At 43.0% G+C, this 144,179-nt stretch overlaps 3 protein-coding genes across 3 annotated transcripts; all 3 read left to right on the top strand.

The window, feature by feature from the left end:
- The first annotated feature begins 88,710 nt into the window (after positions 1-88,710).
- LOC134348839 (protocadherin-10-like) lies at positions 88,711-98,598 on the top strand. Its single transcript, XM_063052613.1, has 2 exons — positions 88,711-91,271; positions 98,394-98,598. Exon 1 carries the CDS (start codon positions 88,852-88,854, stop codon positions 91,246-91,248), a length of 2,397 nt encoding a protein of 798 aa, XP_062908683.1. The 5' UTR covers positions 88,711-88,851; the 3' UTR covers positions 91,249-91,271; positions 98,394-98,598.
- Positions 98,599-98,626: 28 nt separating this feature from the next.
- Positions 98,627-108,859, top strand: LOC134349879 (protocadherin-10-like). Its single transcript, XM_063054845.1, has 2 exons — positions 98,627-100,979; positions 106,433-108,859. Exons 1-2 carry the CDS (start codon positions 98,627-98,629, stop codon positions 108,826-108,828), a joined length of 4,749 nt encoding a protein of 1,582 aa, XP_062910915.1. The 3' UTR covers positions 108,829-108,859.
- Positions 108,860-111,550: 2,691 nt separating this feature from the next.
- Positions 111,551-140,415, top strand: LOC134349878 (uncharacterized). The gene is made up of 5 exons (XM_063054843.1): positions 111,551-114,066; positions 115,705-115,783; positions 126,792-127,095; positions 129,040-129,187; positions 137,678-140,415. The coding sequence occupies exons 1-5, from the start codon at positions 111,687-111,689 to the stop codon at positions 140,128-140,130; spliced, it is 5,364 nt and encodes a 1,787-aa protein (XP_062910913.1). The 5' UTR covers positions 111,551-111,686; the 3' UTR covers positions 140,131-140,415.
- The last annotated feature ends 3,764 nt before the right edge of the window (positions 140,416-144,179 follow it).

The raw sequence follows: 144,179 nt of genomic DNA, 5'->3' as shown, positions 1-144,179 counted from the left end.
GGAGCCCTGAATGGTGGTGAGGGAGGAAGTATAAGGGCATATGTAGCACTTGTTCTGCTTACAAGGATAAGTGCCAGGAGGGAGATCGCTGGGGAGGGTTGGGGGGGACGAATGGATAAGGGAGTCGCGTAGGGAGCGATCCCTGCGGAAAGCAGAGAGAGTGGGGGAGGGAAAGATGTGCTTAGTGGTGGGATCCTGTTGGAGTCGGCCTTTCTGAGATACTGTTCCTTGAAGATATCCTGGGTACTTTGCAGGCTTGTACCCAAGATGGAGCCGACTAAATTTACAACCTTCTGCTGGTTCTTTCGGTCCTGTGGAGTAGCCCCTCTCCCCCATACCAGACAGTGATGCAGCCTGGTGGAATGCTCTCCAAGGTACATCTATAGAAGTGTTTGAGTGTTCTTGTTGACATACTAAATCTCTTCAAAGTCCTAATGAAGTATAGTCGCGCCTTGCCTTCTTTATAGCTGCATCAATAAGTTGGCACCAGGTTCGATCCTCTGAGGTCTTGACACCCAGGAACTTGAAGCTGCTCACTCTCTCCACTTCTGATCCCTTTATGACAATTGGTATGTGTTCCTTCATCTTACCCTTCCTGAAGTCCACTATCAGCTCTTTCGTCTTACTGACGTTGAGTGCCAGGTTATTGCTGCAACACCACTCTACTAGTTGGTATATCTTGCTCCTGTATGCCCTCTCATCCCCATCTGAAATTCTAACAACAATTAAATTCTATCATCTGCAAATTTGTAGATGGTATTTGATCTATGCCTAGCCACACAGTCATGGGTATAGAGAGAATAGAGCAGTGGGCTAAGCACACACCCCTTAGGTGCGCCAGTGTTGATCATCAGCGAGGAGGAGATATTATCACCAATCCACACAGATTGTGGTCTTCTGGTTGCAGAGGGAGGTACCGATACCCAGGTTCTATAATTTCTCAATCAGGATTGTGAGAATTATGCTATTAAAGGCTGAGCTACAGTCAGTGAACAGCATCCTGACATAGATGTTTATATAGTCCAGGTGGTCTAAGGCTGTATGAAGAGCCATCGAGATTGCCTCTGCTGTTGACCGACTGCGGCGATAGGCAAATTGCAATGGGTCCAGGTCCTTGCTGAGGCAGGTGTTCAGTCTAGTCATGACCAACCTCGCAAAGCATTTCATCACTGTAGATGTCAGTGCTACAGGGTGATAGTCATTAAGGCAGCTCGCATTATTCTTCTTAGGCACTGGTATAATTCTTGCCTTTTTGAAGTAAGTGGGAACTTCCGCCTGTAGCAGTAAGATGTTCCAAATGTCCCTGAATACTCCCGCCAGTTGGTCAGCACAGGTTTTCAGAGCCTTGCCAGGTGCTCCACTGGGGCCTTCCACCTTGCGAGGGTTCACCCTCTTTAAAGATAGCCGAAGATTGGCCTCTGAGACAGAGAGCACAGGGTCATCAGGTACAGCAGGGATCTTAGCTGCAGTTATACTCTCCCTCTCAAAGCGGGCATAGAAGGCATTGAGTTCATCTGGTCGTGAAGCCTCACTCCCATTCATGCTATTGGGTTCGCTTTGTAGGAAGTAATGTCTTGCAAACCCTGCCTGAATTGTCATACATCCGATGTCGCCTGCAACCTCATTCGAAATTGTCTCCTCACCCTTGAAATAGTCCTTCGCAGGATAAAAGCTATCCTAGAGCCTGTGACATGTGTTCTCAGTCAATTACAGCTTCAGCTTGACTGAAGGTGGAGAAGAAAGAATGAATGTGGTGTTTGACTATGTTGGTTGCAACTTGGCTACTTTCTGACTCAAATGCAGGCCCACTGGAAATGGATTCTTTAAGAAAGGGAAGTGTTGTTCAAAATCTGAGCCATGGTACTGACTTTAATAATGATGTTGTGCATATTCGTAAAAATATAATGAGGTTAGTTATTGTCATAGAGTCATAAAATCATAGAAAAGTACAGCACAGACAGACTATTCAGCCCAGCAAGTAAACACTGACCCATTTAAACTGCCTACCCCCATTGACCTGCACCAAGACCATAACCCTCCATATCCCTACCACCCATGTACCTATCCAAACTTCTCTTAAGCGTTGAAATCGAGCTCATATCCACCACTTATGCTGGCAGCTCGTTTCACGTTCTCACAGTCCTCTATGTGAAGAAATTTCCCCTCATGTTCCCCTTAAACACTTCACCTTTCACCCTTAACCCATTACCTCTAATTGTAGTCCCACCCGACCTCAGTTGAAAAGCCTGCTTGCATTTACCCTGTCTATACCCCTCATAATAGGGTATATGTCATCCATTCATCACATCGAAGATCATGGAAACTGAGTTAATGTTCTTTATTGCATCATAATGATACAATAACAGAACATAGAACATAAATTATTTGTGGTAGTAATACTTCATTTGTTGGTGTGTGACTTTTGTGTTGGTCCAGAGGAACATTGTTAAATTTGGTGTATACATGTGCACAGTTGAATGACAGTAGCTGAACTTGAGCTTGAACTGGATAGAACAGTACAGCATTGCTAGGCCATTTGGCCCATAATGTTGTGTAGTTCCTGATGACAACTTATATTAAATGTTCTCCCGTGTAACATCCATATCCTTCATTTCCCTTCCTATTCATGTGTCTATCTAAAACCCCCTTAAATTCCATCAAACTGCCTGCTTCCACTGCTATCCCATTTCACGCACCCACCACTCTCTGCATAATAAATTGCCCTTCACACTTGCTCACAATCTAACTTGTTATGCTAAGCACAAGAGATTCTGCAGAGGCTGGAAATCTCGAGCAGCACACACAAAATACTAGAGTATCTCAGCAGGTTAGGCAGCATCTATGGAGCGGAATAAAGAGTTGGCATGTTGGGCCGAGACCCTTTATCAGGACTACTTGGCCTGAAACGTCGACAACTTTTCAGCATAGATGCTAGCTGAACTGCTGAGAACCTCCAGTATCTTGTGTGTGTCTTACCTCATGATGATCTTGCACTTTATCATTAACGAGTACTGCACTTTTTTTTGTAGCTTTCACACTTTATTCCACATTCTTATTTTACTTTATTCTGGCTTACTTATTTTTTTAAATTTAGAGATACAGTGCAGAACAGGCCCTTCCAACCTAATGAGCCGTACCACCCTGCAACCTACCTATTTAACACTAGCCAGTCTGATCAAAAGACTATTTATAATGAACCACGAACCTACTAATCGGCACATCTTTGGACTGTTCGAGCAACCGGAGCACCCAGAGGAAACCTGCACGGACACGGAGAGAACCTACAAACTCCACAGAGATGGCACCGGAATCGAACTCCAAACTCTGGAATGCCCCGAGATGTAAGAGCTTCATGCTGACTACCACACTACATGACTATGTAATGATTTGATCTGTATGAACAATTGCAAGACAAGCTTTTCACTGCATCTCACTACCTGTGATAATAATAATTCAATTCCAATACAAATGCATACACATTGGAGTAGTGTTTAATGTGGGGAAATGCGCACAGCTAGTCTGTGTGCTTTTGTGGGTAGATGATATAGTGGAGCAGAGAATGTAATGACTTCCTCAATGTAGAGATCAGCAGTTCAAAGTTCAAAGTAAATTTATTATCGAAGTATATATATGTTGCCATATACAAACCTGAGATTCTTTTTCTTCCTGGCATATTCAATAAATCTATCGAATAATAACTAAAAAAAAGGCATCCGTTAGTCTCATGAGACCATGGATTTTCACCTTGGAAAGTTTCCAGGGCACAGGCCTGGGCAAGGTTGTATGGAAGACCGGCAGTTGCCCAAGCTGCAAGTCTCCCCTCTCCATGCCACAGATGTTGTCCAAGGGAAGGGCATTAGGACCCATACAGCTTGGCACCGGAGTCGTTGCAGAGCAATGTGTGGTTAAGTGCCTTGCTCAAGGACACAACACGCTGCCTCAGCCAAGGCTCAAATTTGCGGCCTTCAAATCACTAGACGAACGCCTTAACCACTTGGCCACGCGCCAACACATAACTGTAATAACTATAACAGAATCAATGCAAGACCACACCTACTTGGTCATTCAACCAGTGTGCAAAAGACAACAAACTGCAAATAAAAAAAGAAAGAAAGAATAATAAATAAGTATGTAATAAATATCGAGATCCTGAGATGAAGGGTCCTTACAGTGAGTCCATTGTTTGTGGGAACATTTCAGTGATAGGGGCAGGTGAAATTGAGTGCAGTTATTGCCTTTTGCTCAAGAACCTGATGGTGGAGGGGTCGTAACTGCTTCTGAACCTGTTAACTTAGAAACATAGAACACAGAAAACCTACAGCACAATACAGGCCCTTCGGCCCACAAAGCTGTGCCGAACATATCCTTTCCTTAGAAATTGCCTAGGGTTACCCATAGCCCTCTGTTTTCTAAGATCCATGTACCTATCCAGGACTCTCTTAAAAGACCCTATTGTATTCGCCTCCACCACTGTCGCCGGCAACCTATTCCATGCACTCATCACTCTCTGCGTAAAAAACTTACGCCTGACATCTCCTCTGTACCTACTTCCACGCACGTTAAAACTTTGCCCTCTTGTGTTAGCCATTTTAGCCCTGGAAAAAAGCCTCTGGCTATCCACACAATCAATGCCTCTCACCATCTTATACACCTCTATCATGTCAGCTCTCATCCTCCGTCGCTCCAAGGAGAAAAGGTCGAGTTCAGTCAACCTATTCTCATAGAATATGCTCTTCAATCCAGGTAACATCCTTGTAAATCTCCACTGCTCCTTTTCTATGGTTTCCACATCCTTCCTGCTGTAACATTACATCTCTGCTCTTAAAGTCAATCCCACGGTTTATGAAGGACAATGCACCGTATGCTTTCTAAACGACAGCAGCTTTGAGTGTCCTATGGACTCGGACTTGAAGATCCCTCTGATCCTCCACACTGCCAAGAGTTTTACCATTAATACTATATTCTGCCATCATATTTGACCTACCAAAATGAACCACCTCACACTTACCTGGGTTGAATTCCATCTGCCACTTCTCAGCTCAGTTTTGCATCCTATTGATGTCCTGCTGTAACCTCTGACAGCCTTCCACACTATCCACAACACCCCCAACCCTTGTGTCATCAGCAAATTTATTAACCCATCCCTCCACTTCCTAATATAGGTCATTTATATCAATCATGAAGAGAAGGGGTCCCAGAACAGATCCCTGAGGCACACCACTGTTCACCGACCTCCATGCAGAATATGACGCGTATACAACCTCTCTTTGCCTTCTGTGGGCAAGCCAATTCTGGATCCACAAAGCAATGTCCCCTTGGATCCCATGCCTCCTTACTTTCTCAATAAGCCTCGCACGGGGTACCTTATCAAATGCCTTGCTGAAATCTACAGCTCTACCTTCATCAATATTTTTAGTCACATCCTCAAAAAATTCACTCAGGCTCATAAGGCACGACCTGCCTTTGACAAAGCCATGCTGACTATTCTGAATCATATTATGCCTCTCCAAGTGTTCATAAATCTTGCCTCTCAGGATCTTCTCCATCAACTTACTAACTACTGAAGTAAAACTCACTTGTCTGTAATTTCCTGGGCTATCTCTACTCCATTTCTTGAATAAAGGAACAACATTCTCAACCCTTCAATCCTGCGGAAGCTCTCCCGTCCCCATTGATGATACAAAGATCATCGCCAGAGGCTCAGTAATCTCCTCCCTCGCCTCCCACAGTAGCCTGGGGTACATCTCGTCTGGTCCTGGTGACTTATCCAAATTGATGCTTTCCAAAATCTCCAGCACAACCTCTTCCTTAATATCTACATGCTCAAGCTTTTCAGTCTGCTGTAAGTCATCCCTACAATTACCAAGATCCTTTTCCGTAGTGAATACTGAAGCACAGTATTCATTAAGTACCTCTGCCATCTCCTCCGGTTCCATACACACTTTTCCACTGTCACACTTGATTGGTCCTATTCTCTCATGTCTTATCCTCTTGCTCTTCACATACTTGTAAAATGCATTGGGTTTTTCCGTAATCCTGTCCGCCAAGGCCTTCTCATGGCCCATTCTGGCTCTCCTAATTTCATTCTTAAGCTCCTTCCTGCTAGCCTTATAATCTTCTAGATCTCTATCATTACCTAGTTTTTGAACCTTTCATAAGCTCTTCTTTTCTTCTTGACTAGATTTACAACAGCCTTTGTACACCACAGTTCCTGTACCCTACCATCTTTTCCCTGTCTCGTTGGAACGTACCTATGCAGAACTCCATGCAAATATCCCCTGAACGTTTTCCTCGTTTCTTCCATATGTTTCCCTGTGAACATCAGTTCCTAATTTATGCTTCCAAGTTCCTGCCTGATAGCCTTATGTTTCCCCTTACTACAGTTAAACACTAGTGTGAGTACTGATGCTCCTGTACCTTCTTCATGATGGCAGTAGTAAGAAGAGAGGATGCCCTGTGTTTTGGAGTTCTCTGATGATGGATGGTGCTTACATGTGACAGCATTTCATGTAGGTGTGCTCAATAGTTAGGGCTTTACCTGTGATGGACTGGGCCGTGTCTACTACCTTTTGTAGGATTTTCCATTCAAGGGCATTGGTGTTTCCATAGCAGGCTGTGATGCATCCAGTCAATATACTCTTCACTACACATGTATAGAAGTTTGTCAAAGGTTTTGATGTCATGCTGAATCTTTACAAAGGCCTAAGGAAATAGAGGTACTTTCTTCGTTATTGCCTTTACATGCCGGACACAGGTGCTTTGGAATAATAACACCTTGGAATTTGAAGTTGCTGATCCTCTCCATCTCTGATCCTCTGATAAGAACTGGTTCATGGACTTCCGGTTTCCCTCTCCTGAAGTCAATAACCAGCTCCTTGGTCTTGCTGACATTGAGTAAAAGATTGTTACATGCATCATTCAGCCAGATCTTCAATCTCCTTCCTATATAGTATGCTGATTCGTCACCATGCTTGATTCTGACTACAACAGTGGTTTCATCAGCAAACACGAATATTGCATTGGAGCTGTGTTTAGCCACCCAGTCATAAGTGTAAAGCCACCAGAGCAGGTGGCTAATCACACAGCCCTGTGGTGCTCCTGTGCTGTTGGAGATTGTGGAGCAGATGTTGTTGCCAATCCAAATTTACTGAGATCTACAAATGATGAAATTGAGGATCCAATTGCACAAAGGTATTGAGGCCAAGGTCTAGGAGATTATTGATTAGTTTTGGGGGGATGATAGTATTGAATGCTGAGCTGTAGTCAATAAAGAACATTCTGATGTATGCATTTTTGTTTTCCAGATGTTCTGGTGTTGAGTGAAAAGGTAATGAGATGTCATCTGCTGTAGATCTGGTAATCCAGTAAGCAAATTGGAATAAATCTACATCATTTCTCAGGCAGGAGTTGATATATTTCTTCACCAACCTCTCATCATTGTGGAAGTAAGTGCAGGGATGTTATAAGTGCAGACTGGAATGATCCTGAGGCTAGTAAGCTAAGAGAGAGGATGACCAAAATTTCTACTGTGAGATGTTACAGACAGTTATGTTGACTTATGTTTTGAGACTTACAAAGTCAGTGAAGGCAAAGTTGGCATTAGTGTTGACACCAGTTTATATTGTCATATGCATGAAGTATGTCTTGCATTCTGTGCATACAAATCAAATCATAACCCGGTGCATGGAGCTAGAACAGGGTAAGATAATAACAATGCAGAATAAGACAAAACAAAACATAAGACAAAGAAGCAGAGTCGGCCATTCGGCCCATCGAGTCTGCTCCGCCATTTCATCATGAGCTGATTCATTCTCCCATTAAGTCCCACTCCCCCACCTTCTCACCATAACCTTTGATGCCCTGGCTACTCAGATACCTATCAATCTCTGCCTTAAATACATCCAAATGACTTGACCTCCACTGCTGCCCGTGGCAACAAATTCCATAGATTCACTGCCCTCTGGCTAAAATAACTTCTTCGCATCTCTGTTCTGGATGGGCGCCCTTCAATCCTTAAGTCATGCCCTCTCGTACTAGACTCCCCCACCATGGGAAACAACTTTGCCACATCAACTCTGCCCATGCCTTTCAACATTCGAAATGTTTCTCTGAGGTCCCCCCTCATTCTTCTAAACTCCAAGGAGTAGAGTCCAAGAATAAAGTGTTATAGAAACCAAAAAGGTTCAGTGTGAGTAAATGATAAAGTGAAAGATCATAACAAGGTAGATTGTGAGGCCAAGAATCTATCTTTTTGTACAAGAAGTCCTTTCAAAAGTCTGATAACAGTGGGATAGAAGCTGTGGTACTTGCTTTCAGGCTTTTGTATCTCCTGTCTGATAGAAGGGGAAAGAAGAGAAGGTTGGTGGAGTCTTTGATTATGTTGGTTGCTTTGCCAAGGCATTGATTTGGATATTATACAGGAACACGGGGCTGTGCTAGAAAAGGAATGGGTTTATTACTTTCACATTTACTGTGATATAGTGAAAAGCTTATCTTGCGTACTGTTCATACAGCTCAATTCATTACTCTGTGCACTGAGGTAGAACAAGGTAAAACAATACCAGAATGTAAAATAAAATATTGTAATTACAGAGAAAGTGCAATGCAGTCAGACAGTGAGGTGTTAAATCATAATGAGTTAGATTGCTAAGTCAGGCATCATCTTATTGTACTAGGATTCAGTAGTCTTATAACTGCAGGATAGAAACTATCTTTTAGTCTGGTGGTAAGCGTTTTCAGGATTTTGTATCTTCTGTCCGATGGAATAGCTGTCATCTGGGGGGTCGGAGGTTAGCTTACAAGTCGTTCAAAAGGCACTTACGCTGGTCATCGATTGGCTTGTTTGAAGGATGTAGCAGCTCTTTCCCATCAGTTGCCTTGTGTGCCATGACATTGGTGTTCAGTTTCAGGCACCTCATTGGTATAAGAATGGCACGTGCAGGAGTCTCAGCCTCTTTTCTTTCATCCCCGGGCCTACTTCTCACTGAGGTCGCAACCAGCGCTGAAGAACCATTGGGAAAGTATGCTGCAGATATAGGAGGCCCATGCGCACTCTTAGCTAAGTGTCTGTTTGTTGAATATTTAGTTTTGTAGTTTGTATAACTGAGGGATTTAGATGTTTGGTCGAATCTCTGACTGTTTGTAAATAAATGGTCAATGTGCTTATTCGTAATCAATGCCTTCCATCTCACTCAACAAACCTGTGAACCAGCTTCCACGTTACAATAGGGGAGAAACCTCCTGAAAAAGTAAAAACGTCCCTAATTTGCCACGGTAGTGTAGTGGTTAGTGTGACACTCTTAGAGCTTAGAGCTCGGGAGTTCCGAGATCAATTTCAGAACTGTTTGTATGATCTATCCGTGACCAGGGTGCTTCAGTTTCCTCCCACAGTCCAAAGGCCTATTGGTTCGTAGGTTAATTAGTCACTGTAAATTGTCCTGTGATTGGTTGGTTGGCATCCATCCATCTGTAAAGGACAATGGGTGATGATGATCATCATCACAAGCCTAGGCAGAAGATATGGAGATCCTGAGATGCCCAGTCACCAAGATCCCCCTCTTGGCCTCACCAGTGCAGTCCAAAGGAAAGCTTATGAAGTAATATGTTTGGCACCAGCTTGGCTGCAGGAAGGATGTTCAATCATGTCCAGCTGCCTTAGGGGCTCCACCCCTCCCCGGATTTGCTGTCTGGGTTTAATCCCTAAGTCTTCTTCTCTCCCGAGGCTGCCCATAATGCAGTGGGGGCTATTTACCCAGAGCTAGGGATCTGGTTCACGAGCACCAGGTGGGCTTGCATGCTACGTGTGCTGGGGCCAGACCTCCTCCCAGTTCCCTGTAGTCTGAAAAGGGTTAAGTTTCCATGTGTTGCCAGGGAGGAGACACGTCATGAGTCCTGCTGTTGGAGTGTCCTGTGGTGAGGTTAGGGTTAAATAGGTGGGTTGCTGCTCCACGGGGCTTTTTGGGTGGGAAGGGCCTAATCTGCCCAGTATCTATAAATATTTTTTAAAGTCGTACCATTTTCAAAGGAAAATACCAGACCATGATTTGCCAGGACTGGGGAAGAGTCTTTGAGATCTTATTATTCTGTCCTTTGCAGGCTCATTATCGCCGAAAGGTCTGCCCCTTGCAGGTGAGTGGATGTGCTGAATAAATACGCATCGGTAGCCACACATCTGGAATAGGCAGACCCAGGACTTCACTCCGGGGAATATGAAAATTCAGCAGCAGACATCATGAGATATGGAAATGGAACCACTCAAACATATCAGTGGCAGATGTGACTGACAGAAAATAGATACAGGGTAACCTCCCGTTTGTCACGGAGAACTGAAAAGCCTGCAAACAGCCAAAATTTACATCTTCCGGAAAGGAACTCACTCGTAAGAAAGTACACTGGGACTTGCGTGGCTGTTGTGTTGTGAAGCAATCAATCATACGGCGCTACATTATGAAAGGAGTTATAATGTTCTCTGTAATAAGCGCACCACCTGCTTGGATGCCTGGCAGCAATTTCATGACAGACATTCATCAGGCAGGGAATGCACACCTGCCAGCGCTTCCCAAACTGCTGCAGGGACCACTCGCCTTTCACTGGCATCTGACCTCCTCGCCGCTTCCAGACTCGCCGACATAGAGGGCAATGCTACCGCATGCTGGTGGTGTTCGGTACTGCAAGAAAGATTGCCGAGCTTTGGTCAAGATCTTCTAATGTCATTTCCAGTACAAACACAAGTGTGAAGGCGAACGACAAAATTTTTACACCGGTTCGATACAGCATAAAATACAATAACATTACGAACGCAATAATAAATGCACCATAAATATAAAAACATAAGATAGCTTATATATATAGATTAATTGTATGTCCATGAAACGACTCTAGGCACAGCATTGTCTGTACATGCGTGACTGACAGGCAATAATAAAGTAGTGGTGGTTGGGTGGGGTGCAAGAGTGCGTTGCAAGTAGGATGGGGATGCAGTGGATGTTGTGTATTTGGACTTTAAGAAGGCCTTTGACAAGGTGCCACACATGAGGCTGCTTAGCAAGTTAAGAGCCCATGGTATTACAGGAAAGTTACTAACATGGTTAGAGCATTGGCTGATTGGTAGGAGGCAGTGAGTGGGAATAGAAGGATCCTTTTCTGGTTGGCTGCCAGTGACTAGTGGTGTTCCACAGGGGTCGGTTCTGGGACCAATTCTTCTTATGCTGTATATAAATGATTTAGATGATGGAACAGATGGCTTTGTTGCCAAGTTTGCAGATAATACGAAGATTGGTGGAGAGGCAGGTAGTGTTGAGGAAACAAGTAGGGTGCAGAAGGACTTAGACAGATTAGGAGAATGGGCAAGAAAGTGGCAAATGAAATACAATGTTGGAAAATGCATGGTCATGCACTTTGGTAGTAGAAATAAATGTGTGGACTATTTTCTAAATGGGGAGAAAATCCAAAAATCTGAGATACAAAGTGCTTTGGGAGTCTTTATGCAGAACACCCTGAAGGTTAACTTGCAGGTTGAGTTGGCGGTGAGAAAGGAAAATGCCATGTTAGCATTCATTTCAAGAGGTCTAGAATACAAGAGCAGGGATGTGATGCTGAGGTTTTATAAGGCACTGGTGAAGCCCCACCTTGAGTATTGTGAACAATTTTTGGCCCCTCATCTTAGAAAAGATGTGCTGGCATTGGAGAGGGTCCAGAGGAGGTTCCCAAGAATGATTCCGGGAATGAAAGGGTTATCATACGAGAAACATTTGATGGCTGTGGGTCTGTACTCACTGGAATTCAGAAGGATGAAGGGGGATCTCATTGAAACCTTTCGAATTTTGAAAGGCCTAGACAGAGAAGAAGTGGAAAGGATGCTTCCCATGGTGGGAGAGACTAGGACAAAAGGGCACAGCCTCAGGTTAGAGGGGCACCATTTCAAAACAGAGATGCGGAGAAATTTCTTTATCCAAAGGATGGTGAATTTGTGGAATTTGTTGCCACATGCAGCTGTGGAGGCCAGGCCTTTGGGTGTATTTAAGGCACAGATTGATAGGTTGTTGATTGGACATGGCATCAAAGGTTACGTGGAGAAGGCTGAGAACTGGGATTGATGAGGAGAAAATAAAAAAAGATCAGCCATGATTGAATGGCAGAGCAGACTCGATGGGCAAGATGGCCTAATACTGCTCCTCTGTCTTATGGTCTTATGGGTTAGTGGGTGGAGGTGTTGATCAGCCTCATTGCTTGGGGCAAACAACTATTTTTGAGTCTGGTGGTTCTGCCATAGATGCCACATAGCCTCTTCCCTGATGGGAGTGGGACATATAGTCCATGAGCAGGATGTTACTGCCCCTTTTCCAGCACCTTTCTGTCATATGAAACACACTTAAACTGAGCTAGTGCCCATAATGGCTGGGTTTACCACCCTCTGCAACTTTTTTGGATCCTGTGCAGTGGCTGCTCCAGACTAGGTGGTGATGCAACCAGATAGAATGCTCTCCATGGTACATATGTAAGTGTTTTCTAAGTCCTTGGTGATATATCAAATCTCCTCAAACCCCCAATAAAACATACTGCAGCTAAGAGTGTACCCTCTTTGTAATTCCATCACTATTTCTGCATTGTTATTGTTTTACCTTGTTCTACCTCAATGCACTGTGTAATGATTTGATCTATATAGTCAGTATGCAAGACAGGATTTTTACTGTGACTCAGTACATGTGTCAATAATAAACCACAGTAGCATAATGGTTAGCATGGTGCTCTTCCAGTTTACTGCTTCGGAGTTTAATTCCAGCGCAGTCTGTGAGGAATCTGTATGTTCTCCCCATGACTATGTGGGTTTCATCTGGGTGCTCTGATTTCCTCGCACAGTCCAAAGATATATCGGTTAGTAGGTTAATTGTTCATTCTAAGTTGTCTTTTGATTAGATTAGGGTTATATTGGTAAGGTGCTGGGTGGCATGGATCTTTAGGGCCAGAAGGGTCTGTGCCATACTGTATCTCTAAATAAAATAAATTTTAAAAACAATTCCAATTCCACCAACATTGGAAGTCATCTGATCATTATTGCAATATTTCCCCAGACTCAATGAACTAGCCTGATTCAGGTGTGAAAGGCTGAAATGGGTGGTATTTGAGATGGGTGGCAGTCTAGTTATAAAGTTGGATAAAAGCGGGTGGCATAATCTACAAGAGGCAGCCTAGACTTCATGTGTAGATCCTGAGCCTCTACCCTTGGGAAACACGGATGACGTTTTGAGAACTTGCTGTTGTCAATTCCCTCTGAGCCATTTTAACACATCTGATTATCAGAGACATTTACAACTGTTCAAATATGGTTACATAATTAAATAAAAATTATTGGAAAAAATAACGTAGTGGGCAACATGGTAGCGTAGTAGTTACTGTGCTCTTTTATTGTTATCTTAAAAACATTAAGATTATTCTATTTATTTATTTATCTGTCTATCAATCAATCAATTTGAAGGGCCCTTCCAGCCCTTCAAACCATACTGCCAGCAACCCACCGAATTCAGACTCAAAGTATGTATGCAGTATACCGCCCTGTGAGTCATCTGACCCCCTAGCCTAATCACAGGACAATTTACAATAAAGAATGAACCTACTGACCAAGGCAACACACACAAATTGCTGGAGGAACTCAGCATACCAGGCAGCATCTATGGAAAAGAGTAAACAGTCAACGTTCCAGGCCGAGATCCTTCATCAGTCCCTTCCACCTTTTTATCCTGGCGTCTACTATCAAGCTAACCGCCATGCTACTGTGGTGCTCAGTTAATCATTTGCTCGAATTTTAGATGATCATTAAGATGATTTGAAATTCAAGCGGATCTTTAAAGCAGCCATTTTGCACAGAGCTTGTCACTCAATGACGGTGACTCCATTTGGGGGAATGTTATGATGCTATGTCACTAGGCATAGCCGATTTGATGGTGCAGTCACGATGCAGAGTGCTACTCAGCTCCATGTCACTGCAACACCCAGCACAGTATGTGATCAGATGCCATCTGATCTCTTGCTCACCACTACCTACCACACTTCAATATATGGATGGCACCCACTATAACACAGGTGAGTACAGTCTGACCCAATATTACATTTTGCAATTACCACAAACACAAGCAGATGCTGGAAATCTTGCCCAACACTCACAAAAGTTGGATGAACCCAGTAGATCAGGCAGCATCTATGAAGAGGCCGAGACCCTTCATCAGCACTGCAAAGGAAGGTGGAAGAAACCAGAATAAGAGGGTACACAGTCACAAAGTAGAAAAAATCTGCAGATGCCGGAAATCCAAGCAACACACGCAAACTTCTGGAGGAACTCAGCAGACCAGGCAGCATGTATGGATAAGAGTAAAGTTGATGCTTCAGGCCAAGACTCCTCATCAAGAAGGTGAAGACTTTTTTTTACCAGAAGGCTCCTTGGGATTATCTGGGGTTCTGAAAGACATGATATAAATGCACATCTTTAAGAGTCAAGTCTTCCAAATTCTCCATATCTTGCTATTGGTAGAGGTGACTTCTGACAGATATCCTGTCTGGTATGGGAATTGCAGGGCATCTGACCACACACCCTACAAAGGATTGTCTGCTGAGAAGATCATTGGGGTCTCTCTTCCACCCATCGGAGGTAGTTATCTAGAATGCTGTGTATGCAGGGCCCTTAGCATTGGCAATAATCCCTTCCATCCATTCAGTGATTGCTTTGACCCCCTACCATCAGCCAGGAGGAACCACAGCATTCAGACAAGATCTTCCCCCAGGCTGTGAGATGACTGAACTCCCAGGTCTCATCATGTATCAAGCGTCAGTTGCGTATCCTGTTTACTTTTTGACTTGTGTCATAAATGCACCTTATTATTTGTTAACTTATTTGCAGTAATTTTACCTTAGTGTTGTGTGCGATTTATAAGTACCGTGTTGTGCACTTTGGTCCGGAGGGACGCTGTTTCTACCAACATCCTTTCCTTCAGCAACATCTCATATTCCATTTTGGGTAACCTCCAACCTGACAGCATGAACATTGGTTTCTATAACTTCTGGTAATTTCTCTCCCTTCCCAGTGTCTCTGTTTCTATTCCCCATTCTGGATCCCATTTTACCCCTTCTCTGCTCCTCACCTACACATCATCTGCCTCTGGTGCTCCTCCTCCTTCCCTTTCCCGATGGTCCACTCTACTTTCCTATCAGATTTCTCCTTCTTCAGCCTTTTCCTTCCGTCACCTCCAACCTTCTTGCCTCATCCCGCCACTCCCCTACCTACTCACCTTCCCTCTCACGGTCTCATCAACCACTTGCCAGCTTGAGTTCTTTTCCCTATGCCCACATTTCTATTCTGGCTTTTTCCCTGTTCCTTTTCTGGCTTGATTGTTTATTTCCCGCTATAGATGCTGCCTGACTTGTTGGGTTCTTCCAATATTTCATGCTTGTTAGATTTTCCCACAACCTTAATAGAACATAGAACAATACAGCACAAGAACAGCCCACACGCTAACTAAACTAATCCCGCTGTCTTCACAATGTTCATATCCCTCCATGCTCTGTAGTATTTGCTTCCACCATTACCTCCAGCAGTGCCTTCCAGACACCCATCACTCTGTAAAAAGCATGTCCCTTTGAATTTTTCCCCTCTCTCATTAAATGCATGCTCTACTAATAGACATTTCACCCCTAGGGAAAATAGATACTGGCTGTCTACTTGTGCCTCTTATAATCTTATAAACCTCTACCAAGTGTCCCCTTACCCTCTGCCACTTCAGAGAAAACAACCCTAGCTTTTCCAAGTTCTCCTTCCAGCTCATGCCCTCTAATCCAGGCAGCATCCTGGTGAACTTTCTCTGTATCCTCCGCAAAATCTCCTTATCTGTCCTGTGAGAGCAACCCTTCAAATCCCTTCTTCTTCAGCCACATGCTGGTCTTCCGCTTCCAGTTGAGAGGCGGCACGAGTAGCATAGCGACCAACGTAACGCTTTACAGCGCCAGTTGTAAGATCGGGGTTCGATTCCTGCCACTGTCTCTAAGGAGTTTGTACGTTCTCCTCATGACCTCCGGGTGCCCCAGATTCCTTCCATTTTCAAAAAGATGGACAAGTTAGGGCTAGTGAGGTACAACGTAGGGATACTCTGCTGGTGCCAGAAATGTGGCAATACTTGTAGGTTGCCCAGCACATTCCTTGCTGATTTGATTTGACACAAACAACACATTTTCACTGTATGTTTCAATGTACATGTGACAAATAAAGCTAATTGTTAATCTCTTGCTTTAGTTGTTGTTGTGATTGACATTAGCTTAAAAAGCGTCTAGTCTTAAGTAACAAACTTCCTTTCCGGACCTATCTTATTTTGCTGCTTCAGAGTAAAAAAAAACAGATGAATGTTAATTACACCTTTTAACAAATATTCTGTGAATTATATCACAAATGTATATGTGTGAATTGCAAAGGCACGTTAATGGGCTAGTGTGTCATTTGAGAAATTATCTGATCATTGTTCATGCAGACCATGGAGCCCTGTATGTATTTCACAGCTAACAGTAGTTAAACTGATGTTGCCCGCTATATGAAACACTAGCCACTTCTGGGTAATTGTGATTCCATTTGAAGCAATTAATAAAAGTGTGCAAGAAGCAAAGTCATTGTGAACGTGATCTCCATTTTTATATTCAAGACTGCTTCAAGACAGACTAGAATATAAAAGCAAGGTCGTAATGTTAAGGTTTTATATGGTGTTGGTCAGACCGCACTTGCAGTAATGCAAGCAGTTTTGTGTCCCTTCCCTAAGAAGAGTTGTGCTGGCATAGGAGGGGGTGAAGAGGAGATTCATGAGAATGATACTAGGGATGAAACGGTTAATGTATGAGCAGCATTTGATGTCTCTGGGCCTGTACTTGTTTAGAAGAATGAAGAAGGATCTCATTGAAACCCATTGAATATTGAAAAGTCTAGATAGAGTGGACATGGAGAGGATGTTTCCGATACTGGGGGAGTCGAGGACCAGAGGACACAGCCTCAGAATAGAGGGGCACCCATTTACAACAGAGATGAGGAGAAATTCCTTTAGCAAGAGGGTAGCGAATCTGTGGAATTCATTGCCACAGACAGCTGTGGAGGCCAAGTCTTTGGGTATATTTAAATCAGAGTTTGATAGGTTCCTGATTAGTCAGGGCATCAATGGCATGGAGAGAAGACAGGGGAATGGGATTGAGAGGGATAATAAATCAGCCAAGATAGGATGGCAGAGCAGACTGGATGGGTCGAATGGCCTAACTGTTCTCCTTATAGCTTTATGGTCTTCTATTCCACTGTTATAAGACTATTGAATGCCCACTGGCAAAATAAAAAGGTCTCTTGTTCTCCCAGGCTGCCTCATCATGGCATTTCATGTTATTGTCTGCCTGCGCTGCACTTTGTCTGTAACTGAAACACTCCATTCTGTCTTCTGTTAATGTTTTACTTTTATCCTACTTCAATGCACTGTGTAATGAACTGACCTGTCCAGATAGGGTGAAAGACAATTTCTTTATTGTTCCTTGGTATATGTAACAATAATAAACTAATTTATCAATTCAACACACAGAGAATACTGGAGGAACTCGGCAGCTTCTATGGAAAAGAGCTGAGACCTTTCTTCAGGACTGAGAGGGAAGGGGGCAGGTGTCTGAATTAAAAGGTTGGGGGAGGTGAAAGAGGCTACCTGGAAGGTGGATGGAAAAGGTTCAGGGCTGGAGAAGAAATTATCTGATAGGAGACGAGAGTTTGCAATAGGAGAAAGGGATAGAGGAGGGGATCCAGGGGAAGTGATAGGCAGGTGAAAAGAAGGAAAAGGTCAGAGTGGGGAATAGAGGAATGGGGTGAGAAATTTTATCAATTTGTTGGTTTAACCTTTAAAAAGATGTCAACATTTGGTCGACAATCTAAGTAAGTGATCGAGAAATGGCAGGTGAACTTTTGTACATAAACAGAAAAGCTGGGTACTTTTAACATTATTCACATATTTGGAGATACAGCACGCTAAACAGTTACAGGGAGTGTACAAACCCTTTATGAACAGCAGCGGAAGGTGGGGGGCTGTTGCTGGGGCTGTAATAGTATTACGCTAACTGCTACGCTTCCCTGCTGCTTCTAATGGTGGCAAACGGTGATGGTCAATGCGATCTACATAGTTGTCCTTACACACAAGTTGTGAAGGCTAACACGCAGGTGAAGCTGGCAATTAGGCAGCTAATTTGGATGTTGTTCCTTTTGCTAACTGGACTTTGCACATCATTCGACAGATGCTCGGTAGAGACCATTGTGACAAGCAACATCACTGAAAGCTCTACAACAGGTAGTCAAAACTGTCTAATGCATCACCAGCGCCAGCCTAACCACCATCAAGGACATATACAGTACACAGAAAGGTGCCAGGAAAAGGCCCAGTAACATCATGAAGGATCCCACCCACCCTGCTCATGGACTGTTTGTCCCTCTCCCATCAGGGAGGAGGCTACGTAGCATCCACACCAGGACCACCAGACTCAAAAACAGTTACTTCCCCCAAGCAGTAAGGTTGATCAACACCTCCACCACTAACCCACCATAACTACTTCATTATACCCTGTCAGTCAACTTAATCTAGCATCACTTTTTGGACATACAATCTGTCTATGTGTGGGTGGCAGTGTGGAGATTCGTCTCTACCAAAGGAGGTGTAAGGCACTTCTTCCCTTCACTAGCCTACATGTCACCCTTGGGCGAGGTGTAGCACCTGCTTAGCCCCTGATCAGGGTTATGTGAAGCCATGGGAACAGGTGGTGGGTGGTCGTATGAGTAGCTGCTGCATATCACAAGTCCTGGTTATGTGACCACTGACACCAGACAGACAATCTCTGAAGGGTATTGATAATGGCTGGCGTCACCCATCTTGTAAATGCATTGCACAGAAAAAGACAATGGAAAATTGTTTTTGCAGAAAAGTTTGCCAAGAACAATTATGGTCATGGAAAGACAATGATCGCCTGTGTCAGCACATAACGAACAAACGGATGAATCAACCTTATGTATATAAGTTATCTTATGTATCTATTCCAAAGTTGCTGGTGAATGCAGCAGGCCAGGCAGCATCTGTAGGAAGATGTACAGTTGACGTTTCGGGCCGAGACCCTTCGTCAGGACTAACTGAAGGAGGAGCTAGTAAGAGATCTTACTAGCTCTTCCTTCAGTTAATCCTGACGAAGGGTCTCAGCCCGAAACGTCGACTGTACCTCTTCCGAGAGATGCTGCCTGGCCTGCTGCGTTCACCAGCAACTTTGATGTGTATTGCTTGAATTTCCAGCATCTGCAGAATTCCTCGTGTTTATGTATCTATTTTATCGCTTCTTTTTATTAGTATTGTGTTGTTTATCTCTTGTGTTTTATTTTGTGTTGCATTGGATCTGGAGAAACAATTATTTTGTTCTCATTTATACTGTGTCCAGAAAAGGACATTAAGCAATCTTGAATCTTATTGTAAGAGGATGTGATTACATGAGTAAATATACAATTTTCCAAGGTCCTTGTGATTGCACACCAGAAGATTGAATACAGTTCTGGTTTCCTTATCTAGTCCAAACATTTGTGGGAGGCACAGTCATGTAGGTCAGCTGCACAGTCGTGCAGGTGGGCTGCACGGTTGCATAGTGTTAACATAACACTATTATAGCAGTAGCTGTAAGATCAGAGTTTGATTCATGCTGCTGTCTGTAGGGTGTTTGTATGATCTCCCCATGACCACGTGCTACCATTCCGTCCCACTTTTCAAAGAGGTTTGGGTGAGGGTTAGTGAGCTGTGGGCATGCTATGTTGGTGCCAGAGGTGGAGTGACACATGCAAATCACCCAGCACAATCCTCACTGATTTGATTTGCTGCAAACAACCCATTTTGATGTAAATTTTGATCTACAATTTCTCTCTTTATCTCTCTAGAATTTTCACTAAGGGAATACGAAAGAGATCCACCAGACCAATTCCAGGCATAGCAGGTTTGCCTGTAAAAGGAGAGGTCGAGAAGAATAAGTATCAGAATCGGGTTTAATATCACTGGCATATGTCGTGCAATTTGTTGTTTTACAGCAGCAGTGCAATTGTCCAGAGTATAAAAGAATGAGAGATGATGTCAATGGGAGATAAACTTGCAATAAAATTCCTAAAGGGTTTGAGGGGCTAGATGTGGGGAAGGAGAATACTCCTGGTTAAGGAATACTGTATCAGGAATCACGGTCTCAGACAAGGAATAGATCATCTGGGGCTGAGATTTTAACTTTTTTTTGCTGAGAGGGTGGGTGAATCTTTGGAATTCCTACCCTCAAGGGCCTAGATGTTTCAGTCACTGTGGTTGTGCAAAGCAGATATTGAGTGATCTCATTTTATTGAAGGAAACAAGGGACATACCGTCAGTGGCCACTTTGTCAGGTATCTCCTGGACCTAAAGTGACCACTGAATGTATGTTCGTGGTTTTCTGCTGCTGCAGCCCATCCACTTCACGGTTTGATGTGTTGTGTGTTCAGAGATGCTCTTCTGCACACTATTGTTGTAATGCGGGGCTTTTTTGTGTTACTGTTGTCTTCGTATCAGCCTGAACTAGTCTTGCCATTCTCCTCAGAGTTCTCTCATTAACCAGGTGTTTTTGCCCTCAGAACTGCCCTTCACTGAATTTTTTTTTTGTTTTTTGCACCATACTCTGTGAAGTCCAGAGACTGTTCACCCAGATACACTTGTGGCTTGTACAGTAATTTTTTGCATTTGTTACAAAGTTGAGAATTTAGCAATTAGACACACAGAAGGAGGTATCTTTCTCTATTCTTGTGCTTACTATATTGATATTACAGCACCAACAATTTGGATTCAATTCCTGCCTCTGCCTGTCAGGAGTTTGTACGTTCTCCCCATGACTGCATGGGTTCCTCTGAGTACTCCAGTTTTGGAGCTGGCCTGTTGGGACATAAGGGCCTGTTACAGTGCTGTATCTTAAAATAAAAAAATAAAAAATGAAGATCATCTCTTTTAGGAGGCAGAGAATCATACAAAACTAATGTTGCCAAATAATACTTAGTACTTCCACATCCACAGATATCAGCTGGCAACTTGTGCCAAAGGAAAAGATACTCAGGCAATTCTCAATCGTTGGAGAACTGTTGGTCAGTTTGTGCTGCTCTAAATTTATGTAAAATTCACAATTCATGGTTAATCTGTGGTGATTTTATATGAACTAATGAATTTTTGCATATTTGCCATTATAAAACCAGAACTTAATAAATAGGTCATGATCGAACCACGCGAATATTCAAACCTTCTCATTCAGTAAGTATTTGTGGTGCAATCACTCAATTCGAGTATGACTTTGTCCAAATAGGTTGTTCCCTTAATGGAGAATGCCTGTCACTGACTTTATTTAACGTCAGGAGGCTGATGCATGGGCAGACACAACATGGTCCTTGGCAGATCCGTCAGGGTCCAGCAGCATGGAATGCAAGGCGGCTAGGACCTAACCTCTTCACTGCTGCAGCCTTCCTCCGCCTTCACTGTCATTGTGATGTGGCATCACCTTCCACCAGCTCCACTGTTGAGGTCTTAGAAACAGAAGAAAAATAGAAAACCTGCAGCACAAGACAGGCAACACACACGAAAAATGCTGGTGAACGCAGCAGGCCAGGCAGCATCTATAGGAAGAGGTACAGTCAATGTTTCGGGCCGACACCCTTCGTCAAGAAACGTTGACTGTACCTCTTCCTATAGATGCTGCCTGGCCTGCTGCGTTCACCAGCATATTTTGTGTGTGTTGCTTGAATTTCCAGCATCTGCAAATTTCCTTGTGTTTGCGTTAGCACAATACAGGCCCTTTGACCCACAACGCTGTGCTGAACATGTGCTTACTTTAGAAATTACCTAGGGTTACCCATAGCCCTTTATTATTCTGAGCTCCATGTACCTATCCAGGAGTGTCTTAAAAGACCCTATCGTATCCGCCTCCACCAACGTCGCGAGCAGCCCAATCCATGCACTCACCATTCTCTGCGTAAAAAACTTACCCCTGACATCTTCTCTGTACCTGCTTCCAAGCACTTTAAAACTGTGCCCTCTCGTGCCAGCCATTTCAGCCCTGGGAAAAAGCCTCTGACTATTCACGCAATCAATGCCTCTCATCATCTTATACACCTCTATCATGTCACCTCTCATCCTCTGTCTCTCCAAGGAGAAAAGGCTGAGTTCATTTGACCTATTCTCATAATCAAGGCAAAATCCTTGTAAATCTTCTCTGCACCCTTTCTATAATTTCCACATCCTTCCTGTAGTGAGGTGACCAGAAATGAGCACAGTACACCAAGTGGGGTCTGACCAGGGTCTTATATAGCTGTAACATTATCTCTCGGCTCTTAAGGTCAATCCCACGGTTGATGAAGGCCAATGCATTGTATGCCTTCTTAACCACAGAGTTAACCTGCACAGTAGCTTTGAGTGTCCTATGGACTTGGACCCCAAGATCCCTCTGATCCTCTACACTGCCAAGAGTCTTACCATTAATACTATATTCTGCCATCATATTTGACCTACCAAAATGAACCACCTCACACTTATCTGGGTTGAACTCCATCTGCCACTTCTCAGCCCAGTTTTGCATCCTATCAATGTCCCGCTATAACCTCTGACAGCCATCCACGCTATCCACAACACTCCCAACCTTTGCATCATCAGCAAACTTACTAACCCATCTCTCCACTCCCTCATCCAGGTCATTCATAAAAATCACGAAGAGTAAGGGTCCCAGAACAGATCCCTGAGGCACACCACTGGTCACTGACCTCCATGCAGAATATGACCCATCTACAACCACTCTTTGCCTTCTGTGGGCAAGCCAGTTCTGGATCCACAAAGCAAGGTCTCCTTGGATCCCATGCCTCCTTAATTTCTCAATAAGCCTTGCATAGGGTACCTTATCAAATACCTTGCTGAAATCCATATACACTACATCTACTGCTCTACCTTCATCAATGTGTTTGGTCACATCCTCAAAAAATTCAATCAGGCTCGTAAGGCATAACCTGCCTTCGACAAAGCTATGCTGACTATTCCTAATCATATTATGCCTCTCCAAAAGTTTACAAATCCTGCCTCTCAGGATCTTTTCCATCAACTTACCAACCACTGAAGTAAGACGCACTGGTCTATAATTTCCTGGGCTATCCCTACTCCCTTTCTTGAATAAGGGAACAACATCTGCACCCTCCAATCCTCTGGAAACTACCCCATCCCCAATGATGATGCAAGGATCATTGCCAGAGGCTCAGCAATCTCCTCCCTCGCCTCCCACATCTTGTCAGGTCCTGGAGACTTATCCAACTTGATGCTTTCCAAAAGCTCCAGCACCACCTCTTTCTTAATCTCTATATACTTAAGCTTTTCAATCCGTTGTAAGTCATCCCTACAATCACCAAGATCCTTCTCCATAGTGAATACTGAAGCAAAGTATTCATTGAGTTCCTCTGTATCTCCTCCAGTTCCATACACACTTTTCCACTGTCACACTTGATTTTTCCTATTCTCTCACATCTTTTCCTCTTGCTCTTCACATACTTGTAGAATGCCTTGGGGTTTACTTTAATCCTGCTCGTCAAGGTCTTCTCATGGCCCCTCTGGCTCTCCTAATTTTATTCTTAAGCTCCTTCCTGCTAGCCTTATAATCTTCTAGATCTCTATCATTACCTAGTTTTTTGAAACTTTCGTAAGCTTTTCTTTTCCTCTTGGCTAGATTTTCAACAGCCTTTGTACACCACAGTTCCTGTACCCTACCATCCTTTTCCATTCACATTGGAACATACCTATGCAGAACACCACATAAATATCCCCTGAGCATTTGCCACATATCTGCCGTACATTTCCCTGAGACCATGCTTCCAAGTTCCTGCCTGATAGCTTCATATTTCCCCTTACTCCAAAAAGTGCTTTCCTAACTTGTCTGTTCCTATCTCTCTCCAATGTTATTGTAAAGGAGATAGAATTATATAACCATATAACCATATAACAATTACAGCACAGAAAAAGGCCATCTCGGCCCTTCTAGTCTGTGCCGAACACTTACTCTCACCTAGTCCCACCGACCTGCACTCAGCCCATAACCCTCCATTCCTTTCCTGTCCACTATGATCACTATCTCCAAAATGTTCTCCCACTGAGAGACCTGACACCTGACCAGGTTCATTTCCCGATAGCAGATCAAGTACAGCCTCTTCTTTTGTAGGCTTATCTACATATTGTGTCAGGAAACCTTCCCAAACACACCTAACAAACTCCACCCCATCTAAACCCCTTGGTCTAGGGAGATGCCAATCAATATTTGTGAAATTAAAATCTCCCACCACAAAAACCCTGTTATTAATACACCTTTCTAGAATGTCTCTGTAACTGCTCCTCGATGTCCCTGTTACTATTAGGTGGTCTATAAAAAACACCCAGTAGAGCTATTGACCCCTTCCTGTTCCTAACTTCCACCCATAGAGACTCAATAGACAATCCCTCCATTATAGAACATAGAATAGTACAGCACAGTACAGGCCCTTCGGCCCACAATGTTGTGCCGACCCTAAACCCTGCCTCCCATATAACCCCCCTTAAATTGCTCCATATACCTGTCTAGTAGTCTCTTAAATTTCACTAGTGTATCCGCCTCCACCACTGACTCAGGCAGTGTATTCCACGCACCAACCACTCTCTGATATCCTCTAATATCCCCCTTGAACTTCCCACCCCTTACCTTAAGTCCATGTCCCCTTGAGCAGTGGTGCCTTGGGGAAGAGGCGCTGGCTATCCACTCTATCTATTCCTCTTAATATATTGTATACCTCTATCATGTCTCCTCTCATCCTCTTTTTCTCCAAAGAGTAAAGCCATAGCTCCCTTAATCTCTGATCATAATCCATACTCTCTAAACCAGGCAGCATCCTGGTAAATCTCCTCTGTACCCTTTCCAATGCTTCCACATCCTTCCTCTAGTGAGGCGAACAGAACTGGACACAGTACTCTAAGTGCAGCCTAACCAGAGTTTTCCATTACTTCCTTCTTTTCTGCAGCAGTGACACTATATCTGATCAACATTTCCACGCCCTCACCTCTTTTGGCTCCCTCCCTATCCTTTCTGAAACATCTAAAGCCTGGCACTCTAAGTAACCATTCCTGCCCTGAAGTCTCTGTAATGGCCACAACATGATAACTCCTGGTACTGATCCATGCTCTAAGCTCATCATAATGCTTCTTGCATGAAAATAAACACATCTCAGACTATCAATCTGAGCGTATCCCTTCTCTATCACCTGCCTATTCTCCCCCTTGCACTGTCTCCAAGATTTCTCAATTTGTGAGCCAACCGCTCCTTCCTCCATCTCTTCAGTTTGGTTCCCACCGCCCAGCAATTCTAGTTTAAATTCTCTCCAATAGCCTTAGCAAACATACCTGCCAGGATATTCGTTCCCCTCAGATTCAAGTGCAATCCATCCTTTTTGTACAGGTCACGCCTGCCCCAAAGGAGGTCCCAATGATCCAGGTTAATTGGATTGCTCTTTGTCTGGAGCCTTCCTCTTGACCTTACCGCCATGGGTGACCCTACCAGGGACTAAACTCAAAACAGTATCACTTTCAAGATCTCAGGAACTCACAATGACAAAATGACGATCCTTGGAGAAGCAGTTGGTAAGAACATGCCTGATCGCTTACCTTAAATCTACCTACCCAATCAATCCACAAATCACTTTGTTACCTACACACCAAAAATCTATTGGTCTTAGTCTGTAATGCTCAATGATTGACCAAACACAACCAAAAATGCCAAAGGTTCAAGTCATTGGGTATACTTAAAATGGAGGTTTATAGGTTCTAGATTAGTCAGGGCATCAAAGGTTACTGGGAGATGATAGGGGAATGGGGTTGAGAGGGATAATAAATCAGCCATAGAGTCATAGAAAACTACAACACAGAAACAGGCCCTTAGCCCATCTCGTCCATGCTGAGCCATTTGAACTGCCTACTCCCATTGACCTGCATCAGGACCATAGCCCTCCGTTCCCCTACCATCTATGAATCTATCCAAACTTCGCTTAAAATTTGAAGTGCACCACTTGTGCTGGCAGTTCCTTCCACCTCTCACAACCCTCCGAATGAAGAAGTTTTCCCTCATGTTCCTCTTAAACTTTTCCCCTTTCACCCTTAACCCATGACCTCTGGTTGTAGTCATATCCAACTTCAGTGGAACAAGCCTGCTTACATTTACCCTATCTATACCTCACACAAGTTGTGTACCTCCATCAAATCTCCTCTCAATCTTCTACATCCTAAGGAATAAAGTTCTAACCTATTCAATCTTTCTTTATAACCCAGGTCCTCCAGACCCGGCAACATCCTTGTAAATTTTCTCAGCACACTTTTCTGTAGGTAGGTGACCAAAACTGCACACAATACTCCAAATTAAGGCAATGGTTTATACAGCTTCAACATAACATCCCATCTCCTGTACTCAGTACATTGATTTATGACGGCCAATGTGCCGAAAGGTTTTTTAACGTCCCAATCTACATGCTTGAATGCTGGAGCAGATTCGATTGTCTAAATTGCCTATATCTTATGTTTGCTTCTATATCTTATGGTTGCTTCTATATCTTATGGTTTTATATTCTTCTTATTGCGGGATTTATTCCTAACTGCATTCTAAATGGCCTTATCTTGATACAGAGATCCCTTGTTCTGGACTTTCCATTTGGTAGAAACATCCTCTTCACAGTCTTCCTGTCAGTCCCTCTTTAAAAAAGGTGCATCTTTGTCTAAGCGCAGAGGTCAAAACATGACCAACATTCTAGTGTGGCCTTAGTGAATCTCATGCAGTTGTAACAAGAGTTCAACATTCTTGTGCTCCATGTCTCTTGTAATAACTTTAACTTAACTCTAAATTCCAATAATTCCTAACCCCCTCCCCCATTCTCTCTTCTTCTATTCCTCATTCTGGCTCCACTCTTACCTCTTCTCTTCTCCTTAAATGCCTCTGAATTCATCCTTCCCTTTCTCCCATGGTCCACTCTCCTCCTATTGGATTACTTCCACTTCAGCTCTTTACTTTTTCCACTTATCGCCTCTCAGTTTCTCGCTTCATCACCACTCCCTCACCCTCCTACCTTCCCTGTGACATCGCCTTCTAGCGTGTATTCCTTGCTCTCTCTCTGTCTTGTCATTCTGCCTTCTTCCCCCTTTCTTTCCAGTCCTGACGAAGGATCTCAGCCCGAATTATCAACTCTGTACTCCTCTCCACAGATGCTGCCTGACCTGCTGATTTCCTCCGGAATTTTGTGTGTGAGTTAACTTCGAAATAAAGGCACATGTACCAGTTATTTTCCAATCCCTGCTATTATTCTTGTAAAGACACTCCGTGTTTCAAATTCAAGTTCGCCTTGACATCAACATTTAATAAATTCTCTGTTCACTGATGTTCCTAATCTGCTGAGGCATTTTCAGCCTCTTCATCTTTCAGATTTCTAACATTTTGTTCTGAAGCTTTTTACCCATTTATCAAAAGAACACTTGTCAGAAGATCTATGACTTAGAATCGATACACTAATACATTTGCAGGAAATGATGATTGTCAGATACTTTATTGGTTTATTCAGCTCCAACTTCCACTATAACATTTTAAAGAACTTTGATTTCATGAATAAGTCTACTATAATAAAGTATGACATGCACTGCTTTATGAAATACTGTATGGCCAAGAATTTTGATAAAGATTTTGCAAAATGGAACCGTTTGCAATGAAATCATTATAATTGTTAAGTGTACCTGATAAGTTGAGACAAATTGCTAACCTACATGTTCTTATTGATAATATATACAGCTACACTGGGGTGGTGGGATGGGAGCACAGTAGTGTAATGCTTTACAGCTCAAGCTGTAAGAGTGGGGTTCAATTCCTGCCGTTGTCTGTAAAGAATTTGTATGTTCTCCCTGTGATTCCTCTGGGAGGTCTGTTTTCCTTCCCCCCATATTCCAAAGACATATAGTTAGGGTTAATGAGCTGTGGTATGCAGTGTTGGCACTGGAGGCTGCCTAGCACCATCTCACTGGCTTAATTTGACAGAAAATAGTACACTTCACTGTACAATTCAATGTTTTGATGTACATGTGACAAGTAAACTAATGTTTACCTTTATGTTTATATCTTTCTTTAAAATTCATGCCTCAGCAAGGACCTGGACCCATTGCAGTTTGCCTATCGTCACAATAAGGTCCGTCCATCGCCTCCGATGAAGAACTCAACACCATTAGTACTTTTTATGAGGTTGAATTGCTAGCTTGACACTCAACCCGGCACGGATGGACAGTGTGCCTGGGAGCGGCCCGACTGGATTTGAACTCAGGAACCTTCGTTCTGGAGCCCGGCGCTGATGTCACTGCGCCACCAGCCGGCTTATAATGGTGTCCAGACTAGTGCTAGATTTGGATTTAAGTGAGGGAGATTTGCGCAGCATCAGCCTCACTCTCTCTTCCCAATTCCCATCTGGATCAAGTGGCAAGACAGGAGTCGAGTTGGCTGGAGATGGGATGAGGCGCAGTGGATGACCAGGACGTCTTCTGTGTCTTGTCCTGCTCTATGCGTTCCATGGCGCTTGCAGAGACCGGCTTCTTGACCTGGTCTTGTCCACTGGTCTTGTCCGCTCAATCCGCCGGAGTTTGTCTTCACATGCTGGGACAGACAACTCCATATTTCACTGAGGGTTTGAGACCCGTCGGCTACCCTCACCTGGGTTAGCCAGCTTGTCGAAGCCGTTGCCCGGGGTGTGGCCGCTGTCACATGCAAACAGCTACAGGGAGCCACAGGTGAGAGCTGAGTGCCAGGTGGGGATCAAAGGTGGGCTAACTGCCTTGAAAAGGACGCGACAAGTTCCCCCACCAGAGATGCTAGCCCTCAATGACACCCCATACACCCCATCGCCACAATAGGTCTACGATCGATGCAATCTCAATGGCAGTCCATGTGGCCTTGGATCACCTGGACAATACAAACACCTATGTCCGGATGCTGTTTATTGACTAAAGCTCAGTGTTTAACACCATCACCCCTACAGTTCTGATTACAAAGTTCCAGAACCTGGGCCTCTGTACCTGCGTCTGCAACTGAATAATCAGCTTCCTAACTGGAAGACCGCCATTTGTGTGGATTGGAAATAACATCTCCTCCTGTACGAATTGTCTTAATGGGAGTCATTGTGCTTTCTGTTTAATCTTGTAATGTTGATTGTGACAGACGCAGGTTTGCCACTTGCTATGATTATTTAATGTGGACTTTTGTTTAGCACCTGTCGGGGAGTACTTGCGTTGAGAATGATGTGTCTCACAGTGTTGCTCCGTTGTGTCATTGATGCCCTGTTAGAATTCGTTATATTTAACCTTTTGTTCCTGTCTCTACATGGGAGTCTGCTGTTCTTCTGCACCTGTGTTCAGTTGTTGCCAGCACTCACCATGACACCTTGACACCTGGCTTTCAGGCATTTATATCTTCTCCCTGATGGAAGAGTGGAGAAGGAAGAATGTGCTGGATGGCAGGGGTCTTTGATTATGTTGGCGTCTGTACTAAGGCAGTGAGAAGAGTAGATAGAGTCCGTAAATGGGAAGCTGGTTTCCATGAAGTGTTGAGCAGAGTTTACAACTCCCTGCAGTTTTTTGAGGTTTCAAGCAGAGTAGCTGCTAAGTCAAGTCACGATGTATCTGAAGCTTTTTATAGGTGCATTGAAAGAAAACCTGATGAATATCAATGGGAGGATGCTAAATTTTGTTACCTTCTGAAGTGCTGATGTGCTTTCTTGGCAGAGCATGGATGTGGTTGGACCAGGACTGGATGTCAGGCTATTGGTGAGGTTTTATTCCTGGGATCTTGGAGCCCTCAACCATCTTGACGTCAGTAGCTTTATGCAAACAGGAGCTGGTGGATCATTCCCCCACCCACTCAGTAACAAGCTCTTTTGTTATACTGACGTTGAGGAAAACGCTTTTGTCAGAGCTCTACGTCACTAAGCTTTCCTGCACAACAACCATTTGTTATTTGAGATTTGGCCCATTATGTTGGTGTCAAATGTAAACTTGGAAATGGAGCTAGGCAGAATCTGGCCACGCAGTGGTGAGCGTACAGAGAGTAAAGCAGAGGGCTGAGGGTGCAACCTTGTGGAGCAGCAAAGTTGAGGATAATTGTGGTGGAGGTGTTGCTGCCTGTCCTTACCAATCATGGACTGTGGGTCAGGGTGTCACAGATCCAGTTACAAAGGGAGATATGGAGTCTCAAGTCTGGGAGCTTGGAGATGAGTTTTTGAGGAATTACGGTGTTGAAGGTGCAGATGCAGTCAATAAATAGTAGTCTGAGTAACAGACAAAAAAAGAACCAGATTACTCACACTTTGCAAAATTTCAGTCATATCTGTATGTGCAAATTGCTCCCTTCAGAAATTAAAATCCTTGTCTAAAGAGGAAGTGCGATGAATCATGCTGAGATGAATTAATCTGTGGTTGGTGGGTGGGAATGTGTGTTTTGAAAAGGATGTGAAACCAATGTTCAAATCTGTCTCCTGTCCAAAGCCCATGGCAATGACGTCAGGTCTTGTGGGAAGAGATAGAAATTGGAGCAGGACCCAGCCATGACCCATAACCCAAAGGAATGGTACCCAGCACATGGAAAGTGCTGGAGGGATTTCTTTTCTTATGCCAAATGAGGCAGAGGGTTTGGATGTAGGGAATAGGGGAAAACAGAAAGGTAAATTCCTTCCATGCTCCCCACAGTTAATCTATTTATTTTATTTATTGAGATGCGGAGTGGAATCGGCCCTTCTGCCCCTTTGAGCTGTGGTGCAATCCACAATACCATGCTAGCCTAATCACAGAATTATTTACAATAAGCAAATATCCTACTACCAAGTATGTCTTTGCACTGTGGGAGGAAATCAGAGCACCTCAAAAAAACCCATGCATTCTACAGTGAGGATGTGCAGACTCCTTACAGATGACATCGGAATTGAACTCTGACATCCTGAGCTGTAATCGCGTCGCCCTAACCGTTATGCTACCGTGGCACCCAATCCTTAGGAATGGGACAGGGAAATTTTTTCCAGACTCCCCCACAGTGAATCCTCAGGAATGGGGAACTGGAATTCCTTCCAGGCTTCCACAGTGAATCTTTCGGAATGGGAAAGGTCTGGCAAACACAGCTATCTGTGGGTCCTGGAAACGGGTGGTGGAGGGTTCTGCCCGGGCAGACTGCCTGGCAATGTTTAGGGGGCATATCCATGCTCAGGTAACCGTTGAAAAGGACCACATGCTGTCCACGGCGACCATAGAGGTGTTACGGGACCGTTGGGCTCCGCGGGTGATTAGTGCCATCATTGACAGAGATGGAAACATTTTAGTTTAATGTAGTTTGTCTAGTAGTTGTGTGGTAATTGTGTTAGTCACTGGTTTGTGTATATTGTAGCACTGAATTTGTAATAAAGATATTTTGTAAAAAAAACTGTGAATCTTTAGGAATGGGAAAGGGGAATTCCTTCCAGACTCCCCCACTGTGAATCCTTAGGAAAGTTAACTGAATCCTTCTTTGAGTCACTCTTATATTGCTACCAGGGATGAATTATTGGCTTCAGCACCATACAAGCTTTCTCAGGGTTAAAATAATTCACTGCACCAATGAGATGACCAGCTCTGAACCTTGATGTCAGGAAATAGATACAGTTTTATTATCACTGATTTATGTTGAGAAATTTGTTGCTTTTTGAGATCAGATTTAGATTTATTTATCACGTGTACAATCAAAATATACAGCAAAATGTTTCATTTGTGTTAAGACCATAAGACAAAGGAGCAGAATTAAGCCATTTAGCCCATCGAGTCTGCTCCACCATTTCATGATGGCTGATCCTGGATCGCACTCAACCCCCATACAGCTGCTTTCTCTCCATAACTTTGATGCCCTGATCGACTAGGAAATGATCAGATTCCACATTAAATATTCTCACGGACTTGTCCTCCACCACAGTTCACATTTCACAAATTCAGTAACCTCCAGCTAAAAAACAATCCTCCTTACCTCCATTCTAAAAGGTCAGCCCTCAATTTTGAGGCAGTATCCTCTAGTTCTGGATACCCCCATCAAAGGAAACATCCTCTCCACATCACCCTATCTAGTACTTTCAACTAAATAGGTTTCAATGAGATCCCCCTGCATTCTTCTAAATTCCAGTGAGTACAGGCCCGAAGCTGCCTAACACTCCTCATATCTTAACCCTATCATTCCCGGAACCATCATTGTGAACCTCCTCTGGACCCTCGCCAATGACAGCACATCCTTTCTGAGATATGGGGCCCCAGACTGTTGACAATACTCCAAGTGCAGCCTGAGCAGTGTCTTAAAAATGCTCAGCTTTTTCTCCTTGCTTTATATTCCATTCTCCTTGAAATAAATGGCAGCATTGTATTTGCCTACTTTGCCACGGACTCCACCTGCAAATTAACCTTCTGGAAGTCTTGCACGACGCCTCTGAAATGCCTCTGCACCTCTGATATTTGAACCTTCTCCCCATTTGGATAATAGACCACACTATTGATCCTTCAATAAAATGCGTTATCATACATTTCCCAACACTGTATTCCATCTGCCCCCTTTTTGCCCGTTATTTCAATTTGTCCAAGTCCTGCTGCATCATGTTACTTCCTCAGTACTGCCTATCCTTCCACCTGTCTTCATATCTTCCACAAACGTTGCCACAAAGCCATCAATTCCATAATCCAAATCATTGACAAACAATGTGAAAAGCAGCGATCCCAATACTGACCTCTGTAGAACACCACTAGACACTGGTAGCCAACAAGAGATTGCCCCTTTTATTCCCACTCACTGCCTCCTGCCTGTCAGTCATTTTTCTATCCATGCAAGTATTTTTCCTGCAACACTAGTGTATTTTATCTTGTTAAGCAGCCTCCTGCGAGCTCCTTATCAAATGCATTCTGAAAATCCAGGTAAGTATCATCCACTGCCTCTCCTTTGTCCACCCTGCTTGTTACTTCCTCAAAGAGCTCTAACAGGTTTGTCAGGCCAGATTTCCCTTGACAGAAATCATACTGACTTTGACTTATTTTATCATTAGTCTCCAAGTACCCCGAAACCTCATCCTTAATAATAGACTCCAACGCTTTCCCAACCACTGAGGTTAGGCTAACTGGCCTATAATTTCCTTTCTTTTGGCTTTCTCCCTTCTTAAAGAATGGAGTGACATTTGCAATCTTCCAGTCCTTCAGGACTATGCCAGAATCAAGTGATTCTTGATAGATCATGACCAATGCATCTGTTATCTCTTCAGCAACCTCTCTCAGGACTCTGGGATGTAGTCCATCTGGTCCAGGTGACTTATTCACCTTAAGACCTTTCAGTTTGTCTAGCACTTCTTCCTTTGTAATAGTAATGACACCCACTCCTGCTCCCTGACACTCACAGACCTCTGGCACACTTCTCATGTCTCCCACAGTGAAGGCAGATGCAAAGTACCCATTAAGTTCATCTGCCATTTCTTTGTCCCCCATTACTACCTCATCATCATCATTATATTATTGTCTAGTTTGCTCTCATATTTAATCTTTTCCCTTCTCATACCTCTTTTAGTTGCCTTTTGTTGGATTTTAAAAGCTTCCTAATCATCCAACTCCCCACTTCTTTTGCTACATTATATATGCCCTTTCCTTGGCTTTTATGCAGTCCTTAATTTTTCTTGTCATCCATGGTTGACTACTCTAGCTATTTGAGAACTTCTTCTGTGAGACATATCTATCGTACACCTTGTGAACTATTCCCAGAAACTTCAGCCATTTCTGCTCTGCCATCATCCCTGCCAGTATCCTCCTCCAATGCACCTGGGCAATCTCCTCTCTCATGCCTCTAATTCCCTTTATTCCATTGTGCTTCTCCCTCTCAAATTGTGGTATGGATTCAATGATATTATGATCACTGCCTCTTAGGATTCCTGTAAATTCAGCTCCCTAATAAGATCTGGGTTATTACACAACACTCAATCTAAGATAGCCTTTCCCCAAATAGGCTTAAGTACAAGCTGCTCTAAAAAGCCATGTTTCAGCTATGCAACAAATTCCCTCTTTTGCAATCCGACATCAATCTGACTTTCCTAATCCCCCTGCATATTGAAGTCCCCCATTACAATTGTGTCATTACCTTTGTTACATGCCTTTTCCAGCTTCCTTTGCAATCTCAACCCTACATCTACTATTTGGAGGCCTATATATGATTCCCATAGTGGTTTCTTTTTACCTTTGCAGTTTCTTAACTCCACCCACAAAGATTCAACTTTCTCTGACCCTATGACACCTCTTTCTAAAGATGTATTCCCATCTCTTTCCAACAGAACACACCACCGTCTCTGCCTTCCTGCCTGTCCTTTTGATACAGAGTATGTCCTTTGATGGGAAGCTCCCAACTATAGCCTTCTTTCAGCTACAACTCTATGATGCCCACAGCATCATACCGACCAATCTGAAATCATGCCACATGTTCGTCCATCTTATTCTGGATGCTATGCACTTTTGAATTTTGCCTCTGTGGTACAAAGTAACTCTTTGCTCTGTCTGCATTTGTACCCAATCATTGACTTGTCCTTCTTTACATTAATGTTACTAATAGTGGTTAGCTTAACCTCAATGGTTGGAGAAACTAATTTGGCAGGGGGGTGGGAACTGGAGTGAAGGGAATCAGGATAGGACAGATGGTAAAAAAGTAAAGATAGTGTGCAGTCAAACTGTCAGAAAGGGCAGCCAGGTGATGGGACTTCATTGCAGCCAACAGGCTGAGTATCAAATCATTCGGGATGCAGAGTCAGAAAGGATAGCAAATACGGTACTCATGGTGTTGTATCTAAATGCACGTAGTATAAGAAATAAGGTGGATGATCTTATTGCACTATTACATATTGCCAGGTATGATGTTGTGGCTACAAATGAATTGTGGCTGAAGGATTGTTGTAGTTGGGAGCTGAATGTCCAAGGTTACACATTATATTGGAGGGATAGGAAGGTACACGGAAGGGCTTGTGTGGCTCTACAGCTAAAGAATGGCATCAAATCAGTAGAAAGATGTGACATAGGATCAGAAGATGTTGAATCCTTGTGGGTTGAGTTAAGAAACTGCCAGGGTAAAAGGACGTTGATAGCAGGTATATACAGGCCTCCCAACAGTGGCTGGGAGGTGGACCACAGGTTACAACAGGAAATAGAAAAGGCCAGTCAAAAGGGCAATGTTATGATAGTCATGGGAGATTTTAACATGCAGGTTGATTGGGAAAATCAGGTTGGTAATGGACCTCAAGAGAGTGAGTTTGTTGATTCCCTAAGAGATAGCTCTTTAGAGCAGTTTGTCGTTGGGCTTACTAGGGGTTCGGCTATACTGGACTGGGTGTTATATAATGAACTGGAGGCCATTAGGGACCTTAAAGAAAAGGAACCCTTAGGATCCAGTGATCACAATATGCTTGCGTTCAACCTGAAATTTGATAGAAAGTAAAGTCTGATGTAGCAGCATTTCATAAAGGAAATTAACAGTGGTATGATAGAGGAATTGGCCAAGGTAAATTGGAAGGAGCTGCTGGCAGGGATGTCAGCCGAGTAGCAATGACGTGCGTTTCTGGGAAAAATAAGGAAGGTGCAGAACTTATGTATTCCAAAAATGAAGAAATACTGAAATGGTAAAATAGTACAACCATGGCTGACAAGTGAAATCAAAGCTATTGTAAAAGAAAAAGAAAGGGCACACAACAACACAAAAATTAGTGGGAAGATAGAGGATTGGGAAGATTTTAAAAATATACAGGGGGAGCAACTAAAAAAATCATTTGAAGGGAAAACATGAAATATGAAAGCAAGCTGGCAAATAACATCAAAGTGGATACTAAAAGTTTTTTCAAGTATGTTAAGAATAAAAAGAAATGAGAGTGGATATAGGACTACTAGAAAATGAGGCAGGAGAAATAATAATAGGGGACAAGGAGATGGCTGATAAACTAAATGAGTATTTTGCATCAGTCTTCATTATGGAAGACACTAGCAGTATGCCTGATGTTGTAGTGTGTGAAGGAAGAGAAGTGGGTGCAGTTACTACTACAAGAGAGAAGGTGCTCAAAAAGCTGAAAGACCTAAAGGTACATAAGTCACCTGGCCAGATGAATTGCACCCTAGGGTTCTGAAAGAGGTAGCGTTAGAGATTATGGTGGCATTAGGAATGATCTTCCAAAGATCATTGGACTCTGGTATGGTGCAAGAGGACTGCAAAATTGCAAATGTCGCTCCACTCTTTAAGAAAGGAGGAAGGCAGCAAAAAGGAAATTACAGACCAGGGCTTGGGAAGATGTTAGAGTCAATTGTTAAGGATGAAGTGATGGAGTACTTGGTGACACAGGACAAGATAGTACAAAGTCAGCATGGTTTCCTTCAGGGAAAATCCTATCTGAAGAACCTGTTGGAATTCTTTGAGGAGATTACAAGTAGGATAGATAAAGGGGATGCAGTGGATGTTGTAAATTCGGACTTTCAGAAGGCCTTTGACAAGGTGCCACACACGAGGCTGCTTACCAAGTTAAGAGCCCATGGTATTACAGGAAAGTTACTAACATGGTTAGAGGATTGGCTGATTGGTAGGAGGCAGCAAGTGGGAATAAAAGGATCCTTTTCTGGTTGGTTGCCAGTGACTAGTGGTTTTCCGCAGGGGTCGGTGTTGGAACCACCTCTTTTTATGCTGTATATAAAGGATTTAGATGATAGAATAGATGGCTTTGTTGGCAAGTTTGCAGATGATACAAAGATTGGTGGAGAGGCAGATAGTGTTGAGGAAACAGGTAGGATGCAGAAGGACTTAGACAGATTAGAAGAATGGGCAAGAAAGTAGCAAATGAAATACAATGTTGGAAAATTCATGGTCATGCACTTTGGTGGTAGAAATAAATGTGCAGACTATTTTCTTAATGGAGAGAAGATCCAGGAATCTGAGATGCAGAAGGACTTGGGAGTCCTTGTGCAGAACACCCTGACGATTAACTTGCAGGTTGAGTTGGTGGTGAGAAAGGCAAATGCAATGCTAGCATTAATTTCAAGTGGTCTAGAATACCAGAGCAAGGATGTGATACTGAGGCTTTATAAGGCACTGGTGAGGCCTCACCTATTGTGAACAGTTTTTGGCCTCTCATCTTAGAAAAGATGTGCTGGCATTGGAGAGGGTCTAGAGGTGGTTCCCAAGGATGATTCCAAGAATGAAAGGGTTATCATAAGAGGCTCTGGGTCTGTACTCACTGGAATTCAGAAGGAAGAGAGGAGACCTCATTGAAACCTCTCAAACGTTCAAAGGCCTAGACAGAGTAGATATGGAAAGGATGTTTCCCATGGTGGAAGAGTCTAGGACAAGAGGCCACAGCCTCAGGATAGAGGGGTGCCTTTTCAAAACAGATATGGAGAAATTTCTTTAGCCACAGGGTGGTGAATTTGTGGAATTTGTTGCCACATGCAGCTGTGGAGGCCAGGTCATTGGGTGTATTTAAGGCAGAGATTGATAGGTTCTTGATTGGACATGGCATCAAAGGTTATGGGGTGACAGCCGGGAACTGGGGTTGAGGAGGAAAAAAAATAGGATCAGCCATGATTGAATGACAGAGCCAACTTGATGGGTCAGATGGCTTAATTCTGCTCCTATGTCTTATGGTCTTATGGTCTATATGTCCATCATTGACTTGTAAACCTCCTGGCTCATCCTCAGCTCTATCATACTGGTTCCCATCTCCCTGCCATACTAGTTTAAACCACTCCCAACAGCTCTAGTAAACCCGCCTGCAAGAATATTGCTCCCCCTCTGATTCAAGTGCATCCGTCCCTTATGTACAGGTCCTATCTGACCGAAAAGAGGTCCCAATTATCCAGACGTTTGAATCCACCAACACACCCGAGGATGCGTTGGCACAGCCTGCAAGTATTGCCACACATTGAAATGCCATCATACCATACAAAGCCCAGCAGAACAACATAGAATACATCAAGTGACAAAGCAAGCTCTGTTCCTCCACTGCATTGGATAACATCTCTCCTGATCTCTTTATTCCTCCCAATGCCACTTTGGGAGCTGTTACTGGGATAATAATTTTATCCTTGGTATAGAGGATTTGCAAAATGCCTGTTGAAATCTGCTGTCTTCTCCTTTTCCCATTATTAATCCCTCCGGGCTCAATTTCTATACTATTAATGTTTCAGGCCAAAGACTATTCATCAGAGCAAGAATGGAATTTGTCTCTCACTTATTTCTGTTTGTGAGAATTTGCAATGCACAAATTAGCCGTCTCTTTTCCTGTCCTACATAAGTCAACGATCTTGAAAGATCAACTGGAACTGAAGTGTTCTTTGATGTCCTGAGCATGAAAAATGCAACAATTTAATTTTAATTTTAATTGGGAATAATGTGCTGAATTGTTGCTGCTCAACTCACAACAAATGCTGGATTTTCTGGTCAGGATGAAAGAACTGTGCTCTACAAGGATCTCAAAATAAAAGCTGCCACAAGGAAATAATGAACCTATTTCAGAGCAGGGGGACCCTGTTTGCCTAATTCTATTTGCTTATGTATTAAAGATTAGCTTTATTTGTCAGATTCATGTCAAAACATTAACACAGTGTCACATGCACATTAAAGCATATGGGGAAATTTGTCTTTTACGTCAAAAACCAATGCAGTCTGAGGATATAGCAGCAACTCGCAAGTGTCACCATGCCAACAATTTACTAACCCTCAACCTAGGGAACCCAGAAGAGATACGCGCGGTCACGGTGAGACTGTAAAGACTCCTTACAGAGAGCAGTGGGAGTTCTCCGTCCAAATCTCTGACCTCGATCAGCTATGATGTTCTCAGGCTACGTATGTAACTGACCAATCATAATGAAGAATTCTTACAGGTAATATAAAAATACCTCTAACAGGACGTAACTTTGTCACAGGGTTTGGAGGCTTGCATGCTTTAATGACCGGGAGAGCTCTGTTGGCTGGAGTCAGGGCTTTATGCTATGGCTCTTGGTAGGTTCACCCATGCCAAACAGATCAAAGGGTAGAGGCCAGACTAAGAGAAGTCCACAGGTCCTCCAGGTTCTGGGATTCAGCTCAGGGCTAACAACCCTGACCAGTAAAACAAAACTCACAGAAGCAGTAATGAAGAATCCTTCTACATCTGAGTGCGATGGTATTCCTGAGTCTCTACCTGAAATTGCCTGACTGACAGTGGTGAAAACTGAGCTGCTGACATGATGAAGGAAACCGTCAGAGATAGAGGACCTTCACTGCTGCCCTAAATGCCAGTGGCATAACGGCCAGTAAGTAGAATATAAAAATAAAGGGACAAAAGTAACTCCGCTGATATTGGTCAAATTGGAAATGCTGACATTGCATTTAAAATAGTAAATTAATTAATAAAAATAGGACTAAATATTATATTATTAACATATTGGTGTAAAAGTAGTATTATCCAGATCCATAACGGATATAAACAGAATTTATGCATTTAGGTAGAAGTACATTAAATTTTTGTTGCTCTTACTTTCATGATGGAATGGCACAAGGGGTTTTAAAAAGCAAGTAAATAGTTAAGGACTCTACGGCTCACGTTATCAGTATTATTTGCACTATTTGTCTTGATTTGCATGTTGGTTGTTTGTCAGTCTTTGTGGATATTCAATCGTATTTATTTATTTCCCTGTGAATGTTTGCAAGAAAATGAATCTCAAGGTAGTATATGGTGACATTTACATACTTTAATCATTACTTTGAGATGACTTTGACTGAAGCACTTCATGTACTGACACCCCATAACAAGCACTGGTGCAAGTGGTGAGAGAAGAATTAGTTTCTTCCTATTCAAATAACATATCATGTGCTTACATATACACAAAGGAGTACATTAGTAAAGAACTTCTACAGCGATTCTCACACTTTCTGTTCAGCCATTAATTTTTATTCTATTTACAGATACAGAGTGGAACAGGCCCTCTGGCCCAATGAGACGTGCTGCACAGAAACCCACCTACTTAACTCCAGCCAAATCACAGGACAATTTACAATCACTGATACGTCTTTAGACTGTGGGAGGAAACTTGGGCACCCAAAGGAAACCCACATGCTCACAGGAAGAACGTACACATTTTCTTACAGAGGATACACGAATTGAACTCCGAACACCGATGCCCCGAGATGTAATATCATCGTGCTAACTGTTACGCTACCACCGTACCCCTCTTCTCAGCTCCTCAGCCAGAGCACTGGCTGATTTCTTGGAGAATCCCTTGAATAAGTCAAGTAGCAAGTCTCCTATTGCAGGAGTTGGGAATTGGAGCAAGGCAAAGAGACTTTAAAATAAGGTGTCCACTAATTGTTAATTAATAGTTAAATAATTGTCTAATTGGCTTATTAACAGCAGCCAATGAAAAGAAGGTATGTCAATCAGAGTGGCACTTTTGAACAGACATAGTGTAACAGGGAAAGTTTGTTAGAATATCACTCCACAAACAAGAGAGAGAAACGCCAGGTGATAGGTGAAATCTGGATGGGGAGCAATGGAGCAAAGAGCTGGAAAGTTGATTGGTGAGAGACGGAAAGCCATGGAAGAAAGAAAAAGGGAGGGGGAGGAGCCCCAGATGGAGGCGATGCTCTTTGCTTCATCCTTCCCCCTCCGAATTTCACCTATCGCCTGGTGTTTCTCCCTCTCCTCCCCCCACCTTTCAAATCTACGCCTCGGCTTTTTTTCTCCGGTCCTGATGAAGGGTCCAATCCCGAAATGTCGACTGTACTCTTTTCCATAGATGCTGCCTGGGCTGCTGAGTTCCTCCAGCATTTTGTGTGTGTTGCTAGGATATTACTGCAATCATTATATGCAGTGGCATGCAAAGGTTTGGGCACCCCTGGTCAAAATTTCTGTTACTGTGAATAGTTAAGTGAGTAGAAAATGAACTGATCTCCAGAAGTCATAAAGTTAAAGATGAAATATTCTTTTCAACATTTTATGCAAGATTAGCGTATTATTTTTGTTTTGTACAATTTTAGAGTGAAAAAGGAAAGGAGCACCATGCAAAAGTTTGGGCACCCCAAGAGATTTGCGCTCTCAGATAACTTTTACCAAGGTCTCAGACCTTATTTAGCTTGTTAGGGCTATGGCTTGTTCACAGTCATCGTTATGAAAGGCCAGGTGACGCAAATTTCAAAGCTTTATAAATGCCCTGACTCCTCAAACCTTGTCCCAACAATCAGCAGCCATGGGCTCCTCTAAGCAGCTGCCCAGCACTCTGAAAAGTAATATAAATGATGCCCACAAAGCATGAGAAGGCTATAAGAAGATAGCAGAGCGTTTTCAGGTAGCCATTTCCTCAGTTCGTAATGTAATTAAGAAATGGCAGTTAACAGGAACTGTGGAGGTCAAGTTGAGGTCTGGAAGACCAAGAAAACTTTCCAAGAGAACTGCTCATAGGATTGCTAGAAAGACAAATCAGAACTCCTGTTTGACTGCAAAAGACCTTCAGGAAGATTTAGCAGACTCTGGAGTGGTGGTGCACTGTTCTACTGTGCAGTGACACCTGCACAAATATGACCTACATGGAAGAGTCATCAGGAGAAAACGTTTCCTGCGTCCTCACCAGAAAATTCAGCATCAGAAGTTTGCAAAGGAACATCTAAACAAGCCTGATGCATTTTGGAAACGCAAACAACAGGAATTCTGCAGATGCTGGAAATTCAAGCAACACACATAAAAGTTGCTGGTGAACGCAGCAGGCCAGGCAGCATCTCTAGGAAGAGGTGCAATCAACGTTTCAGGCCGAGACCCTTCGTCAGGACTAACTGAAGGAAGAGTGAGTAAGGGATTTGAAAGTGGGAGGGGGAGGGGGAGATCCAAAATGATAGGAGAAGACAGGAGGGGGAGGGATGGAGCCAAGAGCTGGACAGGTGATAGGCAAAAGGGATACGAGAGGATCATGGGACAGGAGGTCCGGGAAGAAAGACGGGGGGGGGGGACCCAGAGGATGGGCAAGGGGTATAGTCAGAGGGACAGAGGGAGAAAAAGGAGAGCGAGAGAAAGAATGTGTGTATAAAAATAAGTAACAGATGGGGTACGAGGGGGAGGTGGAGCATTAGCGGAAGTTAGAGAAATCGATGTTCATGCCATCAGGTTGGAGGCTACCCAGACGGAATATAAGGTGTTGTTCCTCCAACCTGAGTGTGGCTTCATCTTTACAGCAGAGGAGGCCGTGGATAGACATGTCAGAATGGGAATGGGATGTGGAATTAAAATGTGTGGCCACTGGGAGATCCTGCTTTCTCTGGCGAACAGAGCGTAGATGTTCAGCAAACTGGTCTCTCAGTCTGCGTCAGGTCTCGCCAATATATAAAAGGCCACATCGGGAGCACCGGACGCAGTATATCACCCCAGCCGACTCACAGGTGAAGTGTTGCCTCACCTGGAAGGACTGTTTGGGGCCCTGAATGGTGGTTAGGGAGGAAGTGTAAGGGCATGTGTAGCACTTGTTCCGCTTACACGGATAAGTGCCAGGAGGGAGATCAGTGGGGAGGGATGGGGCAGACAAATGGACAAGGGAGTTGCGTAGGGAGCGATCCCTGTGGAATGCGGGGGGGGGGAGGGAAAGATGTGCTTAGTGGTGGGATCCCGTTGGAGGTGGCGGAAGTTACGGAGAATAATATGTTGGACCCGAAGGCTGGTGGGGTGGTAGGTGAGGACCAGGGGAACCCTATTCCTAGTGGGGTGGTGGGAGGATGGAGTGAGAGCAGATGTACGTGAAATGGGGGAGATGCGTTTGAGAGCAGAGTTGATAGTGGAGGAAGGGAAGCCCCTTTATTTAAAAAAAGAAGACATCTCCCTCGTCCTAGAATGAAAAGCCTCATCCTGAGAGCAGATGCGGCGGAGACGGAGGAATTGCGAGAAGGGGATTGTGTTTTTCCCCCTCCCCCTCCAACTTTCAAATCCCTTACTCACTCTTCCTTCAGTTAGTCCTGACGAAGGGTCTCGGCCTGAAACGTCGACTGCACCTCTTCCTAGAGATGCTGCCTGGCCTGCTGCATTCACCAGCAACTTTTATGTGTGTTGATGCATTTTGGAAACAAGTCCTGTGGACTGATGAAGTTAAAGTAGAACTTTTTGGCCTCAGTGAGCAAAGGTATGTTTGGAGAAAAAAGGGTGCAAAATTTCATGACAAGAACACCTCTCCAACTGTTAAGCACGGGGGTGGATCGATCATGCTTTGGGTTTGTGTTGCAACCAGTGGTACGGGGAACATTTCGCTGGTAGAGGGAAGAATGAATTCAATTAAATACCAGCAAATTCTGGAAGGAAACATCACACCGTCTGTAAAAAAGCTGAAGATGAAAAGAGGATGGCTTCTGTAACAGGATAATGATCCTAAAGACACCTCAAAATTCACAATGGACTATCTTAAGAGGCGCAAGCTGAACGTTTTGCCATGGCCCTCACAGTCCCCCGACCTAAACATCATCAAAAATCTGTGGATAGACCTCAAAAGAGCAGTGCTTGCAAGACGGCCCAAGAATCTCACAGAACTAGAAGCCTTTTGCAAGGAAGAATGGGCAAAAATCCCCCAACCAAGGTTTGAAAGACCCTTACCTGGCTACAGAAAGCGTTTACAAGCTGTGATACTTGCCAAAGGGGGTGTTACTAAGTACTGACCATGCAGGGTGTCCAAACTTTTGCTTCAGGCCCTTTTCCATTTTTTGTTATTTTGAAACCGTAAAAGATGGAAATAAAAAAGTAATCATGCTTAAAATATTAAAGAAATGTGTCATCTTTAACTTTATGCCTTTTGGAAATCAGGTCATCTCTTACTTGCTTAGCTATTCACAGTAACAGAAATTTTGACCAGGGGTGCCCAAACTTTTGCATGCCACTGTATGTGTAAGTGTGTATTTGAATTTCTGAAAAGCATTAGACTTTTTGATAATATTTGAGTTTTACTGGTGGGGGGAATTTAGTGGGTATACTTATTGTCTCTTTGGGTTGGCAGACCAACATAAGGTGCAATACTGCCACCTACTGCCCCAGTAACTGCTAGTAATCTACCTAATGTCAGTGTGCCAGCCTCCTTTAAACTTTACAAGAACAAAGAAAGTGGCATTTTGAAGGAGCTATTGTGCGGGAGGGCTAGTGTAAGTGTGGGGGTGCAGTGTACAAGTAGGGAGCCAATGTACGAGTGGAGAGTTAAGGCAAGGTGGATGAATTCAGTGTGGATTGCCTCTGGGGAAATGAGATGTTATAGGCATCTCAGAACTATGTCTGAGAGAAGGACAGAATTGACAACTCATTGTTCCAGGATCTGGATGCTTCAGGCATGACAAAAATACAGGTAAGCAAGGAAGGGGTATGGCCTCTCTGATAAAGGTCACCTCTCAGCAGTGCTTAGAGATGACGTTCTTCGAGGATCATCCAATGATATCATTCACGTAGAACTTTGGAACAAGAAGGGGTGTCTCACCATAGAAGGGCTGTTTGTTAGACACCTCCAGGTGCAAGTGTAGAGGAATTGCATAACTGTAAGAATAATAGGGTTGTATTAGGAGGAGATTTTAATTTCCCTGTATTGACTGGGCCACACAGAGTGTTAAGAGCCTGAATGGGATGGAATTTATGAATGACTCCAGGAAGGTTGCCAGATTTAATATTTAGAAGGCTGTACTTGGGAGGCTGTAATATTTGACCTCTCCTTGGGTAATAAGGCAAGGCAAGTAACTGAGGGGGCAGACAGGGAGCGTGTTGGCTCTAGTGACCATAATTCTATTAGTTTTAAGACTGTACTGGAAACAGATAGGGTAGGTTCCAATCACAAACAAGAGAAAACTTGCAGATGCTGAAAATCGGAGCAACATACGCAAAATGCTTGAGGAAGTCATCAGGCCAGGCAGCATCTGGGAAAAGAGTACAGTCAATGTTTCAGACCAAAACGTCAACTGTACTCTTTTCCTAGATGCTGCCTGGCCTGCTGAGTTCCTTCAGAATTTTGTGTGTGTAGATAGGGCAGGTTCACAGGTTAGGGTCTAAAAAGGAAGAGGGCTAATCTTGGGGGGCAATTAAGCAGGATTTATTGGAACTTGATTAGGTGAGCCTGTTTGATTGGAAAGAAATGAGTGGCAAGTAGGAGGCTTTAAACAGCGTGATATCAAACGTCCAGGGGTTTCGTGTTCTTGTTCAGGTGAAGCGTAAATGTGGCAAGTCTGGCCACATTTGACCTGCTTCCCTCTCTTCTCATAGTTACCATCAGGTGGGAAGTCTTGGGTCCCACACTGCCAGGTTTGGGAGCAGTTGTTTCCCTGTAGCTAACGGGCGCTGAGACCGGTTTCAGTCACCTCAGTGCTGAAAGGATTTTGCAGCTGTGGCCTGCAGCCACTGGGGCTACTGGACCAGGTTCACTCACCTCCATGACTGTGTTCTCACTTTTGGAGACTCTGTGGTTCATGTTCTGCATTTTATCTTTTTATTTTTTCATTGTTTGCACAATTTGCACATTGGATATTTGTTGGTCTTTGTAGTGTGAGTTTTTTTTTGTGGATTTTGCTATGCTTCAAGATGGAAAATGCGAGAAATGCCAAGAGAAACCAGAACCAATCTAACACATTACAGGATTGAGAGCAGTTTAACTCAATCTGATTATTTACACAGCACAATCAGGTGGCAAATATCATTTACCAAAATCTTGCTTTCAAATAAATTTAAAAAAACTGGCTTTAAAAAGACACCATAGCTTACTATAACTACAAGCCTGATCCAGTTTTAGAATCAGAGACTTACAAATTATATTGTGACCAATCCAGTATTACAGATGGGACAATCCATTATAACCGCCTGGATGTAATATTACAGGACAAGCAAGCAAAAACAACTTACTTAGTAGATATAACCATTCCAAACATACACAACAGACAATAAATGAAAAACCCCAGAAATGTGCTGAATTAAAAGAGGAAATTGAAAGACTATAGAACATGAACAGGCTGTAGATTGTCCCAACAGTAATATCTACATGTAGTATCATCCCAAAGTCACTGCACAATAGCATTGAACAATTAGGCCTACACAGCAATATCTATGTCAATCTCCAGAAAGCCACAACACTAAACACCATGAGAGTAGCCTTAAAGTTCCTGGCAATTGACAAATGAGCGTTCTTGGCTATACCCATACCTCAGGTTTAACCATTTTGAGCTGAGAAAAAATAACAAGAATAGTTAAGCAATAAATGTCTAGAACATGAGATAAAGAATCCTTGAAAGTGAGTCCGTAGTTTGTGCTGGGCTCAACAAGTGGTGTAACAGTTCAGTGATGGAGCAAGATACGTTGAGAGAACTTATCTACTCTGGTTCAAGATCCCGAAGCTTGAGGGGTAATAACTGTTCTTGAACCTGGTGGTGTGAGTCCTGAGGCTCCTGTACCTTCTTCCTGATGTCAGCAGTGAGAAGAGAATGTGGTCTAGGTGATGAGGTTCCCTGATGCATTCCTGCAACAGTTTTTCCATGTAGATGTGCTCAATGTTGGGGTGGGTTTTACCTTCAATGTACTGGACTGTATCCGCTACTTTCTGCAGGATTTTCTGTTCAAGGGCAGTGGTGTTTCCACACCAGGCTGTGATGCACCAGTCAATATACACTCCACACTGCCACACATCTATAAGTCTTGAAGCTCACTGATTAGTTTATTGTGACTCATTCAGAAAAGACTTGAAAAATTGCCAAAACTAGAATTCCTGAATTATGGGGAATAAGTTGTAACCTTATAGAGATGTTTAAAATTGAGAAGCATAAATAAGATGGATGGTAACAGTCTTTTCACCCCGGTCGGAGAGTCGGGGTATAACTTTAGGGTTACAAGTAAAAGATTTAAAAGGGACCTGAGGGGCAAGATTTTCAGAGGCTGGAGAGTATCTGGAATGAGCTGCAACAAGTGGTTAATACAGTAACTATTGATACGATCTATAATTACTACAATAGATCCCAGCATGTGAAGACAGACTCAGGCGGATTGAGCGGATGAGACCAATGGAAGGTCCAACAGTCAAGAACCATAGAACCATAGAAACTACAGCACAGAAACAGGCCCTTTGGCCCTTCTTGGCTGTGCCGAACCATTTTCTGCCTAGTCCCACTGACCTGCACACGGACCATATCCCTCCATACACCTCCCATCCATGTATCTGTCCAATTTATTCTTAAATGTTAAAAAAGAGCCCGCATTTACCACCTCGTCTGGCAGCTCATTCCATACTCCCACCACTCTCTGTGTGAAGAAGCCCCCCCAATGTTCCCTTTAAACTTTTCCCCCCTCACCCTTAACCCATGTCCTCTGGTTTTTTCTCCCCTTGCCTCGGTGGAAAAAGCCTGCTTGCATTCACTCTATCTATACCCATCATAATTTTATATACCTCTATCAAATCTCCCCTCATTCTTCTACGCTCCAGGGAATAAAGTCCTAACCTATTCAACCTTTCTCTGTAACTGAGTTTCTCAAGTCCCGGCAACATCCTTGTAAACCTTCTCTGCACTCTTTCAACCTTATTTATATCCTTCCTGTAATTTGGTGACCAAAACTGAACACAGTACTCCAGATTCGGCCTCACCAATGCCTTATACAACCTCATCATAACATTCCAGCTCTTATACTCAATACTTCGATTAATAAAGGCCAATGTACCAAAAGCTCTCTTTACGACCCTATCTACCTGTGACGACACTCTTAGAGAATTTCGTATCTGTATTCCCAGATCCCTCTGTTCCACTGCACTCCTCAGTGCCTTACCATTAACCCTGTATGTTCTACGTTGGTTTGTCCTTCCAACGTGCAATACCTCACACTTGTCAGTATTAAACTCCATCTGCCATTTTTCAGCCCATTTTTCCAGCTGGTCCAAGTCCCTCTGCAGGCTCTGAAAACCTTCCTCACTGTCTACTGCACCTCCAATCTTTGTATCATCAGCAAATTTGCTGATCCAATTTACCACATTATCATCCAGATCATTGATATAGATGACAAATAACAATGGACCCAGCACTGATCCCTGTGGCACACCACTAGTCACAGGCCTCCACTCAGAGAAGCAATTCTCTACCATCACTCTCTGGCTTCTTCCATTGAGCCAATGTCTAATCCAATTTACCACCTCTCCATGCATACCTAGCGACTGAATTTTCCTAAATAACCTCCCATGCGGGACCTTGTCAAAGGCCTTACTGAAGTCCATGTAGACAATATCCACTGCCTTCCCTTCATCCACTTTCCTGGTAACCTCCTCCAAAAACTCCAACAGATTGGTCAAACATGACCTACCACGCACAAAGCCATGTTGACTCTCCCTAATAAGCCCCTGTCTATCCAAATGCTTGTAGATTCTGTCTCTTAGTACTCCCTCCGATAACTTACCTACTACTGACGTTAAACTCACCAGTCTATAATTTCCCGGATTACTTTTCGATCCTTTTTTAAACAACGGAACAACATGAGCCACTCTCCAATCCTCCGGCACTTCACCCGTAGACAGCGACATTTTAAATATTTCTGCCAGGGCCCCCGCAATTTCAACACTTGCCTCCTTCAAGGTCCGAGGGAACACTCTGTCAGGTCCCAGGGATTTATCCACTTTAATTTTCCTCGAGACAGCAAGCACCTCCTCCTTTTCAATCTGTACAGTTTCCATGGTCTCACTACTTGATTCCCTCAATTCCATAGATTTCATGCCAGCTTCCTTAGTAAATACAGACGCAAAAAACCTAATTAAGATCTCCCCCATTTCCTTTGGTTCCACACAAAGCCGACCACTCTGATCTTCAAGAGGACCAATTTTATCCCTTACAATCCTTTTGCTCTTAATATACTTGTAAAAGCTCTTTGGATTATCCTTCACTTTGACTGCCAAGGCAACCTCATGTCTTCTTTTTGCCCTCCTGATTTCTTTCTTAAGTATTTTCTTGCACTTCTTATACTCCTCAAGCACCTGATTTACCCCCTGTTTCCTATACATTTCATACAACTCCCTCTTCTTCTTTATCAGAGTTGCAATATCCCTTGAGAACCAAGGTTCCTTATTCCTATTCAATTTGCCTTTAATCCTGACAGGAACATACAAACTCTGTACTCTCAAAATTTCCCCTTTGAAGGCTTCCCACCTACCAATCACATCTTTGCCAGAGAGCAACCTGTCCCAAGAAGGCGGTCTCTGCAAGTGTTGTGGAACGTGTAGAGCAGGACAAGACACAGAAGGTGTCCTGGTCATCCACTGCGCCTAGTCCCATCTCCAGCTGTCTCGACTCTTGTCTTGCCGCTGGATCCAGATGGGAATTGGGAAGAGAGAGTGAGGCTGACGCTACGCAACTCTCCCTCACTTAAATTCAAATCACGCACAAGTCTCGACACCATCTGGTGTCAAGGTTCTCATCGACGTCGATGATAGATGAACAACAACAACAATAGTATCAGTTAAGAAGCACTTGGATAGGTACATGGAGCGTTGGGGTGTGGAAGGATATGGGATGAACACAGGAAATTGGGACGGGCTGCTTGGACAATGTAGTCAGCATGGATTGCTTGGGCCAATGGGCCTGTATCTGCTGTGTTACTCTGCTTATACCCACCAACCCACCCCCATTCCCACCACCACTATATCATCTCCTGTCAGAGTCAGTGTGTGAACAGACACTCCCGTGCCTAGTGTCATTTTATGGATATGCAATCAATCCATGTGTACAAGTTGCCTAATTATATTAATCTATGTGCACAAGTTAGATTATGTATTTATTCTGTTCTTTTATTATTGCATTTTTTTCTTGTGTTTTTTTTGGATCCGGAGTAACAATTAATTCATTCTCCTTTACACGTGTGTACTGGAAATTCCTGAACTTTAAGAGTGCTGCTGGGAGTGGTGGTGGAAGAGGATATAATAGAGGCATTTAAGAGGCTCGTGTATGCACAGAGAATGGGGGAATATGGACATTGTAGAGGCAGAAAGCATTAGTTTATTCAGACATTTATTAAGTTCGGCAGAAGATTGTGTGCCAAAGGGCCTGTTCCAGTACAAAGTTTGATGATCAGGAGGGAGCGAAGTGGGGATTTGGAGTGAGAGGAGCAGCCAGTGTCATGTATACTTGAACGAGGATCAACTTTATTCACCACGTACACTCTGTGGCCATTTTGCCAGGCACCAACTGTGCACCTTCCCACTTCAACGTTCAACGTGTTGGGCATTCAGAGATGGTCTTCTGCACACCACTGTGGTAACGTGTGGTTATTTGAGTTACTGTCACCTTCCTGTCAGCTTGAACCAGTCTGGCCATTCTCCTCTGACCTCTCTCATTGACAAGGTGTTTTCACCCACAGCAATGCTACTCACTGGATGTTATTTTTTGTTTTTTGCATCGTTCTTTGTAAACTCCAGAGACTGTTGTGTGTGAAAATCCCAGGAGATCAGCAGTTTCTGGAATACTCAATGCCTTTATGCATCGTATTGCTGCCTCGTGATTGGCTGATTAGATAGTTACATTAAAGAGCAGGTGTCCAGGTGTACCTAATAAAGTGGCTACTAATGTACATGCTTATTAAAAAAATTGCTATGGTACATGGGCCAGGGCACGACATGCAACAAAAAAAGATATTTAACAATTATACAGAATGAAGAATTATATAAAAATAAAATTCAAAATACAGACATGAATTTTATGTGTTAAACCTGTCAGTGCTGTGGGGCTTTCTCTCACCTTTGAGTTATGCTGCATCCTGATCCCTCAGCTCCTCCTTCATCCGCCTGATTTTATCCTTTTCCTGGCTGTATCTCTGAAGGACATATATAAAAGTGCTGGAACAGGGCCAGGAACATCACGAACAGTTTGTTCCACACCCATCAGGGAGGAGGCTAAGCACCATCCATCCCCAGACTCAGAAATAGTTACCCTACTCAAGCAGCAGGGCTGATATGCACCTCCACCCACTGACAAAGCTCTCCACAATCGTGAGAGTAACCTTATGTGCATACACTCCTGTGCCAAGCAACACTTTTTGGGCATACAATCAGTCGATCTATGTAAGTGTAAGGGGGTTTCGTCTTTTATGTTACTGCGTAGGCTAATTAAAATGGCTTCTTTGTTATGTTGTACTTGGAAAAGCTTCTTTGTTATGTTAAACGCTGAGAAAGTTCTTGCGCTAGCAGCTTGTTTTGGGTTAGACTGTGACAAGAAGATGTTGTGAACCAATTGGGATAGTTGTTGTGCTTTTGGTGTATCTGTAAGATATTGTATGCGCGGGGTTTTTGGAGGCAGAAGGTGGGAGAGAGAGAGACAGAGGATGGACCAGGTGCTGTGAGTCCACTAACGGGGTTGGATCCCGAGCGGGGTGTTCGGCGAGGAGAGGAGGCGGAAACGGACTCGTGTGGGGTGTCTGGTCGACCACCGTTGTTGGTCCCAGGTGGCCGGTCGAGGTGGTCCGAGGGGGTCGCAGGGTGAAGAAGATGGGTCCTGAGCTCCAACTGTTTGTGCATGAAGAGATTGAACTTTGATAAGTGTGGCACCTTTTATTTTCCTTTTATATTTTATTCTCTATTAATTATATAGTTCCAGTAATATCTATAAACTGTAAATCATTTAATTGCATCTGGTGTATTGTCTGTTATTTGGGCGGGGTGGGGTACATCACACAGCATCCACACAAACTATTACCCAGTTTGACGGGGCCGGGGGCTGTTTCCCTGGACGACAGCAAGCTGAGCGACCCTGAGGCTGGCCAGGGGGGTTACATAAGCTATCTTATGTATTTATATTTATTGTGTTTTTTCATTATTGTGTTTTTTGTGCTGCATCAGATCCAGAGGAACAATTATTTTGTTCTCCTTCTGTGCTGGAAATGACATTAAATTATCTGCAATCTAGAATGATTTGACTACTGTATTAACACCTAGAATTCTGTTTTATTAGTCCAGAGTTTTAGTTCGAGCATGCATTAAGCAAATGGGGAACTTAAGTTCAAATGGTGAAAGTAATCTGGAATAAAGTTTTAGTTTTAACAACAATATGCATGAAACTAATTTTTGAGGAGGAAAGGTCATTGAAATGCTGACACGAAATGCTGAAGGAACTCGGCAGGTCAGGCTGCTATAGTCATAGTCATAGTCATAGTCATACTTTATTGATCCCGGGGGAAACTGGTTTTCATTACAGTTGCAGCATAAATAATTAAATAGTAATAAAACCATAAATAGTTAAATAGTAATATGTAAATTATACCAGGAAATAAGTCCAGGACCAGCCTATTGGCTTAGGGTGTCTGACCTTCCAAGGGAGAAGTTGTAAAGTTTGATGGCCACAGGCAGGAATGACTTCCTATGATGCTCTGTGTTGCATCTCGGTGGAATGAGTCTCTGGCTGAATGTACTCCTGTGCCCAACCAGTACATTATGTAGTGGATGGGAGACATTGTCCAAGATGGCATGCAACTTGGACAGCATCCTCTTTTCAGACATCACCGTCAGAGAGTCCAGTTCCATCTCCACAACATCACTGGCTTTACGAATGAGTTTGTTGATTCTGTTGGTGTCTGCTACCCCCAGCCTGCTGCCCCAGCGCACAACAGCAAACATGATAGCACTGGCCACCACAGACTCATAGAACATCCTCAGCATCGTCTGGCAGATGTTAAAGGACCTCAGTCTCCTCAGGAAATAGAGACGGCTCTGACCCTTCTCGTAGACAGCCTCAGTGTTCTTTGACCAGTCCAGTTTATTGTCAATTCGTATCCCCAGGTATTTGTAATCCTCCACCATGTCCACCCTGACCCCCTGGATGGAAACAGGGGTCAGCGGTACCTTAGCTCTCCTCAGGCTATGGGCCCTTCTTCAGAACCTCAATCTGAAATATTGACTGTTCATTCCTCTCCATAGATCCTGCCTGATCTGTTGAATCCTCCAGCATTTTGTGTGTGTGACTCTGCGGAATCTTTCATGTACCCAATGCCATTTATTGAATGAAATGCAAGACTATAAGATCATAAGACATAGGAGCAGAATTCAGCCATTTGGTCCATTGAGTTTGCTCCCCCTTTTCATCATGGGTGATCCATTTCCCTCTCAACCCCACTCTTACACATTTCACGCTCTGACTAATCAAGAACTTATCAACCTCTGTCTTAATTACACGTGGTCTCCACAGATGTGGCAATAAATTCTACAGATCTAGTCCAGCTTTTTGTGACAACAAGCTGGAAATTTGGTCACTTCTTAATTGTATCCCTAGTTTAGGCACATTTGGGGATGGGAAATAAATGCAGACATTAACAGTGCCACCCAAAATCTTGTGAGCAAATAGATTAAATTAAACTAAATTAATTAATCCACAATTTGAATACTGCTTTAAAGTGGATTGGTGACGGTACAACACAAGAAGCATTAAAAGATCTAAGGGAAGAATTGTAATTCAGTTTGATAGCAAATGTCACTTACTAACCTCCTGGGAAATGTATCCAAGCCTTACTTCCATGCAAAGAGATGGAGACATATTTCAAATGGAGTTGTGTCTTTCAGCTAGTACATGTGGGCAATATTGCCATCTACTGGGGTAGCGAGGTAGTGCAAACAGGAATCACGTGACTGAAGTTAACGGTCAGTGATACAATGTCATTTTTCTGTGAAACCTGTTGTTCTGCAGCTGCCATGTGGTTGTGAGCAAATTCAGTTTGTGGAGCCTGCACGCAGATGTAATTCCTGGTTGTTATCACGTCCATGATGGTAAACACCAAAGGCGTAATGATTTTAATCACTGATGGATCGTATCTGGCTGAAGGACGGAAAGACCAGGTCACTGCCCATCTGCTCTGTTTAATGTGATTGTCCTTTACTTGCTTAATGATTATTGTACAGCATTGGTTTAATAAGCTGGAGTTTTGATCGTTCAGTCTTCTATAGCTTCTGCAGTGAGTGGTGTTGCAGAGCTCAGGAACTTGAAAATGTTTGAGGTTTGTTTAATCCTCAGTTTCTGAGATATGTTAAGTCATTAATTTCAGAATAAGTTATTAAGGCAGCAAAATAGAAGACACACGGCAGGACAAATGACCAGAAAATGATGGGAATGCTGGACAAGACTGCTGAACGGACCCTGACCCAGACATGGGCCGTACCCTCCAAATATCCAGACCTGCCTGTCGTTTTTTTTTTTGCACTACCTTACTTTTCCTTTTCTATTTTCTATTTATGATTTGTAATTTAAATTTTTAATATTTACTATCTATTTGTACTCCAGAGAGCATGAAGAGCAGAATCAAATATTGCTGTGATGATTGTACTCTCTAGTATCAATTGTTTGGCGACAATAAGGTATAAAGTATAAAGTAATAAGAAGCTACTTATAAATTAAGGTTACACATCTTACACTGGTTAACTCTGAAAGTGGTGAGAGCAAGGAATGTCACAGATAATTTCTTACTGCTATATCGCTTAAGTAAAACAAGGATTGTTAAATCTAATGTGACAGGTACATCTGGGATGATTCTTTAGAATGGTGCCAGTATAATCATTGTGTTAACATTCCCATTTATCAACATTGAGATGTACGCTTTTTATTCATGAGCTTTTAGCTGGCTTGATCCTTCCAATATTAAAAAATAATCTTGATTGCATCACTTGATGCTTCAATGTATTATAAGAATAATAATAACTTATTTATGGAGTACTTTTCATACATATGAAGTCATTCAAAGTGCTTTACAATGGGATAAAAGTGCAAATAGGAAAATAAAATAAAAAAATAAAAATAAGTATGAAAATAAAAGACAAAAAGATGTGAGTTAATTCCAAAGTTAAATAAATAGGTTTTGAGTTGGTGCTTAAAATTGTCATCTGAGTCTGCATCCCTTATAGTTTTAGGTATTGAATTCCACAGGTCAGGAGCATAGTTGAAAAAAGCTGACTTGTCAATTAAATTTTCAGGACGATTGTTTAAATTTAAGAGACCGACAGAAGATCTCAGAGCTCGAGCAGGATTATGATATAAAATGAATTCTGTGATATACCCTGGTCCCAGACCATTGAGAGAAACAAGTAAATATCCTCCTGCATTTTGTGTGTGTTGCTTTGGAGTTCCAGCGACTGCAGAACTTGTGTTTAGAAAATCCTCTATAAGCAAATCAATCGTTGAATTGAACCATCATCCAGTTTTGCTTATTGGCAACCTAAATTGATTTAAATACATAATAAAATTGATGTAATTTCAAGCTTATTTGCTACAAGTTGATATTCTTGTTATTCTGGTCAAAGGATGCAAGTGAAAAATTCAATTGCAGTGGCTTCTATAGGGTCAACAAAATGAGCTTCTGTTATATTTAAACATAATTTTAATGCTTGTAAGATCCTGCTATACATTAAGAACTTAAAGTAGAAACATAGAATACCTACAGCACAATAGAATGCTGTGCCAAACATGTACTTAATTTAGAATTACCTATGGTTACTCATAGCCCTCTATTTTTATAAGCTCTGTGTACCTATCCAAGCTCCAAGTACTACAGGTTTAACCAAACAGTGAGTTGCGTGCTGGTGGAGATTACGAAAGAGCTGTGCAGTCAAAGGAGGCGTATAGTCTAATAGTGAGTGGCCATCTTGGGTGCCTTTCCTGTGATTGCAAGACCCTTTTGAACATTGTTAATGTGGTATGCTGACGCCAGTTCAATTCACTGATTTATTGGTGGGCTCAGGGGGCAGGGGTGGGTGGCAGGGCAGCTGTGTGCTGTGTGGCCTTGGTCGGAGCTGGTGTGCTCCGCTGAGGGGGGGGCGGTGTGGGCGGTGTGGCATGGTGTCCAGGCTGGAGTCAGTGCTAACCCCCTCAGTGTTTGCTCAGCAGAAGGAGAGCTCTGTTGTGGTCATCTGCAGATTTCTGCAGTGTTGGATGGTTTGAGGTTAAACTTCTTTATTGTGGGGCAGTATTTGTCTCTCTTATATGTGCTATGTTGCCATGTGTGCTTTGTGCTGTGTGTGACTATTGGTACTGTGTTTTACACTTTGGCCCTGGAGTATGATTTGGCTGTATTCATGTAGGGTTGAATGACAATTAGATTTGAATTGAATTACATTAAAACCTTAACCTGTAATTTTGAGCATAAAATCAGTATACACGAAGTGCTATACACTATTGGTACTATTGGAGATGTGGTTTCTGGATATTTTGAAGATCTGTTTACATTAACTGCGTTAACTTTCACTCAAAAGCTCAAAAGTTATTTGTCTTTCTTGTTCTTTGAAAATTGATTGCTGGGTTATCTACACTGCAGACAAAATATCAAAAATAGTTATAAGGCCGTGAGTTGTTCTGAAGATCAAATATAAATTAACTTTTACTTACTTCTCATTTTTGAAATCTGCCCATTGCTTGCAAATATTTATTGCCTTTCTCCAATTGCCCTTCAGAGGGCAGTTCTGAGTTTCCTGGAGCTACCAATTCCTGGTGCTTTTATACTGCTGTTCCACGGTGATTTAAAATCGAAGTACTGTATTCCATGTTAGATGCTGTGATTTAGAGTTGAACCAGCAGGTGGCGGTATTACTATTCATCTGTCCTTGTAGCCCCCATGACAGAGATCTTGGGTTTGGAATGTAGTGTTGAGGTAACCTGGGTGAGTGATTTCAGTCTATTTTGTATTTAATGATGTCAGTGGCAGCAGACGGGTAAAATTAAGTTGAAAGGCAGTTTATTATTTAGGGTACATAGGAAAAGAAACGGGGATTATCACAATTGTTCACGTGGAATCATAATTATTTTCACTGGCTTAAAAGACATGAAATTTTGTAATATCGTAGCAGCAGTAAAGTACAAAAATACTATATTACAGCATCAGCAACACGGATTCAATTTCACCGTCTGTCTGCAAGCAGTGTTTACACTCTTCCCAATGACCACGTGAGTTTCCTCCCGGTGCTCCAGTTTGCTTCCAAATTCCCTACAGGTTAATTGGTCACATGGGTTAATTGAGTGGCAGGAAGAGTCTGACACAGTTCTGTATCTCTAAATAAAAAAATAAATAATGTTGACAGTTTTTCTGTACTTCATCCTTAAGGCAATAGGAATTTGCTGTGAAGTATATTGAAATCCACCTAAAGACAACTATTTTATAGTGTGGGGCAACTTGCATGAATCATAATGGTGGCACATTATCAATTGCAATCAGCCTGAAACAGCACTGAATATTGATTAAAAACAGGGCAAGTTGGAAAAGCACAGAAGGTCAAGCAGAATTTGTGAGATAGAAGCAGGCTGAACGTTTTAGCTTGATATCCTCTCAAAACTGATGACAGTTCGAAATGAGTTCAAGGTTGCTGAGAGGTTTGGGAAATGGGGAAGGATAGTGAAATTCATGGGAATGGGGTCAGGAGGGAGTGAACAAAGTTGCTGGTCTATGGCAGCTTAAGGTAAGAGAAGATTCAATCAATCCGGTGATAATTTTTAGCTGACATTGGAGGAAGGTGATCAAATAAATGTAAATGTGAGCAAAGGGGAAGAAATTACTGGGGTGCTGGATGGGGGTGGGGAAGGAGGTCTGAAGTAAAACAAATACTGGAAACATTACTTTAAAAACTAGGATGGCTGATTATCTGAAACTATTGAATTTCAGCCCTAAAGGCAGTCATCTTCTAGCAAGACTCTCTTTACAGCCTAAATTCGACATGTAATATTTCTTAAATCTCTCCTATTTGGTAATTCTAGATTTGTTTGTTTACACTTTCCAAGCCACACCTTTTGTTATTCATGAAACTTTGCGATTCTCTTTCTGAAGGCAGAATTATTACTTGTTTTGCTTGTTCTCTTAGATTCCATCCTATCAAACACTTCCTTTTTTCATCTCTCTGGCCCTCCCTCCTCCTTGCAACTAAAGCACACTTCGTTCTTTTCTTTTCTAGTTTTGATGAAAAGTCGTTGATGTCAAACCTTAACTGTTTGTCCCACTTTTGATACTGCCTGAAATTACCGGAATTCCAGTATATATTTTTACAGGTCAAAATTATTACTGTGTTATTCTCACAGGATTCAAGATTCAAGATTACTTAATGTATTTTTAGTACACATGTTAAGAAAAACAATATAGTTATTACTCCTGATCCTATACAGCATTAAAAACACACAATAACATAAAGAGCACAATAATAAAAAGAACACAATAAATATAAATATATAATATCACTAATATACAGAGATTGATTGTATGTCCATAAAATGATGCTAGGTGCAGGAGTGTCTGTACATAAGGTGACTCTGAAAGGGAATGATGGAGTGGAAGGTTGGGGGGGGGGCGGTCATTGTGTGGAGGGTTGGGTTAGTGGGTGGAGGTGTTGATTAGTCTTACTGCTTGCGGAAAAGTAACTGTTTTTGCCTCCGGTGGTCCTGGTGTGGATGTTACTTAGTCTGCTCCCTGATGGGAGTGGAACAAATAGTCCATGCGCAGAGTAGGTGGGCTCCTCCATTATGTTACTGACCCTTTTCCATGTACATCAATAGCCTTGATGGCAGGTAGGCTGGCGCCAGTGATGTTTTGCTCAGTTTTGCTATCCATGTACTGAAATTGTGTATTAAGTAATGTATCTATATATCATTTGTAAGGCCAGTGATGTTTTGGGGATGGAACTGGACTCTCTGACGGTGGTGTCTGAAAAGCGGATGCTGTCCAAGTTGCATGCCATCTTGGACAATGTCTCCCATCCACTACATAATGTACCGGTTGGACACAGGAGTACAATCAGCCCGAGACTCATTCCACTGAGATGCATCACAGAGCGTCATAAGAAGTCATTCCTGCCTGTGGCCATCAAACTTTACAACTCCTCCCTTGGAGGGTCAGACACCCTGAGCCAATAGGCTGGTCCTGGACTTATTTCCTGGCATAATTTACATATTACTATTTAATTATTTATGGTGAAACTGTAACGAAAACAAATTTCCTCCGGGATCAATAAAGTATGACTATGACTATGACTATGACTATGACTACTACTACTATCTATATATTGAGAACAATAGAAAATGGCTACAGAATTAATGAACCAACCTAGTACTCCAACTTATCGAACTGAGGATGGATTTAGTTTTACAAACTGAAGTTTTTGTTAATGTTGGAATTTGTTAAAATTTTTCAATGAATAGAAGTTCTAATGTTGTTTCATTTATTAAGATTCAGCATGGAACAGACCCTTCCAGCCCAGTGAGCTGCACCACCCAGCAATCAATTGCAGGTTTGTAATAGATTTGCAAGTATAGTTATGAAATTTTGTTTTCAGTGAGATATAATCAAATATAAAGTGTGTTAGTTTTCATAAAAATGTTAATGCTGTCAGGCTACAAATAGGTACTTGATGTAATCTATTCTATGTATTTCAATAGAAACTAGATTCAGTAGAATTTTGGAACCAGAAACGACATTAATAGGGAATATGTAAAGGCAAACTTTTCTGCCACAAACCTGCTTTATGTTTAATTACTTCTATTGCTTAAGATTTCTCTTCTGAAATCAACATGATTCAAATGCAGCCAATGTTATTTTGTACCTGTGATGCATTTTGTTACAGGTGCAATAGATATATCCTTGGCTGATAGAGCCCCATCCATGCTTTTGGCACACTAGTCTTCATAAAACAGGGCATTGAGTATAAAAGTTAGGAGGTCATGGTGAGGATCTTTGGAGGCTCTTTAGGTTGTCAAAGCCAGGAGATGTAGTTGGGATAAGCTCCCACCACCAATTAAATGCTCGCAATGGTGTGCATCTCAAATAGCCTCTAACAACCAAGTCCAGCTCCAGGCCTTCATGTGTGGCTTAGCTACTAAGCCCAGTGGAACTGTTTCTACTGATAAAGACCTAAAGGTTCGAAAGTCCAACTTAATGCCAGAGAAATGTATACAATATACATCCTGAAATGTTGTCATTAAAGCCAGCTGAATCGGGCAGATGGATCTCATCAACCATGATTGACAACTCACCAAGGAGAAGAAAAACTCTGATCCCAAACCTTTGCTGCCTAGGGGCTATATCCACTCATGGGGGAAAGTTTCAGGAGTAAATCCTGAGGAAGGTTCTGGAGCTAGCGTCCCTAAGGAGTCCTTTGTTAAGGTCAATGCTGATTATCAACTCCTGCAACACCACTGGTGCCAAACTACATCCCTCTCTGCCGTACCTTTGAATTCATCAGCTGCATGGAACGATGAAGCTTGCTGCATTGGCAACAGCTTACTTTCCATGTCATACTGCCCTGGGATGCATTTTGGCTTTTGTATACCTTGGCAGCTAGGATGCATATTCATGTTTGACTGCGACCAATGGAGGACTTCTAAAATATGTCCAATAACCATCTATCTGAGTTCCATTTTGCTGCAATCATTGATGTCTTGGAACTGCTGCTTCAGTTTATGGATGGCAATCCGTTGCTCTCAGAGCTGTAAAACAAGTCATTCCACTGATATTTTCTAAATGAATAGGATTTCTGTAATGCTGAGAATAATCTTGCATTGTAGCTACATTTGGCTAGTTTCTTTACTCCATCCAGACATCCTATACTGTAAAGCTATATTAAACTCCTTAACTATTCTGCTGCTACAATCCCTCATTCTGATACATACTTTTTCAAATTATTATTAAAACTATTTCATCAAACAAGTTTCCATAGGAGGTTTCTATCCAAGAAATGGCTTTGTTTGCACATCTCACAGTGATTTTGCAATATAAAGGAAGAATATGGGGTTTATGGCAGGATTCTTAGCTGTTTGGAGGAACAGATTGATCTTGGGGTCCATGTCCACAAATTCCTCAAATTTGCTGTATAAGTTCATGGAGTGGTTGAGAAGGCCCATGTGTGTTGGCATTTTTTAGACACTGGATTGAGCTCAAGTGCTGTGAGACATTGCTGTGGCTCAATAAAACTTGAGTTAGACCATATTTGGAATATTGTGCTCGGTTCTAGTCATCTCAAAATAGGAAATATATAGGAACTTTGGAGAGGGTGAGCAGATTTACCAAGATATTGTCTGGATTAGAGAGCATGCCTTATGAGGAAAGGTTGAGTAAGCTAGGGCTTTTCTCCTTGGAGCAAAGAAGATGAGAGATGTACAAGATGGTAAGAGATGTAATGGAGTGACAGCCAGCAACTATTTCCCAGGGCAGAAATGGTTACCGTGAGAGGGCAAACTTTTAAAGTGATTAGAAGAAAGTGTAGGTGGGATATCAGAGGTAGATTTTTACACACTGACGGGTGCGTGGAGCACGCTGCTGGGGGTGGTGGTAGATACAGGTACACTGGGAATTTTTAAGAGAGGTTCTAGGACAGACACATAGACAAAAAATGGAGGTCTGCGTTAGCTTGATCCTGGAGTAGATTAAGAAGGTTTGCTCAATATCATTGACTGAAGGGCCTGTATGCACTGTTCTGTTAAACTTCTGCAAATGCGCATCAAGAGTTATTTAATTTTATATATGACCTCATTCTGAATAGGACCATCTTTCATGCGTAGAACCATAGAACCATGAACATTACAGCTCAGAAACAGCACTTCTTGGCTGTGCTGAACCATTTTTCTGCCTAGTCCCACTGACCTGCAGCTGGACCATATCCCTCCGTACACCTCTCATCCATGTACCTGTCCAAGTTTTTCTTAAATGTTAAAAGTGAGCCCACATTTACCACTTCATCTGGCAGCTCATTCCTCACTCCCACCACTCTCTGTCTGAGGAAGCCCCCACTAATGTTCCCTTTAAACTTTTCCCCCTTCAGCCTTAACCCATGTCCTCTGGTTTTTTTTTTCTCCCCTAGCCTCAGTGGAAAAAGCCTGCTTGCATTCACTCTATCTATACCCATCATAATTTTATATACCTCTATCAAATCTCCCCTCAGTCTTCTACGCTCCAGGGAATAAAGTCCTAACTTATTCAATCTTTCTCTGTAACTCAATTTCTCAAGTCCCAGCAACATCCTTGTAAACCTTCTCTGCACTCTTTCAACCTTATTAATATTCTTCCTGTAATTTGGTGACCAAAACTGCACACAATGCTCCAAATTCAGCCTCACCAATGCCTTATACAACCTCACCATAATATTCCAACTCTTATACTCAATAGTTTGATTTATGAAGGCCAATGTACCAAAAGCTCTCTTTATGACAAGTGGCCTAGTAGCCTATCTACCTGTGATGCCACTTTTAGGGAATTTTGTATCTGTATTCCCAGATCCCTCTGTTCTACTGCATTCCTCAGTGCCCTACCATTTACCTTGTATGTTCTACTTTGGTTTGTCCTTCCAAAGTGCAATACCTCCTCACACTTGTCTGTGTTGAACTCCATCTGCCATTTTTCAGCCCATTCTTCCAGCTGGTCCATATCCCTCTGCAAGCTTTGAAAACCTTCCTCACTGTCCACTACACCTCCAATCTTTGTATCATCAGCAAATTTGCTGATCCAATTTGTCACATTATCATCCAGATCATTGATATAGATGACAAATAACAATGGACCCAGCACTGATCCCTGTGACACACCACTAGTCACAGGCCTCCACTCTGAGAAGCAATCCTCCACTACCACTCCATGGCTTCTTCCATTGAGCTAATGTCTAATCCACTTTACTACCGTTCCATGTATACCTAGCGACTGAATCTTTCTCACTAACCTCCCATGCGGGACCTTGTCAAAGGCCTTACTGAAGTCCATGTAGACAACATCCACTGCCTTCCCTTCATCCACTTTCCTGGTAACGTCCTCTAAAAACTGTAATAGATCGGTTAAACATGACCTACCATGCACAAAGCCATGTTGACTCTCCCTAATAATTCCCTGTCTATCCAAATATTGTAGATCCAATTGCTCAGTACTTCTTCCAATAATTTACCTAATACCAACGTCAAATTTACCAGCCTGTAATTTCTTGGATTACTTTTAGAGCCTTTTTTAAATAACAGAACAACATCTGGCACCTCACCCGTAGATACCAACATTTAAAATATATCTGCCAAGGCCCCTGCAATTTCAACACTAGTCTCCTTCAAGGTCTGAGGGAATACCCTGTCAGGTCCTGGGGATTTATCTACTCTGATTTGCCTCAAGATAGCAAGCACCTCCTCCTCCCCAATCTGTACAGGTTCCATGACCTCACTACTTGTTTCCCTTATTTCCATTGACTCTATGCCAGTTTCCTTAGTAAATACAGACGCAAAAAACCCACTTAAGAGCTCCCCTATTTCTTTTGGTTCCATACATAGCCGACCACTCTGATCTTCAAGAGGACCAATTTTATCCCTTACTATCCTTTTGCTCTTCATATACCTGCAGAAGCTGTTTGGATTATCCTTCACCTTGACTGCCAAAGCAACCTCATGTCTTCTTTTAGCTCTCCTGATTTCTTTCTTAAGTATTTTTTTGCACTTTTTATGTTCCTCAAGCACCTTATTTGCTCCCTGTTTCCTATACATGTCATACATCTCTCTCTTCTTCTTTGTCAGAGTTCCAATATCCCTTGAAAATCAAGGTTCCTTATTCTTATTCACTTTGCCTTTAATCCGGACAGGAACATACAAACACTGCACTCTCAAAATATCTCCTTTGGAAGCCTTCTACTTACCAATCACATCCCTGACAGGGAACAACCTGTCCCAATTCATGCTTTTTAGATCCTTTCTCATTTCTTCAAATTTGGCCTTTTTCCAGTTTAGAACCTCAACCCAAGGACCAGATCTATCTTTATCTATGATCAAGTTGAAACTAATGGTGTTGTGATCACTGGAACCAAAGTGTTCCCGTACACACACTTCCGTCATCTGTCCTAACTCGTTTCCTAATAGGAGATCTAATGTTGCATCCTCTCCAGTTGGTACCTTGATTTAGAAAACTTTCCTGAACATATTTTGCAAACTCTAACCTGTCTAGACCTTTAACAATATGGGAATCCCAATCAATATGTTGAAAATTAAAATCCCCTACTATCTCAACTTTATGTTTCCTGCAGTTGCCTGCTATCTCTCTGCAGATTTGCTCCTCCAATTCTCCCTGACTATTGGGTGGTCTATAATACAGCCCCATTAATGTGGTCATACCTCTCCCGTTTCTCAGCTCCACCCATAAGGACTCAGTAGACAAACCCTCTAATCTGTCCTGCCTGAGAACTGCTGTAACATTTTCCCTGACTGGCAATGCCACCTCACCACCCATCATTCCTCTGCCTCTATCACGTCTGAAACATGGGTCCGTGGAACATTAATCTGCCAGTTCTGCCCCTCCTGCAGCAAGTTTCACTAATGCCTATAATGTTGTAATTCCATGTGTCAATCCACACCCTCAGCTCGTCAGCCTTCCCCACAATACTCCTAGCATTGAAGTAGATGCACCTCAGAAGATTATTGCCACTACACACAACCCTTCTATTTGCGGCTTTGCATGAACTTTTAACATCATTTATTTTCACCCCTGCTCCAGTATCTTCTCTGGCACTCTGGTTCCCATCCCCCTGCAAATCTAGTTTAAAGCCTCCCCAATAGCACTAACAGACCTCCCTGCAAGGATATTGGTCCCCTTGTAGTTCAGGTGTAACCTATCTCTTTTGTACAGGTCCCACCTGCCCCAGAAGAGGACCCAATGATTCTGAAATCTGAAACCTTGCCCCGTACACCAGTTCCTCAGCCACGTGTTCATCTGCCAGAGCATCCTATTCTTACCCTCACTGGCACATAACACAGGTAGCAATCCTGAGATTACCACCCTCGAGGTCCTGCTTTTCAACTTCCTACCAAGCTCTCTATACTCACTCTTCAGACCTCCTCACTCTTTCTTCCTACGTCTTTGGTACCAAGGTGTACTCCATGACATCTGGCTGATCACCCTCTCACTTCAGAATGCTGTGCACGCCATCAGAGACATCCTTCACCCTGGCACCCAGGAGGCAACAAACCATTCTGGAATCTCCGTCACGACCACAGAACCTCCTTTCTGGACCTTTAACTATTGAGTCCCCTATCACTACCGCTCTCCTCTTCTGCCACCCTCCCTTCTGCACTGCAGAACCAGACTCAGTGCCAGAGATCTGGCTGCCGCAGATCGTCCCAGGTAAGTCATCCCCCCAACAGTATCCAACTCGGTACACTTGTTGTTGAGGGGAATGGCCACAGGGGAACCCTGCTCTGCCTTCTCTTTCCCCTTCCCTCGCCTGACGGTAACCCAATTATCTGTGTGCTGTTCCTTTGGCGTAACTACCTCCCTGTAGCTACTATCTATAATCGCCTCATTCTCCCGAATGATCCGCAGGTCATCCAGCTCCTGCTCCAGTTCCCTAACGCGGTTTGTTAGGAGCTGCAGCTGGATGCACTTCTTGCAGGTGTCATTGTCAGGGACACTGGAGGTCTCCTTCACTTCCCACATCCTGCAAGAGGAGCATTCCAACATCCTGCCTGGCATTCTCTCTACTCTAAACCAACAAAACAAAACTTATCGGAAACTACCCTTGCCTCTGCCTGTTCATTCCAAAGCCTGTTGAGCCAAAGCCGTCCCATTCTTCTCCCTCTTACTCCACTGCCCACTCTCAACGCTGCCCGCTGTATATGGTGGTTCTTTTTAAACCTTTGGCACTCTACATCACACGGCTGTGCAGTCTGGCCTCTTTTTCCCGAGCAGTGTGAAAAAAAATGTCTTCTGTCCGAGATTCCTTACTCCTTCTCTCTTGGCCTCTTGCTCCGATTTCCGGCCTCTTGCTCTGATCATGTCGCAGAACATAATTATGCATTCAAGATTGTCAAATTCAAAATGAACTTCTGACCATTTTTAAGCCTTAAATTAATTTACAGAAATAATTTAAGGCTTAAAATATGCACAAAAATTCAGTGAAAGACAAATACAAAGAAATCGACTTAACCTAAGTTGGAAAATTTCAAAGAGACATTTGAAGACATGGTCAAGGAAATTGGATTTAAAAATGTCTTAAAGAACCATCTGTATCACTTATTATAGCTTAGCACAAGGTTCACTGAAGACAAATCAATGATCTTATAAGGTTTCGTTTGAAACCAGGATCTGGGGGTGAAAGTGAGCCATGTGTCCACGAAGAGTCATGATAGTCATGATTAATTTGGAGATGAAGGTGTGTGTTGGAACTTGGTTGGGGTGGCTAATTGTTTCTAAGGAAAGAATTCTCAAGTCTGTAGTGAGAGGACAGGATAGTGGCAGCATAATGCATGTATGGGTTTACTAGGCTAGATGCTTTCTCTCCAAGATGTAAACATTCCCATATTCTGTGAAATGCTCTTTAAATAAGAAGTAAGATCTAAGGGGACTGGTGAGACACAGCAGCAACTCTGCGTCCAATCAAAGATATAATTGTTCATCTCTAACATTCCTTTTACAATTGCAAGATACTGCAGGATATTAGGAAAAGCAAGTACTGCAGGTCTACTCATTCAATGAACTTCTTAATAACCATGGAGTTGTACTTATTATGTACTGATTTTGTGCTGTCACCTAAACTTGTTGTATATTGTTGATGTGTTGAGTGGGTGCATGGTGCCAGTGATTACCTTGGGTGTTTTTCTTGCAATTATAAGACCATGTTGGACATTGGTTATGTAGAATATTGCCAGTGTAGCATGTGGCCAAGTGGTTAAGGTGTCGGTCTAGTGATCTGAAGGTCACTAGTTCGAGCCTCAGCTGAGGCGACGTGTTGTCTCCTTGAGCAAGGCACTTAACCACATATTGCTCTGTGATGACCCCGGTGCCAAGCTGTATGCGTCCTAGTGCCTTTCCCTTAGACAACATCGGTGGTGTGGAGAGAGGAGACTTGCAGCATGGCCAACTGCCGGTCTTCCATACAAACTTGCCCAGGCCTCAGTCATCATTGAAAATTGATGGACAGCCGGAGAAAGAGAATATTGCCAGCTCACTGGTTCATTGGTTCTAGTCCATGCCTTAGTTGTGACATGGACTAGAACCCCTCATGCAGAGGCGTCATCTGTTTCATCCCCCAAGGTGTGGCCGAGAGCAGAGGCCTCTGCGGGCCAATTGAAGTTGGGTTGGCGATGGGCCACTCCCATCAGTACTGCTCTCCAGTGTTCAGTACGCTCTGCAGTGTTTGCTCAGTGCTACCTTCCAGTGTTTGCTCGCTGGAAGAACAAGCTAGACCAGAACAATATCCTATGTCCCTTCAACCTACAGACTATGAAGTTCGTGGATCTGGACTATATTATTATTTTTGTGGCTGTAAAATTTCTGCTATCACAACCATGTGTGCTATATGTGCTATGTGCTATGTACTTTGCGTTATTGATAATGTATTTTGCACCATGGCCCTGGAAGAACTCTGTTTCATTTGGTTACATTCATCCATGGTTGATGATAGTTATACTATGTGAGGTAGTATTTGGGTAGTTATCAACAATAGAACATTGTCAAAATATTTTTCTCTGCTGAAATTTCCTCTCATTCAATACTGGTCTCTACAGTTTGATCAAAAAAAATCACTAGTAACAGTAATACATTATTAAATGCATCATGCATCATGAGAGTGTCATGGTCCGGTATGTGAAGTCCGCATTCCGGTTCACGGTCTGTCCATCGACCCTTACTCCAGGTTTTCCTGTCTACCCTGTTTCTGTTCCAGTTGAGCACTAATTGAGGCAGCTGATTCTCGTTGGAGCTGGCTGCTTAAATACCTCCAGTGACCAGGGCGTGGCTGCTGGATTGTTCTTGTCCTTACTCCTTGTATCCCTTCCCCTGCCTTCTGTTTCCATGCCTGAAGCCTTGCCTTGTCTTGCCGGTAACTCTCGCCTCGCCTTGCCTGAAGTTCTTGTTTCGCCTTGCGTTGCCTGAAGCTTTGCCTAAGCTTGCTGGTAAATCTCGCCTCTCCTCTCCTGAAGTCTCGTCTTGGAACCACCCTGTACTTAGCTCCCTTTCTGTTCCTTGCCTCTGTCGGGTAAGCCAGACCAGATTGCCGTTACCCTGTGGTGGGTCCTGTCCCTTCCTGTCCCTTGTCTCCATCAGGTAAGTCAGGCCAGATTGCCGTTACCCTGCGGTGGGTTCTGTCCCTTCCTGTCCCCTGCCTCCGTTGGTAAGTCAGGCCAGATTGCCATCACCCTGCGGTTGGTTCAGTCCCTTCCTGTCCCTTGCCTCCATCGGGTAAGCCAGGCCAGATTGCTGTTACCCTGCAGTGGTTTCTGTCCCTCCCTGTCTCTTGCCTCCGTTGGGTGGAGATCCGCACCCTGCCCAGGTGATCCGCGCCCTGCCCAGGAGTACCGTGCCCTGCCAAGGAGCACCACACCCTGCCGAGGAGGAGCTTCTAGACCCCCAAGCCTCGAGCCTTGCCCCAAGCCAAGCTTCAAGACCCCAAGCCTCAAGCCTCTAGTCTCAAGCCTCGCCACAAGTCTCTGGTCTCCAGCCTCACCTCAAGTCTCTGGTCTCAAGCCTCGCCCCAAGTCTCTGGTCTCAAGCCTTGCTTCAAGTCTGAAGACTCCAGCCTTGTCCTGCCTGCCAGCTAAGTCATGTCCTTGTCTAGTTCTGGGGTCCGAGCCAGTGGCACAACCCAGGTTCTGGGTCCTTGTCCAGTCTCTGGCTCGGAGTCCAAGCCCTGGCTCCTAGCTCTCTGGTCCAGTCCTGTTCTGGGTTTCCGGTTTTTGTGTCCATGTCCTAGCCCTCACCCTGTATCCTAGTCCTGTCCCTAGTACTTCAGTGTCTGTGTCTTGCACTTGGGTCCGTTTCCCAGCCACCACCTTATGACAGAGAGATTTCAAACTGATTGTCTGCCTTATTGAGGTTCTTGGAAGAGAAAATGTAGGTTTCCTGTTGCCTGAGGATAATATTCTTTCTCAGTCAATATCAGTATAAATAGGTTGCCCGACTGCACAATCATTTGAATTATTCTCGAATGTCCCATGGCAGGAAAAGCACTGTAACTTGACACCAAACAAAATTTCCAAAGATCCTGATGAAGGGCTTGCCATGGAAGGTCGACTTACCACCATTGATGTTGCCTGACCTGCTGAGTACCTACATTATTTTCTGTGTGTTGCTGTGTATTTCCAGCACCTGCAGAATTTCTTATGTTTATAATTTCTAGAGTGGCTTTTTGGCTCTGGCTTTTAAAAATGCAATACTTCTAGCTCAGATCACATCACATTCACCACAAGTATAACAATAAATTTTAGGTGTACAGAATTATTAGGGGTTTCGATTAGGGTAAATGCAAATAGGCTATTTCCACTGAGGTTGGGTGAGACTAGAACTAGAGGTTATGGGATAAGGGTGAAAGGTGACATTTTAAGGGAAAAATGAGGGTGGACAAAGTGTGCAACAAGTTGCCAGCAGAAGTGGCGGATGCAGGTTCAATTTCAATAGTTAAGGGAAGTTTGTGTAAGTACAAGGACTGGAGGGGTATGGAGTGCTATGGTCCCGGTGCAGATCGATGGGACAACGTAGAGTCATGCTTCCACACAGACTGGATGTGCCGAGGGGCCTGTTTCTGTACCGTAGTGCTCAATGACTCTATGTCAATTGAAAGCTTGGCTGACTTCTTTCCATGACCAGTCTCATACCTACACCACTTCCTTTGATTTGCTTACATGTATTGATCTGTTTTTAATATTCCAAGTGACGGGGCCTACAAAACCATCATGGGTAGAAAATATCTGAATTCTTCACACACTTGTGAAGCAATGTCTCTCCATCTCTGTGATCCTGATGGATGGTGGCAGCTGGAGAAGGTTAGGGTGACTAGACTGATACGATGGGTAATATTCAAGTGACTAATGAACCTGGGCGAGAGCTTCCAGGAGCCTGTGCCTAGTGGCAGGTCTCAACGCTACAGCCAGATACAGTCCCCAGGCTGGAATAGTCTGGCTGGGAATTGCTGGTGGTTGGCTTGGCGATAATAGGCAGATTATCAGCGAGGATTGCCCTCCATGCCCTCGTCCAAGCTTTCTGGCTGCGGTGTACCATGGCAGACTGGATCCCCACTGTTGGCTCCTCCACGGAAATCAACGAGGTTTCTTGGCTATGAAACATGAGTAAAGGTGACATACCTGTGGCAGAGGAGATGTGAAGATTGTGGGACAGCTCGGCCCAGAGCAGATACTTTTTCCATGTGGAAGAGTTAGAGAGCGATGAACCACCACAGAAACTTCTCCACTTACTGATTGGTTGTTTGTGATTGAGAGTCTGTGGATGATAGCCAGAGGACAAACTCACTAAGTTGCAGAATAGGAAGCAGAAAGCTCACCAGAAGCAGGAGACGAATCCTGGGCCCCAGTCCAACAACATATACTGATGGAAACCGTGCAGGCAAACTACATATTGTAGAACCAGTTCCGCTCTCTCACCGGCTAATGGAAACTTATGGAGGACAATGAAGTTGGTCACCTTGGAGAACCGGTCCACCACTGTTATGATGACTGTAGCCTCATCGGAAAGTGGCAATATATGTGCCTTGATAACCGCACAGGGGCAAGGAAGGGACCCACTGGAGTGCATTATAGCGCATGGCCGTTGGCCGGAGCAGGGTCGTACTGCAGGGCCGAGCGAATCTGATTCTCAACAGCCTAGCTGACGGGGGCGAGGATTTGCTAGGATATAATGATGGGCTGAGAGTCGATTTCTGTTTCAGCTGGATTCAAAGAGACAGTGTGTCCGCCTTTGTGCTCTTGCAGCCGGAAAGGAGAAAGGGAAGTTCAATTGCTCAAGCCTAACTTGAGTTCAATTGGCGATCTATTTCTGTCGTTTGCCTAAATGAACAGTTAGATTACACGAGATTCTGCAGATGCTGGAAATCCACAGCAAACGACGGAAAATGCTGTAGGAACTCAATAGGTCAAGCATCATCTTTGCAATGGAATAAACAGCTGACTTTTCGTGCCGAGACCTTTCATCAGGGCTGGAAAGGAATGGAACAGAAGCTGTTGGACTGTGGCGCTGTTATTTTCCTTTCGACCTTCTGCTTTCAAAAGTCTGCAGTCGCTTTCGGGTTTTCCTAACGGTCCACTTCGACATTTTACACTGTTGTCCACAAACATCTTCTGCTGCCTCTTAAACATACGAGTTTGCCTTAAATCTAACGATTCTTCAGAATGGACTCTTTCTTCCTATTTTACAAGTTGGAAGATATCAAAGGCATCAAGAAAAACATAATTACAAAGCTAATGTTTTCTGTTTATTAGGCGATTTGGTGCAGAATGATGCGTAAAATATACCAATATGAATACCATTATCCCATGCGGTGACAAATAGCAGTCACAGGAAGTCTAAGCAAACAGCGCTCTCCATAATGGGCAATAAAATCTTGGACACATTATTGAACTGGGCTAGTTTATCATGTGCCCAGTTACACTGTGGCCAGCTTTATTCATTAATGAGACTTCATTTACTATATATTTAATAAGTTACGTCTCCATCAAACCGATTCCCTGGTGCTTACTGGATATAAGTAAGGATGGGCTCCCTCACCACTGTCCCTCTGACCCCCAACACAGGTGCCCCCCAGCGTTGTCCTGAGCCCCCTCCTCTACTCCCTTTACATCCACGACTGTGCTGCCACACAGAGTTCCAAACTGCTGCTCAAATTTGCAGATGACACAGTGATCGCCTTATTTCTAGCGGTGACGAGACAGCCCGCAGAGGAGAGGTTAATACCCTAACAAAATGGTGCCAAGATAACAACCTCCTGTTCAATGTAAAAAAAAACACAAAAGAGCTGATTGTGGATTACAGGAGGAACGGAGACGGGCTCGCTCCGGTCAACATCAATGGGACCGCAGTCGAGAGGGCGAGTAGTTTCAAACTCCTCGGTATACACATAACCGAAGATCTCACTGTACACGCCGGTTGTGTGACAAAAACACAATGGCGTCTCTTCCACCTCAGGCAACCGAAGAAGTTCGACATGAGCCCCCAAATCTTCAAAACCTTCTGCAGAGGCACCATTGAGAGTTGTATCATTGCCTGGTACGGGAATTGCACCAACTTTGATCGCTGGCACTACAGAGAATAGTACGGACAGCGCAGCGCATCTGTGGATGTGAACCGCCCTCCACTGAGGACATTTACACTGAGGAGCGTAAAGAAGGCCTGTAAGGTCACTGGAGACAACAGTCACCCCAACCATAAATTGTTTCAGCTGCTTCCGTCTGGCAAACGGTACCGCAGCATTAAAGCCAGGACGCACAGTCTACGGGACAACTTCTTTCCACAAGCCATTACACCTACAAATTCACATGTCTGTACATTGCGATGGAGTCATAACGCAAAGGTTTTTACTCCCTCACGTTGTGGGACGGATGTAAGATTTAAATAATTAAATGACTGAAACTTTCAGCTCATCAATTCATGCATTTCAAGTGATGCACTCTATATAGTAAAAAAAAAAGAGGGCTATGGGCAATCTTAGGTAATTTCTAAAGTAAGCGCGTGTTCGGCACTGCATTGTGGACCAAAGGGCCTGTATTGTGCTGCAGGATTTCTATGTTTCCATGTTTCTATATATGAGCAGTCTTGGCGTGAACTTGTTACACTCTCCTGAGCACACCTTTCTTTATTTACTGTGCATTATGTCGACTTGGCCTAGCATCAGTGAGTTTTCATGTTAGCAACAAAGTCCAAGTCATCCAAAGTCAAAGTCGACTTCATCATCATATTCTTAAGTGTAAGGAAAAATCTGCAGCAGCATTAGACACGTAGCATCATGTAAGTAGCGTTTACAAAAATAAACAAATATTATACATATGCTATGCACAACTTTTAAATGAGAGAACGCAATCAAAATATTAAAAAAAATGAAGTCTAATTTAGTGCAAAGAAGTGTACCTAGACAGTTCACGAACCAAATAATTAAAGGGAAGTAGCGGTTCTTAAATTTAGTAGTGTGGGACTTCAGGCTTCTGTAGTTCCTGTCGGTAGTCGCTGGTAAAAGTTGGTGAAAACATCAGAAATCAGGAACGATGTTGGCAATTTAGAGTGAAATAGCTGAATATTTATGGGGAATATTTGGAAACAGCCACATGAATCTTTACTACTGCAACGAACCAATGTTTGCCACCAGGTCGCTAGATATGAATGAATTGAACAGGTTTTCTTATATAGATCTTCTGATTGTTGTAATGAAAGTTTCAAAGCAAAGTTTCATTCCATTAACACTCAATATACTGTGAAATACAAATGATTCTTATCATCGTTTGAAATTTTACTCCAGACATTTCTGCAGTGAATAATGACATATCCAAGAAGAAAATAATAGTGAAAAAATCCAAAATATAACGTCCAGGTTGAAAGCATTTCAGAAAAAAAAGATGAACATTATGATTCTTCTGTCATCAGGAAAAAGGTTTCGAATTGATCGCAGAGTCAGAATCAGAAACAGGTTTAATATCACCTGCATATGTCGTGAAATTTATTGGTTTGCGACAGCAATACATAACAAAAAACTAAATTACAATAATATGTATATATTAAAAATAAGTTAAATTATTAGTGTAAAGAAAGAACCAAAAGTGTAAAAGCACTTCACGGATTCGTCGCCTGTTCAGAAATCTGATGGCGGTGCCGAAGAAGCTATTTCTCAAAACATTCAGCGTGGCTCATTAGGCTCTTGCACGTTCCCCCACCCCACCCCCGATGCTGCCAATGAGAAGACGAATGTCCTGTGTGATGGAGGTCTTTAATGTTGAATGCCACCTCTCTGGGCCATCTCCTTTCGACTCCTCATGCTATGGAGTCTTCTGCCCAGGATAGAGCTGGCTGAGTTGGCAACTTTCTGCAGCTATTTCCGATCCTGTACAGTGGTCATTCCACGCCAGACGGTGGTGCAACCAGTTAGAATTCTCTCCCCGCTACGTCTGTAGAAGTTTTGGGGCATCTTTGATCACATACTAAGTCACTTCAAGCTCCTAATGAAATATAGCCGCTGTCATGTCTTCTTTGTAACTGCATCAATGTTTTGGATAAAAAGGGTGGGGGGGGGCGGGGGTTGAATGGCGCTACTCGTCAGGAAAATGTCACGGCAGTGCTCAGACAGGACAGACTGGACAACTCCTCCAGTGAGGATTTATGGGTGGAAATGAGGAACACGGTGGATGTGACCACGTTAGTCGGGCTATATTTTAGACCACCCAACAGTCCGCGGGATTTAGAGGAACAAATTTGTAGAGGAACTCAGAAACAAGACAGTAGGTGTTTTTAACTTTCCACATATTGACTGTGTCTCCCATACTTCAAAAGGACTAGATGGGATAGAGTTTGTCGAGTGTGTTCAGGAAGGTTACCTTAATCTGTACTTAGAAGCCCTAACGAGCGAGTGTGCAATACTTGATCTACTATTCGGGTGTGAGTCAGGATAGGCAACAGAAGTCTGTGTCGAGGAACACATTGTATCTAGTGATCATAATGTAATTATGATTAAAGAATAACGCTGGCCCTCGGGTAGAGATTTCAAATTGAAGAAAGACCAATTTTGTTGGTATCAGAAAGAAGATGGCATGTATGGATTGGACGAGAAAATCTGCAGATACTGGAAATCCAAGCACCAGACCAAAGTACTGAAGGAACTCAGCGGGCCAGGCAAAGTAGAAAAGTGTAACCGGTCTACGTTTCGGGTCCAGACCCTTCATCAGTACTGGGACAAAAAGATGAGGTTAGGGCTAGAATGTGGGGCGGGAAAGAATAAGTACAAGGCGGCAGCTGATAGGTGAAATCGGAAGTGGGAGGGGTGAAGTAAAGATCTGGGAAGCTGATAGGTGAACGAAGTATAAAGTGCTGGAGATGGGGCAATTTGATAGGTGAGGGTAGAAGACTATGGAAGAAAGGGAAGTGGGAGGAGCACCAGACGGAGGTGATAGGCATGCAAGGAGATGAGGTGAGAGAGGGAAACAGGAACGGGATTGTGAAGGAGGAGAGGCAATTACCGCAATTTCGAGAAATCGACGTTCATGACATCAGGTTGGAGACTACCCAGATGGAATATAACGCGTTGCTCCTTTAACCCGAGTGTGACCTCCTCGCGTCAGTAGAGGAGGCCATGGACTGACGTGTCAGAATGGAAATGGGAAGTAGAATTAAAATCGATGGCCGCTGGGAGATCCCTTTTTTTTTCTGGCGGACAGAGCGTAGGTATTCAGCGAAGGGGTCTCCCAATCGTTACCGGGTCTTACTGATATACAGGAGGTCACACCGGGAGCACCAAATACAGTAGAAGACTGTAATGGACTCACAGGTTGAGTGTTGCCTCACCTGGAAGGACTATTTAGCTATTTAGCACCCGGAATTGTAGTGATGAAAGATGCTGAGAGGCAGGTATGGCACTTGTTCCGCTTGCAAGGCTAAATACCAGGAGGGAGATCAGTGGGAAAGGATGAAAGGACAAGGGAGTCGCATAGGGAGCAATCCCTGTGGAAAACGGAAAGTGGTGGGTGGTGGTGGGGGCGGAGGGGGAGAGATGTTCTTGGTGGTAGGATCCAGTTGGAGATGCGAAATTTACGGAGAATCATGTGCTGGAATGCAAGGCTACAGGGGTAGTAGCTGAGGACAAGAAGAACCCTATCTCTTTGCTCTCCACACTAATCATCACCTCACTATCAAACACGCAGGTAAGGGATGGGGGATGGGCGGTTTGCTGTAATAGTCTCTCAGTGTCTTCCCAGTCCCTATACACCTACTGCCCCCATGAGGAGGGCCTTAAAGCTTTCCGCTTTTTTTCTGGATAAAAGACCCAAACTCCCCCCCCCCCCGCCACTACTCTCCTCTGTCTGGCAGTTCTGGTCCACACTCTGAATAAGGTGTTACTTCGGGCCCTGTACGATGAATGTGCAGAAATTGCAGGGGCCCTGGCAGAGATATTTAAATAATCCTTAGCAACAGATGAGGTACTGCTGGATTGGAGCGTTAGCTAATGTTGTTGCATAGTTCATGGAAAGTTCTAAAATTAAACCAGAGAATTATAGGACAGTGAACCTACATTTGTAGTGAGAAAATTGTTGAAAGATATACTAAGAGACCCGATATATGAGTATTTATATAGACAAGGCTGATTAAGGATAATTAGTATGGCTCGTGTCTAACCAATCTTATAGAACTTTACCAGGAAGTTACCTGGAAAGTTGATGGAGGCAAGAGAGTGGATGATGTTTACATGGACTTTAGCATGGCATTGGACACGGTCCTGCAGGGGTGATTGATCAAGAAAAATGGTCGATAGAATTTAATATAGACAAGCGTGAGGTGTTGTACTTTGGGAGGAACAATCCATGAATGACATTCAGAGATGTTGGCACCCCCGATCTGAAACTGCTCACCCTGTCCAATGTTGATCCTTCGATGAGGAATGCTCTGTGTTGCCTCGACTTCCCCTTCCTGAAGCCCACGATCAATTCCTTGATCTTACTGACGTTGAGTGCAAGGTCCTTGAACGAGCTTTATCCAGCGAGTGATTGGAATCTAAAACTCAGCTTGATAGGGTTGTCAAGACGGACGTGTTTTAAACTGTAAAGAAGCACAGGGCAGGCACCTGAAAACGAACCTGGTGATTATATCTGGACAAGCACCAAGGCTAATGGTTGAGAGTTGGTAAGTGGAGTTGGTATAAATTGGTAAGACGGTCAGCATGGGCACAGTGGGTTGTTTCTGCGCTGTGTGATTCCGTGACATAAGTATGACCACGTTCCGCATTCAAAGAGAAAATCTGATGTACAACCTTTAATTCATTTCCTTACCACACTAACAGTACTTCTAATTCTTGAACTTTCCAAATGTGGCTCTTTAGACGGAAAAAATCTTCTGTAATGTCTGGTTTGGAATTTCGTGTTTGATTGGAACATCGGAGTTCACAGCCAAGGGTATATTTCAGAACGTTGTGAAAAATGATGTCGTAGCTTGATCAAGGTCAAAGATTGGATGTACAGGCGAAGAAAGTGAGAATGATCAGGGAAAGGCTCTTGGAGGCCATGTGGGAAGTGAAGGCATAGCCAATATGAACTAAAGTTAGGACAGACCGTACCTAGTAAGAAGTAGGGAGTGGAGAAGAACAATAAAGCCTTGGTTAGACCACCTTGGAATATTGTGTTCAGTTCTGGTCAGCTCATTACGGGGAGAATGCGGGAGCTTAAAAGACGGAGCAGATAATATTTACGAGGATGCTGCCAGGATTAGAAAGCATGTCTTATGAAGAAAGATTGGGCGTATTAGGGACCTTCTCTTTGGAGCATAAGAGGATGAAAGTTGACTTGATCGAGGTGTACGAGATGATAAGGTGCTTCGATCGAATGGATAGCCAGATTCTTTATCCCAGTGCGGAACTGACTGATACTAGATGACATAACTTTAAAGTGATTGCAAGAAAGTTCAGACTATTTAGAATGAAGGAAATTCGGAGTAAGTTATTTACGCAGAGAGTGATGAATGCGTGGATCGCATGGTGTTAGAGGCAGATACATTAGGGGTATTTAAACAACTCTTAGGTAGGCACATGGATGATAGAAAAATAGAGGACTGTGTATGAGGGAAGGGTTTAGATTGATCTTAGAGCATGTTAAAAGGTCGGCACAAAATTGTGGGCCGCAGGGCATGTGCTGTGCTTAATGCTCTATGTTTTATATGCAGTGAGGTATGGGCCTCTGACATGTTAATGAGGAAATGATGTACACAGAATAAGCTGCAATGTGAAAAGCAGAGAAACGTGACAGGGGTTCCGATGGTGGGGGTTGGGGTTGTGAGTGGAGGTCAATGTTTCCACTAAACTGTAATGACCAGTGTGCGTAAAAATCTTGTGTGCGCACTGAATTTTTAAGTGGAAGTATTCCTGAAGTTATTCTAAGGATGATAAACTACCAAGTCCAGTTTGCTGTTCATTGATTAAAATAAATAAAATAACTGCCAATAAAAACCTTGATCTCCTCTCGGGTTTATGGTTTTCGCTCTCGTTCATCTAAACTCTCACACAAACATACGTAGCAGCCCTGTTGCCGGAGCTTTACTGCCCATATGAGCAGGATTCCTTAAAGGTTAATTTGCAGGTCGAGTCTGTGGTGAGGAAGGCAAATGCGACGTTAGCATTTAATTCAAGAGGATGCAATGTTGTAATATAAAAGCAAGGATGCAAAGTTGAAATTTCTAAAGCACAGGTGAGAACTCACCTGGAGTATTGTGAGCAGGTTTGGGCCCCTTATCTTAGAAAGGATGTGCTGAAACTGGAGAAGATTCAAAGGAGATTCACGAAAGTGATTCCAGGTTTGAAAGGCTTGTTATGTGAAGAGCGTTTGATGGCTCTGGGAGATATTGGGAGAAAGCTTGAGATTGGGGCTGAGAGGAAATTTGGATCAGCCGTAATGAAATGGCGAAGCAGACTCGATGGGGCAAATGCCCTAATTCTGATCTTAGGTACTTACAGTCTTTGACAAACATTTTGTATCTTATAGTTGTGACCACTCTGTCAGTTTATACAGTATCTATGAACACTATCTCTGTATTTCGTAATTTAAGCATCCTTAACAAGTCTTCTCTAGGCCACTCCTCTACCAACCGGAGCAACTGTAGCTTTGTCATTATGCTAGAAACCAAAGTGCCCTATCTGTTGAGTAATGGTGATAAATCAGTTCGATTCCGCGGAAAGATTTTGCGAACAGAACTGGACACAATAGTCAGTTTGCCGGTTGTATCTGTATCTCGCAAATGTGCATCGTGATTTTTTTAAATGTTTCTTTTATCTTATACCGCCATTTATGTTGTCTCCGAGGGAGGTCGTTGAGGTTTGGAGCGGAGTATGTGGCTTGGAAACCTTGATAAGGAGCCATTGATTCTCTCCGAATGAGGCGTCGAGGGTGCGAGCCCATAATCGAATCAATTGCTTCTCTCTGATTGAAACGTCGAGAGCTCAAGCCCATGATTAACTCCACTGCTTCACTCCAATTCAGGCGTCGAGGGCGCAAGCCCATGATCAACGCTATTGCTTCTCTTCAATTGAGGCAAACAGCAAGTTTGAAGTCGACTAGGACGAGAGTAGAGAATAGCGCCGTCTTCCTACGTTTGCCCGTGTTCTTCTCCCTCTCGCTATCTGCTGTCGGTAAGAAGTGCAGAATCCTTGGGATCCACATTGCAAGGATTGATCGGCGAGGCCGTGGACTCGTTTTGGGGGACTTTGAGTTTCATGTTGTATGTGTTTCTAGATTGCGTTTTGCTCTTCTCTTTTGCTGTTTGTGAAGGGTTTGATTGGGGAGATTGATGCGGACTAGGGCGCTTCAGTGAAGAATGGCTTTCCCGCCTACAATAAGATAGAGGCGCGGCGTTGAACTATGTGTTGTTTACTTGCTTTTTCCTGTTTGTGCAATTTGTTCTTTTTTTCGCGTGTTGGGTGTTTGATGTTTTCTTGAACTAGACCAATGATGTTTCTTGTTTTCGTGGCTGCCTGTGGGAGGACGGATTTCAGACTTCTATTTTTCACACATACTTTGATAATAAAAGTACTTTGATTCTTTGAATCAAATTTTTTCCTGATTCTGATGATTGATCTAAACATCAGCTGAACCTCTTGACCATATGTGCATGCATTGAGTTGCTGCCATAAGATTGGCTGATAAGATATTTGCATTAACAAGTAGGTGTACTCGTGTGCCTAAGAAACTGGCCACTGAGTGTACTGTACATCTTTGAGAAATCCTTTACCCATCCAGATTGCACGAATTATTAATTTTAATATGACTTTGCGTTACAGAACACTTAGTTTCTTCTTACTCTATCTATATAAATTACGAGCCCAGAAAACATATTTCTATTTGATCAAAGCGATGAAATCCATTTAAAGAAAAGATAAAGGAATAGCAGAAATCACAGTCTCTGAACTCCGTCCAGGGAATTATTTACTTTACTATACTTTATACTTTATTGTCGCCAAACAATTGATACTAGAACGTACAATCATCACAGCGATATTTGATTCTGCGCTTCCCGCTCCCTGGATTACAAATCGATAGTAAATACTGAAAATTTAAATTATAAATCATAAATAGAAAATAGAAAAATGGAAAGTAAGGTAGTACAAAAAAAAACCGAGAGGCAGGTCGGGATATTTGGAGGGTACGGCCCAGATCCGGGTCAGGATCCGTTTAGCACTCTTAAGACTGTTGGAAAGAAGCTGTTCCCAAATCTGGCCGTACGAGTCTTCAAGCTCCTGAGCCTTCTCCTGGAGGGAAGATGGACAAAAAGTGTGTTGGATGGGTGGGTCGTGTACTTGATTATCCTGGCAGCACTGCTTCGACAACGTGCGGTGTAAAGTGAGTCCAAGGAGAGAAAATTGGTTTGTGTGATGTGCCGCGCCGTGTTCACGATCTTCTGCAAATTCTTTCGGTCTTGGACAGAACAACTTCCATACCAGGTTGTGATGCACCCTAGAAAAATGCTTTCTACGGTGCATCTATAAAAATTAGTGAGGATTTTAGGGGACTGGCCAAATTTCTTCAGTTTTCTCAGGAAGTAAAGGTGCTGGTGGGCCTTCTTGGCAGTGAACTTTGCTTGGTTGGACTTTCTCTTCGGAAAGTCAGTGCCTTCCTTTCGAAAATGCTGTGATACCAATTGATGTTGCACTTCACGTGTGGTCTTAACACCATGTTGTAAGCGCTCAGCATTACTTCCCCGTTTTAGCCACTGCGCTCTTCTAGGAATTATGTGGATTCGACATTCCTCTTCAACACCTGCTACAAATTTTAAAGGATTGGACATTGAATTTCTTTCTGCCTAGAGTTATGACAGTATAATGATATTCCCTTCCTTTGCAATTGCTGCTGTTTTCGATGTTAAAACTTGTCTTCCGTTTATTTGTCCTATCTACCCGAAATGTTGTCCTCAGGTAGTCCCTCAGTACGCCCTCATTATGAATTATGCCTTGTTATGACCTTGCACCTTATCACCTGTCTGCACTGCACTCTCTCTGTAACGGTAACATTTTATTCTGCACTCTTATTGTTTTATCTTGGACTACTTCGATGCACGATTGGAATAAATAGATCTATATGAAGGGTACGCAAGGCACCTTTTTCATTATACCGCGGTTTTTGTGACACCAATAAACCGATTTACCAACTTACTTCTAAGATAGCCTGGATCTCTAAAGCAGCTTTAAATTTCTCGGTGTTATAATTTCAGACAATCTGTCCGGGGACCAGCTCATAAATATAATTACAAATAAGGCACGATAATAACCCTACTTTCTTAGAAGCTTGCCATTCGGCATGACGTCTAAAACTTAAACAAACTTCTGTGGGCACGTGGTGGGAGTATATTAACTGATTGCATCACAGCCCACAACTCATGGACGCTCTACCCAGGATTTTTCATCCCATATTCTCGATATTTATTGCTTCTTCTTAAATTATTATTTCATTTTTTAAATTTTGTATTTTCACAGCTTGTTGACTTTTGCACATTGGCTGTTTGTCTATCCTGGTGGGTGCGATCTTTCATTGTGTTTCTTCCTTTCATTCATTCCATTACGTTTCGCGGATTTACGCACGATTTTGACTATAAGACACAGGAGCAGAATTAGGCCATCGGGCCATTCATCCAGACTTCTCCACCATTTCCTCATGTCTGATTTGTTATCTCACTAAACCTCATTTTCCCGTTTCACCCCGTAACTTTTAGCACCCTAACTAATCAATAACATTTAAATATAGCCACTGACTTTGAATCCATTGTAAAGGGTCCTTGTCTTCTAAGGCAGTGTCGTTTGGTCCGAAACTCCACTAATATAAGAAAAATCGTCTTCACGCCCAGTCTACCCAAGCCTTTCAATATTCGATAGGTTTCAATGAGATCTATCTTCATATCTAAACCTCAGCGAGTACAACCCCAGACCCATTAAGCTCCCTTCATACGCTAACACTTTCATATCCGGATCATAGTCGTGCACCTCCTTCAGACCCTCTCCAATGAAAGAACATTCTATCGTCGATACTCCAACTGCGGTATGACCAACGTATTTAACAAATTCGTGTTGGCTCTCCTTCTTTAGCTTGGTCTTTTCAAATCTCCAGTTATATTTTCCTGGACCTAAGGTGTCACACATCAATGGAAACGTTTCTTAAAATGCCACGCCCTTGCCTGCCCTTGCACCAAAATAACATAACTTGCTCGAAGAACTCAGCGGGTCACGCAGCATCTATGAATACAAAGGGACAGTGGACTTCCAGCTGAAAATCCTGCACGAGGATGCAGAGTCATGAAGCCCTGCAGCGCATCGACTCGTCGCCTAACTGTTATTTTACCTGGTTCCATCTACGCGCACCTGCGCAGTAGTACTCCATACGCTACCCATCTGTGTGCTTATCCAAACTTCTTTTAAATGGTACAATCGAACCCGCAATTAACACTTACACTGTTACCTCGTTCCATACTCACACCATCCTCTGAGTGAAGAAGCTCACTCCCAGTTTCCCCTTAAATATTTCATCTTTCACCCTTCACCTACGACTCATTCAAACTCAGTGGGATAAGCCTGCTGCCTGTGCTCTATCTATACACCTCATAGTTTTGTATATCTCAACCATATCTCCCCGTATACTATTACGCTTCAGGGGATAAAGTCCTAATCTATTCATCGTTGCCTGTAACTCCGGCCCTCAAATCTCATCAACAGCTTTATATTTCCTCTGTACTCTTTTAATCTTATTGATGTATTTTCTTCAGGTAGGTGACCAGAATCCCAAACAATACTCCAAATTCGGTTACACCAACGTCTCCCAAAGTGCAACACCTCACACATGTCTGCAATACATTCCCTTTGACATTTTTAGCCCATTTTTCTAGATGGCCCGAATCCCACTGCAAACCTTGATAGCCTTCCTCGCCCTCCACTACAATCACAATCTTGGTGCCATCCGCAAATTTGCTAATCTAGTTCACCACATTATATGTCCATAAAACCATAAGACAGAGGAGCAGAATTAAGGCATCTGGCCCATCGAGTCCGCTCCGCCATTTCAATTTTCTTCTCAGCCCCAATCTTCCGCCTTCTTCCCGTATCCATTCAAGGCCTGACCAATCAAAAATCTATCAATCTCTGCCTTAAATATACATAAAGACTTGGTCTTCAAAGCTGCCTGTAGCAACGAATTCCATAGATCCACCATTCTCTGACTGAAGAAATTCCTCCTCATCTTCGCTCTAAAACGGCACCTCTCATTTTGAGGCTGTGTCCTTGGTCCTCGGCACTCCGACAACAGGAAACATCCTCTTGACATCCACGCTATCAAGGCCATTCACCATTCGATAGGTTTCAGAGGTCACCCCTCATTCTTCTGATTTCCAGTGAATACAGGCCCAAAGCCATAAAACGCTCTTCGTATGACAAGCCGTACAAATGTGCAATCATTTTCGTGAACCTTCTTTGAACCCTCTCCAGTTTCAGCACATCCTTTCTAAGGGATCCAAAACTGCTCACAATACTTCAACCGAAAAGTCACCAGTGCTTTATAAAGTATCGTCATTACGTCCTTGCTTTTATATTCCAGTCCTCTTGAAAAGAATGCCAGCATTACATTTGCCTTCCTTACCACAGATCAACCTACAAATTAACCTTTAAGGAATCGAATCCTGCACAAGTACTCCCAAGCCTCTTTGCACCATACTTTGTATTGTATCTTCATTTCGAAAATATTAACCCCTTTCATTTCTTCTACTGAAATTCATGACCGTACACTTCCCCGACACTGTATTCTATCTGCCACTTCTTTGCCCATGTTTTAAATTCGTTTGTCTGTCCTCCTGTAGCCTGTCTACCTCCTCGAAACTACTGGCTCCTCCATCTATATTCGTATTGTCTTCAAACTTTGCAATAAAGACTTCAATTCCATCATCCAAATAATTAACATATAACTTAAAATTAAACAGTTCCAACACAGACCCCTTTGGAACACCACGAGTCACCGACAGCCAATTATTCCCACACTTTGCCTCTTGCCAGTCAGCGGGTCATAGTCCAAGAGATATATCAGGCAATATTTTCCCTTGAGGAAACCATACTGTCTAAGGACTATTTTATTTATCATGTTCCTCCAAGAACCCCTGAGAGCTCATCCTTGATAATCGACTCCAATATCTTCCCAGCATTGAGGTTGGACTAACTGGCCTATAATTTCCTTTCTTCTAACTCTCTCCCTTCTTGAGGAGTTGAGTGATAATTGCAAATTTCCTGTCTTCCAGAACCATTCCAGAATCTAGCGATTCTTGAAAGCTTATTACTAATACCTCTACAATCTCTTCAGCCACCTCCTTCAGAACACTGGTGTGTATGCCATCTGGTCCAGGTGACATATCTACTTTCAGAGCTATCAGTTTTCCAAGAACCTTCTCCCTAGTAATGGTATCTTTACACTTTTCATGGCCCCTGACACTTCGAATTTGCACTCTAGTGCTAGTGTCTTCCACAGTGAAGACTATCGCAAAACACTTACTCAGTTCTTCCGCTATTTTCTTGTCCCCCATTACTACCTCTCCAGCATCGTTTTACATCGGTTCGATATCCACTCTCTACTTTATGTCTCTGAAGAAACTTTTGGGATTCTCTTTAACATTTTAGGCTAGATTACTTTGGTATTCCATCTTTACCTTCTTATGACTTTTTACTTGCCTTATATTGGTATTTAAAAACTTCACAGTACTCTAACCTCCATAGTTCTTGCTTTATTATATGCCCTCTCTTTGGCTTTATGTTGCCACTGGTTTTATTTATTAGCAGCAGTTGTGTCATCTTTCCTGCAGAATACTTCTTCGTCTTTGGGATGTATATCCTCTGTGCCTTCCGATTTACTTCCAGAAATTTCAGCGAACGCAGCTTTGCTGTCATCCCTGAAAGTGTACTTTTCCAATCATTTCTGGCCAACTCCTCCCTCATGCCTCTGTAATTCCCTTTACTCCACCGTAATACTGCTACACCCGACTTTAGCTCAAAACTCAGGATGATTTCAATCATATTGATGGCTAACAACAACAGGCCTAGCACCAAATCTCTATGTCGCATCACTAATCACAGGCCTTCAGTCACAGGGGCAAGCATGTAATAAAAAATTCTTGATGCTTACGCTAGGGAAATGTTGCATCAAATTTACTGCTTCACGCTGAATGCGTATGTTTGTCAAAATCTAGTCAAAGTCCTTGTAGGCAACATCTACTGCCTTTACTTTAACATTTTTTTTCTGGTGACGTCCTTAAAAATCTCTATAAGCCATGTTGATTATCCCTAATTCGGTTGTCTCTCAAAATACTTATATATCCCGTCCATTAAATTACCTTACTATAATCTACTCCCTACTGACATTAGGCTGATCAGCCTATAATTACTCGGTCGAATCTTAGAGCCTGTTTTCAACAAAGGAACAATAGCTATCCTCCAGTCCTCCCGTAACTTTAGATGGTTAACTGCCCCCCCATAAATTCGTAAGGGACAATTTGTCGGACCTTGGAGACCTATCCATCCTAATTTGCTTCAAGGCAGCATGCACATCGACTGTCTATGACCTCACTACCGTTTTGCCTTTGATCTATAGACTGGGGGTCCGACTCCCCAGTACATAACAGATGAATGCAAAAAAAAAAAATCCATTTAAGATCGCACCCATCTCTTTCGGCGGTATGCACTGAGAACCACGCTGATCTTCTAGAGTAACAATTTTGTGCTTGCTATATTCTTGCTCTCTTAACGTGTCTTATGAAACTCTTGGGATTCTCTTTCATGTTGTCTGCCAGAGCAACGTGATGCGTTATTTTAGACTTCCGTATTTCCCTCTTAAGTGCTCTCTTGTAATTCTTATACTCCTCAAATGCCTCCTTTATTTCTTGTCGCCTATAACTCCTTCATCTTCCTAACCAGGGCTTCAACATCCCTCGAAAACTAAGTTTCCCTAATTCAGTTAGGCCTGCCTTTTTTTGTTCTACAGGAATATACAAACTCTATGGTTTCAATGTTTCACTTCTGAAAGCCTTCCACTTACCAAATATTCCTGTTGCAAGAAAATCATCAAGCCCGATCCATACTTGCTAAATGCTTTCTGATGTCATCAAAATGGGCCTTTATCCTATTTAGAAATTAAGCCAAACACTAATCCTATCCTCCTGTATAATTATCTTGAAACTAATTACCTACAAACACTTCTGTCACCTGTCGTATCTAGTCCTCTAATAGACAGTCCAGAATCTCTCGAATTGGGATCTCTATACAGATTAAGGAACCTTTCCAGAACATAGTTGACAAACTCCATCCCATCTTTTCTTTTCGCAGTACGGGGAAAACGGGATTAGAAGATAAGGGAGTGGGGTTCACTGATGGCAAGTGATAAGTGAGAACACGTGCGTGTGAATATGGATGGACGAGGGAGTGGTGATGCCGTACAGTACAGTACAGTGCAGAAGTCCGAGGCACCATGAATTTTTTAATATGCCTTCACATGGTATAGCCTCCACAGAGCACTGATCTCAAAATCATTAAGGCTATCTGGGATTGACTGGAGAGACAGAAGCAAGCGAGACAGCCGAAGTCTGCAAAAGAACTGTGACAAGTTCTTCTCCAAGATGTTTGGACCTGCCTACAAGCCGATTTTCTTATAAATTGCACTACAGTGTATCTAATAGAAATGATACTGTTTAAAAGTGAAATATGAATTTGGTTTAGCTTTTTGCTGTTTGCTGCTCTTTAGAGTGTTTTTTGATACGTAGAAACTTTTCATTTCATGATTTTCAAAGCATTTTTACGTATTTTTACACGTGCCTAAAACTTTTGCAAAGTAATGTGGGAATCTTGGAGGTGATAGTTAGAAGAGGTAGAGGACTGGTTTCCTTTCCCTTGCTTGATAGTCTTTATGAAGGGGTTCGGCCCAAAACGTCGATTGTTAATTCCCCTCTATAGACGCTGCCTGACTTCCTGAGTTCCTCCAGCATTTTGCATGTGTTGCTCTGGATTTTTATCATCTGCAGAATATCTTGTGTCTACTTCTAGAATCCACTATCCGGGTAAAATGATTACGACCATCCACAGTTGTCCATGTGTGGTCTCACCATCGTACAGTTGCAAAATGTTGCCCTAATGCTGTATTCAATGCCCTGATATAGGCAGGCGTGCCGCACTCAAGCACCCAGAGGAAACACACGTAGTCACAGAAAGGGCATACAAACTCCTTACAGGTGGCACTAGATTTCATCTCCAAACTTTTGAATTACTTGAGCTGTTGTAACTTTCTTTGCCAGGGTCCATGCAATTTCTTCCCTCGCTTCAGAGAATGCCACAGGAAGCACAATCGAGGGCGCCATGGTAGCGTTGCAGTGAGCGTAAAGCTTTATAGCATCAGCGATATGGGTTCAATTTCTGCCGGTGTCTGTAAGAAACTTATAGGTTCTGCCCATGACTGCGTCAGTTTCCTCCAAGTGCTCCTGCTTCTCCCACATTCTAATGACCTTCTGGTTAGTAAGTTAATTGGTCACCTGGGTGTAACAGAATGGTACAGTCAAGTTGGGCCAGAAGGGCTTGTTATCGTGCTGTAACTCTTAAGTAAAAGAAGTCAATTAGGGCTTGGGGATTTATCTGCCATAACACGTTTTAAGATAGCTAGTTGAAGACCTGCTTTTTTCCTGACCACTGTTTCAACATTCGTTACCAAGCAGAACTCCCTAATCCGACCAACATTAAACTTCATGCAAACAGGAATATACTGCAAATGAACACACTCTATCTCGTACACAGAATCCTCCCACACGCCAGCCATCCCTTCAGCTGCAATCACATTGTCCCAATCAACCATTTAAAGCTCCCGGCTTTTGCGTTAAAATATATTTTCACTCAATTGCAAGTGTTAATTTTGCACCCGTCTTACGTTTTTTCCAGTACGGCTTTAGACTAATACAATTATGGTCCCGTGACCCCCGTAACATTTCAGCCACTTACCCGGACATTCCTCAGTGGTAGATCATCTGTGTCCCCTCTCCTGTAGGGCCATTGGCATATTATTTGAGAAAATATTCCTGGAGACGTTTAGCAAATGCCGCCCCATTTAAGACATTGCACGCTGGGAGTCAGCGGAAAGGACGCTGAAATCGTCTACTGTTACAACTTTATCGTTATCCCATCTATCTGCAGTCTCCCTACATTATCTCTTCCTGTGATGTCCGCTGACTTTTGAAGTGCTTTAGTTTCAAAAATCATTAAAAATACACCCTAAAATGTTAATGTTAACTTTACAGATGAATCTGCGTCATGGAAATAGAAACTTTACTGTGAATTGGGAGAGAAAAACACCTGGAATAGGTTGCAATTGATTCACTGGTAAGGCGAAGATCAATAATATCGAAACGCCAATCCAGACAAATTAAAAGAATATCAGCAGAAATTCGTTTACTTTTTGCTATACACAGAAGCTCCATCAATATTTTTATATTTTAATTGAACACCACAAAATTTCAGGAACAGTCTAGCTTTAAGGATTGCACTCTGCTGAGATTGACAGTGGCTCGATGTCTCGCTTGTAACCAATAGGAGACTTCCCACAGCGGGAGATCCATTGCTCCTCCCCTCTGGATAACCGAGCGAAAAGAAGTACGATTTAGATTGCAGACGCAGGATCAGCACATTACGTACCGGTTGAGTCTTATGAATTTTGACATGTAGATTAATCGAGCTAGGCATTTTTGGTGTTTTTTTTTGCCATTACATCTCTTACACTTAGAAGGCTTTGGCAGATCAGAAGATAAAAACAACTGGCGCAGAGACAATGGCGAATTCGCAGAACAACACCACCTTGATGTTTAAGGCGCTGGTTTTTATTTCCTTTGTTTACGCAGTGACCCTGGGCTTCGGACTAATTCGCTTCACCATTCCAGAGGAAATGGAATATGGCTCTTTTGTTGGAAATATCGCTGAAAATTTGGGACTAACGGTTCGACAATTATCAGCTCGAAAATGTCGCATTGTCTTTCCGGAGGGAAGGCAATATTTAGAGGTAAATCTGGACACCGGTGTCTTATTTGTCAGCGGTCGAATAGACAGAGAGCAGCTCTGCGCACAGAGTCCTTCCTGTACACTTGGCTTCCAGATAATTTTAGACAACCCCCTCCAAATACACCGCGGTGAAGCAGAGATTCTCGATATAAATGATAATTCACCAAGGTTCCCCGAAAAATCCATTCGCTTGCAGATGGCTGAATCTATCGCACCAGGCTCTCGTTACCCACTAGAGAGCGCACTCGACCTGGACGTGGGAGCAAACACGGTTAACACGTACAATATTAGTCCCAGTGAACAATTCCGTTTGAACATCAACGTCAGGGAGGATGGAAGTAAAATTGTAGAGTTGTTACTGGATAAGCCACTGGACCGCGAACAACAAGCATCATTTCAGCTCGTACTGACGGCCTTTGACGGCGGTAAGCCTCCGAGATCCGGGACAACACAAATCACTATCAGCGTGCTGGACATCAACGACAATGCACCGGTGTTCGAGAAAGAAGTCTATACGGTCAGCTTGGTAGAAAATGCGCCTTTAGGTAGCTTGGTGATCAAAATGAAAGCTGTCGATCTGGACCAAGGTACTAACGCTGAGGTGAAGTACTCCTTTGCTAATCGTGTTTCAGGCAAAGTGAATGAATTGTTCAGTTTGGACCCTGAAACTGGGGAGATAAAAGTTCAAGAGCAGCTGGATTTTGAAGAAAAGAGCAGTTATGAACTTGATGTACAAGCCGTGGATAACGGATCACCAGCTATTACAGGGCATTCCAAAGTATTGATCAAATTAATTGATGTAAACGACAATCCCCCTGATGTAAAGGTAACATTCTTATCCGGCAATGTCCCCGAAGATGTAACACCTGGGACAGTGGTAGCTCTAATGGATGTTACGGATCGCGATTCCGAGGCAAACGGAAAAGTTCACTGTGAGATTCCACTGGGCCTTCCTTTTAAAATTAAATCCTCTCTGAATAAGCATTATGAACTGACCACCACCCGTCTGTTGGATCGGGAAACTACCCCGGTCTATAACATACCTGTCACAGCCTGGGACTCCGGGTCTCCTCCGTTATCGACCAATAAAACTATCCAGATAACGCTGTCTGATGTAAATGACAACACACCACAATTTTCGCGATCTTCCTACGCCGTCTATGTGATGGAGAATAACGCTCCGGGTGCTTCTATTTTCGCCCTGACTGCGTTCGATCCGGATATGGACCAAAACTCCTATATTTCCTATTCCGTCATGGGGAATCTGCAGGATTCGCTGGAGTCCACTTACTTCAGTATTAACTCGATGAACGGTACCATTTACGCATTGCGCTCATTTGACTATGAGAAGGTCAAAAGTTTCCAGTTCCATGTTCAAGCCCGTGACGCTGGAGTGCCCCCACTGAGCAGCAGCGCTACCGTGAATGTGATCATCCTGGATCAAAATGACAACGCTCCGGTGATTGTTACTCCTTCCACACCGAGTGGATCATCACCCATGGAGATCCTGCCCCATTCAGCGGGTCAAGGTTACTTGGTCGCCAAAGTCATGGCAACAGATGCAGACTCTGGTCAGAATGCTCGGCTTTCCTATCAGATGGTTCAAGCAACCGATCCCACTCTCTTTAGCATAGGGCGCAATTCAGGAGAAATCAGAACAACGAGAAGCATTTTGGACTTGGATGAAACCTCGCAGAGTATTGTCGTCTTAGTGAGGGATAATGGGCAGCCGAGCCTGTCCAGTACAACTACAATATTTTTGTCCATTTTGGGGAATGTTACTGAAAATGTTTCTGAAACGAGGGATTTTCATAGTAATCCTGGTTATGTTTCCGGCGACATGAATCTTTATTTACTTGTCACCTTCGGATCAACATCGGTTTTGTTCCTTCTGATCATCGTATTCTTAATTGTACTGAAGTGTAAACAAGATGGAGGCATTATTCACGATGGAGGGTGCCCCATTTGTTGTTGCCGGCCGAGGATTTCGAAAGAACTCTTTACCCGCGCCGATGCGCCAAGAGATCAAGTTGATTGTACTGGGACTGGTCAGACTGCACCCTTTCCCGAGAGGTATCATTACTCGGTGTGCTTGTCACCGGAATCATCCAAGAGTGAATTTCTTTTCTTGAAACCCTACAATCCACCTTTCGCTCCAGGTCATTGCTAAATTACAAAGTTGTAATTACAAAGGTAAACGGGAAGGTTTTTTTTTAAATCATCACAGTTACTTAGGTTTGCGTACGAACTACTCCTGTCTCTCAAACATTATTCATGATATGTTTGTTTATGAAAACCTTGCAATAAACAGAATTTTGTTATGAAGGGAATGTAATAGCCACCAATGACTTGATTTAAGTATGTAACTTCGATTACCAAGCCGTCTGATCGACGGCAGCCCAATTCCCCAAACCCACCTCCACTAAACCCGCTAATCAGGTTTTTAAAACCGTGACCCAATTATATTATAATAGCAGAGCTCACTTTCCGAGCGGTAGACAATAACGATGGTGTTTTCTTCTCCCGCACTGTTAATCCATTGAACATCTGTATAGGTTGCATAGACTCTTATAGATTTATTCCTGGTATTTGCATTTCTTTATGAAAATGCAGAATTAAGATAATGGAAGTTTAATGGTTAATTTGACCATCAGGTTCAGTGCATATCTAGACAGAGAAAGATTGTAGGCTGCTTCAATGTTTAATTCCAATAGACCGTGTCGGTGTTTATGTTTCATAACGGCATTCCCTACTCCACATTCTTCATCCTGGGGCAGCGGTGTGGTTCTATTTATCTTCTGCTTAGCAAAGTTTCACTTAAAATATATATCTGACTTGATATGCAGTTCTGTGTTCCACAGTCTTTATAAGAAATTGTTTTTTCCTGAATTACTTGCTAATTTATAAATGCAGATTGTCTTTATGATCCGTGGTCTGTAGGTGCGTTATTTTCATTCTTCATGGTTTGCTAATATAAAAAATTCTCTTTATTTAGCTTGTTAAATTTTGTTAGAAACTCTAACAGAGCAGCTCAACATTCACTGATTAGCAATGTTCCTAACGTTCCTTAATTTACTACAGTATAGTGGATACTATAGAGAGAGTCCAGAAGAAATTTACATGATTTGGAGAGCGTGCCTTATGAGGAGTTGGTGGAGTGAACTTCGCTTTCTCCTTGGAGCGACGAAGGATGAGAGGTGACCTGATAAGGGTGTATAAGATGGCCAGAGGCATTGATCGTGTGGATAGCCAGAGGATTTTTCCCAGGACTGAAATGACTAACACGAGGGGGCTTTGAAGGTGCTTGAAAGTAGGTACAGAGGGGATGTCAGGTGTAAGTTGTTGCCGAAGAGCCCATCGAGTCTGCTCCGGCAGTCAATCAAGGCTGACCCTTTATCCTCCTCATTAGCCCCACTCCCAGCCCTTTCCCCCGTAATCTCGGATGCAGTGCCCAATCAAGAACCTATCAACCTTGGTCTCAGATATACCCAACGAGCTGGCCTCCACAGCTGCCTGTGGTAACAAATTTCACAAATTCACCACCTCCTGGTTAAAGGAATTCCTCCGCATCTCTGTTTTAAATGGACGCACCTCTATCCGCTTTCATCTCTCTTTTATTTTTGACATACTTGAAAAAGCTTTTTCTATCCACATTGATATTATTTGCTAGTTTGGTTTCACATGTCATCGTTTTCCTCCTAATAATTTTTTTAGTTGCTGTCTTTAGAGTTTAAAAAGCTTCCCAATCCTCTGTCTTCCCACTAATTTTTGCTTTGTTGTATTCCTCTCTTTTGCTTTTACATTAGCTGTGACTTCCCTGGTCAGCCACGGTTATACCATTTTGCCATTTAAGTATTTCATTGCTTTTGGAATACATCTATCCTGCACCTTCCTCATTTCCCCAGAAACTCACACTATTGCTGCTTTGTTGTCATCCCTGCCAGCATTTCCTTCCAATTTACTTTGGCCAGCTCCTCTCTTACACCACGATAGTTTCCTTTACTCCACTGAAATACTGTTGCGTCAGACTTCACTTTCTCCCCATCAAATTTCAAGTTGAACTCAATCATATTGTGATCACGATCTCCGAAGGGTTCTTTTGCCTTAAGCTCCCAAATTGCGTCCGGTTCATTACACCATACCCAATCTAGTATAGCTGATCCGCTAGCAGAGTCAACGGCATACAGATATAAAAAGCCATCTCTGGGTATTCAATCAATTTACTCTCTTGAGATCCATTACCAACCTGATTTTCCCAATCGACCTGCATGTTAAAATCGACCATGACGATCATAACATTGCCCTTTTGATAAGCCTTTTCTACTTCCCGTTGTGGTCTTTGGTCCATATCCCAGCTACGGTTGGGAGACCTTCATATAAATGCCATCAGGGTACTTTTATCCTGCAGTTTCTCAACTTAATGCATAAGGACCCAACATCTTCCGATCCTATATCACATCTTTCTACCAGCAGATACACGCCTCTCTGCCTACCATCCTATCCCCCCGAGACAACGTGTAATCTTGGACATTCAGCCCCCAACTTCTACCATCCTTCAACCATGATTCAGCGATGGCCACAACAGCATACCTGACAATCGTGCAGCAAAATTATCCACCTCATTTCTTATACTCCGTGCATTGACATATAATACTTTGAGAACTGTAGTTTCTACCCTTTTTGATCCCGTTTCCTTAACGCACTGATACTCACACTGCTGGCTGCATTTTGTCCTGCCATCTACCTTCCTTTCTTGACAGTCTGATTGCACGCTATCTTTACTTTTTTTGTCATCTATCCTATCCTGAATTCCTTCACTCCATTTCACATACCCCCAAATTATTTTAAACCCTCCCCAGCAGCTCTAACAGACCAGTCCGCGGGAATATTGGCCTCCATCGGGTGCAGGTGCAGTGCATCCCTTTTGTACAGGGCATATCTCCCCAGAACTTGATCCAAGATTCTGAAGCCGTGACCCTTGCACCTGCTTCTTAGTCACGGATTTATCTGCCCAATCATCCTGTTTATACCTTCACTGGCGCATGGTACAGGTAACAATCCAGAAATTCTTACACTGGAGGTCCAACTTCTCAGTTTTCTGCCTAACACTCTAAATTCTCTCTTCAGAACCTTTTATTCTTTCGTAGCATTAACCTTTCCATAACTGTTATGCAGTTCACTTACACCTTTTAATACCTATTTATGATCAAAAATTACAAAATACAGTACTGTGCAAAAGTCTTCGGCAGATATATATAGCAAGGGTGCCTGAGACGTTTGCACAGCACTTTATTTGCCAATGTGGAGTGTAGAGTGTAAATCTGGCGGGAGCAAAGCATATTGTGAATGGCGAGGATGGAGCGCCGGGCGAGTAGTGTGGGGCAGGTGGCAGAGAAAGAGTGCCAGGGGTGGAGGGTCGAACGGTTGCTGACACACCCAGCCCTGAGACACCAGGCAAGATAATTCAATTCCAAACAGCTGTTTTTTTTTAAATCATCACCGAATGTCTACCTGGTGCTTCCTGCTCCCTCCTCACCTTTTTGCCAACCATAATTCCTCTCTTCTTGCGACTCTCCCACTCTCAGTCCACAACGGAGACCCAGAGCAGAATCGCGATTATCATCATTCACATAAGTCATGATTTTTTCCAGCAACAGTTGGATGCAGTACATAAAATTACTGCAGTATCGAGCAAACGTATAAGGCAACATACATCAAAGTTGCTGGTGAACGCAGCAGGCCAAGCAGCATCTATAGGAAGAGGCGCAGTCGACGTTTCAGGCCGAGAAAGGCACCCCAGCTATATATATGTGCCTCAGATATTTGCCCAGAATTGCAGTTGCCTGCTGTAATAGGAAACCCCTTTCACGATGATCACATCCGTACATTGTACTTTGTATTCCTTAACTGTTTTATTTAAACATTGTGGACGTCTTCCACTTACATCAGTGATTTTATTGTCTATAATTTTGATTAATTCATTGGCGACCAGTTTTCTAAATCTACTGGAATTGTTTCAATTATTTGTTTGAGAAGAACAAGAGACGCAGGTGACTACAGAGTGAGCGGGATTATATGTACACACATCCATTGAAGTGGAGGCGTTAGTAGACAGGTTAAGAGGAAGGCATCTGGCACTCTTGCCTTCACTGATCAGTGAACTGCGTACAGAAAGTACGACGCTCAATTGCAGCTCAATATGTCGTTGGTGAGGCTGCACTTGGAGTCGGGCGTTCAATCTTGGAGGCTTGACTACAGTACGATCGGATTGGTGCAGGAAAGCATCGTGAGGTTTTCATAGGGACCGGAATACTTGAGCTGTTACGATAGGCTGGATAGCCTTGGGCCTATTTTTTTCTGTAGATATAGTATGCTACTGTGTAATATTATAGTGGAATATGAAATCATGAAGTGCCTACTTAAGTGGGATAGTCACAGTGGTTTCCCTAAAGTAGTGGAGTCTAAAGTGAGAGGACACAGACTTAAGGTGAAAGGCAATTGTTAAAAATCAACAGAAGGGATTCTTTTTGACGTGGAGGGCAACGGGTATACGGAATGGGCCGCCGGAGAAAGCTGAATAGGTGCGTAAATTTCAACGTTTAAAAGAAATTTAGCAGATTCATAGCGTGAAAATATTTAGAGTGATATGGGCCAAGTGCAGTAAAATGGAACTATCTCAGACAGACATTTTGGTTGACATGACCGCTGGGCTCAATAGCCTGTTTCTCTGATAAAGCAGTACGATTATTATCACATGCTCTCAGGCTTGTATGCATTCTGAGCAGGAGTGGCTCAAAAGTACTATTATAAAATTCTCGAATTTCTGTCAATACAGGCGAGCTTATTTGTGCGCTTGTTGGAGCCTGAGATCATAAATAGAATTCATAGAATTCAGCTTTAGTGTTTAAAAAAAATAATTTTTCTTAAATTTCCGTTCGTTACCTTTATGTATGTAAAAAAAAAGAAATGCTGACAAAACTCAACAGATGCGCTATCGTTTGCGGAAAGAAAAACACTTCACGTTTCAGATCCGGAAGCTGACATTCTATCTCTTCTTATTTCCGCTATATGCTGCCTGATCTGCCGTGTTTTTGCAATTTTTTTTTAACTCTTTCAGAATTCCGACACCCTGGACTTTTCGTGGTTTTCATGAAATTTTCATGGAATTAAGTACTTTCTCCGTACGTTTCAGTTAGCGTTCTCTCTCATTAATCGGCCAAACAGGATAAATTCAATTTTCAATGGAATATGTTGCCCATATCTTCATCATGTACTTCAAGCAATTTTATATTTGTAAAACAGTATTCGGTTAAATTCCGAACTTACATTCTTAAAAGGCTGAAACGAACAACTAATTTCTTACAGTACATTGAGTCTTGTTATATTATGTAGACCAGAATCAGCAGCATTGCCTCTAGTTTCTGGGAATAGCTTTAGGATGGAGATCAGGAGTAATTGTATTTGCCAGAGTGTAGGAAGCGGAGAAGGCAGGAGAATGCGGTGAAGGGATAACAAATCAGGTATGTTGGAATAGCGAGGCAGACTCGATCGGCCGAATTGCCTAATTCTGTTCCTACGTTTTATGGTCTTATAGTCGTGAACCTTGGAATTCTCTGCCCAGGGAAGCAGTAGAGCAACCGCATTAAGTACATTTAAGACACCGCCAGATAGACTTTTGCATAGCGGGGAGCAAGGGCTTATGGGGAAAAGAGAGGTGGGGGGAGTCCACAGTTAGATCTGCCATGATCATATTAGATGTCGGAGCAGTCTCGAAGGGCAACATGGCTTACTCCTGCTCCGAATTCTTACGTTCTTACGTTGTTCAGTTATCGCTCCAATCTTGTTTTCTTTGAGGATCAGATTCATGGTGTTTCTGCTTACGTGTGTATGCATGTTGAGGCTTAGAGAACAGAAAAATCAATCCAGGCTGTCTCACAATGACCAGTAAGCACAATATAAATAAAGGCATCCGTTAGTCTTGCGAGACCATGGATCTGCGCCTGGAAAGGCTTCACTTTCCAGGGCGCAGGCCTGGGCAAGGTTGTATGGAAGACCAGCAGTTGCCCGTGCTGCAAGTCTCCCCTCTCCACGACACCAATGTTGTCCAAGGGAATGGCATTAGCACCCATACAGCTTGGCACCAGTGTCGTCGCAGAGCAACGTGTGATTAAGTGCCTTGCTCAAGGACACAACACGTCCCCTCGGCTGGGGCTTGAACTCACGACCTTCAGCGCGCTAGTCCAATGCCTTAACCACTTGGCCACGTGCCCACAAGCACAATATTTGGTATATTCAGTAGCGCCATTATTAATTTTAACAACCAGTATCTGTCTTTTAGATTATCGCTGATACAGTGATAGCTCTCCTCATGTTTCTTAAATGCAACAAAATAGGGTACATCCCAGTCTCCTCAAACGCAGTCCACCTCTCCAGTCCTGATGGAAACTTATATGCCGTCCCTACTACGTAGCCTTTCCCCCTTCCCAACATTCTCGAACGCTTTATATAGATAGGGCGCATTTTAGGTATTGCACTGTACTGCTGCCGCAAAAATACCAAATTTAATGACGTATGTGAGTGATGATGCACGTGATTCTGATCTGAATCTCTATTTTTGATTGAAAGTGGGATGTGAGGAGGTAGAAAGGAATCATGGTTGGGTAAAGGGGAAGGGAGAGGCCACGGAGCAGGAAGCCCCAGAGATTCATCCTGTAATGATCAATCAGCCATTTGCTTGGAATCAAATGACCTTGCCTGCTGTCCCAGGGCTGAATGTGTCTGCACCCACGCCATCCCCTGCCCTTGGCACTCTTTCTCTGCCACCTTTACCAAACCCCTCCCATGGCACTCGACTCTTGCCATTTCCAACATCCTTTGCGCCACTCTCTGCATCACCTTGACGAGTTCAGTAATATGCAAATGTTTTATGCACCTTAGCTATACACGTGTGCCTGAATGTTGTACCTTACATCCCGGAATCTGGTGCCAAATCAGAAATTCTCTGTCTTCTATAATAGAGGATGTTCGTATAATTAGACAGAAATGATAGAGTTTTATGAGGTATATACATGAAAATTCAACTGGTGAATATAGCTGCTCTATTTCTTGGGCACTATTAAATGCAATTTCGATACATTGGTAGTCAAGAAATGCATTACTTTCTAAAACAGTCATTTTTAAACGGTTGTTACGAGGATAATATAATTACAAATGATTCTGTCACTCTGTATTTTAATTGCAACACACAAAATCACGTTGCAGTGCAGCTTTAAGAAATACATTCTGCAGTTATTGACTGGCCTTATTATACCGCAGGCCGCCAATAGAAATCCACTTTCAGCTGGAGATCCATTGCCCCTCCTCGCTGGTGACGGAAAGGATTTTCCATTGATATTGCGGAACTAAAGCTCCCGGGAACATAATCTATGTGAATTCTGCGTACGGATCGAAGGATTCCTTTGCCGGCAGAGGTCTTGAAACGTTTGCACAGATAATAACCTGGCGCAGAGACAATGACGAATTCGCAGAACAACAACGCCTTGATATTGATGATGCAGATTTTTATTTTCCTTGTTTTCATATTGAGACAGGGACTGGGTCTGATTCGCTATTCTATTTCAGAAGAATTGGAATATGGCTCTGCTGTCGGGAATATTGCTGAACATTTAGGACTAATCGCTCGAGAATTATCAGCACGAAAATGCCGCTTAATTTCCGCTGACGGAAGCCGCCACTTCCAGGTAAATTTAGAGACTGGTGTCCTGTTTGTTAGCGGTCGAATAGACAGAGAACAGCTTTGTGCACAAAGCCTGTCTTGTAATCTTGGTTTCCAGATAATACTAGAAAACCCCCTCGAAATGTACCGCGGTGAAGTGGAGATTCTCGATATAAATGATAATTCGCCTTCTTTCCCAGAGAACGCCATTGTTTTACAAATGGCTGAATCTGTTGCACCGGGTTCGCGCTTCCCGCTAGAGAGCGCGCTTGATCCAGACATAGGAATAAACACGGTCAATACGTATTTAATCAGTCCCAACGAGAACTTTGGTTTGAAAGTGCACGTCAGAAAGAATACTGTTACAAATGCAGAGCTACTGTTGGAGAAATTTTTGGACCGTGAAAAGCAGGCATCGTTCCAGCTTGTTCTGACGGCTGTTGACGGCGGCAAACCTCAGAGAACCGGAACTACTCAACTCACCATTAATGTATTGGACAGTAACGATAATGCGCCTGTATTCGAGAATGATATATATACTGCGAGCCTGGAAGAAAACGCACCAGTAGGAACCTTGGTGATCAAAATCAATGCTGTCGATCTGGACCAAGGTACGAATGCAGAGTTTAAATACTCGTTTTCTAATCTTGTCCCAGAGAGAGTGCAGGAATTATTCAGTCTGGACCCTGAAAGTGGAGAGATCAAAGTTCAGAAACTTCTAGATTATGAAAATGAGAAAAGTTATGAACTTGATGTCCAGGCCGTGGATAATGGTTCACCGTCCATTACCGGACATTCCAAAGTGCTGATCGATTTGATTGATATGAATGATAACGTCCCTAAGATAACAGTGACCTCCATGTCTGGGAAAGTCCCCGAGAATGCTGCACCCGGGACAGTGGTTGCTCTAGTTGATATAATTGATCGCGATTCCGGAGCAAACGGAGAAGTTCACTGTGATATGACAGTGGACCTTCCCTTTAAATTTCAGTCATATCTGAACAACCATTATAAAGTGACCACCACTCGTCTGTTGGATCGAGAAACCACACCAACATATAATATACCTGTCACAGTCTGGGACTCCGGCTCTCCTCCACTATCAACAAATACAACCATCGAGATACTGGTGTCTGATGTAAATGACAATACACCACAATTTTCCCAGTCTTCTTACGCCGTCTATGTGATGGAGAATAACGTTCCGGGCGCTTCTATTTTTGCACTGACCGTATTCGATCCTGATCTGGACCAAAATTCTTATATCTCTTATTCATTCACGGGGAATCTGCAGGATTCGGTGGTGCCCACTTACTTCAGCATTAACTATATGAACGGGACCATTTACGCATTACGCTCATTCGACTACGAGCAGGTTAAAAGCTTCCAGTTCCATGTTCAAGCCCGTGACGCCGGAGTGCCCCCGCTGAGCAGCAGTGCTACAGTGAGTGTCATCATCCTGGATCAAAATGACAACGCACCAGTGATTGTTTATCCTTCCGCACCGGGTGGATCATCACCCATGGAGATCCTGCCCCATTCAGCGGGTCAGGGGTACTTGGTCACCAAAATCATGGCGACTGATGCAGATTCTGGTCAGAATGCTCGTCTCTCCTATCAGATAGTTCAAGCAACTGATCCCACTCTCTTTAGCGTAGGTCGGAATTCAGGGGAAATCAGAACAACGAGAAGTATCTTGGAACTCGATGATACCTCGCAGAATATACTCGTCTTAGTGAGAGATAACGGACAGCCGAGCCTGTCCAGTACAGCGACAATAGTTTTATCGATTTTAGGGAATGTTACTGAGAGTGTCACCGAAACTAGGGATTTTGATATTAATCCTAGTTATGTTTCGGACATGAATTTTTATTTACTTGTCACGTTCGGATCAACATCGATTTTGTTCTTTCTGATCATTGTCTTCTTGTTTGTAGTAAAGTGTAAACAAGATGGGGGCATAGTTCTAGATGGCGGATGCCCAAATTGTTGTTGCAAACCCAGGAACTCGAAGGAAGTATTTATTCGGGGCGATGTGCGAAGCGATCCTTTAAATTGCGCTGGAACTGGTCAGAATGGATCTTTCCCCGAGGGTTATCAGTACTCGGTGTGTTTGACACCGGAATCATCGAAGAGTGAATTTCTTTTCCTGAAACCCTACAATCCAAACTTCACTCAAGTTCAACGCTAAATCATAAAGTTGTAGTTAACGAGAGGGTTTTACAAAAACTTCATATTTAATTAAATTAAGGGGGCATACTACTACTTTTAAAGTAATTGCCATGATTTGGTTGTTTACTATAAATATGCCGTACCAACCACGATTAAGGGAAGATGATAGTACAATTGATCCAATTAATAATCATAAACTTGTGGTTAACGAGAGGGTTTTACAAAAACTTCATATTTAATTAAATTAAGGGGGCAGACTACTACTTTTAAAGTAATTGCCATGATTTGGTTGTTTACTATAAATATGCCGTACCAACCATGATTAAGGGAAGATGATAGTACAATTGATCCAATTAATAATCATGGGTAACATCAATTATCGGGCTCTCCGATTGGCAACAACTCATTCCATAGGCCGAGCTCCACTCCCCACCCGCGTACTCTCCACCCCTGTGACCCAGATCGGAATTTATTATAGTAACAATGCTTATTTCCGGAGCGTTTAAGACGTAATATTAGAAAATAACAACACTATTTTCTTCTCCCTGCTGTTATTTATTCGAACGATTTGTGAGGTTGCACAGACTTGAATTGTTTGTATCAGTTTTGTTTCCTAGTGAAAAAACAGTATTAGAGACATGAATCTTTACTTCATGAACTGACCATAAAGTTAAGACCTTGTCTGGAGGCAAAGAAACTTTGTGAGATACTTTTAGATTTAATAGGGCACGTTATGTTCAGTGTATATTTACCCCCAAGGCAGTTTATTCCAATAGGCCGTTCCCATGTTCTTCCTCCATAAAACCCTTCTGTCCTCCGCATTCTTCATCCACCGCCAGCGGCATGGTACTATTTCTCCTGTGCTTATCAATCTTTCGCTTACAGGTATTTTTGCTATTTGACAAAATGCGGTGCTATGTTTCCCGGTCTTTAAATGAAATTGTTTTCATTGAATTACCTGTTGGTTTATATTGTCTGAGTATTGCTAGGATGTATGATCTTTGGGCACCTTATTTCATCGTAAGGTTTTCAAATGGAAATATTTTCCTCTTTATTTAGACTTAGAAACGTTATCAAATCAGCCCACTGCCTTCCCTATTCAGCAAATTTCTTAACCTTTTTTGTAAATTTACAATTTAGCCTGCAAAATAGCATCGTTTTGTGTGTTTTTTTCTCCTACGCCTCCATGAAGTTTTCAAATATACTTTCTAACCAAACTTAAAACGATTCTGCTATGTCCTTAAATTCCTTCCTGCTGTAGCTGGTTTGCTGCACTCGCTGGCTGCGTCCCTTATAAATGGCCTATTCTGCAGGATTAGTTTTTAATGTCTTTCTTATTTCTATCTTCAATCAAATTTCCATTAAATCCCCATTAAATTCTTAATTTTCATGTATCGCAGTATTCTACTCTTGGAAATTGTAGTACCATACAGATTATCCTTATCTGTAGGAAGAGGTGCAGTCGACGTTTCAGGCCGAGACCCTTCGTCAGGACTGCGTTCACCAGCAACTTTGATGTGTGTTGCTTGAATTTCCAGCATCAGCAGAATTCCTGTTATTTGAGATTATCCTTATGTTGTTTTTCAATTAATTCAAAACGATTAGATTATAATTAAATTCCGTTTTGAAATCCACAGTCCATATCTTTTCTTATACTTTAGAATGATTACCTGATACTGGGATAATTTACAAATACAGCTTTCAGCATAGGTTGCCTTTCATGACACTGACATTATGGCTTTGGTATACAGTTCACCAATAAAATTTAATACTTATTTAGGAACAAAATTATGAATATATGCCTACTCGCACCGTGATAAGAAACACCTTTACTATTGTACGTTGCATTTGGTAATCGCTAACTGTTTTCTTATCAAACCTTATCGAAGAATTCCCCTTGGAACAGAGATTTTAACTTTAATACTGATTAATTCATTGGTTTACGCTCTTCGAAATCTCCTAGAATTGTTATAAATATTTTTTTCCAGATATATAGGATTTGCCCGTGTCTACAGAGACCACACGGGCGTAGATGATTTTAAGTGCTGGCACAGATGGACAGAGTCGAGGAGAAGGGAAGGCGTTTGGCAGGCTTGCCTTCGTTGGTTAGTGTATTACATAAAGTGTTAGGACACCAAGCTGCGCTGTACATGTTGTTGGGCAGACTACATACGGAATACAGCATGTAGTCCTGGTCGGCCAGATATGAGAACGGTAGAAAAGGTGCAGATAAGATTAATGAGGTTGCTATAAGGACTGGAGGACTTGAGTTTCTGAGACAGGCTGGATGGCCTGGGATTCCCCCCCCTGGATCCAGTTTGCTAATGTGTTACCTGATAGAGGTGCATAGTTACGTTCGATGGTCGCAGATTTTTTCTCAGTGCAATGGAGTCTATAATTAGAGGAGATAGATTTAAGTTGAGAGACAGAAACGTTTAAAAAGGGACCAGAAGTAAGTCTTTATGACACAGACAGGTGTATAGAATGATCTGGCAGAGGAAGGTCTAGAGGCGGGTACAAATTCAATGTTTATGCGACCTTTAGAAGATTCATGGAGAGAAAATGTGTACAGTGATCAGAGTTAATTGTAGTGAAGTGCGACCAGCTTGGTCAGACGTTTTGGTCTGCATGGCCGATAGGCCAACATGCTTGTTTCTCTCTGTTGTAACTGTTCGACATCTGTCATACGCTGTCTGTGCTGGATATAAACCCGAATAACAACTACCCAAACGGGCTATGAAACGATTCTGGAACTTCTGTCAAATTAGCTGAGCTTGTTTGTGCACGTGTTAGGGCTTGAAGGTAGAAAACGGAATTCATTATCTTTGCGTTTAGTTTTTTTTTCTGCTTTAATTTCCGATGACTTAAACAAAAAACTATTAAAAGATTCTGCAATTTCTGTCAAGCTGGTGAGCTTGCTCTGTGCAACGGCTGAAGGCTGACTGCCCTAAATAGAATGCTTTCGCTTTCGCGTTTAGTTTTTTCTGCTTTCTTTTCCTTTCCAGTCGTTTCTCAGTTTCCTTACATTTTATTTTGCCTTCGATATCCTCTGTGGATTTACGTTAAATACAACAATGCTGAAAGGAAAAAAAAACTCAACAAGCGAGGCAGCGAGGCAGCGTTATGGGAAGGAAAACACATAACGTTTCGGGATATTAAGCTGAAACTCTAACTCGTCTTCTGCCTGACCTGTTGAGTTTTTGCAATATTCTGTTACTTCTTTCAGAATTTTGGCACCGTAGACTTTTCATGCTTTAAATGGAATTGAAGTACAGGTATAAGTTTACCTGGTTCGTTTCATTAGTGCTTCCTTCTCATTTCTCAGCCGAGTTGCCTCGAACCCGGGACAGTGCATTTTATAGTGGACTATGTTGTCTTTAACCTAACCGTTTAACCGTTAAAATATTTCTAGTAGCTTTATATTTATGAAACTGCATTAGGTTAAATTCCCATCTTCCGGTCTGAGAAGGCTGAAATGAACAACCCACGATTTATTACATTGAGTTTCGTTTTATCCTTTAGTCTGAAACCAGGGACATTTCTCGAGATTCGAGGGAATAGATGTAGGATGGAGAGGACGAGAAATGGTTGTCGCCAGAGAGTAGGGAGGGGAGAATGCTGGAGAATGATGTTGAGAAGGATAATAGATCAGCCACGATGGAATGGCGAGGCAGCTTCGATCAACCAAATTCCCCAATTATACTCTTATAATTGTATGTATGCACGAAGGGAAAAGAATCTCAGGGTTGCATGTGGCGACATGTATGCACTCTGATAATAAATTTTACTTTGAAATTTCAACTTTCATGGTCTTTAATTGTGGAATTCTCTGCCCAGGGAAGCATTAGAGTCTATCGTATTGTTAAAACACAGTTAAATAGACTTCTGTATAGCAGGGAACTGAGGGTTATGAGGAAAAGGCAGATAGCTGGAAGAGAGGTTACACAGAGAAAGCCATGATCTTATTCAAGCCGGGACAATCTCCATTGCCAAATAGTCTACTCCTGCTTCTAATTTTTATGTTCTCATGTTTACCAGTCATAGGTCCCATATTTTTTTCTTGAAAGACCAGATTCAAGGTGTCTGTGCGAATGACTGTGTGTGTTGGGCACGGAGAAGATGTGAGTAAATATCCGTATTCTCACAATAATCATTAAGCACTAAGTGCTGTATGCGCAACGATTTAACATGGCCATTTTCTGTCTTTTAGGTTATCGTTTGTTTCACAACAACACTCCAGTTGTTTCTTAAATGCAACAAAACGGTTGACATTCCGGTCTCTTCAAACGCTGTCCAGCTCTCCAGTAGCGTAAGGCAATTTCTATACATGTTCTTCCTCCAGCCTAACATTCTCATTCCCAACATTCTTGAACGCTTTACATTGCAGAATCATGTGCCAAATCAGAAATTCTTTGTCCTCTGTTATAGAGGATGTTGGCATAATTGGAGTGAGACGACAGAGTTTGATGGGTATTTATATGAGAAGTCACATGGTTGAGATGGATTAATGTAATTGCTGAATTTCTTGAGTACAAAAGGATGCGGTTTCGATTCATTGGTTGCCAAGAAATACAACAATTATAAAAAGGCATCCGTTAGTCTTGTGAGACCATGGATCTGCACCTGGAAAGTCTTCACTCTCCAGGGCGGAAGCCTGGGCAGGGTTGTATGGAAGACCAGCAGTGGCCCATGCTGCAAGTCTCCACTCTCCACGACACTGATGTTGTCCAAGGGAAGGGCATTAGCACCAATACACCTTGGCACCAGTGTCGTCGCAGAGCAATGTGTGATTAAGTGCCTTGCTCAAGGACACAACGCGTTCCCTCGGCTGGGACTCGAACTCACGACCTTCAGGTCACTAGTCCAATGCCTTAACCACTTGGCCACATGCCACACACAACAATTATATTTCCAAGTCATAGTGCGCTTAAATTGTGATGAGGTCGAAATTCATTAAGTAACAACTATTCAGATGTCAACAGTTTACATTTATATGTCAACATATCCAAAGAATTTCCTCGTAAATAGCTGTTGTACTGTTAATCTCGGCACCAAATGGGGAAGCTGATCGTTTCGAAACTCAATGATCAATACTATCAAAACACTAAAACACTCATTTTAACATGTTTGCTACGAGGATAATGTAAATGCAGATGATCTGTCAATCTGTATTTTAATTGCAACACACAAAATTCCCGTTGCAGTCCAGCTTTAAGAACTGCATTCAGCAGTTATTGACAAGGCTCATTATGCTACCGACAACCAATAGGTATCCACTTTCTGTGGGAGATCCATTGCCCCTCCTCGCTGGTGACGGAAAGGATTTTTCATTGATATTGCGGACTTATAGCTTCGAGAAACATTTTCAGTGTGAATTCTGCATATAGTACACCGGTCAAAGGGTTTAACTATCGCTAGAGCTCCTGAAACAATTATACAGATATAAAAGGATAATAATCTGACGCAGAGACAATGGTGAATTCGCAGAACAACAACGCCATGGTACTGTTGATGCTGAATTTTATTCTCCTTTTCATACTGAGACAGGGATCGGGTCTGATTCGCTTTTCTATTCCAGAGGAATTGGAATATGGCTCTTCTGTCGGGAATATTGCTGAAAATTTAGGACTAATCGCTCGAGAATTATCATTACGAAAATGTCGCCTAGTCTCCGGTGACGGAAGCCGGTATCTAGAGGTAAATTTAGAGACTGGGCTCCTGTTTGTGAGCGGTCGGATAGACAGAGAGCAGCTTTGTACACAGGGTCCTACTTGTAATATTGCCTTTCAGGTAGTACTAGAAACCCCCCTCGAAATGTACCGCGGGGAAGTGGAGATTCTTGATATAAATGATAATCCGCCCTCGTTCCAAGAAAACACCATTGTCTTGCAAATGGCTGAATCTGTTGCACCGGGTACCCGCTTCCCACTAGAGAGCGCACTTGATCCAGACGTGGGATCAAACACAGTTAAAACGTATACCATCACTCCCAACGAGAACTTTGGTTTGAAGGTGCACATCAGAAAGAATACTGTTACAAATGCAGAATTGGTGTTAGAGAAATCTTTGGACCGTGAGAAACAGGCATCTTTTGATCTTGTACTGACGGCCGTTGACGGCGGCAATCCTCCGAGATCTGGCACAACTCAAATCAAAATCAATTTGTTGGACATCAATGATAATGCGCCTATGTTCGAGAATGATGTGTATACGGCAAGGCTGAAAGAAAACGCACCAATAGGAACCTTAGTGATCAAAATCAAAGCTGTCGATCTGGACCAAGGTATTAATGCCGAGTTAAGATATTCGTTCTCTAATCTTATCCCAGAGAGAGTGCGTGAATTATTCAGTCTGGACGCTGAAACTGGAGCGATCAAAGTTCGGGAACAGCTGGACTTTGAAAATGAGCAAAGTTATGAACTTGATGTCCAGGCTGTGGACAATGGCTCACCATCAATTACAGGGCATGCCAAAGTGCTGATCGATTTGATTGATGTAAATGATAATGCCCCGGAGATAACAGTGACCTCCATATCTGGCAAAATCCCCGAAGATGTTGCGCCCGGAACAGTTGTAGCTCTACTGGACGTTACAGATCACGATTCAGGAGCAAACGGACTAATTCGCTCTGAAATTCCTCTGGGCCTTCCCTTTAAAATTGAGTCATCCCAGAACAGCCATTATAAAGTGACCACCACTCGTCCGTTGGATCGGGAAACCGCACCGACCTATAAGATACCTGTCACAGCCTGGGACGCCGGGTCTCCTCCATTATCAACAAATAAAACTATCGAGATATCGGTGTCTGATGTTAATGACAGCACACCACAATTTTCCCAATCTTCCTACGCCGTCTATGTGATGGAGAACAACTCTCCAGGTGGGTCTATTTTCACACTGACTGCGATTGATTCTGATCTGGACCAGAACTGCTATATTTCTTATTCCTTTTGGGGAAATTTGCAGGATTCGCTGGTGCTCACTTACTTCAGTATTAACTCGATGAACGGTACCATTTACGCATTGCGCTCATTTGACTATGAGAAGGTCAAAAGCTTCCAGTTCCATGTTCAAGCCCGTGACGCCGGAGTGCCCCCACTGAGCAGCAGCGCTACAGTGAATGTAATTATTCTGGATCAAAATGACAACGCTCCGGTAATTGTTTCACCTTCAGCACAGAGCGGGACTGCAGCGGTGGTGATCCTGCCACAGTCAGCGGGTCAGGGATACTTGGTCACCAAAATCATAGCAACTGATGCAGATTCTGGTCAGAACGCTCGGCTCTCTTACCAGATATTTCAAGCAACCGATCCCACTCTCTTCAGTGTGGGGCGTATTTCAGGCGAAATCCGAACAGCAAGGAGTATTTTGGACTTGGATGATACCTCGCAGAGTATAGTCGTCTTAGTGAGGGATAATGGACAGCCCAGTCTGTCAGGTACAGCCACAATCTTTTTGTCAATTTTGGGCAATGTTACCGAGACAATCCCTGAAACTCGGGATTTTCATAGTAATCCTGGTTATGCTTCTGATATAAATCTTTATTTGCTTGTCACCTTCGGATCAACATCGGTTTCGTTCCTTCTGATCATCGTCTTCTTGGTGGTCTTAAAGTGTAAACAAGATGGTGGTATTGTTCAAGATGGCGGCTGCCCGATTTGTTGTTCCTGTCCGAGGAACTCGAGGGAAGTATATATGCAGGGAGATGCGCCAAGGGATCCCCTAAATTGTACTGGAACTGGTCAGACTGCACCCTTTCCAGAGAGATATCATTACTCGGTATGCTTGTCACCGGAATCATCCAAGAGCGAATTTCTTTTCCTGAAACCCTACAATCCTTCCTTTTCTCAAGGTCAACGCTAATGCACAAAGATGTGGTAAACGCGACTGTTTTACAAAATCATAATATTTACTTCATTTTGCGGTAAAATGCCTTTGAAATATCAGTCATGATTTGGTTGTTCACTAAAGTATGCTGTAATAAACACGATGGTGTTATGCAGGGTAGACGATAGTCATCAATAAAATCATCTGTTTACTAACCATGGTACCATAAATTACCTAGCCGGCTGATCCACGCTAAACGATTCCTTAACTGATCTTGTCCCTACCACCCTACCGCCCAGCCCCCACCCACTTGCTAAACAGGTCTCTAAAACATTCACGGAATAGATTATAATGACAATACTCACTCCCCGAGCGATTAAGAGGTAATTTAAAAAAAAGCGCACTTTCTTATCCCTGCTCTTTGTTATTCATTGGAACGACTGGCAAATTTGCAGAGACTCTTTTGAATTTTTTTTTGTATCATTCGAGATTCCCCATGAAACCGCAGTATTAGAAATATTAACGTTTAATTCTTGGACTGACCACTAACCGAAAACCCTACCCGAAGGAAATGATACATTATAAGGTGCTTCCAGCTTTAATAGGAAGCGTCTTACTTCATGCTCAGTTATATATTTACCCCCAAGGCTATTTATTCTGTTATACCGTGTTTTATTCTCCAAAAAACTTTCTCTCCTCCGTATTCTTCATGAGCCTCCAGCAGCATTCGTACTTTTTAACGTGTACTTTATCAAACTTTCGTTTAGACATATTTGTTATTGGACCAAATGCGGTGTCGTGTTCCTCAGACTTTAATTGAATTTATTTTCCTTGAATTACATGTTGATTTATTAATATCTCATGATGGTTAAGATCTCTGATCTTTGAGCAAGTTATTTCATCATACGGGTTGATAATGAATACATTTTTCTCTTGATCTATACTGCTATATTATCTCAGAAACTTTATCAAACAAGCTCACTGACTTCCTTATTCTGCAACATTCTCATACTTCCTTGAGTTACAGTTTACCCCGCAACATGGCATCGTTTTGTATAATTTTCTTCTATGCCTCCATGAAGTTTTCATATATATTTCCTAATCAAATTTATAGCGTTTGTTCGTTAATTCCTCTTGGCTCGCGGCGCTTGAAGGTTGCCTTCTTCATAAACAGAATATCCTGTAGTTCTTAATGATTATCTTATCTGTATATTTTGTCAGTTTCCAACAAATCCCCATTCATATTCTTAATTTTCATGTATTACAATTTTGTACTTAGCGAAACGGTAGCACCATGCACATTGTCCTTGTCTACACTTTGTGCTATTTTCAATTAATTCACAATGCTTGGTTAATGATTTTGTTATACTTTCCTATGGTTTCGTTATACTTAGATTACTTAGAAATACAACTTTCAGGATAGTTTATCTTTCATGACATTGGCATTACGATAGCTGATCTGTAATTCACCACCAAAATTAATGCCTGTTTAGGAAGAAAAGTTATAAATAGTTGTCTGCTCCCATTGTGGTAGGAAACACCTTTGCAATTATCGCATCTAAACGTCATATTTGGTAATATTTAACTGTTTTCTTTCCAAACTTTGTGGATCCATTCGAATTGGATCAGAAATTTTAACCTTAATTTTCATTAAATCATTGGCTTTAACTCTCCCAGAATTGTTTCACTTATTTGTTCCAGAAGCATATTGAGACGTCGGTGTGGACAAAGACTGTACCGGGCTTCAGGTACACAGATCCGTTTAAATGCTAACACAGACAGATAGCGCGAAGAAGAAGGGAAGCCGTTTGGCACACTTGCCATCAATGGTCAATGCACTGGCTACCACTGTTAGGACGCGATGTCAAGTATAACTGTCTCTGGTATAACTGTACGACTCTTGTCATATGCTATCTACCTTGCAGATAAACCAAGATAATAGTGACTTCAATTTTTTTAACAAGATTCTGCAATTTTTGTCAAGCTAGGTGAGCTTACTGTGTGCAGCGGTTGGAGGCTGAATGCCCTAAATAGATATTTTTGCTTTCGCGTTTAGTTTTTTTTTCTCTGCGTTCTTTTCCTTTCCAATTGTTTCTCAGTTTCATTACATTTTATTCCCCCTTGTTATCCTCTGCGGATTTAAATTAAAAACAGTATTGCTGAACAAAAATTCAACAGCAGAGGCTTCGTTTGTGGAAAGAAACATACCTAACGTTTCAGGTTCTGAGGCTGAAACTTTAACTAGTCTTCTTTCCATATGTGCTGCCCGACCTGCTGAGTTCTTGCAATATTTTATTACCTCTTTCAACAATCCGGCAGCGTGGATTTTTCATCATGCGGCTAACTTTCTCGATTACGAGCTTAAAATATTTATATCAGTTTTATACATGTGCCAATAGTTTATGATTATATGTCAAGGTATCTAAGGAATTTTTCGCAAACAGGTGCTTAATGGTTAATCATGGAATCAAACGATCTCGAATATATGGGCACTGACCGTTTAGAATACCAATTATTGATACTATCAAAACACTAAATTACTAATTTTAAAATATTTTCTACAAGAATAATATTAATGCAAATGATTCTGTCAATCTGTATTATAATTGCAGCACACTAAATTCCCAATGCAGACTAGCTTTAAGAACAGCATTCTGCAGTTATTGACAGGGCTCTTACGCCGCCACCAGCCAATAGTATTCCACTTTCAGTGGGCGATCCATTGCCCCTCCTCGCTGGTGTCGGAAAGGATTTTCCATTGACATTGTGGAACACCAGCTCTAAGGGACATTATCTGTATGTAGATACATCAGTCAAAAGGATTTATTACCGATACAGCTGCCGAAACGATCGCAGAGATATAATAAGGATAACAGACATTCATTGCAGAGACAATGGCGAATTCGCAGAACAACAACGCCTTGATACCGTTGATGCTGATTTTTATTCTCCTTGTTGTCGCACTGAGACAAGGTCTGGGTCTGATTCGCTATTCTATTCCAGAGGAATTGGAATATGGCTCTCCTGTAGGGAATATTGCTGAAATTTTAGTTCTAGGCTTAAGAGAATTATCAGCACGAAAATGTCGTTTCGTCTCAGCTGACGGAAGCCGGTACTTAGCGGTAAATTTAGAGACTGGTCTCCTGTTTGTGAGCGGTCGGATAGACAGAGAACAGCTTTGTGCACAGAGCCCTACTTGCAATCTTGCCTTTCAGATAATACTAGAAAACCCTCTCGAAATGTACCGCGGGGAAGTGGAGATTCTCGATATAAATGATAATTCGCCCTCATTCCCAGAAAACACCATCGTCTTGCAAATGGCCGAATCTGTTGCACCGGGTACCCGCTTCCCACTAGAGAGCGCACTTGATCCAGATGTGGGATCAAACACCGTCAATACGTATATAATCAGTCCCAACGAGAATTTTGGTTTGAAGATGCACGTCAGAAAGAATACTGTTACAAATGCAGATTTGCTGTTACAGAAATCATTGGACCGTGAAAAAGAAGCAGTTATCCAACTTGTATTGACGGCCGTTGACGGCGGTAAGCCTCCGAGGTCAGGGACAACTCAAATTACCATCCGCGTACTAGACAATAACGATAATGCACCTGTGTTCGATAATGATGTATATACGGCGAAACTGGAAGAAAACGCACCTTTGGGAACATTGGTGACGAAAATCAGTGCTGTTGATCTGGACCAAGGTACTAACGGTGAGCTGAAATACTCTTTCGTTAATCTCCCAGACAGAGTGCACGAATTATTCAGCCTGGACCCTGAAACTGGTGAGTTGAAAGTTCAGGAACGGCTGGACTTTGAGGATGAGAAAAGTTACGAACTTGATGTTCAAGCCGTGGATAATGGTTCACCAGCACTAACAGGACATTCCAAAGTTTTGATCGATTTGATTGATATGAATGATAATGCCCCGGAGATAACACTGATATCCCTGTCTGGCAAAGTCCGCGAAGATGCCCTGCCCGGGACAGTGGTTGCGCTGTTGGACGTAACGGATCGTGATTCAGGAGCAAACGGACAAGTTCACTGTGCGATTCCACTGGGACTTCCGTTTAAAATTCAGTCCTCTCAGAGGGACCATTTTAAAGTGGCCACCACTCGTCTATTGGATCGGGAAACCAACGCGATGTATACGATACCTGTCACATCCTGGGACTCCGGGCTTCCTCCGCTATCAACAAATCAAACAATCCAGTTATCTGTGTCTGATGTAAATGACAATACGCCACAATTTTCCCAATCTTCCTACGCCGTCTATGTGATGGAGAATAATGCTCCAGGTATTTCCATTTTCACAGTTACTGCGTTCGATCCGGATCTGGACCAGAACTCCTATATTTCTTATTCCTTCAAGGAAATTTCGCAGGATTCACTGATGCCCACACATTTCAGCATTGCCTCAATGAACGGTACAATTTACGCATTACGCTCCTTTGACTACGAGAAGGTCAAAAGCATTCAGATCTCTGTTCAAGCCCGCGACGCTGGAGTGCCCCCGCTTAGCAGCAGCGCTACGGTGAATGTGATCATCCTGGATCAAAATGACAACGCTCCTATAATTGTTTCACCGTCAGCACAGAGTAGATCGGGAGGCGTGGAGGTCCTGCCCCAGTCAGCGGGTCAGGGGTACCTGGTCACCAAAATCATAGCAACTGATGCAGATTCTGGTCAGAATGCTCGGCTCTCTTACCAGATTGTTCAGGCAACCGATCTCACTCTCTTCAGTGTGGGGCGGAATTCAGGGGAAATCAGAACAACGAGAAGTATTTCAGAGCTGGATGTTGCATCGCAGAGTATTGTCATCTTAGTGAGGGACAACGGACAGCCGAGCATGTCCACTACAACCACAATCTTCTTGTCGATTTCGGGCAATTTTACTGAGAATGTGTCTGAAACGAGGGATTTTCATAGTAATCCTCGTTCTGTTTCGGACGTGAATCTTTATTTACTTGTGACCTTTGGATCAACATCGGTTTTGTTTCTTCTGATCATCGTTTTCTTGGTTTTATTAAAGTGTAAGCAAGATGGTGGCATCGTCCGAGATTTCGGTTGCCCAATATGTTGTCCCAGACCGCGAAATTCGAAGGAAGTCTTTACTCGGTGCGATGCACCAAGAGATTCGTCAAATTGCACTGGAACTGGTCAGAGGGCATCCTTCCCTGAGAGCTATCATTACTCGGTGTGTTTGACACCCGAATCATCCAAGAGCGAATTTCTTTTCCTGAAACCCTACAACCTAAACTTCACTCAAGGTCAGCGCTGAACCAGAAAGTTGCTATAAAACTGGAGGGTTTTTACAAAATCCTAATATTTACTTAAATTTGGGAGGTAAATATTATTGCCTTTCATTATTTGGTTGTTTATCAGATACACTGTACCAATAAGTTGATCCAAATGTGTAACCATGGTTAACTTTGATTGCCTAGCCGACTGATTGACGAAAGGCCATATCGCATCCTGAATGGTTAACAGTTAATGTTTGAAAATCCGTGATGATATTCAATCCACTGACTGGTAAGGGTTTGGCACTTTTTTAATATATAACAGCTGCGCCTACTTATGAAAGAATAATATTGAAACACTGCAGTTTAATGCTTAATTTGACAACAAGTTAGGAGCTTTTCCTTGAGGCAAAGAATCATTGTGATGTGCTTCTAACTTTCACACGATACGTCATATTCAGTGGTATATTTACACGAAAGCAGGTAATACATTTAGAGCCTCCCCCCTCTATCTTGTTCGTCCTTCTCCAGCAGCAAGATATTATTTATCTTATGCTTATCAAGCTTTCGCTTACACCACGCTATTTGACGGAATTGTGCTGCTTGCTCCGCAGACTTTAACTGGAATCATTTTCCCCGAATTACTTGCTGATTTATTAATACTTGGTTATTTTTTAAGATCCTTGATCATTGGCCATGTTATTTTATCATAGGGGTAGCTCATGCAAATATTTTCCTCTTATTTACCCTGTTGAATCATCTTAGAATCTTTATCCAATTCGTTCAGCGATATTCCGACTTTTCTTAATGTAAAATTTCACCTGAAATATGATATCGTTTTGTTTAATTTTCTCCCATGTCGCCTCGATGTTTTCAAATGTATTTCCGAACTAAACTTCCGGCGATGCTGCTTTGCTCTTGAATTCCATTCTGCTGTAGTTGGCTCTCGGAGTCTGGGTGCCTGCATTCTTCATAAAGGGCCTATTCTGAATGATTGGTTTTCGTGATTTGCTTATTTCTGTCTTTGATTAAGTTTCCTCGAAATCGTTGTCGATATTGTTAATTTTCATGTATTATCCTGTTCTGCTCATCCAAATAAAATGCCCTTTCGTTCATTTCTCTGTTTTGTGCCTGTTTTGTTACCCATTTGTTAATCGTACAAGTCATCGCATTCTGCCTATGTCACATTGTTTTCCTGTCACTATTAGCTAACAGGAAGCAGTAGCGTTTATTGCCCGTAATGGATTGTTATATATTTTAAGCGGTACTTCCGAATCTAGCTGCAAATATTTATCACCGGCAAATCATCGGCAGTTATGTTTGCAACAGGATCTATCCTGGAATATTATTTTCATCTTTTGCCGGTCTGTTATTTTGCACCTAATCACAACTGATCTCATCTATCTTTAGGACAGATACTCGTCTACTCTTCTACAGATCCATTTAAACACCATACCCCGATTTTTGGCATTATCCCGCAGAGTTTCCTTATTCAAGATCTGTTGAAATTTCAAAAGAATAGAAACGAACAAACATATTAGCACCAGACTCAATATTCTTGCCTTCACTTTCTGCTGTTTTTCAATTAGTTCAACAGGATTGGTCTATGAATACATTAAATTTGGATATCCTCACTGATTCTCTTTTGTTTCTACGTTTCTTCTTTAGGTGTTTTACAAATTTATCATTTAGCAGAGATTATCTTCCGTCACTTTAACATCTCGTCATGTGGCGTGCAGTTCACTAAGTAATTTTAATGCCTGTTTAGGAAGAAAAATTATAAATAGTTGCCTGCTCATCCTGTGACAGGAAATCCCTGCGCGGTTACCATATCTGTTCGTTGTATTTTGTATTCCATCACTGTTTTATTCAAACTTTGTGGATGCGTTCCCCTTCGATCAGATATTTTATCCCCGACTATTCTAATCAATTCAATGGCGAACACTCATCTAAATCTCCCAGAATTGCTTCAATTACTTATTCCCGAAAAACATGACATGTCTACCAAGAACTTGGCACGAAGCTACAGGTACATAGATCGTTCGAAATGCCGGTGTGAAAACGAAAGTATTTCGCATGCTTGCCTTCAATTGTCGGTACGTTGCGGAAAAGAATTAGGACACAATGATTTAACTGTAAAAGTTGTTGCTGACACCACACTTGGAGTGTGGCTTTCAGTCCTCGTCGTCCACGTATAAAATGATAGACAGGGTGCAGATAAGAATAATAAAGTTGTTTCAAGGTTTGGGGGACCAGGGTTACTAGGAGAGTCTTTTACGCAGAGGACGGCATGTACGTCGAAAGGGATGCCGGAGAATGGCATCTTAGCCTTTCTTCTTGGAGCGACGGAGGGTGAGAGGTGCCCTAATAGAGGTGGATAAGATGATGAGAGGCATTGATTGTGTGGATAGTCAGAGGCTTATTTCCCAGGGCTAAAATGGCTATCACGGAAGGGATATAGTTTTTAGGTGCTCGGAAGTAGGTGCAGAGGAGATGTCAGGGGTAAGTGTTTTTACGCAGAGAGTGGTGAGTGCGTGGAATGGGCTTCCGGCGATGGTGGTGGAGGTAGATACAACAGGGCCTTTTAAGAGACTCCTGGATAGATACATGGAGCTTAGAACATAGAGGGCTAAGGGTCACTCTGGGTAATTTCTAAAGTAAGTACATGTTCGGCACAACATTGTGTTGTAGTTTTTTTATGTTATTATGTTTTTAACGCCATGAAGGCTGGTACAATTTTAATGTTTAAAAGACAGATTCATGGAGAGAAAACGTTTAGAGCGATATGGGCCAAATGCAGTGAACGGGGATTAGCTCCAACAGACATTTTGGTCTGCAGGGATGATGGGCAAGTGGCCTGTTTCTCTCTGATACATTGCTACGACCCTTTTCATTAGCTGACTGGCTTGTTAATCAACCCAAATAATGGTGACTTAAAATAACTATGAAAATTTTTTTGGAATTTTTGTCCATATAGGCGAGCTCCCAATGTGCACGTGTTGGATCTAGAAGGCCATAAGTTCAGAGTTCAAAGTTCAAAGTAAATATATAATCAAAGTACATATATATCACAATATACAGCACCGACGTTGATTTACTTGCGGGCATACTCAATAAATCAATAATAGAATAATAACCATAATAGAATCAATGAAAAACCACACTAAAAGGGCATTGAACTAATGTGCAAAGGAAAATAAACTGTGCTAATGAAAAAAGAAGGAATTACTAATAATAAATCAGGAAGCAAGAAATATCAAGAACATGAGGTGAAAAGTTCTTGAAAGTGAGGCCATGTGTTATGGACACATTTCAGTGATGGGGCAAGTGAAGTTGAGTGCAGTTAACCACCTTGGTTCAAGAACTTGGTGTTTGAAGTGTACTCATTATTGCAGAACCTGGTGATGAAAGTCCTGAGGCTCCTATTCTTTCTTCCTGTGACTATACTCTGTGTAGATGAGCTCAGTGGTGGGGAGGGTTTTACCCGGGATGGACTGGCCCATATCCACTAAATTTTGTAGTATTGGTGTTTATATACCAGTTGCGATGCACCACACATAACACATAGAACATAGAAATTTACAGCATATTACAGGCCCTACGGCCCACATTATTGTGCTGCCACGTAAACTACATTAGAAACTGCCCAGAACTTTCCTTGCGTATAGCCCTCTATTTTTCTAAGCTCAATGTACCTATCTAAGAGGCTCTTAAAAGACCCTGTTTTATCCGCTTACACCACCGCTGCCGGCAGGGCAATCCACCCACCCACCACTCTCTATGTGAACCATTTACCCCGACGTCCCTTGGCGGCACCTATTTCCAAGTACCTCAATAGTATGCCCCCTGGTGTTGGTAATTTCAGCCCTGGGTAAAAGCCTCTGGTTATCCGCACGGTCAATGCCCCTCATCATCTTATACACAGCCATCCGTTTACCTTTCATCCTCCGTCGCTCCAAGGAGAAAAGGCCAAGTACACTCAGCCTATTCTCATAAGGTACGCCCTTTAATCCAAGCAACAACCTTGTAAATCTCCTCTGCACTCTATCTAAAGTATCCACCTCCTTCCTGTAGTGAGGTGACCAGGACTGAACACAATACTCCAAGTGGAGTCTGACCAAGCTCTTCCATATCTGTAATATTACCTTCCGGCTCGTGAACACAACCCCATGGTTGTAAATGCCAAAACACCATACACCTTCTTAACAACACTGTCAACCCGCCCAGCATCTTTGAGTGTCCTATAAACACGGACCCCAAGATCTCTCAACTCCTCCACACTGCCAAGGTTTAATCATTTATATTATATTCTGTCTTCAGATTTGACCTACAAAAATGAAACAATTCACACTTATATGGATTGAAGTCTATATGTCACTCCCAGCCCAGTTCTGCATCCTATCGACGTCCCGCTGTAACCTCTGACAACCCTCCAGCCTATCCACAACACCCCCAACCTTTGTGTCATCAGCAAACGTACTAACCCAACCTTCTACTTCTTCATCCAGGTCATTTATAAAAGTCACAAAGAAGAGGAGTCCCAGAACAGGCTCTCTGAGGTCACCACTGGTCGCCGACCTCTATGCAGAATACGAACCATCTACAACCACCCTTTGCCTTCTGTTTGCAAGGCAATTGTGGATCCACAAAGCAAGATCTCATGGGATCCCATGCCTCCTTACTTTCTGAAAAAGCCTTGCATGGGGAACCTTACCAAAATCCATAAACACTAGATCCACTGTTCTACCTTCATCAATGTGTTTTGTTACATCTTCAAAGAATTCAAGCAGGCTCGTAAGGCACAACCTGCCTTTGACAAAACCATACCGACTATCCCTAATCAGATTATGCGTCTCCAAATGTTCATAAATCCTGCGTCTAAGGATCTTCTCCAACAACCTGCCCACCACTGAAGTTCGTCTCACTGGCGTATAATTTTCTGGGTTATCTCTACGCCCATTCTTGAATAAGGGAACAACATTTTCAACCCCCCCGCCCCCCGCCCAAACCTCCGGTACTTATTCCGTCCCTATTGATGACGCTAAGATCATCGCCAGAGGCTCAGCAAACTCCTCCCTCGCTTCCCCCAGGATACTTTCCCAGTAACCTGGGATATATATCATCCAGTCCCGGTGACTTATCTAACTTAATGCTTTCCAAAAGCTCCAGCACATCCTCTTTCTCAAAGTCTATATGCTCAAGCGTTTCTGTCCGTTCTAAGTCATCCCCACATTTGCCAATGTCTTTTTCCTTGGTGAATACTGAAGCAAAGTATTCATTAAGTACCTCCGCTACCTCCTCCAAATCCAGACACACGTTTCCACTATTGCAACTGATTAGTCCTATTCTCACGTGACTCATCCTCTTGAGCTTCACATACTTGTAGAATGCCTTGGGGTTTTCCTTAATCCTACTCACCGTGGCATTCTCATGGCCTCTTCTATCTCTCCTAATTCCATTCCTAAACTCCTTCCTAGCAACCTTGTAATTTTCTGGAGCTTGAACTGTACCTAGTTTCTTAAACCTTTCGTAAAGTTTTCTTTTCTTCTTAACTAGATTTTCTACAGCCTTTGAATACCATAGTTGTTCAACCCTGTGATCCTTCCCCTGTCTCAATGGAACATACCTATGTAGATGTCCATGCAAATGTTCCCTGAACACTTGCCACATTTCTGCCCTGCATTTCTCTGAAAACATCTGCTCCCAGTTTATGCTCCCCAGTTCTAGCCTAGTCGCATCATACTTTCCCCCAGTTAAATATTTTCCCAAATTGTATGGTGAAGGAGATAGAGTTGTGGTCACTACCTCCAAAATGTTCCCCTACCGAGAGATCTGACAGTTGTCCAGGCTCATTTCTCAATACCAATCAAGTACACGCTCTCCTCTAGTTGGCTTATCTACATATTGCGTCAGGAAACCTTCCTGAACGCACCTAACAAACTCAACCCCATCTAAACCCCGTGCGCTAAGGGTATGCCAATCAATGTTAGGAAAGTTGAAATCTCCCATCAATATAACCCGATTATTATTGCACCATTCCAGAATCTGCCACCCTATGTGCTCCTCGATATCCCTGTTATTATTGTGGAGGTCTATAAAAACACCCAATAGAGGTATTGCCCCTTTCCTGTTTCTGACTTCCACCCACACTGACTCAGTAGACCATCCCTCTATGACTTCCGCCTTTTCTGCATCCGTGAAACTGTCGCTAATTAGCAATACCACGTCCCCACCTCATTTGCACCCCTCCCGTTCTTTTTGGAGCATCTAAAGCCTGGCACACTCAGCAGCCATTCCTGCTCCTGAAACATCCAAGTCTCTGTAATGGCCACGACGTCCCAGTTCCACGTATTGATCCACGGTCTCACTTCATCCGCCTTGTTTACGATACCCCTTGCATTAAAATAGACACATCTCAAACAATCAGTCCGAGCGCATCTTTGCTCTAATATCTGCCAGTCCTTACTCACAAACTGCCTACAAGCTGTCTCTATTTGTGTTCCAACCGGATAAATGCGTGGCTGAAGGATCGGAACAGGGGACAAGGATTCAGATTTTTGGATCATTGGGATCTCTTCTGGGGCAGGTGTGGCCTGTACAAAAATGATGAGTTTAAGTGGAATCCGAGGAGCGCCCATATCCCATATTTTAATGCAAGGGGTATCTTTCACTTCGCTTCCCAGCCCCCTGAAAATCTAGTTTAACCCCCACCCTCCGATAGCATTAATAAACTTCCCCGCCGGGATATGGGCGCTCCTCGGATTCAACTTCAATTCATCATTTTTGTACAGGCCACACTTGCCCCAGAGGAGATCCCAATGATCCAAAAATCTGAATCCTTGTCCCCTGTTCCGATCCTTCAGCCACGCATTTATCCTCCACCTCATTCTATTCCTGTACTCACTGTCGCGTGGCACAGACAGCAATCCCGAGATTAGAACCTTTGAGGTCCTGCTTCTCAGCTTCCTTCCTAACTCCCTGTATTCTGCTTTCACGACCTTTGGCTTCTTACCCTCCCATTTCAGGATATTGTGGACGCGCTGAGAAACATCATGAAACCTGGAACCTGGGAGCAAACTACCATCCTCGTTACTTTTTCCCTGTCCACAGAATCGCCTATCTGTCCCCCCTAACTATAGAGTCCCCTATTACCCCTGTCCTCTTCTTCCGACCCCTACCCTTTTGAGCCACAGGGCTAGACTCAGTGGAAGAGGCACGGCTACTGTTGCATCCCCCAGGTAGGTCGTCACCCCCAACAGCAATCATAATGGAGTCCTTATTTTTAAGGGGGGCAGACACAGGGGTGCTCTCCAGGACACATCTATAGAAGTTTATGCAATAAATAGAATTATTTAGCTTTCGAGTTTAGTTTTTTTTTTGTTTGTGGAAAGAAGAACCCGAAACGTTTCAGGTTCTGAAGCTGAAATTTTAATTCGTCTTCTTTCTATATATGATTCCTGACCGGCTGAGTGTTTTGTTTCAGTATTTTCTCTGACTTCTTTCAGAATTCTGGCACTGTCGATTTTTTTTCATGATTTTCATAGAATTTAAGGTAACTTTTTTTTTTCCAGGTACATTTCAATTGCGCTTCATTTCTATTCCCCAGCAAAGGTGCTTCGAACCGGGGAAATTGCATTTACGCAAAATATTTCGCCCCTACATTATCTCTTACCCGTTCAAATATCCTAGCAGCTTTATATTTGTGAAACAGTATATAGTTATTTTCTGAACTTCCAGTCTTAAAAGGTTGAAATGAACAACACAAGCTGCAGTTTATTACACTGAGTTTTATTTAATTGTTTAGGGTAGAAGTAGGGCCATTGACTCAAGATTCCGGGGAATAGATTTAGAGACACAGAAAACCCACAGCACAATACAGGCCTTTCGGCCGATAACACTGTGCCGAGCATGTCCTTACCTTAGAGATTACCTAGGGTTACCCAGAGCCCTCTATTTTTCTAAGCTCCATGTACCTATCCAAAAGTCTCTTAAAAGTCCCTATCGTATCCGCCTTCACCACTGACGCTGGCAGCCTATTCCACGCACTCACTGCTCTGCAGGGAAAAACTTACCCCTGACATCTCCATCTGTACCTACTTCCAAGCACCTTAAAACTGTGCCCTCTCGTGCTAGCCATTTCTGCCCTGGGTAAAAACCTCTGACTATCCACACGATCCGTGCCTCTCATCATCTTATGCACCTCTATCAGGCCACCTTTCATCCTCCGTCGCTCCAAAGAGCAAACGCCGAGTCCACTCAACGTAGTCTCATAACGCATGCTCCCCAGTCCAGGCAACATCCTTCTAAATCTCGTCTGCACCCATTCTATGGTTTCCACATCCTTCCTGAGTGAGGCGACCAAAACTGATCACGGTATTCCAAGTCGAGTCTGACCAGGGTCCTATATAGCTGTAATATTACCTGTCGGCTATTTAACTTAATGCCACAGATGGTGAAGGCCAATGTACCGTATGCCTTCTTATCCACAGAGTCAACCTGCACAGCTGCTTTGAGTACACAGCTGCTTTGAGTATCCTATGGACTCGGAGCCCAAGATCCCTCTCATTCTTCACACTGCTAAGAGTCTTACCATTAATATTATATTCTGCCATCATATTTGACCTACCAAAATGAACCACTTCACATTATCTGGGTTGAACTTCATCTGCCACTTCTCAGCCCAGTTTTGCATCCTATCAATTTCCTGCTGTAACCTCTGACAGCCCTCCACACTATCCACAACATCCCCAACGTTTGTGCCATCAGCACATTTTCTAACCCATCTCTCCACTTATTCATCCAGGTCATTTATTAAAATCACAAAGAGTAGGGGTCGCAGAACAGATCCCTGAGGCACACCACTGGTCACTGACTTAAATACAGAATGTGACCCTTCTACAACCATTCCTTGCCTTCTGTGGGCAAGCCCGTTCTGGACCCACAAAGCACTGTCCCTTTGGATCCCATGCCTCCTTACTTTCTCAGAAAGTCTTCCATGGGGTACCTTATTAAATGCCTTACTGAAATCCATATACACTACATTTACTGCGCTACCTTCATCAATGTGTTTAGTCACATCCTCAGAAAATTCATTCAGGCTCCTAAGGCACGACCTGCCTTTGACAAAGCCATGCTGAGTATTCTTAATCATATTATGCCTCTCTAAGTGTTTAGAAATCCTGCCCCTCAGGGTCTTCTCCATCAACTTACCAACCAATGAAGTAAGACTCACTGGTCTATAATTTCCTGGGCTATCTCTTCTCCCTTTCTTGAATAAGGGAACAACATCCGGAAACCTTTAATCCTCGGGAACCCCTATTGAAGAGGCAACGATCCTCGCCAGAGGCTCAGCAATATCCTTTCTCTCCTCCCACTGTAGCCTGGGGTACATCTCGTCCGGTCCCGGTGACTTGTCCAACTTGATGCTCTCCCAAAGCTCCATCCCATCGTCTTCCTTAATATCTACTTGCTAAAGCTTTCAGTCCGCTGTAAGTCATCCCTACAATCTCCAAGATCCTTTTCCGTAGGTAATACTGACGCAAAGTACACATTAAGTACCTCTGCTATCTCCTCCATTCCATACACACTTTTGAACTTTCACACTTGTTTGGTCCTAATCTCTCACAGCTTATCCTCTTGCTCTTCACGTACTTGTAGAATGCCTTGGGATTTTCCTTAATCCTGTCCATGAATGCCTCCTCATGGCCCCTTCTGGCTCTGCTAATTTCAGTCTTAAGCTCCTTCATGCTAGCCTTATGATCTTCTAGATCTCTATCATTACCTAGTTTTTTGAACGTTTGAAGGTTTTCTTTTCTCCTTGACCAGATTTACAGCAGCCTTTGTACACCACGTTTCCTGTCTCCCTTCCATGTTTCATTGGAGCGTACTTATACAGAATTCCACGCAAATATCCCCTGATAGTCACATTTCTTCCGTACATTTCACTGAGAACATCTGTTCCCAATTTATGCTTCCAAATTCCTGCCTGATAGCCTCAGGTTTCCCCTCACTCCAATTAAACGCTTTCCTAACTTATCTGTTCCTATCCTTCTCAAATGCTATCGTAAAGGAGTTAGAATTGTGATCACTATCTCCAAAATGCTCTCCCACTGGGAGATCTGACACCTGACCCGGTTCATTTCCCAATACCAGATCATCTACAGCCTCTCCTCTTGTCGACCTATCTACATATTGTGTGAAGAAACCTTCCTGTACACACCTAACTCCACTACATCTAAACCGTTTGCTCTGGGGAGATGCCAATCGATATTTGGGAAATCAAAATCTCCCACCACAACAACCCTGTTATTACGCCTTTCCAGAATCTGTGTCCCTATCTGCCCCTCGATGTCCCTGTTACTATTGGGTGGTCTATGATAAACACCTAGTATATTTCTTGACCCCTTCTTGTTCCTAACTTCCATCCACAGAGACTCCGTAGAGAATACCCACATGACTTCCTCCTTTTCTTCAGATTTAGGACGGAGACGAGGCAATATTCTATATGCCAGACAGTAGGAAGGGGAGAAGGCAGGATAATGGAGTTTACATGGACTTTAAAAAAACAGCCACAATGGAATGGTGAAGCATACTCGATGGGCCGAATTGCCTAATCCTGCTCCCATTTCTTATATATTGTGGTCATATAGTCGTGAATCTGCGGAATTCATTGCCCAGGGAAGCTACCTTATAAGATATATTTAAGATAGAGTTATGTAGAGTTTTCCATAGCAGGGGATTTAAGGGTTATGGCGCCATGGACTGTGTCCACGGCCAGATCAGCTATGATCTCTTTGAAAGGTCGAACAGGCTCGCCAGGTCAAATGGTTGACTGCTGCTCCGATTTCCTATGCTCTCAATGCTCCAGTCATTATGTCTTCGTTCAGATTAATGGTGTGCCGACGCATACAGTATGTGTATCTTCCAGAAGCGATGCCACAAAAAGGCGGCATGTATCATTATGGACCCCCATCACCCACGCATTGCTACCATAAGGGAGGAGGTACAGGAACCTGAAGGCACACATTCATCGATTCAGGGACAGCCTCTTCCGCTGGACCATTCGATTTCTGTATGGGCATTGAACGAAGGACCTCACAACTTTGTTTATTTTTATTTTTGGACTACGCATTTCAATCGACTATTTAATACTCACTTCAATTCACGGTTTTCTGCCTCTTTTACTATGTATTGCCATGTACTGTTGCTCAAAGACAGCATATTTCACGACATCTGCCGGTGATATTAAACCAGATTCTGTATGCACGTTGGGGGACGGACAGCCCGAAAATCCCTACATCCCATCTCGGAATGACCATTAAGCACAATACACCGTATGCGCAATGATTCCGCACCACAATTTCCTGTCTTCCGGATTACCTCTAATATCATAACAACGCTCCTCTTGTTCTTTTATCTTAAATATAACCAAATGCGACATATCCCTGTCTCCTCAAACGCAGTCTACCACACCAGTACTGCATTACAATTTCTTTATACGTGCTGCATTCTTGAACGATTTTTATCTAGAATTTAGTGCTAAATAATACATTTCTTGTCGTCTATCATAGAGGATATTAGTGCACTTGAAGTGTGATGATCGATTTTGATGAAGTATGTGTACAGAAAACCCAGAATGTTAAGGTGGATGAATATAATTGCTTGGACATCAAGGTATGTGGTTTCCATTCGTTGGTTGCCAAGAAATACAGCAAGTATATTTCCACGTTACAGATTGGTTTATAGAATCGATAAATTCATAATGCTTAGAAGTAAACAGTATTTATGCGCCAACAGTTTAGTTTACATGTCAGGATAGTCAAGGAAATTTTCTCAAATAGCTGGTGTTCAGTTAATTATGGGACCAAACAACCTATATGATGATTCTAATCGTTTAGAAACTCAAGAGTACCAAAGTACTAAAGCGCTGATTTTGAATTTTGTAGAATACTGTACTAGATGCAGAGTGACAGTAAGATAAATCATTGGACTGTGGAAAATAGGCATCTTTCCAACTTGTATCGACGGCTGTTGACGGTGACAAGCCTTCAAGAACAAAAAATGCACTCGTGTTCGAAAAAGGCTGAAAGGAAACGCATTTTTGGGAACATTAGTGACCAACGCACCAAGGTATTAAATGCACTATTTGTTAATCTTGTTCCAGGGAGAGTGCGTAAGTTATCGGCCTGGTTCCAGAAACTGTGAGAACGAAATGCAGGAACGACTGGAATTTGAAGCGGAGGAATGCCACGAACTTGATATTTAGACCGTGGAGAATGGTTCGCCAGCACTTACAGGACATTCCAAAGTGTGAATGGATTTTATTGATGTAAAAGATAATGCTCCTGAGATAACGGTGTGCTCTCTATGTGGCAAAGTCCCCAAGCCTCACCCGGAACAGTGATAGCTAAAATGTTCGTTACGGATCGCTATCCCGGAGCAAACGGGGAAGTTCCGAGCACCATGTCATTGGGTCTTTCCTTTTAAATTTAGTCCTCCCTGAACTGCATTATCAAGTGATCACCAGTCGCCTGTTGGATCGGGAAACCACCCCAATCACAGCCTGTGCGTTTGGGTCTCCACAATTAACATGTAAAATCATCCATATATTGTTATCCGATAGCAATACAACACACCACGATTTTCCCAATCTTTCTACGACTTCCATGTGATGAGAATCACGCTATGGGTGCATGTATTTTCGCACAGACTGCGTTTGATCCGGACCTGGGCCACATCTTTTTTTTTGTCTTCAGGGGGAATGTGCGGGATACACCGGTGCCCATCTACATTATGATTAACTTGATAGAAGACAGCATTTGCGCACTGCGCTCCTTTGAATATCAGGAAATCAAAACGTTCCAAATCCTTATTGACGCTCGTTACGGCGACGCGCCCCAGCAGAGCAGCAGTGCTACAGTGAATGCGAGCATTCTGAATCAAACTGACAACGTGCCGGGAATAGTTTTACCTTCAGCACAGTGTAGATCGGGAGCCGTGGAGATCCTTCCCCAGTCAGTAGGTCAGGCGTACTTGGTCACTAAAATCATGGTGACTGTTGTAAGTTCTGGTCAGAACGCTCGGCTCTCGTACCAGATGGTTCAAGCAACCGATCCATAGGGTTTAATTTAGGCGAAATCAGAACAATGGGAAGAACTCTGGAGCTGGATGATTGCTACCACGCAGAGTACAATGGTCCTAGTGGGGAACGTCACCGAGAATGTTACCCAGAAAGTCTCTGGGGTCTTGGGTCTAGAGCTTGGCTGCCGGCTGGGGTATTGGGTCTTGGGTCTTGAGCTTGGCTGCCGGCTGGGGTTTTGGGTCTTGAGCTTGGCTGCCGGCTGGGGTCTTGGGTCTTGGGTCTTGAGCTTGGCTGCCGGCTGGGGCTTTGGGTCTTGAGATTTTATGCCTGATCGTCGAGGCTAAGGTTCTTCGAGTTTGGCTGCGGGACCGTCGAGGCTAGAGTTCTTGGATCTTGGCAGCGGGATCTTCGAGGCTTCGGTTCTTGGAGCTTGGCTGCGGGATCTTCGGCTTGAAATGAGGAGGCCGATAACTCGGAGGCCGGAGCTGAGAGACAGACTGGGAACTGAACATCAATATCGAGCCGGGACTTATCCTACGACAAGCCGGGACTAAACTTCATCTCCACACCAAGGTGGGACAAGTCCAGCTGTTGGGTAACGGCAGGATGGCCAGACTTACCCAACACAGGCAAATACAAGACAGGTCCCCCCGCAGGCAACGGCAAGACGGACTGACTACCCCACGGAGGCTAGGACAAGACTAGACAAGACATGACCCCCCGCGGGCCAATGGCAAAACGGCCTGACCATGACAGTATCCCACCCCCACCGCCTTCTACGGGAGCTTCCGGGCGACTGAAGAGGCTCTCCAGGACTAAGGACAACTCTGGCGGGTGGGTGTTTGGTTTCGGCACTAGGGAATCCTGGATGGCGAGAGTTTATCTCCACTGTCTGTGTGCATAGGTCCATGGTTGGCTGGTTCGTTCTGTCACAAGGGGTGTTGGGAACGGATCCAAATGCAAGACACAGACACTGAAGTACAAGGATCAGGACTTGACTAGAGTAAGGCCGTGACAGGATTCAGGCAAGGAGCAGGGTCAAGAGCGCAGACTTGGGCTAGGGAAAGCGGGACCAGTACAAGGAACCATGGACTAGGAGACAAGGCTTGGACTCCCATCCCGAGACTGGACAAGGACCCAGAACCTGTGTCTTGCCTCCTGCTCGGACCCCAGAACCAGGCAAGTACATGACTTGTCTGCCGGCTGGGGTCCTGAGCTTGTCTGCTGGCTGGGGTCTAGGGTCTTGAGCTTGGCTGCCGGCTGGGGTCTTGGGTCTTGAGCTTGGCTGACGGCTGGGGTCTTGGGTCTTGAGCCTGGCCGCCGGCTGGGGTCTTGGGTCTTGAGCTCGGCTGCCGGCTGTGGCCTTGGGTCTTGAGCTTGGCTGCCGGCTGGGGTCTTGGGTCTTGAGCTTGGCTGGCGGCTGGGGTCTTGGGTCTTGAGCTTGGTTGCCGGCTGGGGTCTTGGGTCTTGAGCTTGGTTGCCGGCTGGGGTCTTGGGTCTTGGGCTTGGCTGCCGGCTTGGGTCTTGGGTCTTGAGCTTGGCTGCCGGCTCGTCGAGGCTAGGATTCTTGGAGCTTGGCTGCAGGATCCTCGAGGCGTAGTTCTTGGAGATTGGCTGCGGGTTCTTCGTCTTGAAATGCGGAGGCTGATAACTCGGAGGCTGCAACTGAGAGACAGACTGGGAACTGAACATCAACATGAAGCCGGGACTTATCTTTCGACAAGCCAGAACTCATCTTTAACACAACACTAACATGTGACTGGATAGAACATAGACTTAGAGCCGGCACTTATCGTCCAGCAAGGCGGTACACAACTTCATGCCACACCTGAGTGGGACAGGTCCAGCTGTTGGGTAACGGCAGGAACGGCCAGAATTACGCAACAGAGGCAAAGACATGACCCCCCCCCCCCCCCCCGCAGATCAACGGCAAAACTGCCTGTCTTACTCCACGGAAGCGAGGACAAGACAGGACAAGACAAGACCCCCCGGCGGGGCAACGGCCAGACGGCCTGACTTACCCCACGGAGGTGCAGGTATATCCAGAGCCTGACTTGGAGCCTACACCTGGTAAGAGGACTCTTCAGAAACGCAGGGTGAATACTTGACCCCACCTGGCGAGGATAGGCCGGCCCCCACCCCTGAGAGGGCTACCCATTCGGAGGATAAGGTCCGGGATATGTGGTATATGCTGCCTTTCGCTAACCCCCAGTGACTGAGGAAGAGACTCCCGGCCCTTCTGCCATTGAGACAGGTGAAATGGGGTTGGGGGGTGGAGGGAGATATCGGTGGGCAACCTAGGTTGCATCGGGAGTTTGCAGCGTGAAACGCAGGGTTTGATCACGGAACAGAGGGCTCCGACTTGTAGGTGGGCACAAGTGATAGATCGGGGGAGATCTTGCCAGGTACACCAGAAGTATCCCCAGTAGTGTCGGTACCTGAATTGTTAGATGATGGGGTGCGGCGGTCTCAGAGAATTAGGAGACCACCGGATAGTTTGGCCTACGTAGCACAAGGCGACCAGAGTGTGACCCCTACTGTTTTAAGGAGGTATATCACTGCCTTTTACACCTGGGTTGGGCTTTGTGTTTTGCACAAAGGGTTGGCGAATTATCTCAACGTCATAATGACATGATTAAATTTGGTGGGGGGAGAGTGTAACACACTGTAGGGTTTCACTGCTGTAAGGTTTCACTGATAATGTAATGGTTTCTCTGTACCAGCAATGTTTGGGTTATGTCTAGAGATAACTGGGTTTGGAATGTTGTTGTTCTTTCTTTTGAGTCTGGAAGAGAGATTTTCGCGGTCTTTTGCCGCGAATAGGCGAGGAGAGGGAGAGAATTTGGTAGACCGCCAGAGGGGGTGCACTTGGAACGAGAATCCGAAGGGCAGCGACGATCGAAAGAGGTCGACGGTGGAGGATCAGCTTATCAGTAAGATCCAACATTGCACAACAGACTGTTTAATAAGATTGGGCCTTCTTTTCTTTTTTTTTCGTTTCTTTACTAAACATATACTCAAAGTAAGAATTATAAAGCTTATTCGTTTAATCACACATTGTGTACTGTTTGTTATTTCGGGATACTGATTTGTAACAGGGGACATATCGCTCAGCATCCCCCCAAACGAGATTTCTTAAGTTTGGTGGGGCCAGGGTTTATCACCCAGTATATTAAACCACTCGCCGAAGCAAGAGTTGCAAATGATTTCAAGAGGAGAAAATTGGAGGCCCATGCGTCAGTCCTCATCGGAAGAGCAGAGTTGGAGAGAATCAGCAACTTTACGTTCCTCGGTGTTATTATTTCAGAGGCTCAGTCCTGGGCACAGCACGTAAGTGTAACGGCAGTTCTGTTTCCTTAAAAGTTTGCGAAGATTCGGCATGACATCTAAAACTTAGACCGTAAGACCATCATATATAGGAGCAGAAGTAGGTATTCGGCCCATCTAGTCTAATCTTCCATTCAATCATGGGCTTATCCAATTCTTCAAGTCAGCCCCACTCCTCTGACTTGCCCCTAAACCCTTTGATGCACTGGTTAATTAAGAACCTACCTGTCTCTGCCTTAAATACACCCAATAACCTGGACTCCACAGCCGCTTATGGGTACAAATTCCACAGATTTACCACCCTCTGACTAAAGTAAGTTTTTCGCATTTCAGTTCTAATTGGCAGCTCTTCAGTCCTGAAGACTTGTCCTCTTGTCCTAGAATCCCCTACCATGGGGAATAACTTTGCCATATCTAATCTGTTCAGGCCTTATTAACAAACGGAATGTTTCTATGAAATCTTCCCTCATTCTCCTGAACTCCAGGTAATACAGCTCAAGAGCTGCCAGATGTTTGTCATACGGTAACCCTTCCATTCCTGGAATCATTCTTGTGAATCTTCTCCGAACCCTCTCCAATGCCAGTATATCCTTCCTAATATAAGGAGCCCAAAACTGCACACAATACTCCCAGTGTGGTCTCACAAGTGCTTTATAGAGCCTCAGCATCACATCCCGGCCCTTATATTCTATACTTCTAGAAATGAATGCTAACATTGCAGTCGCCTTCTTCACAACCGACTCAACCTGGAGTTTAACTTCTAGGGCACCTTGCGCGAGGACTCCTAAATACCTTTGCATCTCTGCGTTTTGAATTCTTTCCCCATCTAAATAATAGTCTGCGCGTTGATTTGTTCCACCAAAGCGCGTGACCATAAACTTTCCAACATTGTATTTCCTTTGCCACTTCTTTGCCCATTCCTCTGAACTATCTAAGTCTCTCTGCAGGCTCTCTGTTTACGCAACACTACCCGCTCCTCCACATATCTTCAAATCATTGACATACATTGTAAAAAGCAGCGGTTCCAACATCGAGTCCTGTGGAACTCCACTGGTAACCGGCAGCCAGCCAGAACAGGATCCCTTTATTCCCATTCTCTGTTTTCTGCCAATAGCCGATGCTCCACCCATGCTAGTAACTTCCCTATAATTCCATGGGCTCTTAAGTGGCTAAGCAGCTCTTAGGTGGCTAAGCAGCCTCATGTACGGCACGTTGTCAAAGTCTCTCTGAAAATCCAAGTACACCACGTCTACTGCATCTCCTTTGTCTACCCTGCTTGTAATTTCCTCAAAACATTGCAGTAGGTTAGTCAGGCAGGATTTTCCTTTCAGGAAACCATGCTGGCTTTGGCCTTTCTTGTCATGTGCCTCCAGGTACTCCGTAATCTCATCCCTAACAATCGATTCCAACAACTTCGCAACGACTGATGTCAGGCTAACAGGTCTATAGTTCCCTTTCTGCTGCCTCCCACCTTTCTTAAATAGTGGAGTAACATTTGCAATTTTCCAGTCATCCGGTACAATGCCAGAATCTATCGATTCTTGAAAAATCATCGTTATTGTCTCCACAATCTCTCCAGCTACTTCCTTCAGAACCCGAGGGTGCATTCCATCAGGTCGAGGACGTTTATCCACTCTCATACCATTGAGCTTGCTGAGCAAGTTCTCAGTCATAATTTTCACTGCACAAACTTCACTTCCCTGACATTCTTGAATGTCCGGTATACTGCAGATGTCTTCCACTGTGAAGACTGATGCAAAATACGCATTCAGTTCCTGTGCCATCTCTGCATCTGTCATTACAATATCTCCAGCATCATTTTTTATTGATCCTATATCTACCCTCAACTCTCTTTTTACCCTTTATAACCATATAACCAATAACAACTACAGCACGGAAGCAGGCCATCTCGGCTCTTCTAGTCCGTGCCAAACTCTTACTCTCACCTAGTCCCACCGACCTGCACTCAGTCTAAAACCCTCTATTCCTTTCCTGTCCAGATATCTATCCAATTTAACTTTAAATGACAACATCAAACCTGCCTCAACCACTTCTGCTGGAAGCTCGTTCCACACAGCTACCACTCTCTGAGTAATGAAGTTCCCCCTCATGTTACCCCTACACCTTTGCACTTTAACACTTAACTCATGTCCTCTTGTTTGAAGCTCCCCCACTCTCAATGGAAAGAGCCTATCCACATCAACTCTATCTATCCTCCTCATAATTTTAAATACCTCTATCAAGTCCCCACTCGACCTTCTACGCTCCAAAGAATAAAGACCCAACTTGTTCACCCTTTCTCTGTGACATAGGAGATGAAACCCAGGCAACATTCTAGTAAATCTCCTCTGTACTCTCTCAATTTTATTGACATCTTTCCTATAATTCGGTGACCAGAACTGCACACAATACTCCAAATTTGGCCTTACCAATGACTTATACAATTTCAACATTACATTCCATCTCCTATAGTCAATGCTCTGATTAATAAAGGCCAGCATACCAAAAGCTTTCTTCACCACCCTATCCACATGAGATTCCATCTTCAGGGAACTATGCACCATTATTCCTAGATCCCTCTGTTCTACTGCATTCTTCAATGCCCTACCATTTACCATGTATATCCTATTTTTATTAGTCCTACAAAAATGTAGCACCTCACATTTAGCAGCATTAAACTCCATCTGCCATCTTTTACCGCACTCCTCTAAGTGGTTTGAAATCTCACTGCAAGCTTTGAAAATCTACTTCATTATCCACAACTCCACTTCTCTTAGTATAATCTGCATACTTACGAATCCAATTTACCACCCCATCATCCAGATCATTAATATATATGACAAACAACATTCGACCCAGTACAGATACCTGAGGCACACCACTAGAAACCATCCTACAATCTGACACACAGTTATCCACCACTACTCTCTGGCATCTCCCATCCAGCCACTGCTGAATCCATTTTACTACTTCGATATTAATGCCTAACGATTGAACCTTCCTAACTAACCTTCCGTGTGGAAACTTGTCAAAGGCCTTACTGAAGTCCTTATAAACAACTTCCACCGCTTTACCCTCGTCAACTTTCCTAGTAACCTCTTCAAAATTCAATAAGATTTGTCCAACATGACCTTCCACGCACAAGTCCAATGTTGACTGTTCCTAATCAGACCCTGTCTATCAAGATAATTATATATACCATATCTAAGAATACTTTCCATCAATTTACCCACAACTGACGTCAAACTGACAGGCCAATAATTGCTAGGTTTACTATGAGAACCCTTTTTAACAAATGAAACAACTTGAGCAATGCGCCAATCCTCCGGCAACATCCCCGTTTCTAATGACATTTGAAATATTTCTGTCAGAGCCCCTGCTATTTCCACATTAACTTCCCTCAAGGTCCTAGGGAATATCCTGTCCGGAACTGGACACTTATCCACTTTCATATTCCTTAAAAGCGCCAGTACTTCCTCTTCTTTAATCATCATACTTTGTATAACTAACCCTTCTTGTTTCCCTTACCTTACAGAATTCAATATCCTCTCCTTAGTTAATACTGAAGAAAATAAATTGTTCAAAATCTCCCCCATCACTTTTGGCTCCGCACATAGCCGTCCACTCTGATTCTCTAAGGGACTTTTATATACTTAAAAAAAAGCTTTTAGTATTTTCTTTGGTATTAGTCGCCAGGTTCCTTTCATAATTCATCTTTTCGTTCCTACTGACCTTCTTCGTTTCCTTCTGCAAGTTTTTAAAAGCTCCCCAAGCCTTAATCTTCCCCCTAGCTCTGGCTTCCTTATACACCCTCTCTTTTGCTTTTTCTTTGGCTCCGAATTCACTTGTCAGCCACGGTGGTGTCCTTCTTCCCTTTGAAAATTTCTTCTTATTTGGAATTTATCTGTCTTGCACTTCCCTCATTTATCGCAGAAACTCCTGCCATTGCTGCCCTGCTGTCGTTTCTGCAAATGTCCCTTTCCAGTCAACTTTGGCTAGTTACCCTCTCCTGCCATTGTAATTTCCTTTATTCCATTGAAATACCGACACATTGGATTTTATTTTCTCTCTCTCAGATTTCAATGTGAGCTCGATCAAATTGTGATCTCCATTCCCTAAGTGTTCCTTAACCTTAAGCTCTCTTATCACCTCTGGATCATTGCACAACACCCAATCAACAACAAACTGTTCTAAAAGTCATCCCTTAGAAATTCTGCAAATTCTCTCTCTTGAGGTCCAGTACTGACCTAGTTTTCCCAATCTACTTTCATGTTGAAATCCCCAACGATTATTACGACGTTGCCTCTATGACACGCCTTTTCTATCTCCAGCTGTAATTTGTAATCCACATCCCAGCTGCTGTTTGGAGGCCTGTATACAACTACCATTCGGGTCCTTTTACCCTTGCTATGTCTTAACTGAACCCACAGAGACTACACCTTCCAATCCTATGTCATCTCTTTCGACTGATTTAATGTTATTTTGACAACATTCAAAAGATGTGTGGTCAAGAGCATATGAACTGGTTACATCGCGGCCTGTTATGGACATACCAATGCCCTTGAACGGAAAATCCTACAGAAACTATTGGATACAGGCTAGTCCATCACAGACAAGGACCCCTGCAGCATTAAGCAAATCTACATGGAGCACTGCCACAGGAAAGCAGCATTCATTATCAGTGACCCCCACCATCCGGGGCGTGCTCTCTTCTCGCTGCTGCCATCAGGAAAATGGTAGAGGAGCTTCAGGGTCCACGCTACCGGGTTCAGGAAAAGTTATTACCCCTCAAACGCGAGAATCTGAACCAGTGGGATAACTTCACTCAAATTGACTCGCCCCAACACTGAACTGTTCCCACAACTTATGGACTCACTTTCATGGCTACTTCCTGTCACTGTCCTTGATTTTTATTGCTTATGTATTTATTTATCTTGTATTTGCACCGTTCATTGTCTTTTGCACATTGGTCGTTTGCCCGACCTGTTGGTTGCGATCTTTCAGTGACTGTATTATATTTCTTGGTTTTACTGACGATCCCTGTACGAAAGCAAATGACCAGGTTGTATCTTGTGACATATACTTATTTTATATTTTGAACGACAGGAAATACCGGAACTACCAGGATGATCAGTGAATGAGGTGGGAAATAAAATTAACGGTTATTGTTCGGAAAGATTATTCCTTTCAGAGCTGTTTCCACTTTGAACAATTGTGTACTTCCAATATTTTCTGCTTCTATGTAGTTTTGTTGAAATTTCATTTTCATTTAAATAGAACGTCCTTCTACAAGCGAGAATATCTGCAGATGACTGAAATCTTCCATGATCCCCCCCCCCGCCATGATCATTTTATAAAATTTCCATGACCTTTAGTCTATATTTCCAACACTAGAGAGTTGATTCCATGCGGCCTTTAACTTCTCATTCACTGCCCGTTTATTTCTGTTCCTGTTCGACATCACGATATGTACAACAGAAGATAAAAAATTTCAGTATATAAGTTTAGGGTTCATTACAGGTGCTTTCTCATAATATGCTTTCAAGTTTAACAATTGTCAATGATAGCATATTTTTAGCATTAAGCACCAACTTTGGGTTTCTATTCCAGACTGACAATATTTCTTGCCGAACAACACAAAGGAAGTGCTGACACGGAACTCAGCAGGTAAGATAGCAACTATGCAAATGAATAGACAATCGACGTTTCGGACCGAGACTCGAGCATCAGAACCGGAAAGGATGGAGAAGAAGCCAGAATAAGACGGTGAAGGAAGGGGCAGGAGGAAAAGAGAAAATACGATAGGTGAAGCCAGGTTAATGGGCAACGGGGACGTGGTAAGTGGAAGAGAGAAAGGGCTTGAGAAGAAAGAATCTGATAGGAGAGGAGAGTGGATCATGGTTGCTCCCTCAACCTGAGAGTGGCTTCAAAGTGGCAGAAGAGGAGGCCATAGATCGATATGAGGGAATGGAAATGGGGATAGGAGTTGAAACGGTTGGCCACCGGGAAATTCCGTTTATTGGCGGAAGTTTCTTGCTCGCTGCATACTTGCTGCCTGGTCTCAGTTATTGCTTACTGGGCAGCAATGTGCACCTTGGATGCACTCATATGTGTACCTATTCAGCTCCAATGAATTGTTTACGATTGTACTTTTGGTTATCCGATATTAGCACTGCATGCAAACGAAAAATAAAATGACTGAGCTGTAATAACCAATGAATAAGACCTGGAAAACGTGAACTTAATGTTCACAAGCAGATTTCAGTTCTGTAGGCTCCAGTGTTAAATTCGAATTCTAGACAACAGCTTTGAAAGTATATCATCATAAATTTAATTAACCTTTCAGATATTTAATTAGATCTGGATACCGAATGTCATGCCGGCATGGTCAGCGTGTGGAGTAATCAAACAAATATGGAACACAGAACTAAAAAGTTCTTAAGAAGAGTAGATGGCCGTAAGAAAGCTCTCTGAAAAATTGCTATTGTAAAATCCGTAAATTTGTAAATTGGTTTATTATATCGATGTACATTGGAAAGGTTTCTGTGCATGCCTTCCAAACAGATCATTTAATCATATCAGTCCGTTGAGGTCGTACAAGGGGAAAGCAATATAACATGCAAAATAAAGTGTGATGGTTACAGAGAAAATCAAGCAGTGAGGAAGGTACAGGATCATGACGAATTAGACTTTCACAGCAACTTCTGAAGATCTTATCGTACAAAGGGATGGGTCAGTGGTTTTATAACAGCGAGACGGAAGCAATCCCTGAGTCAATCGTTCAATATAAGGATGTATGCACATAGTACTTTCAATATATGCTGTTGACATTTGTAGAAACAGTTTTATAGCTTCGGTGGAAATTTTGGAACAGAATAAAAAAGGCGGAATAAACTGCGAAACTTCTTGTGTCATTGGGGGAGAAATTACAGTTGTACACCTCTAAACAGTAGACTGCCTTTCCTGGGGCCGTCCAGCTTTAAGAATTTCTGTTGTTATTATTGACAAGAGCTCTTTGTGTCGCTGTTCACCAATCAGGATCTCAAGTGCAGCTAGAGATCCATTGCTCCACCCCCACCGGTGAACGAAAGCAGAATCAGACGGAAAAGACCCGGTATTTTACTTCAGTCTGGACGACCGCTTATTGAAACAGCCAGGACCAGTCTGTCATCTCGGCAAGACAAGGTTTGGTTAGATATTTTCGTCAGCAGTCTCTCGCAAATCAACCGAAGTAAATTCGTGCTTCTGGAAAAGAAAGCGGCCTCACAACAATGGCGAATGTACAGGGTAAGAAAGCCTTACAGTCCCTGGGATTGCCTTTTAGTGTTATTATTTGCTCATTAAGTATGGTTTTCGGACAGATTCGCTATTCAATTCCCGAAGAAATAGAGCGGGGATCAATTATCGGTAACATTGCTGAAGATTTAGGATTAAAGGCTGGAACGTTGCTCGCTCGTAGAGGACGGCTTGTCTCCGGTCGCATTAAACCATATGCGGAATTAAATTTGGAGAGTGGGGTTTTGTTTGTCAATGAGAGAATGGACAGAGAAAAACTCTGTGGATCGATGTCTACCTGCATTCTTTCTTTCCAAATTGTGATTGAAAATCCCGCAGAAATGTACCGCGGTGAATTGGAGATTGTCGATATAAATGATAATACGCCCATTTTCCCGCAACGCACCGTTGCCTTGCAGATTGCTGAAATTATTGCACCCGGCTCTCGTTTTCCACTGGAGAGCGCTCTCGATCTGGACGTGGGGACAAATGCAGTCACTACATACCTGATCAGCCCCAATGAGCACTTCAGTCTGAAAGTGGAGAACGCGGAAGAAGGCATTAAAATTGCAGAGCTGTTGTTGGAGAAACCCCTGGACCGCGAGAGGCAGGCATCTTTTCAGCTGGTGCTGACTGCCGTTGACGGAGGAAAGCCTCGGAAATCTGGGACAACTCAGGTTGCAATTACTGTGCTGGACAGCAACGATAACGCGCCGGTTTTCGATCGGAAGATGTACAAAGCCAGCCTGCCAGAAAACACGTCAAGGGGATCCCCAGTGGTTACGGTGCACGCTTCGGATGCAGATGAAGGCCTAAACGCAGAGCTAACTTACTCTTTCAGCAATCGTGCCTCAAAGAAAGTGCAAGAATTGTTCAGTTTGGATCCCCGGACGGGAGAAATTAGAGTCTTAGGAGATCTGGACTTCGAAGAGGCAAACAGCTATACAGTGGATGTTCAGGCTGTGGACAGAGGGTCACCAGCAATTGCAGGGCATTCTAAAGTCCTAATCAGGATAACTGATGTCAATGATAACGACCCGGAAATAGAAGTAAACCTGGTGACTACAAAGGTCACAGAGACTGCCGCGCGCGGGACAGTAATCGCAATGATCAATGTACATGATCGAGATTCTGGAGTGAACGGAGAAGTACACTGCAAGATTCCACCACATATTCCGTTTAAGTTGCAGGCATCATCGAGCGATCATTATACACTAAGTACCAGTGACTCGTTAGATCGAGAAAATACCGCACTCTATAATATTGCTTTTTTCGCCTGGGATTCGGGATCTCCTCCTCTATCGACGAACAAAACTATCCAGATATGGGTTTCTGACGTCAATGACAACGCCCCAAAGTTTTCCCAGTCCTCTTATACAGTTTATGTGACGGAGAACAACGCTCTGGGTGCACTTATTTCCGTAGCATCTGCTGTCGATCCTGATTTGGACCAGAACTCTTACGTTTCTTACTCCTTTGTAGAGAGCCGTATCCAGGACTTACCAGTATCCAGGTATCTCAACATTAATCCTGTGAATGGTACCATTTCTGCGCTGCGCTCTTTTGATTATGAGAATATCAAAACGTTCCAGGTGTACGTTCAAGCCCGGGACGCTGGTGTACCCCCACTGAGCAGCACTGCTACGATGAATGTGATCATCCTGGATCAAAATGACAACGCTCCGGTAATTGTTTCACCTTCAGCAGAGAGTGGATTGGCAGCTGTGGAGGTCGTGCCGCAGTCAGTGGGTCAGGGCTACTTGGTCACCAAGATCATGGCAACTGACGCCGATTCTGGTCAGAACGCGCGGCTGTCCTATCAGGTGCAGAGATCCACTGATCCCGGTTTATTCCATATTGGGCAAAACTCGGGCGAAATTAGAACAGCTCGTAATATTTTGGAGTCTGATGCCACGACACAAACTCTAGTAATTTTGGTGAAGGATAATGGACAGCCAAGCCTATCCAGCACGATTACAATCCTCCTTACAGTTACGGACAACATCACTGAAAGAACCATTGAAAACAGCAATTTTGTAACGAAGCCCGAAGATTTCTCTGACTTGAATCTTTACTTAATTGTCACTTTTGGCTGCACTTCCATTCTCTTTCTTGTCACCATCATTCTTCTGATTGGCATTAAGTGTAACATGAGCAGAAATGTCAGCCAAGACTACAATTCACCCAGTTGTTGCTACAGCCTTGAACGTTCTAACGACAACTTTCACCTAAGACCTCAAGTGAAGGAATCTTTAAATGACAATAGAACAAACTCGATGGTTTACGTACCGGAAAACCATCATTATTCTGTTTGTTTGTCTCCAGAATCAGCGAAAAGCGATTTCCTATTTCTGAAGCCGTGCAATCCGCCAATATCTCAGGCCCGATGTCAATCTATAAATATCGGATAACAATACCACTTCGAACTCTCTTTAAAACCAAGAAATTGGATCAATGGGAATAAATAATTAAAGAGAACCAGAAACAAAGTCCATTGTCTATGAGGCGAAGAAATCGTATTTTAATATGAATATTGATTGCAAAATGCCATATTCAAGGACAACATTTCGCAATATTTAATCCAGACGTCGCAAACTGGCATGTTTTAACTGTTATAGAAATTCGACGATGAGTTTTTGACTCACACTCCAAAACCCTTTGTTGTTATGTCAGCTGCACCAAGCATGGTGGTCACATGTAAGTCGTTAATTTCTAATGTGAATTAATGTGATTATAAATCTTTAGCATTCAAACAAAGCGTTTTGTATGAAGTTTATAAGCCAAAATAATACTCCGTATTCACTCACGAGCCGAACCATGACAGAACGGCGGTGCTGTTTCGTTGGGCCGAATGGCCCAATTTTGCTCCTATGTCTTATATATTATGGTTTAAACCTAACGTTCCTCGAACGATAATGGGAATAGAAATGGGACAAGTGAAAAGCACACGAGCTACATCAAATTATAAGGTACGATAGGGTTAGGATGATATATTAAGCCGAAAAACGTGACAAGCAAAGCGGGAGCATTATGAAGAAAGACAGCTGAAGTAAGACGCCCACTTGTCTACTCCAAGGAGATAAATATCGGAATAGCGGACGGAGAATGTGGATAGTTAGATGAAATAGATAATGGAAGCATAGAAAGTGAAGATACAGCAGGAATATTAAACACATGCTTTGATTTTCTTTTTACAGTCTGTTAGGATTCAAAAAATCAACCACAGCCCTATGTCCAAATGAATTCAACGGATTCACCACCCACTAGTTATAGAAATCTCCCCTCATCTAAGTTCGATATGGACGACCCTCAATTCTGAGCCTGTGTCTCCTTATCCTTTATTTCTCCACTACAGGAAACAACTCTATCTCTGCCTTTTGATATTCTAAATTGAGTAATCAGATACCGAACAAGAAAATCGTTATTAAAATTGATAGACGGGAAGACTGAGATAAAGTTTGTTAATAGCAGAACTCTTGCCTGGAGAAGATGCAAATATGACCAAAAGAATAAGGGCAGAATAGAGAGAACTAAAGAACGCTAAAACAGCGAGTTACGGAATAGTCTAGTAGGGAAAATCTGAAATGAAGTAAAAGGTTGGGTTTTCTGTGAATGGGAAAAATGGATTTCTGGCCTCATTGTGGACGATACGATGATAGGTGGACGAGTGGTTATTGTTGTGAACAATGGAGTCTGCAGAAGAACTAGGCAGATGACGAGAGAGGGTAAAGAAGTACCAGGTGGAATATAGCAAACAACAGGAGTTCTGCAGATGCTGGAAATTCAAGCAACACACATCAAAGTTGCTGGTGAACGCAGCAGGCTAGGTAGCATCTCTAGGAAGAGGTGCAGTCGACGTTTGAGGCCGAGACCCTTCGTCCTGACGTTCACCAGCAACTTTGAGGTGGAATATAGTGCAGTGAAGAGTATGATCTTGCACATTGTTAGAAGGAATAAAGGCATAGACTATTTTACAAATGTGTCGAACATTTAGACATCAGACGTGCAGAGGGACTTGGGAGAACTCGTGTATTATTTCTTAAAGGATAACTTGCAGGTTAAATTGCTGATAAGAAGAAAAAAATGTAATATGAACATTCATTTCGATAGACTAGAATATAACAGCAAAAATGCAATGGTGAGGGATTATGACATATTTTTCATCTAGCGCTTGGAGTATTGTGAGCCGATTTGAGCCCCTTGTTTTCGAAGATTCCTTTGCTGCCGCTTGTAAACAAAAGACAGAATTACGCTGTGATCCACGGATGTTTTCTCTTTCAATCATCACCAAACTTTCCGTGTAACAGTAACGTTCGTAGCGAATGTCATTCGGAATTTCACAGCTGCTATTGTCCATGTCGACCTTGTCACTCCAAATGCAAACTTTGAAATAGAATCTAAAGATTGATACAATTTCTCAGAAATTAGAAACAACGCGGTAAGTAGTAAAATTATATTCACAATTATATTGGGCACGGTATCTAAGAAAAAGCTGTGCTGGCCAGAAGGTCCAGGGGGAGTATAGGACCAGAAGGCACAGCCTCCGAATAGAAGGACGTCCTTTTTAAAATAGATGAGGAAATACTTAGGGCGACGATAATAACAGACTTGGATTTATGTATAATATGCTAAAGAACTAAAGCAAAGTGTAGTATTCGCTATTATTCCAGTTATTCTGAAGTACTGAGGAAGACAAGAGTAACATTTAGTCGATATTTGGGGGGTGTTAGTCTTTTCATTTATAAATTAATCCAACAATCATTAATATTTGGTCTTTATTTTTAGGATCCTAGTGTATACAGTTTCTTGCTGTGTTTTCTCTAGACCTTTTGAAATACTCAATAAAAGCAGCAATTTTGGTTTTGTTTCTCCAAACTAAATACTTATCCAACCATTAACACCCTCCTCTTTTCCCTGCAAGCACCAATCTCATGCTTGACATCGTGCGCGAAATAACACTCTAAATATACTGTATCAAACTAAAAGCATTAGATGTACGAATGTACCATGGAAATAAAAGTCCTAAACACGAGAATAAATTGTGCGCAAGTATTGTTTGAATAAATGTGAACAATAATTTTCATTGCCCATTTGTCGCATTAGATTGCCGTACTAGTCACACTGTGCACTTTTCTCCAACAAACCTTAAGATTGTGTCCTTGTTTTTAAGGTAAACAAGCTGGGGATCAGTCAGTGAACAACGTCATAGTCCTGCCTCACTGAAGCCTCCTTTTAAAGTGACAGTCCACAGTAAACGAAACCTATGGGTTTGTGACACTTCCCCCCTAAACAGAAAATTATGATCTAAAAGAGAAAAATTTTAACTGCAGTATGTAAAACAATATATGTATGGTTGCCATATATAGGCATCCGTTTGTCTCGTGAGACCATGGATTTGCGTCTTGGAAGGTTTCCAGGGCGCAGGCCTGGGCAAGGTTGTATGGAAGACTGGCAGATGCCCATTCTGCAAGTCTCCCCTCTCCACGCCACCAATGTCGTCCAAGGGAAGGGCACAAGGGCCTATACAGCTTGGCACCGGTATCGTCGCAGAGCAATGTGTGGTTAAGTGCCTTGCTCAAGGACACAACGCGCTGCCACAGCTGATGGTCGAACTAGCAACCTTCACATCACTAGACCGGACAGGGGGTTATTACCCCGTGATCATGCCACTAGGTAAATCGAGGATTACAATTGTATTCATACAACCCAGAAGGTTTCACAAACGCAGAGATTTCTCTAGCTCTGTCTGTCAGTGGAGCACACCAATACCCTTTCAACAATTCAATCTTTCTAAGAAATTTAGCTTTCCCAACTTTATGTATGCAACCATCCACCCTAGGGATGAGATAAGCATCTGTTTTTGTTGTGGCACTTACCTTCCTATCGTCAGTGCAAAATCTAATACTACCATCGGGTGTAGGTATGATAACACAAGGTGAGATCCAATTTGAAGTTGAAGGCCTAATAATACGATTTTTCAGCATATATTCAATTTTCTCCTCGCCAGTTTACATTTTCCACGTTCATACGATAGGAGTGTTGCTTAATCGGTTTGGTATCTCTAACGTCCACACCATGTGACGTGACGGTGGTTCGATTCGGAATATCAGGAAATAAATTTTTAAATTTCAAAATTAATTATTTCATTTGTTATCTTTGCTGTGTTTGTAAGTGTGTCAACTTGTTAACATTTTGTAAAACAACCGAGTTTATTAACCTAACTAGGACCATGTTTGGCTTATGAAAAGTCTCACTCCCGGGGACTTCAGTCTCGGCTGCAGCTGCTGGATGTGTCTCACCAAAGGATATTTTCTCATAATAAGGTTTTGTCATATTGATATGACAAAGCTGTGTTTTTCGTTTACGATCAGGTGTTTTGATTATGAAATTCACATCATTAACCTGAGACTCAATCTCGTAAGGACCTAAAAATATTGCCTGAAGAGGGTTTGAACTTGTA

This window comes from Mobula hypostoma, chromosome 7 (genome assembly GCF_963921235.1).
Source record: "Mobula hypostoma chromosome 7, sMobHyp1.1, whole genome shotgun sequence".
In the NCBI taxonomy this organism is placed as follows: Eukaryota; Metazoa; Chordata; class Chondrichthyes; order Myliobatiformes; family Myliobatidae; genus Mobula; species Mobula hypostoma.
This window is presented reverse-complemented; position numbering and strand designations above follow the sequence as displayed.

Coding starts and splice junctions, on each gene's coding strand:
- LOC134348839 (XM_063052613.1), top strand. CDS start 88,852: ATGGCGAATTCGCAGAACAACACCACCTTGATGTTTAAGGCGCTGGTT.
- LOC134349879 (XM_063054845.1), top strand. CDS start 98,627: ATGATGCAGATTTTTATTTTCCTTGTTTTCATATTGAGACAGGGACTG. Junction 100,980..106,432: donor AAACTTCACTCAAGTTCAAC/GCTAAATCATAA, acceptor AATCTGACGCAG/AGACAATGGTGAATTCGCAG.
- LOC134349878 (XM_063054843.1), top strand. CDS start 111,687: ATGGCGAATTCGCAGAACAACAACGCCTTGATACCGTTGATGCTGATT. Junction 115,784..126,791: donor TGTGGCGTGCAGTTCACTAA/GTAATTTTAATG, acceptor TTTTGTCTTCAG/GGGGAATGTGCGGGATACAC. Junction 127,096..129,039: donor CTAAAATCATGGTGACTGTT/GTAAGTTCTGGT, acceptor CCCCCCCCGCAG/ATCAACGGCAAAACTGCCTG.